Genomic DNA, 138,499 nt, shown 5'->3' with positions numbered 1-138,499 from the left:
ACCAGCCTGGGCAGGTGACAGACACAAGAGGGGGACGATAACATTGGGATTTCCTCTCCAGGGACCAGGGGGATGCTGGGCTCCAGCCAGCACCTTGGCACTGCCCTGTGCAGTTCCTCAGCAGCTGCAGCTGCTCCCTGCGGGTCTGCATTGCCAGGGTCTGCTCTGCTGAGGTCTCCACCAGAAGGTCTCCAGGCTGCTGGAGACCTCATTTTCCTTGCTCAGGTCCCCAGGGACATCGTAGCTGTGGTGCTTTTCCAGCATCTTTTTGCCCCTCGCTTTTCTTCTGCATCTTTTTTTTTTTTTTTTTTTTTCCCAGCCCTCTCCATCTGCTCCTCTCCTCTCTCCCTTTGCATCATTTAATTCACAACCTCTGCGGGGTTTTCACCCACCACCACCAGCTCCGCTGGCCCAAAGCATCCCTGAAATGCTGCGTTGAGGACTCCAGTGCCCAGGGGAAAAGGAAGAACTACAAAATAGTCTCCACAGCCTGGTGACACTGAGTCTGTTAGCGCACCGGCTGGATAAATCAGTCAGAAGACTTGATGTCTGCACACGTGTGCGCATTTTGCCCTTTATACACCGCATAAATGAAGAGCAGGAAACAAAAACTTCATCTATTAACATAATGACAGGTGTTTCCCTGTTCTTAGGCCAAGCCTAGTCGAGCAAAACGCTTAAGTACATGATTAATTTGAAGTCTAAGAGACTTAAGTACATGCTTAAGTGTTCTGCAGCTCCGGACCTAACAACAGAGGTTTCTACAGAGCAATCCGTGCTCACGACATGTTACAGTGGTGCTTAGATGTATGGATTAAGGGTGCCATAAACAGTTGAGATATTCTGTTTAAACAATCATTTGTTGACAAGACTATTCTAAGCCCATCGAATCCCTAAGTGATAGATGCATGTTGTCTTTCTGAGTCTCATGCTGTATCAGCCATTGATTTTTTTCAGCCTGGATGCTAAGGTAACCTTTACCTGAGAGCTTAAGCAGAAAGCGATGGGTGGACGCTCACCATACCAGCCACTGTTTGCATTGCTGGAGCCAGGACAAAGCCAAGGCCCAGCTTCACATCCATCCACAAGGTTCACATCCATGCTACACAAGGCTGCCCTGGACCACTCCAAGGGCTGGGGATGAAGGATCACATCTGGCCAGCATGGCCCAGCTGCTGGGGGTGGCTGCGACATTGGCTGAGGGATGCACCAGCCTTTTCCAGGGTCTTGTTCCAACTTGAATCATGTCTTGGGGTTGTTTCTCATCCCCAACCCATCACCCCAGGGAGGAGTGGCTTTGTCCTGCCATCCATCTCCCCACTCAGCACCCACATCAGGAGTCCTTTGTCTCCAGAGACCCACTGGTGCCCCAGTGGCTCCGGCTCCATGTGGGCACTGTATCAGGGCCCCCTTCCTCGAGATCTGTTTTAATCACATTTATACAGTGTAACCAGGAGAAGGAATCTATTGACAGTCTGTCTTCACATTTCTGTCAATTCTTCCGGAGACATCATTAAATCCAAGAGTGGATCTTAATTTAACGTGTTAGCTAACGGGTTATTTAATTAGTTTTCAATACCCCCCCCAAAAAAAAGTGGGAGTGGGAAAATGGGCTAAGTATTAAGGGGAGAAAAAAAAAAAAAAACAACACAAAAACAGAGAGCAAGATGATGAACACATCCAGATTTCCCGGATCTGCAGCGAAATCGTCTCCTCAGCCCCTTCACCCCTTCTCTCTCACAAGAAAGAGCCCTGTTGCGTTTCCCCTTCTCCCCACTGTGTTCAATAATAAATGAAAATGGTAAAAAGCAATTCATACACAGGCTAAGCGTCTGGATTTATTATCAAGACAATTACACCGAGGAGAATTCCCGGAAAATTACTCTTCAAAGTCTTTCTCTGCCACCCCCTCCTAGTTTGGATAAATACAGCAGCAATTACTGCCGCGGGAGAGAGGAGGGCACGGAGAAAGGGGTGCCACAGCCTCGCGCCCCAGTCGGGCTGGCTTTTAGGGTGGCACCTGCCACAGGGGTGGCTTTGTGCCCAGGACAGGGGCAGAGTTTGGGGGAGGGGGGGTGGGTTTGGGGGCAGTGGATGGACGTTTCCCTTGGACAAGTCTGTGTGATGGGTATCAGCTACGGCCGGGCAGCACCGTGTGTGTGTGTGTGTAACAGCCCTGCGTGGACATGAGCCACTTGGGATTATTTTAGTGACCTAAACAAGTCTGGGGGGGTAAGGGGCAGGCCCCGTGCCCCATCTTGCGAGGACCCTCTGCCCGTCCCCGCTGAGCCCAGGGCGGCTGCTTAGTTCGACTGGAGGTCGCCAAGTCCCTGCCTTGTCCTTGCTTCATCTCCCGTTCCTGTCTCCATTCCTGTTTTACTTCATTCCTGGATGAAGGACCTGCCTGGTCCCCATCCCTGCTTCATCCTCTTCCCTGCCTCATGTCCCCATCCCTGCCTCATCCCCCCATCCCTGCCTTCTCCCATCCCTCCCTGCCTGCCCCTGTGCCTGCCTGCCCCTACCCCTGCCTGTGCCCACCGCCGCCTCCCCTCTCTCTTGCCGGGTCCCCGCAGCCCCGGGAAGCGAACTTACCTGTTGCGGGGGCTGAGCCGCAGGGACCGGGGGGGTCTCCGGTCCCGGCAGCGCGTCCCCCCCCAACCCGCCCCGGGCCGCTCCGCGGTGCGGCCGAACCGGAGCAGGATCGCGCAAGGGGGTTGTGGGGAGTGGGGGGGGGGACACGGCCGTACCTTCCCGCTGCCCTCGGACTTGGGGAACAAAGTCTCCAAAATCAGGATCTTTTCGAAAAAACAGAGATGCTTCCTGAGCCGGGAGAAGGAGCCGTGCTGCGACAGGGAAATACCTTCGCGAAAGAGAAACAGAGAATACACACACTGTACATATATATATGCACATACATATATATGTGTCGTGTATATATAAAATAAATATAGTCTCTTTCCGTATATATTCTTATATATATTATGTATAAAATAACTGTTGAATCCGCGTGCTTTCAGTGCACGGTGTGATACAGAAACGGCAGAAAGCGCCCGGTTCCTCTCGTTTCCTCGATGTTTCACAACGCGCTGGCACCGGCTCCTCGTCCCCGGCCCCGCGGCGAGGCTGCGCTCACGGGCCCCCCGGCCCCCCCCTCCGTGAGCCCGCCAGGAGCCTTTGGGGTGCTCAGAGACTCGGGCTTGAGGGTCCCCGAAAGGCACAAGGAGCGAAAAGGGGAACAGGGCAGAGAAGGGGGCGGCGAGGGGCATTTCGGAGGTGTAGGGGACACCCCCCTCGCCCCGCAGAGCACCGACAAACTCGTTGCATGTCTCACGTTGTGGTTTAGAAACCCACCCGCACCCCAGCCCGGCTCGGGGGCGGCCGGGCCCGACGGGGGAAAGGCGGAGAGGGGATGTGAGGGAGGCGAAAAAAAATGGGGGGGAAAAAAAAAATCATCCAACCTCGGAGTTGAGCGAAATCTCAGCGATTTTCACCGCTTTTCCCCCGAAAGCCCCGGTGGGGCCGAGCCCGCCCCGCGCCGCTGCCAGGGTGTAAAGTTCACGGCTGCTCCGCCGGGAAGTTTTGAAAACAAATTGCGGATGAAAGAGGCTCCCGGAGGCCCTCGTTGGTTTTCCCGGAGCTGGGGGAAGCGGGGGGGCCCGGCCCGGCCCCCGGCAGCAGGTGGGTGCGGAGACCCGGGGGCGCACGGCCCCGGCCCGGGCTGCGCCGGAACTCGGCGGGGCCGCTTCGTTCGGGGGAAACTTGAGTGGGTTACATCGAAAAGAGCAACCGCCCGTCCCCAAACTGCCCCCCCGGGGCGAAATTGGACAGAAACCACCCCCCGGCCCCGCTCCCCGCCGCCGCCGCGGCCCCACCGCTCCCGGCCGCCGAGTTTCGGGGCGGCCCAAAGTTTCGGGATAAACGAGAAAAGTCTCCGGAAAGGCTGTGGAGGGGCCGATTCTCCCCCGCCTCCGCCCCGCCGCTCCATCGCTTGATTTCCCTCCGTTGCTGCCGCTTTTCCCCGCTCCCAGCCCGGACCCGGCCCGGCTCACCGAGCCCGGGCGAACACGGGACGCAGAGGCGGGAGGAGGGCGGGGGGGGGGGGGGCAGCTCCCGACGGGCCTCCCGGCTTCTCCCTCTTTCTAAACGCCTCCGAGGCCGATTCTTCAGAGAGAGAAAAATTTTCACTGGGGGGGAAATGAAAAAAAAAAAAATTTAGAAAATCATATCCCCTAAAAGGGAAAGGAAAAGAAGCCGGGAGCGGCGGGGAAAGGGCCTGATCTTGCAGCTACAAAGATCTTAAATAATAATTCAAAAAGCCTCCGAGGGATCAGAGCGGCGAGGGCGGTGGGGTCTCGGGATTTTTAGCAGAGGAATAGGTCGGTGGGGAAAGGGCCGGAGTATTTTCCCGGCTGGATTCCTGCCCGAAGCGCCACAAACCACGGCGCAACGCGCTGAGCTCCGCGGGGACATCGGGGAAGGGCAAATCGCCCCCGAAAACGCAGGAGAGGCCGGGGGGTGGGGGAGGGAAGGCAGGAGGTGCGGGGCTGCCCCCGCCCGCCGCCGCGCTGGGATGCGCGGAGGCAGCGCGGAACAGCGCGGAGCCCCGGGGCGGGGGCGCGCAACGGGACCGGCGGGGATCGGGGCTTCGGTCCTGGCGCTGCGCACCCCCGAAGCGGGTTTCTTCATATCCCGCTTTAATAACCCCAAATCCGGGCGGAACTTTTCCGGCATCGCTCTTTTTTTTTCCTGCCTTGTTTTGTTTTGGAAGCGAAAGCGTTTGAATCCCCTTCAAGAACCGGTATCAAAGTCTCTTTTTTTAAAAGCTATTGATTGCAAAAGTCTTATTTAAACCAACACATTTTAGTTTCTCACATTTTAAAACATCATCTGGGGCCCATTGTATGGAAAATCGATTAGCAGAAATTGCCACGCTCTTTGCCTCCCGCTTGATTGTTGTAAAATCGAGACATCCATAGGCAAAGGCTGGGCTGGGGAAGATTTGGAACCGAAATGAAAGGGTTCGCGGAGAATCTATAGGCACTAAATAATTCACCTGCCAGGCGATGGTGCTGTTATTTTGAAGCCTTAAAGAACTTTAAGGAACTTGGGGCAGTGCTATGGCGGGATGCGCGGGAGCCACGTTGCCGGTTCCTTCTGCTTCCCTTCCCGGCAAAACCGAAATGGTTTATCCCCTGCCTTGTACCTGGTCGCCGGCTGCAATAAATACTGCCCGCAGGTGCGCGCCCCGCTCCTCTGGACATATTTCTGGAAGCGTCGTTTGGGCTTTCAAGCTGTTCCTAAGTGGAGGGGGGGAAAAAAAAATATATAAAAATAAAATAGATTTGAGCGCAAACCAAGCCCGGTGCAGCGCAGGGGCGCGGCCCCGGAAGGCAGAGGTACAGGCAGGGAGCGGGCAGCGGTGCCCGTCCTGCCTCCAACACACCTTCCCCCGCCCTCCGGGGGTGCCCGGGCAGGAGGCGGCGGCAGCGGCGGGGCCGGCCGGGAGCGGGGCCGCTTCTGCGGTGCGGGCAGCCCCGGGAGCCCCGCTCCGCCCGGAGGGCAGCCGGGGGGTGGTGAGCGGGGCTCTGTGCGGGCGGAGGGTTTTTAGGGGGAGTTACTGGGTACGCCCGACTGCGCCTCTCTCCCCGCTCGTCCCGTCTAAGGGCAGCCATCGGTCCCTCCGGGGAGGGTGCGGGGGGGTGGGGGGCGGGCCGGGTGGAGGCTGCCCTGTGCCCGCGGTCCCCCTGCGCACTTACCGCTCTCCGCCCCCGGGGTGCTGGCACTGCCCGGCTCCTCTCGGAGAGCTGCCCGGGCGGCTGCGGAGGAGCAGAGGGATGGGAATTAAATAGGGAGAGTGAGCTCAGGAAGAAAGAGGAGGCGAGGGAAGGGATCAATAGCATCCAGCTGGCGAATGGAGACCGGGCCTCTCCCCCGCGCTGCTCCCCGGCCCATCGCCAGAGCCTCTGGGCGCTCTGAGGGGCTTCTCCCGGGCTGGGGCCGCCGCGGAGGCAGCAAACCCCGCCGGGTTCACACGTGCCCGCACCGGCTCGGACTCGGGGCCGGACCCCGGGGCCCGGCCCTGGGAACTCCTGCCGCCTCCCCGCTCCCCGGCCCCGCGTGTCTCGGTGCCTCTCGCCTAATGATATTGCATCGATCGGGGAAGAGCTGGGGCGGGGGGGCGGGGGGGGAGGTGGGGGGGTGGGCGCGGGGCTACCGCATTACTCAATTATGTTGCACTAATTACAAAAAGTCTCTCTCTTTTTTGTTGTTCGCTCGGTGCGAAGCGAGGCGGAGGGCACAGTCCAGCGCCTGCTCCTGGGGGGTCCCGGTGCTGCGGACCCGGCCAAGCCGGGGTGGGGGGGACAGTGAGCCCGGCCCGGGGAAGCTGTGCGGGACGGGCAGCTGCAGGGATAGATCTATCGATGGGCGGTCGATGGGCCGGTCGATGCACTATCGCCATTATTACACTCAATGAAACCCTTCCAGACGTGGCTGCTTCATCCCCGGTTTGTTCTCCACCTCTGCGCACCTCGGCACCACACCACCCCCCAGCATCCTCTGGTGCTGCCCTGCTCCGGATCCCCCCTGTCCATCCTAGCCGGGGTCCGGGCACTCTCTGCCCGGCCCTGCCCGGCTCCGGGCTCCCCCTGCCCATCCTTGCCCGGCTGCAGGTCCCCCTGCCCGGCCCTGCCCGGCTCTGTGTCCCGTTACGTGCCCGGAAGCCCCTCCCTGCCCACCGGATCTACCCCCGGAGCCCCCGGGAAGCGGATCCCTCCTGGTTTCGGCTCCTGTTCATGGTCCACGGACCCTCCCGGCGGAGACGCGCCGGGGGTGAGAACCGGGAGCGGGGCACGGAGCGACGGGGGCTGGATTTCTCCCACCTCCCGGCTCGGCCGGGCCCGTCCCGGCTCCAGTGGTCTGGACCGCAGTGTAATGGGGTTACAGGAACAGAAAAGACGCTGAGGGAGGACCCCCCGCTCCCCCCCTGTTCATTCTCTGCTCCATGGGTGACTGCCCTGCGCGCGCGTCCCGGGAATTTGCAGGGATTTATTTTACTGGATTGGGTACTTAAGTGACTTCCCGGGGGCGGGATGGGATCAGATGGGAGGGGGTGGATCGGATGGGTTGGAATCGGATGAATGGGATGGGATAGATGAGATGGGATGAATGGGATTGGGATAGATGGGAAGGGATGTAATGGACGGGATGAGATGAATAGGATGGGATGGATGGGACGGGTTGGGTTAAAATGCACTGAGTTCGGACGGGGTGCTATTTTTTGCTGAATTGTTCACTGCGAACGGGGTGGCCGGTAACACCCGGAGCACCCACCCGCGGCTCCCGCCCCGAGGAGGACACGGTCCTGTGTCCTGCTGCTGCCCCGCACCGGAGCTCCCGGGCCCGCCCGGCCGCGGGAGCCGCCTGGAGTCCGACAGTGACCGGGGACCGAGCAGCCCACGAGAGACTGGCGGGGCCCACCCGCGGGAAAATATGGCTTTTATTTTTACTTTTCCAGTGTGTTCAATAAAGCTGGAGAAACGGGCACGTCCCGGCCTGGAGGACCGGGCACGTCCGGGAGCTGCCAGAGCCGCTTCAGCCGGCGCTCGCCGGGAGCCGCCGGTGCTGCTCGGGGCGGGTATCCCGGCTGGAAACAGGCCTGGGAAGGACACCGTGTCCCACCCCGTCTGGTGGCCTAAACCCAGTTCATGTCGTCTCTGCAGCCCATCTTCCTCCCCTTCCTTCCCTTTTCCATTTTCCATTTTCCATTTTCCATTTTCCATTTTCCATTTTCCATTTTCCATTTTCCATTTTCCATTTTCCATTTTTTATTCTCCATGTTCCCTTTCAATTTTCCATTCTCCATGATCCCTTTCCCTTTCCATTTTCCGTTTTCCATGTTCCCTTTTAATTTTCCCTTTCCCTTTCGCTTTCCTTCTTTCCTTTTCCCCTTCTCCACCACCGCTGCCCAGGGCCCTGCAGCACAGCACCGAACTGCCTCAAGCGTGTCCCTGTCACTCCCCCCCACCCTGTGCCAAGGCAAACCCCCACCTCCCAGTAGCCTCCGCTGCCCGGGAACGAGGGGCAGTGCCCGTCGAGGGGGTTGGGGCGAGGGGAAGGTGAGGAGATGAGGGCAACCAGGCCCTTGGGAGAAAGAGAGGGGGGGAAGCCCGGTGGAGGCAGCGGGGGGGTGTTGGGGGTCACCGGGGACATCCAGGGGTGGGGGCAGCCAGCTGTGTGCACGGGGCAGGGGGGGAGCCAGATGTGCGGGGGCGCAGGTGGGCACCGTCGTGCAGCATCGCCAGATGCGCGCTGGGTGCCGGGTGCGGGGGTCAGCTCGGTGCTGGGGGGGGGGTGTCACACCGTTGCGGGGAGGACAGTCGGTACGGGGAGAGCCCTATGGTGCGGGGGTCACTCTGGTGCGGGAAGGGGGTGTCATTTCGCTTGGGGGGGGGTCCACCTCGGCGGGGGGGTGGGGGTGCGGGCGCGATGCGGCCCCGCCGTGCGCGCCGTGCGCTGCCGGCTGCGCTCCGCGCTCCCCCCGCCTGTCCCCCCCTACCCGCACCGGGAGAGGTTGGGGGGGGGGGGGGAGGCGGCGCGGCTCGGTTCGGCGGGGGGGGGGGGGGGCGGGGCGGGGCGGCGCTGACGTCACGCCGCGGCCCAGAGCGAGGCTGCCGGGAGCCGGCGGCCGAGGCGCGCCGCAGCCGCCCCGAGCGCACGCACCGCGCCCCGCGCCCCGCTCCGCGCCCGGCCGCGGCCCCCGCGCCGCTGCGCACCGAGGCGGGCTGGGGCGGGCGGGAGCGGCGCATGATGCTGGCCTGACCGCGGGGCGCGGGAGATCGATCCCACGAGCGCGGAGTCTGAATTAATCCGGGCAGCCGGCGCGGGGGGGTGGGTGGGAGGGGGGGGGCGGCGGCGGTGGAGGAGGAGGAGGAGGAGGAGGAGGAGGCGGCGGCGGCGGCGGGGGGGGGGGTGGGGGAGGAAGGCAGCGAGCGAGCGGGCGAGGCAGCGGCAGAGCCCGGCGGCCACCATGGAGCTGGCGATGGAGAACCTGGGCAGCCTGCACGGCGTCCCGCACTCGCAGCCCGCCGAGCTGCTGAGCCCGGCGCACGGGCGGCAGGGCTCCCACCGCAACCTGGTGCCGCACGGCCGCCCCGCCATGGTCTCGGGCATGGCCTCCATCCTGGAGGGGGGCGACTACCGCGCCGAACACAGCCTGGCCGCCCCGCTGCACCCCGCCATGAGCATGTCCTGCGAGTCCCCCTCCGGCATGAGCCTGAGCAGCACCTACACCACGCTGACCCCCCTGCAGCACCTGCCGCCCATCTCCACCGTCTCGGAGAAGTTCCACCACCCGCACCACCACCACCACCACCACCACCCGCACCAGCGCCTGGCCGGCAACGTGAGCGGCAGCTTCACCCTCATGCGCGACGAGCGGAGCCTGGCCTCCATGGGCAACCTCTACAGCCACTACCCCAAGGACATGCCGGCCATGGGGCAGCCCCTCTCGCCGCTGCCCAACGGGCTGGGCAGCCTGCACAACGCCCAGCAGCCGCTGGCCCCCTACGGCCCCGGGGGCCACTTGCCCAACGAGAAGATGCTCTCGCCCAACGGCTTCGACTCGCACGCCGCGATGCTGTCCCGGGGCGAGGAGCACCTGGCACGGGGGCTGGCGGCCCCCAGCTCGGCCATGATGCCGCCGCTCAACGGGATGCACCCGCACGGCCACCCGCACGCCCAGCCCGGCGGCTCCCTCCTGGGCGAGCGGGAGCGCCAGGCCTCGGCCACCGGCTCCCAGCCCGGCGGCTCCGGGCAGGTGGAGGAGATCAACACCAAGGAGGTGGCTCAGCGGATCACGGCCGAGCTGAAGCGCTACAGCATCCCGCAGGCGATCTTCGCGCAGAGGATCTTGTGCCGCTCCCAGGGGACCCTCTCGGACCTGCTGCGGAACCCCAAGCCCTGGAGTAAGCTCAAGTCGGGCCGGGAGACTTTCCGGAGGATGTGGAAATGGTTGCAGGAGCCGGAATTTCAGAGGATGTCGGCGCTCAGGCTGGCAGGTAGGGCACGGCACGGTCTGCTGCCGCGGCCGCCCTCCCCACACCTCCGGGCGAGTGGGTGACGGGGTGCTGCGAACACGCGTGGGGACCCCTCGTTGGCGGGGAGCCATGGCGGGCTGGGGCTGGGCCGGGTGTTACTGGCCCGGTTTGAAACCTCTAGAAGGACGGGAAGGAAATTGTATTTAAGGCGAATTATATATTTAAGGCGAACCCCCTCTCTCCGGGCCTGCTCCTGCCAGCGGGAAACGAGGGATCCTGGGTGGCGGGAGCCGGGAGCTGCCCGTTCGGTTGCCCGTCCCCTCGGCGGTGATTTCCCGCCCGGTCCCGCCCGCCGAACCGGCCTCTTGCCCCTCGGGCGGGCCCGGGAGAGCCGCTGGCGGCCCCCGGCCCACGCTCCCCGCCGCCCGTGGGTGCGGGCTGTGCCGCGGCCCCGGCGTCGCTCGTGGAGCTCCTTCGCGGTCCGTTTGGCACCGCCGCTCGGTACCGGAGGAAGCTCCTGTCCGCCCCCCCGCTGCCCCGTCGTTCCCGGCCGGGAACGCGGCTGTGGGGCCGGGGAGCGGGCGGGGAGAGGCGGGCAGCGCCGGGGCTGCGCTCCGCTCCCTCCGGGCACCGGCTGCCCTCGGGGAGAAGAGGAGATCCGCCCCCCCCCCGGCTCCGTGCCCCCGGTTCCCGGCCTGGGTGGGGGTCGGCTGCTGCCCCGCAGCACCGCCGGTGCGGAGGGCAGCGCGGCGGCAGCGCCGTTCTCCGCGGCCGCCCCGGCGGGGCTTGTTCGGCCTCAGGCCGGCGCCGAGCCGAGGCTTTGCTGGAGAAAATCCGGTTTTCTGCGCGGCCGCGCTGTGGCTGCGGGGGGCGGGCGGGGGTCGCGGCTCCGCGCTCCTCCGCGCTGCGCGCAGTCGCCGCGGGGGAAAGCGCCGGGGGCTGGCAGAGGGGTCAGCACCGAGCGGGGACGTACCCGGCCCGACTCGCCACCCCCCGGCACCCGGGGCCGCTCCGGCCCTTCCTTTCCCCAGCTCCTCCGCACCGTCCCCGGCTGAGCCGCGCCGGGGCTCCGCGGGGCCAAGAGCGGGTGTCCGTGGGGTAAAAAACGCGCGTGTATGATTTTTTTTTTTTTTTAAAGAAATCCGAGCTCCCCGTGGGGTCGGGCAGAGTTCGGCCCGCCGGGCGCTCCGCACGGCGAGGAGCCCGACGTTATTTATGGAGGAGAGCAGCGTTCATATGTATTTAGTGTAATTCAGTTGCTCTTTAATTAGGGCAGGGTAGTGGCATCTTTTAGTTCCAGTCGATGCCCTATTGAAAAGCAGTTAATAGAATGCAAATTGTTCCTGGCTTTACAAGGTTCTGGTAAATAAAGATTTAAACACTGCCGCGATCGGCCGTTTAATGCCCCCGTTGTTCGGGCTAATTGAGCAGCGGGTGGCTGGTTTCTGACTCGCCAAAATTTGAAATAATAACCATGATAGTGATGATAAAAATGCGGCCCCGGCTGGGGGAGGCTCGGGGAGGTCCCTGCCCGCCGGTCCGGCTCGGGCTCTGTCCCCGCTGCCATCGCTCTGCTCCTCCCGCCGCGTCGAGCGAGGTTTATTCTCCCCAAAATGTTTGTTATTCCCCAGCGCTGAGTTTTCCTCGGCCCCAGGGGAGCCTTGGAGACATTATTTACGGAAATTAAACTCCCAAATTTGCTGCGGACAGGGTTTAATTCTTTGCTTTCTGCGAAATCAGGGAAAAAAAAAAAAAAAAAACAAACACCAAAACAACACACCAACCACCCCGCCGTGAAGTCGTCCGCGTTAAACTCTGGTTCCCCACCCGGGGCCGGGCTGCGGCTGCCCCACGCCAGCCCGAGCGGCCAGTGGCGGAGAATCGGCCGGGCCCCGGCCCCGGGCGTGGGGAGCCGCCCCGACCTCCCCGCGGCCTCCCCCGGCCCCGCCGCTTTGTTCCCGGCCCCCGGCCCCGCTGCCGCCCCGCTGGGACCCGCTTTCGTTTCGCTCCTTCCGCCGTTTCGTCCAACCGGGCCCGGGGGTGAGGCGGGTTTAAGCCCCTCGGGCTCAGCCCCAGCCCCGGCTGCCCCGAGAAGCGGGGTGATACGGGAGGGGGTCGCACTGGGGGGGGTGGGGGTGGGGAGGACACCGTGCCTGGCCTCCCCGATCGATGTGGGCGAATTCCCCCCATCTCGACCCACCCCAGGGCCGCCAGTCGAGCCTGCTCGTCCCTTCCGGCCGCCCCGGGCTGGAGGGGCAAGGAGGGCTGCGACCCCCCCGGCAAGCAGGGAAGGGACCCTTCCCCCGCCTGGGGCGCGATCGTCTTCTTTCCCTTCCAGCGCAAGCGAAAACACGAGCGTTGAACGGCGGGCACAATCGGGGCGAGGGCTGGTCCTAGTCCCGGTCCCGGTCCCGGTCCCGGTCCCGGTCCCGGTCCCGGTCCTGATCCTGATCCTGATCCTGATCCTGATCCTGATCCTGATCCTGATCCCGCCCGGCTACAGGAGCCCATCTGATGGATTAGTCCGAGCCAGTAAATCGCGGATCAATAAACACGCCGGGTCCCTATAAATGGCAATTGCCGCTTTTCTCCTCTTTCCACTCCAGTTCCCCTTCTCGCCGCCCCGTCCGCAGATGAACCATTAATTATTCAGCCGGGACCCGGGCAGCGCCGCAGCCGGGGGGGGACGCAGCTCCTTCCTGCCCCCCCGGGCTCCCTCCGGCTCCGCTCCCCCCGCGGAGCTCCGTAAAATAGGGGGGTCCCACGGGGAAACATCTGGGCAGCAGCTGGCGGTGCCCGGCCCGTCCCCTCGGGCCATCCATCTCTGCGACCCGCTGTCACGGCCGCTGCTTCCCCCCCCGGCCGGCTCCCGATGCAGCTCTACAAACTTCGTGACCCCCCCACGAGGCCTGCGAGGGCCCGTGGGTGACTGGGAGCTCACACCATGCCACTTTTGGGGGTCCCCGCGCTGCGGAGCGGGGCTCTGAGCCCCCACCTGCGACTACCCCCACCCGCCATCCCGGTCCCTCAGGGTTCTGGGAGCGGAAAAGGCACCAGCGTCGTTCTCGTGGGACCATGTGGGTGCAGGAGCGCTCCCGTCCCCGCGTGTCCGCGGAGGGCGGTGGGTGCCCTCCCGCCATGCGTGTCTGTTGCTGCGCTCCCATCCTGCCAGAGCCCCCGCCGCTGGAAACCCCCTCCCCGCCACGGATTTAGTCCGACACTCGGTACTGGGAAATTCGCTCGTGATTATTTCTCGGGAGAGCGACAACATCGTTGTGTCCCTTCCGCGACAGGGTGGCTGCCCGCTCTCCGCCTTCCTTCGTCCTTAACTCGAACGAGCTCTCGGCTCATCCATCCTCTCCTGTTGTTCCCCGAGACGAGTGTCCGTGGCGAAATTCACTCACTGGCGTGAAGCGTTCGGCCCACGGGTGGGCGGTGAGGCGGGCCCAGAGGAGCCGGTTCCGTTGGGACCCGGCCGCTGCCCGCGCCCCGCGGAGCCAGCGCGGTCCCGAGTGGGCTCCGCGGCACCCGCGAATGCCTCTTTCTGCGCCGAAGTGTTTCCCGTGGCGTGGGGCCGCGGGACCGCGGCCGCGCTGCCCGTGGGAGCCGGCGGCCAGGGGGGACCCGCGGGCTGCGGCCGGGGCGCCCGGGCAGCGCTCCCCGCGCGTGTTCGTTTCCTTCGTCCTCTTTTACATTTTCTTTTTCCTTTCCCTCTCGCCTCTTTCTTTTTCTTTTTTCCCCTTTAATTTTTTTCCTTCCGTTTTTCGTTCTCCTTTTTTTTTGTTATTGTTGTTGTTTTCGTTTTCTTTTTTCCTTTCCTTTCCTTTCCTTTCCTTTCCTTTCCTTTCCTTTCCTTTCCTTTCCTTTCCTTTCCTTTCCTTTCCTTTCCTTTCCTTTCCTTTCCTTTCCGTTCCTTTCCTTTCCTTTCCTTTCCTTTCCTTTCCTTTCCTTTCCTTTCCTTTCCTTTCCTTCTTCTTTTGCTTTTCTTTTCTTTTCTTCTTTTCTTTTCTTTTTCTTTCTTTCTTTTCTTTTCGTTTCTTTCTTTGTCTTTTTCTTTTCTTTTCCTTTTCTTTCTTTTCTTTTCTTTTTCTTTTCTTTTCTTTTCTTTTCTTTTCTTTTCTTTTCTTTTCTTTTCTTTTCTTTTCCTATTTCTTCTCTTCTCTTCTTTCTCTCTTCCTCTTCTTCTCTTTCTTCTTCCTCTCATTCTTACTCTTCTTCTCGTCCTTCTTCTCTTCTCGTCTCTTCTTTATTTATCTCTTCGTTTATATCTTCTTTCTTTGTTTCCTTCCTCCTGTGCCTTCCTCTTGCTTTGCCTTTTATTTTCTTATTCTTTTTCGTCTTCTCTCCTCCGAACAAATCTCCGCCACAACACGAATCGTCGTTTTTCAAAAAAAAACCAACCCAAACCACCCCGAAACTGAGAGCACGATCGCGGGGCGTTGCCAAGGCAAATGCCCGAATGCTTTGGCAACGCCAATAATTAACGCCGCTAATTCATACCTCGAACTAACACACAGAATAGCCAAAATCAGGGACAATATTGCGCTGCGTAAAAACTGGGGATTTTTTTTTTTTTTTCACGAGTTTTGTTTCAATTTCAGCCTCTTTCAAATGACTTTGGCCCAACGACGGCTCCTCCCGTCGGCGGCCACCGGGCACCGCGGCGGCTCCGGCCGCGGCTCCTCGCGACCCCGGCCCCGGGCACCGAGTGCGGCTCCAGCCCGGGAGAGCGGCGGAAAATCGCGGACGGTTTCGCTGCTTTCGGTCCGCGCGTGTCCTAGAGGCGACGGGGAAACGGCGCTTGGGCCGCGGGGGAGCTTTGTAGGTTGGGAAAATAATTATTTCGCTGCCGTAAAATGGGGCAAAAAGAGAGTTTGGGGCTGCAGGAGCCCGCTCCCCCCCCTCGGCACTGCAGAGGTTGGGGAGAAAACACAAAATACTCGAGAAAATACGAAGAAAGAACGAGAGAAAGGAGAGAAACCCGTTTTCCCCGTTGGGAAATAAATTAAAAAAAAAAGGTTTGTTTTTTTTTTTTTTTCTTATATTTCGTCAATTTTTCTTAAATTATTATTATTTTGGTTTACTTTTTTTTTTTCTTTTTCTTTTTTTAGCACTTCAATAACAGGCAACTTTCTCCACCGGCGCGGAGCCGCCCGCCGGTGGCCGACCTCCTGGAGCAGCCGCCGGCGGCTCCGCGGGGGCGGCCGCTGCGCTCCCCTCCGCACCCCCCCGCGCCCCGCACCGCGCCGCCGCCCTTATCAGCGCAGCGGAGCCGCCTCGCTCCGCCCGCGGCTGTTTTTTCTGTTTGCTCCTAATCTCCGCGTCCGAAGGGGCCAATAAACCTCCCGTCGGTTAAATATTAAATGGGATTTTTTTTCCCCGCCCCCGGGAGGAAATAACCTCCCTCCGCGGGAGGGTACAACCCACCCGTGTCCGTGGGGTCCTGCTCCCCCCGCAAACACCGCTCCCCAAATCCCCCTTCGGGGCTTCACTCATCGCTTGCCCAGGAGGGACCCCCCAACCCCGAAGCAGAATCAGCCTTTTTTTGCCACCTCCTCATTTTTGGGTGAGTTTTTGCTGTTTGGGTGGGTTTTTTTGTTGTTGTTTTTTCTTTTTCTGAGTATTCAACGTGGGGGTGACATTTTTTTTTTTTTCCCTCTGTCCTGTCAATCGCCACTGAAACCATAAGGGAGAGATAACAGAGAAGAGAAAACTCTCAGAGTGACCTTTGAATCAATTTGAAAAACCTCATTTAACTGATAAGTCTTGAAAGGCCCAGAACTAATTTGAAAATACATCTATTAAAATCTCATTGCCGCTGCCTGGGAGCTGCTGGGAAGGGTGTGCGAGGCGACTTCCCGGGGTCGGGGAAGCCGGGAGAGCAGGTTTAAGCCCTGGTCAACAAAGAGATTGCAGAGCTGCCTGCAAAATGATGGGGCTTAAACCAGGAGAGAAAATAAGAATATTAAAAGAAAATCAGTCTTTCTTCCCCAGCTGGTGGGGAAAGGAAAGATTTACAGCATTTTCCTGCCATAACCAGGCGCAGAGTCTGGGATCACAGACAGAATATTGGATTTTTTTTTATTTTTTTTTTTCCTCCAGAAAACAAATCCAATATTTTCTCATTCGGCTCAGATGCGGTTGCAGGGCCGGGGAGCCTGCGCCGGTGGGAGCGGGCAGCCGTCCCCACCAGCAGCGGCCACGGGGGAAACTCTGCCGGTGCACCCAGCTCTGGGGCTTCTGCCCGGCTTGCTTGGTGCCATGCAGCCAATGCCAAAGCCCTCGAGAAAACTGGGGGCTGCCAATGGAGAGGAAGAAAAGGGCTGGTGAAGGCAGGAGGAGATCGGAGACAGGGCCTGGGTGCCTGTTTTTGTGCCCTGGGCAGATCCCACCCTGCCCTGGGCACGGCACCTCGCCTCCCCTGGCATCCCTGTGGCATTGTCAGGGTGTAGAGGGACCAGAAATCCCTCACAGAAACCTCCCGGGCACACAGGGGTCCCTGTGCGAAGCCCTCACAGGGCTCATGGTGGGGTGGTGGCAGCCGACGTGCAACACCAACAAAAAAAAAAAGAGGAAAAATTAAAATAACCCCAAGAGCAGAGCCTGGTTCCAAAGGACTGAGGCTTTGCAGCTTGAGGGGCATCTGAAGACCCAACCTGTCCTCCTGCTCCACACCTTGGGGTGCAGTTTGGGTCGTCGCTGCCTTAGGACGGGCTGTGTTTCCCGCAGGAATCGCTGCCTCCCTGGCTGCGCCGGAAGCTGGACTTGTCACCTCCCAGCCCCAGCACCTTCTTGGACGGTGGGGGAAGAGTTTTCCCCCTTTGTTGCCGGATTCTCTGAGGTTTCTTGGAAAGGCTCAGGTGGAGGGAGCCTGGCCCCAAGTACTGATGGAGACATCAGGCAGCTTCGCTCTGCCTGATTCCCCGTATCCATCCACCTGCGCGGCTCTGCCCCAGCTCCCTTTTTGGATCTGAGCACAAATCCTGCAGCTCAGCATCGATCTGAGCCTGTGTCTGTGCCCAGGATGTGCCCCATCAATCTGGGATGTGCCCCATCAACCCAGGTTGTGCTCTTGGCCGTCATCCTCCACCCGCGCAGCACCAACGGCAGCGCGGGGGGTCTGGGGTCAGCCCCTGGCTTTGAAAACTGCTACAAAGGGCAAGTTAGAGCTCAAAATTTTCTCCTCCAGCCCACCTGTCCACAGACAAAAGCAATGCTGGGTGGGTGGAACAGGAGCGATGCAGGACCGTGCTGGGCCGGTGAGCAGCTGGCAGCAGGTTTCGGCAGCCGAGTGCATTTATTACCAGCTCCGTGCAAGACCGTGGCTGTCGCGTGGCAAGATTTTGCTGATTAAACAGAAATTCAAAAATCTCGTACTACCTCAAATGATACAGAGCATCTCCAGCAAGATTTAAACCAAGGTGGCGGCAGACAGGCAAAACGGATGATGGATTTTTTAGAACACTGGTGGTGTTGAAAAATAGCGAAACAAAAAGGCAACGGGGATTCTCTGTTGCTGGAAGGAGGGCAGGACATTTGAAAAATAAAGACCTAATATTAAAATCAAGACACATTTGCACGGACGTGGTTAGGATTTCAAGAATGACCTTAATAACTCTGTCTTTATATATATAGGGATATATATAGGGATATATATCCGTTAGGGATAAGCACCGTTGCTCTAAGTCCTGGTGGTATCTGCAGCGCAAGGTGAGGAGGTCCAGAAATTATTTAAAAGGGATTCAGAGGGGTTCAAGATGTTTCACAGGTGGTGAAGTTAAGGCACGGAGAAGGCAATGCTTTGCCAGAGCAAAAATGGGGCCTGGGGTGCCGCGTGGCAAGAGGACGTGCATCCGCGATGGGGGTGGATGAAGGCAGAGGTGACGGGCGGAGACGGGCAGGGATGCAGTGAGGGTGCTCGTGTATCCTGCTGTGGATGCTGACATTTGGGCCCCTCGTCAGGGACCAGTGATGGTCCTTTCCTTCACCTTCTCATCCCCGGGGGTTTTGCCTCCAAGCTTCGCACCACAGGACCTTGTCGCTTCAACCGAAGCGGGCTGTGATTTCCTCCGGCATCATTTCAATGCGGGACTCGGTGTCGCCATGAGCTGAGTTTGGGGAGCTGGGGGTGGAATTTGCTGCCTGGCCTCCAACCTGGGGAATGGTGGGTGTCACCACCACTGTCCTGTGTTGGACAACGTCCCCATTGGGAGACCTGGACCCACTGTCCTGCCTCGGTTCTATACCTCTGTGATTGTCCTTCTTCTTTTTCTATTCCCAAACCCAAGGTATAGAAACCGCCAAGAGGGAGTGACCCCTTCGGGGTCCGGGAAACCATATCACCCCTGGGAGAAGGAGCCAGAAAATCCCCGTGCAGGAGCTTGCTGAGGGGAAAGCAGGGGCTGGTTGTTGAAAAGCACTCGCCGGGACCGGCCGTCATCTCCTTGCTTGCAGAGGAGCGAGGAAAACCCTGATATCAAAAAATATGAAGGAAAAGCAAATTGCAGCTTTTTCCGCTGCTAATGGCACGGGCAGCGGTAACGAACCCGGCTCAGCTGAGGTCTGATCTCGGCCCGAGGAGGCAGCAAGGGGAGCAGAGGGCCGCTGGTCTCCCACCCAGGTTGGAGGAGAACTGAGGTCTCCTACTGTTGGCATGAATCCAGGGAGCCATAAATATCAGGAGTCGGTGGGCTTGGGGCGCGCTGGGACGGATTGGTGCGTGGCACAGCTCTGTGGGGCACAGCTGGGAACCTGATGCATCAGGTTTAGCTGTCAGGGACAGCAAAACACCCAAAGTGGACCAAAATCAGGGGAAACACCTCATGCCAAAGGGGTCTACAAAGGGTTGTGAAAGTGATGGTTGCCCCGAGGACCCCCCGCTGCCATGCCTGGCATGGGGAGGGCACAGCTCTGGGTAGCCGAGAGCCACGTCAGGGCTGTCTCTGGCCACCGGGAAGTGTCCCAAAGTCTGGTCTCTCCTGCCCAAGTGCCACCAGGCAGCTGAAGGGACACAAGTCGTGACTTGGCTGTGGGTCGACAGGTTGAGCATCCTCTGTGCCTCAGTTTCCCCACGTCAGAGCGGGGATGACAGTGCTTGTGCAGAGTGTATGAAGACACCGGTGCAGGGTTATTAGAGCCGAGGAACTCGGTGACACCACATAAAAGGCCAAACCGTTAAGCTGGAACATGAACTCCAGCGAGCGATGCCCCTTTGCGGGAGTCCCGCTCCTCTCAGCCGATAAAGAGCAGGTAATGAGCGAACTTTCTCCATTAGGGATAAAATTGCAAATGTATTGGGAGCTGCTGACGGGCGATGGTATCAGGGGCTGACAGAGATATCAACGGCTCCGCTCTGCCGCCGGCAAAGGCTGCTCCCACTGCAGAGCATCGGAGACCCCGGCGCTCAGCGCCTGTCGCAGGGCCAGGGAGCGCAGCAGCGCGTGGCAACAACAAGCATCCCATCCCTTGCAATTTCTCTGGAGATCTGGCCCTGATCTGTGTTTTTTCCCATCTTTCGAGGGTCCCTTGTTTGCCCTGGACCTGGTATCCCCCCAGGTAAATTACAATCCAGGATGGGGGATGGATCTCTGGTGGGTTTTGCTCAGTGGTTGCTTGGCGGATGGACCGGTGTCTGGCTGAGTTTGGCTCAAATGTGATGCTTGAAAAAGTGCTGGGGTTGGTGCCGGGGTGGTTTGTGCTTCCAAAGTCTCCCCTGGGATGGGGAGGTCCCTTCCCCATCTGCCTCGCAAGTTGCAGGAGGTGAGGAGATGGAGGGAGGGTTGGACAGTGGCACTGCGCTGCCGGGCTGCAGACTCATCCAGAGGGACCCAAGGCTTTAACAAGACGCCTCTGGAAATGGATCCATGGATCAATCCCCTCTTTTTGGGGCCAAACTTCAGGATTTGGATGCCATTTCTCACGTGGAAGGCATTGAACCCCTACCATGATATTCCCAGGGAGCTCTTCTATGGGGGGGCTCCTGCTGGACCCCCCCAAAGCCACTCACCTGCCTGCCCGTGTGCACAGGCAGCCAGAACCGGGACCACGCTTGATTTAGGGCATTTGATTTTCTTTCTGTTGCGTGTTTGTGGCGAGGCGGGTGTGGGAACACGCGTCCGCGTTGCAGCTGGTTTCAGCTTGGGTGGGTCAGAAATGGGGCGAAAGGAGGAGAGTCAAAGACGCAGTGAAGGGTGCTGGTATCAGCGGATGCTTCGCATGCCAAGAGAAAAAAAGAAATTGAAAAATAAGTCATCTAAATCAGGGCGTTCATTCAAAGGAACGCTGATTTCAAACCAGCTCGCTTTTCCCAGAGAAAATCAGAAAGCACCTCCCCAAAACCGAAACAGCCTTTTCCACCCCAACTTGGTGTTTCCCAGCGATTCCTCTGCCTTCGACACCTCCAGGAAAAACTTGAATTATTTCTTTGCTTTGATTTTTGGCCCCGTTGCGAGGAGGTTGCCCCGCCGGTGGGTGCCCAGGGGTGGAGGAGGATCGGTCCCGCTCTCCACAAGAGAAGATGCTGCTCAGTCGATACAGGCAGCGCCGGGACCTCGAGCCCCACAGGTGCCATTACAGCACTGGCCTCTCCCCTGGAAAAGGGACCTTGGGGGGACATTTGGGGAATCGGGGGGCTCTGGCAGCCCCCTCGGCCTCCTGCTCAGGAGCTTTTCCAGTGATGCTTATGGAGGGTTTCTACATCTTCTGGATGATGATTTCATTCCAGGCGGCTCCTCTGATCGCTCTGATGCTCCTGAAGGTGCCGGAGCCTGGCTGGGTACCCCGGAGTGCTGGTGGTGGGAGGGGGCAGCCCCCTGGGCAGAGTCACTGGCACTGGCAGGGACCCCCCCCTTTGGCTGTCTCCTGTTCGGCAAAAATGGGAGAAAACAGACAGGAAGGGAAAGGGCGACAGGAGCGCGGGGAAAACAAAGGGGCTGCTGGGCGTTGGGCTTGGATAGAGCTGTGACACCCGGCTGGGATCCCCTCGCTCCGCTCCTCTCCACCCCTTTCCTCTTTCTTCTCCTTGTTTTCCTTTCTTCTTTTCTTTTCTCTTCTCTTCTCTTTTCTTCTTTTCTTTTCTCTTCTTTTCTTTTCTCTTTTCTTTTCCCTTCTTTTCTCTTCTCTTTTCTTTTCCTTTTCTTTTCTTTTCCTTTTCTTTTCCTTTTCCTTTTCTCTTTCTTCTTTTCTTTTCTTTTCGTTTCTTTTTTAGTTTTTCTTTTTCTCTTTTTCTTCTCCCTTTCCTCCTTCCTCTTCTCCTTCTCCTCTTCCTTTCCCTTCGCTTCCTTGTTTCCCGCCTTTGCCTTTGCCTTGTTTTCCTCCTTTTCCTTTGCCTTTTCCTTGTTTTCCTCCTTTTCCTTTGCTTTTGCCTTTTCCTTGTTTTCCTCATTTTCCTTTTCTCTTTTCCTCTCTTTTTTCCCCCTTTTTTCTTCTTTTTCCCCCCCTTTCTCTCCTCCTTTCTTTCTGGGCTCATTTTGCCCCCAACAGCCCCTTTCCCAGCCAGCAATAAAATGGGGCCAAGAGAAAACATTCCCTTTAAGCAACCCCCCCAAACACCCACCCCTCCAGCTGTGCCGCTACATTTCACTCTCCCACCCTCGGGTTCAAACCCTGGGGACGGGCAGCTCCCACCCAGGGAACAACCCAGGGAATAACCCAGCTCCATCGGGATTAATCCCCCCCTCCTGCAGCCCCTTCCCCTTCACCTCCCTCCCTGCAAACCTGCCCGCGAGCTCCCCGCCGGTCACGTAGCCATCAAACTGATGTGCCAGCAATATCCAACACGCAGTTAAAGCCACTCGTGGGAGTTTCAATAAAATCGACCGGGAAGGATCAATGAGCTGTGCCGGCCCCGGCTCCATCCCCGCATACAGCTGGGGGGGGGTGGGGGGGCAGGAAAAATACCCAGGGCTGTGAAATGGGGGGGGTGGGAGGGAGGGAAGCTGATTACAAATCCATCCCATACTTGCCGTGATTAATTGCTGCTTTACCAGAACGAACAGCTCTGTGTGGGGGTCATTTTTAAAGGCACTGGGGTGGGGGGGGAAGTTTCTCTGCTGTGTTTGGATGGGAGGGAGCAAAAGCCCTTTTCCCACTGGAGTTTCCCTCCTGGCAGGACGGGGTCAGAAAGGGGCAGGGAGCAGGACCCAGGGGAAAGTGGCAGCGGGCACAGCCCAGGCTGGTCGTTCCCCCCAGCCCCAGCAGTGATTTGGGAGCTGGGAAGAGCCCTCCCCAGCTGCTCGGGAGCATCCCCGGCTGCTTTGCAGCCACGAGGAGATGCTGAAACCCACCCAGCTGGGATCACTGGTGTCTGGGTGCCGGGACCCCGTCGTGGAACCGGCCACGCTCCCAGCCAGGGAATCGCTTGAAGCCAGGGAATTGCTTGACGCTCGGTTGCCCAGCGGGGTCCAGGTTTCTGGCTGCCCCTCACCCTAAAACCCCTCCCGGGAGCTGCCGCCTGTGCCCGGGCAGCCCCTTCACCCCACGTGCAGCCGGTTGGTGCGTCCTCCCTCGGTGCTCGGGGGTCTCGGTCCCTCCCCGGAGGTGCCCGGCTCCAATTAAAACATCATCCATCGTTACAGCGGCCGCGTGTAATCCCTGGCAGATCAGTGCAATTACTGCGGGAACTGCCTGGGGAGCTGCGCTAATAACGCCGGAGCGGTGGATTAAGTGTCACTGGCTTAGCGCCGGCCGCGCCAGCCCCACGCGTGGGGGGACAGCGGCTGAGCCCCCCCGGGGCGGTGGGTTCCGAGGGGTACGGGGTTGCGGGGGGGCGATGGGCCGTGGGGCAGCCGCTGGGCAGCGATGGGACACTGCAGGGCCATGGGGCAAACAGCGGCTCCCCGCCCCGGAGGTGCCATCCCCGCGGCTCCCGGCCCCGTCGTCCCCCCCCCCGGGACGCGGTGGACCGCTCCCGTCCCGTGTGAGCGATGCGGCTGGAACGGCCCATCTCCCTGAGCGGGGGGGGGCGTGGGGGGGGGGGTGGGAACAGCCCATCTCCCTCGTGGCGAGGGGCGGCCGCAACGCGCCATTGGGCAGCGGCGAAAGGGGGCGGGGCGAGCTGTACCACTGCCACCGCCCCCGGGGGGGGGGGGAAATGCTCCTGTCGATCCGCGGGGGGGCGCCAGCGCGGCGGGGACGGCCCGAGGTGGCTGCGGGGAGGGGGGAGTGGAACAAACCATTTCCCGCCGGGCGGGGGGCACCGGGCGGGGGGCACCGGGCGGGAGCAGAGCTCTAAAATGGCGGCGGGGCGCTGGGGCGGGCCTGGCACCTCGGCCCCGCCGCTCCCACGGCCCGGCCTGGGGCAGGTGCGGCTGAGGGCGCTGTGCCAGCACCAGGGCTGAGGGGCAGCCGGTGTTGCCCCCGGGCCGGGGCGCCGGGCAGGGTCCCCTGACGGGGGCTGAGCCGCCCCGGGGTCCCCATGAGCGGCGAAATGAGGAGCCGTCGTCCCCAGCCCCCTCCTCAGCGTGGGGTGACCAGCCCGGGCACGTGCCCGCCGCGCTGGGCGCTGCCCAGCAGCACGGGTGGCTTCGTGCTGGCTGTGAATAGCCAGGAATTGGGGGACGCTCGGAGCCGGGCTGCGGCACCTGTTGAGGTTCGGCTGGAAATGGCCTTCGGAGCATCACGGCCTTCCGGAGCGGGGCATGGTGGCAGGGAAAGGCTGGGATCTGGGAGCTCCGTCCTGCTGTGGGCTGCGGGCACGAAGGGGTAAGCTGAGAGCGAGCCGTGTGCCCGCTCAGGGCCCCCCGCCTGCCTCCAGAGGGTCCCAGGCCCTGGCGAAGCAAACCTTGAGCCCCCAAACCCGGAGGATTACAGATTTTTCTGGTTTGCACAGCACTGCAGGGCAAGAAAGGCAGCAGCCATTCGAGAATTGACTCAGCCAAGCCCTAAGGGAGCTTGCCATCTCACACCCGATAAATCCGCCTGAGATGGGATTTAATCAGGAGATGCGGAAAACTGTCGGGTTCTTTTTCCCCTGCTACTTTTCTCCTCTCTCCAGCAAATTTTCCTTGGTTGATAACAGCTCTGGGCCCTCTCTGGACACCATCTCTCCACTGAGAGCGGCTCGGGAGCAACGCGTGCTCTGATGAAATACGCTTCATTGGCTGCTGAGCTTGTTTATTGTCCCTGCTCGGAGAGCCAGATCCAAGAGCTGCTGAAGGCAGCGGGTGTTTGGCAGGAGGAACCTGATGGGAATGGGCTGATGGGAGCCAGAGGGAAATCCTTGCTGCTCCTTTCCTGCATGAAGGAGCGAGGATGGAGGTGGACTGCGCAGGACCCACAGCAGTGTGGGTTGCAGGAACATACAATCATAGAACCATAGAATGGTTTGGATTGGAAGGGACCTCAAAGATCATCTAGTTCCAACCCCCCTGCCATGTGCAGGGACACCCTCCACTACACCAGGTTGCCCAAAGCCTTGAACACCTCCAGAGATGGGGCATCCACAACTTCTCTGGGCAACTTGCTCCAGTACCTCACCACCCTCAATGTAAAGAATTTCTTTCTTATATCTAACCTAAATCTGCCCTCTTTCAGTTTAAACATCACTTGTCCTAGATTCCCAGAATCCAAGATTCCCCTAAATTCTCCCCGGATTCTGCAGCTGGGGCTCTTGCGCCAAAGCTGAGCTCGAGCAAGTGTCGCTGACTCCGAGGAAAACTTATTTCAGAAGCTGGAGGGATCCCCACGTCCTCCCTCTCTCCCAGAAGGCGACGACCTTCCCCTGCCGCTGCCATCCCTCGCGGCTCTGCCTGTTCCTGCCTGCCACGCTGCCTGATTCCGGCACTTCATTAGCACCAATTTGCTCTTGTCACACTAAGTGGCAATGACTGGGGAGAAGAGTAAGGAGAACGGAGCAGCTGGGAGGACTCCCAGGGCACCTCTGCCCAGCCCTGCCTCATGCCAGGCAGCTGGTTCGGTCCTGGGCTGTGCTGGCAGCATGAGCACTGGGCAGCTTGTGATGGCAGTGGTCTCCACTGGGACAATAAGAAACAGCCAACTTTGGTCCAAAAAAAAAAGACCTAGAAAGGGAGGAAATGGGACAAATGGGAGAAGCGGCTTGGCCAGCAGATGTGATGGCAGGGCTGGGGGCTGAGCCTGGTTCAGCCGGATCTGGGGGAGACCGGAGCACGGCACCAGGTCTCCCTTTGTGAAAGTCTCTGGAAAAGTGAGTGAAAAATCAAACCTCTGCAGAAAAATGCTTTTAATGACAAACCCACATTTTAAAGTCATCTGAAGCTGTTTATTTCTGTGTCCGTGAGAGGGGTCTGATGCAGCCAGATTAGCCCAGGGCTGTCTCTGGTGGGACTGGTGGCAGCTTACCTGAAAAGGACAAGAAGAAAAATAGGGCAAACCCAGAGGGATGGAGCCAAGCACACCAGCAGCCACCATAGCTTCTTTGTGTCCCTTCACCTGCCCTCAGACCAGATAAACTCATCTGCTTCAGCACTGGGAAAGCTGAAAATGCTACACCATGAAAAACCAGACAAAGCTTGAGAAGTGCAGGAGAGGCAAAACGAGGCATCTCACGGGGCTGGCGTCGCTGCCGTGCCGCACGTTTGGGTGGATCTGCTGGTCCCCTCTAGCCTCTGCTGGTCCCAGCCAAACCCCTCTCTCGGGAGGGACAATCCCAGGCGGAGGACTGAGGACTTGTGCTTCCAGTTCCAGTCCCTTTGCTGTGTCTGCCAGCCTGCGCTGCTCGGAAAGCCCCTCCTGGGCTGTTGGGGAGCGGGCCGGGGGTGGCGGTGCCGGCAGCTGGCGATGCCTCACAGCCCCGTATGGGTTGATCGGAGCCACTTGTTGGAACGAGCCACCGAAACCCTTTGCAAGGAAAAGAAAATGCACCCAGCAACGCCGAGGCGAGCGCTTTGTCTCATCTCATCTCCTCATTTGCAGCATTCAAAGGAAGATTTAATTTGCTGGGCTCGGGGAAGCGGCTCACCCTGCAGCGTGCTGGCTGCATACCAATGACCAGGGGCTCTCCTCGCGCCTCGGGACTCATCCTCTGGCAGCTCCCAGGGATGCCAGCGGGGAAGCCGGTCCCCAGCGAGGCAGGGCCACGTGGCACAGCGCCACGCACAGCACCGGGAGCTCTGGCCGGACTGGGTCACTCCGACCCAGCAGGACTGTGAGGCTGCAGCTCTGCAGACAGGTCACAGCTCCTAATTGCATCCTCTCGGGCTCTGGACACACGACTTCCAAACCTGCCAGTTTCTAGAGCAGGGCAGTTTTTACTACGGCAAGGCTTGGAGCCAGAAAGTCGTTTGGTTTTGGTTTTTTGTTTTTTTTTGTCATGTGCTGCTGAAGTCTCGCGGATCGCAGGGTTACAGCGTTGCTGGGTCGCATTTACAGGGATGGGCAGCACGGGGCAGGCTCTGCCACGGCGGTTGCGTGGTTGACACTGCAGCCCCCTTTGCATGCGTGTTCGTTAGTTTTTGAAATCAAATGGGGTTTCAGGAAAAAAAAAAAAAAGGCAAAAAGAAAGTTGAGGTTTGGTTTTTGAACACTCTTTCTTCCTGCATCGTACGCTGCTGACTCTTCCGTCAGCGTTGAGTCTTCCCAGCTGGAGAAGCCTGTTTGTGGGAAATCTCTTTGGGCTCTTTTCCTTCAATGTAAAGAACTGTCAGACAAACCTCTTGTAGTTTCTGAGTTGCCCCAGCTCTGAGCATCGCGGCTGGCCCAGCTGTGGACCAAAGGATTTCTGTTTTGCAGATGAAGCCACTCGATCTCTGATCCTGTCTCTGTTCCAGCTTTGGGGGAGCAGATGCCATAAGGTTAATTCAACTCGGGATCAGACACCACTCTGCTGTGGGAGGCACTGGGCTCATCCCAGTTTGGCCAGAGCTGCAGTTTCTGAAACCTTCCAGAATACCAGGGCAGGGTCTGAACCAGTAACACCCATTGCACAACCCTACACCCAGCCCCCCTTCTCTGTGAAAGAGCCTGCTGCCCCTTCAAGGAGAGGGGGAAACTGAGGCAGCCCAGGGGCTAGACCCATATCGAAGGCATGGAGAGAAGCCAGCTTTGCTCAGGGCCATTTCCCACCTGGTGCCCACCAGTGGAATAGCCCATTCCACCTCTGCACTGAAGGAACCTGTCCTGACCTGGCCGACCACATCCAGGTATCCCCTCTCCATCCATTTCTCCACCTCCCTTGGAGCCTCTAAGTGCTCCTCAGTCCCCTTGCACCGCTGGGAGCAGATCTGACAGGGAGAAAAGGAGAAAAGCTGGTGGGTTGGTTTTTGTTCCCCCTCACCTCGCTTACAGCCAGCATGCTGGCTCTGAAAGCCCCTGGCTGTCTTTTGTGATTTCAACAAATCACCAGCACTTAAGCAAAGTGGGCAGAAAATTACAGGTTGTATTGCAAGAGAATGGAGAGGGAGAGCACGCTGGGGCTGAGAAAACAGAGGTTTGGGGGTATAATAGAGAAACCAGTGTCTGGCGGGCTGCGGAAGCCTGCAAAGCCATCAGGTATTAGTTAAATGCTTCGCGGAGTTCACGCTGCGAGGCATAATCGCAGCTTCTGAACAGCAGCCATTTGATTGTCTCTATTATGTCCCTTTAGAAATGATTTGGGAGATATTTTGCTTTGAGCTGTCAAGGTTAAGTCAAGGAAAACGTGCTCCCTCTGACATAAGTCTCCAGGGAGGCCGAAATCTGCTGGGGGAAGTGGGTGGGATGCCTCTGCTTTCAGAGGGCTTTCCTGCTGCTTTTCCTCCCGGGGTTCCTCCTTGCCTTTGCTCCCTGTGGTTCTTCTGCAGCCAGGTCAGCTACCTTAGGGATGAAATACTGCTCGGATTGCGTGCCTGGTGTCTAGAAGGAAGAGGTTCCGTGTGATCACCTCATCCCACTCTGTCTGGCATTCCCTGCTTGTCAATTCTGGACTTGTTGGTTGGTTTCAGCCAAACCTGGCTGAGCTGTGGAGGTCTCAGAGGTGCAGATGTTGTGAAATGAGCTGGGAAGAGACAGAGGAAGGAGGGAAAGACCTCCACTGTGGGTGAGCTCAACCCTTTACTGCCCAACAGAGCATCCGCCCTGGACCTGGAGGACCCCAATCCATCTCTCCCACTGTTGGTCCTGGTACCACCAAGGTCTCTTGTGCTCAGGACGAGCAGGACAAGCCGGGGAATAAATCCTGTGCTTTGGGCGTTTGCTGAGGAGATAACACAGAGCAGGGGTGGAAGTGCCCTGAAGCCTGTCCCCATCCCCACCGACTGGCCAGGCCCAGAGACCTTGGAGGGACGTGACCGAAGAACAAGCATTAAGCCAAGGATGTGTCGTTTTGAGCTCGGGACTTGGAAAAAAAGGATTTTGAAGCACGAAGTAAAACCCTCCCTCTGTGCTGGCCTGGGCAGGAGTCAGAGCTGTGCCCCTGACTGTCCCCTGTCCCCAGCTCCCACCGCTTGCGGGGACACGGGGACGGCCACCGCCAGCCTGCCTGGGAAAGCAGCGCCCGGGGGATGGGGAATAGGAAAAAGATCCTCCGTTGGGGGGTTGATGGCCGCCGTAAATAGATCTGACCAGCGTCACTATCGATTTCTGTTGTGCGGAGCTGTAATTAGATTGAACTGGGGAAGAGGGGTGTTGGGCTGCATCAGCAGAAAAAGAAATTAATAAATAAACAAACGAGCACAGGAAATGTGGGATGCGGCCACCGCCAGGATCGCGGGCCAAAAATAACGGGGGGACCAAGGGGCGCGGAGCAGGATGTCACCTCTGTCTAAGCAATACTGGGCCCCGGTTTTAATGCTGGGGCGGTTTTACCAGCAAGACCCTGATGGTTAGCGTCTGCCTCGGAGCTTCGAGTTATTAATGGGCGACTGGTTTGTAGTAATTACTTCTAAAAATTGAGTGAGGGAGGGGGGAATGTGAGGCTGAAAAGCTGAAACGCTGGGTCTGAGGCTGGCTGTGCCGCTCCGCTGGTGGGGGTGGGTGCCAAGAGGCAGGAAAGCAAGACAACAACCTGCATCCCAGTGGCTTTGCTGGGGTTACAGCTGGGTGAGCGCGTGCACCGGCGAGTCCCGTGGGGTTACGGATGTATTTACACGAACCTGCACACGATTGTGTGTTCCTGGTGTCGATGTAGTGCAGGTGCCATCCATGCAGAGCAAAAGCCACGCTCACGGGGAGCGTGCGAGGTGCCCACCATTGACACGAGGTCTCACCCGTGCCACCGGCACGGGGCCGGAGCCGAGCATGCTGGGGGAACGCCGGGAGGGCACGCGTTGGGTGGGCGAGGGGTCTGGCAGGGTGAAGACACGCTGCTCCGAATGTGCACGTATGGTGGGAGGGGGGATTTTTGTCGTTTGCTTTTGGGGGGAGTTTGGGGGGGAGTGTCTTTTTTTTTTTGTTGTTTTGTTATAATTCATGTCTGGAAAAAAAGTTTTCTATAAAGGCTTTTTTTGTTTGTTCTTTTTGCAAGCATCTGATGGTCATAGGGTAGGTTTCCACTAAACCATTCTCTGCTGGCTGTTTGAGTAAGGTACCCCTGGGACAGGGTTCCCTGGCACCACCCGGGCTCAGACTGTCCCTTGTCCCCAAGGATGGTGGTTTGCAGCCAAACCTGCCTGGGGGGGAGAAGGGGAGGGGAAGGCTCTCGACTCACCATCCTTACCAGGGACGGCTGACTTTGCCTGAGTGTGGTTGGTTGTGCCAAGCTTGGTGCCTCCTGTCCCCTGCCCCAGTGGGAGCAGAACCGATGGCTCCCACCACCCGCATGGGGATGGGGTGAGGACCGAGCCCAGCAGCTGGGGAAACAAGGCTAAATATGTTGCATAAATTATCTGCTTCACCGAGCTCTAGATCTCCCCAGCTTTGGGTGGAAGGGGTGGATATCGTCCTTCTCTGTTAGTTCGAGGTGATACAAAGAGGACTTGTAGCACAGGCCAGCTAAAAAAAAATCAGAGGAAGACCTTCCTTATTCTCTAGTAAGGAAGAAGTGACTTCAGACACCCTCCCGTTACTCCTAGGCCATGGGGCTGCCTACCCTTGTACTCAGCCTGGCCATGGAGGTGCGTCTGTAGAGCAGGTAGGTAGGTAGCCTGAGGGGAATACTGTCCCGTGGACCCAAGTTGCTGTTGCATTGCTGCAGCAGCAGCTTTTAGCCTTGGCCTCTGGCAAGGTCTGTGCACCAGGTCAGAGAGACTCCTGGAAGTGGGAAGCAAGTTGAAATCTGTCATCCAGCAACATTCCGACAGCAAATGTCTCGACAGACCAGTGCCCTCCCTGCAAAATCCTTTGGAAGACCCGAACCAAGAAACCTCAAAATCTGAAAACTGCTGCTGCTTGGGGCAAGAGTTGGGCTTTCCTCAGAAGGTCTTTAGACCACAGTTTCCTGACTCTTTTCTGAACTTTCTAGGAGGAAACTGTGTGTCCCCAACCTTGGAGGGCCAGATCCATGACCTGCCTACCCCATGGGCGTCTCGTGTTCTCGCAGTGCCCACGCACATTTGAGTAGGAACTGCAGCAGCAACCTCCACCAACCTCAATTATTCTGTAGTTTTCTAGAAAAATATCGTAGCAAACGGCTCCTTTTCTCACCGTTCCACCAACAGTGCGCTTAATATTCCTGCAATTAAAATTTATGTATTTACCAAAAGGTGGGTACTCACCTCCCTCCCTCCCTTGCACGCAGCATGGTGGTGTCAGGGGGGCTTTCCTGGCTCCTGGCAGCCTGTCCCCGTGTGACAGCACCTCTGTCCTGACCTACTGCCCAAGCCAAATCTGTAGGGAAGGCTTTTAATTTGGTGCTGGATCAACCTGACACATGTGCCAAAGGATCCAGTAGCAAAGGCGCGTAGGGGAGACTAAAAGTCCTGGAGCTTCAGGTGGCTTAGGCTGTTCTTCTGCCTCCAGAGACAGGAAAACCCCTTCCCAGAGCAGGTGGAACCATCAATGGTCCTCCCAGGCTGTCTGCCGTGGGATGTGGTGGCTGCAGACCAGCCTTTTCATAACGTCCCTGTCCCGGGCTCTTCCCTGCATTTCAGAGGTGGCAGGTGGATGTGATGGCCAAGAGACACCAGTTCCCTGAGTCCTCCAGTGAGATCCATAGAGGTGACGAGGAGGTGAGGGAGACCATGCCAGAGTGCACCAAAGGAAGGGAGGCTGATGGATGACCCCCACAATTTAGGGATGGAGCAGGTCGCAATAGCCAGGCTGTGGGAGCAGAGTCAGCCCGGGAGTTTCCTCGGTCTCTAGTCCCAGGGTCAGCTGGAGATGCTGAGACTTGGGCTTTTCCTGGGCATCTGAAGAGTTGATGGGCTTCACCTGGGCTTTTCTCATACTGATGTTGCAAGAAGCTGTTGTTCCATCTCAGCAGATGCTCAGGAGGCATAAGGAGGAAGAGGAGAGAGGTAGTCGAGGGAGTGGTGGGCAGCAAGCCAGCAGGTTTACTGGAGGGAAGGGCCTGATTTTTGGGAGGCAGCCAGGCAACCTGCAAGCGGGCCAGGGTGGTGGGTGCCAATTAATGGCCCTGTTCTCTCTTTTGAACATCTAGCATGCAAACGCAAAGAGCAAGAGCAGCAGAAAGACAGGAGCCTGCAGCCCAAGAAGCAGCGGCTGGTCTTCACGGACCTCCAGCGCCGCACCCTGATTGCCATCTTCAAGGAGAACAAGCGCCCATCCAAGGAGATGCAGATGACCATCTCACAGCAGCTGGGCTTGGAGCTCAACACCGTCAGCAACTTCTTCATGAATGCCCGCCGGCGGTGTATGAACCGCTGGCAGGAGGAGCCAGGCACCAACCCCGGAGTCCCCTCTTCTTCTACAAGCACTTTCTCCAAAGCATGATGTTCCCCAGCCCTCCCTGCCCCTTCCCGGACATCCTCCTCATGACAAAGCCAACCCCAGACTCACACGCATGCCCCGAGCCAACTGGGGTGGGTGCTTTTGGATGCTGCGGGTCCATCAGCCTCCCAGACCCTCAGCCGGGCCTCACCACTGGACATGGGCCTCGTGCCACATCCTGCTGCCACGTTGTCCCAGCTTGTGGAGCAGGGATAGGGTTTGCAAACAGGTCAGCTCCGTCCCCAGGAGGACTCGGAGGAAACTCCTGTGGAGCAAGGGATGACGTTGGATGGAGGGGGAGCAAGGTGCTGTTTGGAAGCATCCCTGGTCTTTGGGGGCCACAGAACCTTGTCTTCACCTGCCCGCCAGGGTCTTTGGGGAGAGAGGCACCCCCTAACTCCCCATCCAACCTCAGTCTCTGCTACAGCCACCCTTACGGCTCCCACGGTGGAGGGGTAAAGGTGGGGGAGATACAAGAAGTGGAGTCATGGGGCTGGGCTCTGGCACAACTCCACCCAACCAGCGCCAAACCCTCGGTGATTCAAAGGTGGACGAGCAGGGAAAATGCTCCCCATGTGTCTGGAGGGTGACCCGAGGCTCCTGCCAGGTCTCTGGCTGCAGAAGCTTTTTGTCCCTGAGGTGCATCAGGGTTCCCCGCAGCAGCCAGACCCTCCCTGCCATTGACACACGCGCCTTTCTCTCCCTCAAAGGTTTTGAAAACCTGGTCAAGGGCATTCCTGTAGCCCCAGTCTCCTCCATGGGCATCTTCCTCCGACCCCTCCTGCCCCACCACCCGGAACACCCCCAAGAGCACCCACACACCCCAATTCCCCATGCACACACGCACCCCGACCCACGAGAGCACCCGTCCCTGGATCCCTGCCGGAGAAACTCCACGGCAAAGGAGACGCCTCGCCGTGGCCACCTGCCTCCGTGCACCCGAGCATCCCCCAGCGCCGCGGCCGAAGGGGGACCCGCGGCTGCACCGCGTTGCCTGGCGCCCAAGCAGGTCAAAGAAGCACATTTTAGCTACAGAAATCGGGTATTTAAAAAATAATAATTGTTTGGAAGGAAATGGGAGGAGAGACTTGGAGCAAAGGATCTGATCTTTCCTGGTGACTGGCTCCACCATTCACCGCTGGATTTCTGGTTCACTTTTCGGTTGAGGAATGGACTCAGACAAAGCAGATTTGTTGGCTTTGTGTCTCGCCCCATCCACCCCTCGACACACACTGTTGCCCCCTCCCGTCCTCCCCCCCTGCCCCTTCATCTCTGTTACCAAAGAAATTACAAAACCAAAAACCCAACAACTCAAAAATTCCCTCCTGGGAAACCGACGTCGGTGTACGGTGGGAAAAGAAAAATCCGAGGGATCTGGTGGCAAAATCCAGCCCTGGGTGTGAGAAAGGGGGAAAACTCCCCGACGAGAGCGAAAGGGAAAAAAAACAACCCGAAAAAAAAAAAAAAGGAATACCAACAGAAACCACAACCAAACAAGCTCAACGCAAAGACCGGCAACTTACCAAAAAGACGCCAGATATTTTTTTTAATTTTTTTTTTTTTTTTGTGCCAATTAACAACCTGCCTTAAAACGTGGATTTCTGGAGCGATGGTACTAGCTTCAAAATGATCGTTTCCTCCGAGCTCTCGATGGTGACTTGTGCCATATAAAAAAGCAATTATGAGGCCAAACCTTTACAATCAGCCCTCATCCCAGCCGCCCCGTGGGCTCCTCGCCAGCCTCGGTGTCCTCGGAAGGAGCAGGAGGTGCCGCCGGGGAGAGGGAAGGGCTGGGAGAGGCTTGGGGAATGGAGGGGAAGGCAAGGTCCCCTCCTTCCCCCACCACTTGGGGAAAAAAAACGAAAAAAATTCCTCCAAAACCAACTGTCAACCAAAAAAAAAAAACCCCAAAAAAAGGGACACTGTTGAATTTATGCGGGTAAAATAGTACCATCTGTGTTCTAGCGCTACGGTTTCTTCGATTCACTTTACTTTGAGAGCGATCTGTTGCGTAACAGGAAGGCACCTTGTTGAAAAGAAGGAAAAAAGGAAAGGAAAAAAAAAAAAAGTGTATGCGTTCACCAAAAAAGCACCCCCCCCAAAAAAAAAAAAAAGAAAAAAAAGAGGAAAGAAAGGACAAAAGAATGAAAAAGAGAGAAAAAATCAACCCAAAACCCTGCACACGAAGCCCTGACTGGCCGCGGCCACCGGCTGGGTTAGAGGACGTCTTTAACCAAAGAGCTCCTGGGGTAGGTGGGCGGTGGAGGGGTTGGGGGTGTCAGACTGGACACAGTCCCACCAAACTAAACCAGTTTATTGCTGGAAAGAAGAGGGTGGGAGAGAGGGATGGCGAGAGGGAAGGAGCGGGAAGGGGCAGGTGCCGCTGCGTATTTTGCCAACCACAACCCAAGAATCGAACGGCAAAGCGAATCTCATCCCCCCCCAGGACCCCGCTCCCCACCACTGGTCTTTTTTTCCCCCCTAACGTTGTTTCTTCTTGTCTTGTCGTGATGTGGTGACGATGGTGGTGGAATCCTGAACCCCATCGAGTAGTTTTCAAGGGCTGAAAAGCCAGGAAGGGGGCCTTGGTTTGGGAAGTGAAAAAACACACAGGAAAAAAAAAAAAAAAGGGAAAAAAAAGGAAAAGAAAGGAAAAAAAAAAAAAAGAAAAGGAAAAAAATTTAAAAAAGAGCAAATGCCACAGGCCCTCAAGGATGCAAAGACATTTCTAGTGAGAACCCGAGAATAAAGGCTACCTCACTTGAGTTTTCAATTTTTGTGATTTGAAAATCACGTCTGATACCAAAGATTTTGTTGCCTTGTCTGGTCTGTGCTGGAAACGCCACTTTCCCTGCTCCCCGCGGATGGGCCGGCCGAGAGCCCCCCAACCCCGGCCGAGAGCCCCCCACCCCTTACAGCCCCGTCGAGTCCCCCGAGAGCGAGTGAGAAGGCGAGCGAGCGACCCCGGGATGGCAGCGTGGTAGATGAGTGCCTTTTTCTTGTACCAAAGGTGTGTGGCCATTTCTTTGCTCCTCTGCTTTGACCCTGAAGACTCACTATTACCTCAGCTCTCCAAAGGGGATGGATTCTGGCACCTCTTGTAGTCTTTGGGTGTTGGGATGGAGAAAAAAGACCCCAACCCTTGTCCTAATTGAAGAGAAAGCATCCCCCACCCTTGCCGACGGCTGGGGGAAAGGTGCTGGTTCCCTAGCGTGTCCTCCAACCTGGCGTGGTCCCCACGGTCCCTCTGTCCAGCCCCTCTTGCCCCCAGGAGCACTGACCTGGTGTCCAGGTCCCTTCCCGTGGGACATTGCTCCCAGGGAAAGGCTTTGCTCTGTGTCCTTCGCCAGCCCAGCTTGGTGCTGGGACTCTGTGGAAGCCCACGAGATGAAGACATGGGTTTCATCACGGGGTGTTTCTTCCTTGCTCAGCTCAGATTTGGACTTTGGTTTCCCTCTTTGGTAGTGCAGGGAGGGTTTGTGGCATTTCTGGCTGGAAAGACGAAGGCAGGAGCAGTGGAAAGCCTCACCCTGGGCTTTCTCCAAACCCCTCTTTTAAGGAACAGTTTGGAGCTGTGAAACCTTTCAGCAGGAACCATTTCCAAGTCCCCAAATGGGCATTTTTGGTTTGTTGGGGGAGATAGGTGCAGCCAGGTCTGCTCCACTCCACTGCTCAGCTTTAGCAAGAGGCAACGGGAAGACCCCTTGGAGAAGATGTTCTTCCACAGCAATCTCCAGAACGTCTAGTTTAGGGAAATCTTGGCTTGACTTGTACCTACTTGGTTCATGCTCTGGCCAAGGTGACTCCTTTTGAGTTGGACCAAACGTGCCCAGGACCAACCCCCATGGTGACAGTAAGCCCAACCAGGACCCCCACCGGGTCCTCCATCCCACTGGGCAATCCGACAGAGCAGGTCAGAGCATCCCTGACCCCACCACCTCCCCATCCCCCCTTTCCCCCTCCAAACTATTGCCTTGGCCAGAACTTGCCCAACCCCGTGGCCGCGCCACCCCACTTCTACCTGATACCCACATGGCTTGTGATACCAAAGACGTTCTCTATGCAGGAGAAAGCCTTCTTTTCCACCCAGCACAGACCTTACAAGCCTTTGACAATGTTCTCTGAAATACCTCAAAATATTTAATGTATAGTTTATGTGATAAAAAAAAATTACTTAGCTAGTTTTTGGAATTTGTGACTTGAAGCTTTATACTGTTAAATTATAATTTTGCAGAAGACGGCATGTTCTTATTTCTTTGACGCGTTCAATGGGAGACATATTGAATGTTAAGGAAATGAAAGCTGGATAGTTTCACGATTAAAAAAAGAGAGAGAGAAAGAGAGAGAGAAAGAGAGAGAGAAAGATTAAAAAAGGACCCTTGGAGTTTACAGATTTCATATTTAAACAAGTCCTTTTAAAAAAAAAAAAAGAAAAAAAAAGAAAAACTAATAATGATGACGATACCTTTGCGTTCAGATGTGTTACTTTCTCTGAGTCATGTCGTACAAGAGTATTTATTATATGTGTTCTGTGTTCAAATGTAATTTAAAGAAGACAAAAAAAACCACAAAAGACAAAAAAAAAAGAAGACAAGATGAGAATTTGATTTATGCATGAAAAAAATATACTCTTTCTTGAAGTAATGTAATAATTATTCGGGGAGGGGTGGTCGGGTGGGAGCGGGAGGGGACAAACTGTGCTTTTTTTTGTCCACGAGTTTTCGGTTGATGAGGACTTCTCTGCATGGATCACGTTTTTTTTTTTTCCCAACTCACACAACTACGGGAGAGTCATCGTTTATCCCCCTCGGTTTCTTCCTTCGCCTCTTTTCTTCCCTTCCTCACCCTGAACATCGCGTGGCAGTCGCGTGGGGAGGCAGGGGGCTGCTTGGAGGACCCCTGGGGAGGACGAGGCACGTGGCACGGCCCCGTGCCTGGCAAACAGGGCAAGGGGGTCTGGGGCACGGGACCCCGACGCGCGCACCCACCCGTCCACTCGCCGCCGTGGGGTCCGGCTCCTCACCGTGCTTTGGGTTTGGTTTTTTTTGGCTTTTTTTTTTGCTTTATCCAGCTCTGTGGGTCAAATCCCAAGTGCAGATGAGAGAAGGAGAGACAATCAGCTGCCACAACCGGAGCCGGCAAAGCCACGGGGCTACTCGTGTGCTCTGAGACAAGGGAAACGGCCCCTGGGCACCCCAAACCTCCCCCCGGGGCTGAGACCTTTCCAGGTGATGCTCCCAGGTCCCCATCCCTTGGGGTGACCTCACAGACCTGCCTCTGCCCTTGTCCTACACGGAAAGAGGCACTGAAGATGGTGCTGCATCAACGCCCAACTGGAGCCAGGGATGGACTGGAGTGACCCATTGCTGAAGTTTTTCTCCCCAAGGATGTGGTTGGATCAGAGGTACCAACCAGTGTCTGCCTCTGCCAAGTTTTCCCATGCCACCCAGCCCAGCTCTTGCCCTGCACAAAGGCACCTGCTCTGGCCGAAGGGTTAAGAAGAGTCCAGTCAGTGGAAGAGGTCCTGGAGGACCCCAGCCCACCGGCAGGTCTCAGGGGACTTTGGAAGGTCTCCCTGCCTGCTGTAGACAGCCAGGGAGCTTTCTGCAAGTGTCCAAAGACCCACTCTGGACAGGGCTGCATCCCCTGCTCCTTCCTCCCCCTGATACTCCTCCTCTCCTTGCTTGAAGACAGGAGGAGAGTAGCGGTGAGTCACGTCTTTGGAGATCAGGAAGGTGATGGGCACCCGGGGGAGGCAGTGGTACCTACTTCTTTCTGCTTCCTCACCATTACCAGCACATTTACCTCAAAATGCTGATTCTTCAGCCTCTTCACTGCTCCACCCTTCACCTCCATCACGAGAGATGGCCCCAAAGCTCAGCTCACCGTGAGGAAAGAGATCTCAGCTTCTTCAGGCCCTACCAAAGTGGCCCTCAAAATCAAAGTAGTGCATCTCTTGTCTAACGCGACGTCCCGGCAGCCTTCGCCTTCTTCATGGCCAGCACTGAGATGCTCAGTACCAGGTGGTGGTGGGAGACATGGGACCCACTGACCAAAGACCTGGGTTTTAGGAAGAGATGATGCTTATTCCAGCAGCACAATTTGTCTACTAACCAACCCTCCTGTCCTCTGGAGAGCTCTGCATTCCCTCCATGTCCCGTTTCTTCCTACGAGATCTTTTCCAGCATGACAAGCTTTGATGCTTGGAGGCCAAGACCTCATTTCCAACTGCAAGAAGGTCTCACTGGGCTTGGATGCAACTCGCAGTCACAAGTCCTTGGACCTTATGGAGACCAGCTGGTTTCCATCACGGGACATGAACTGAGTGGCTTGGGGAATCCTGGAGAAGCCAAGAGCCGAGTGCTCTCCCCTGGTCTCTGTCCGACCAGGACTCGCTGGATCAACCGTGGCCAGGCTGAGCCCTGCCCCACACCAGATCTGGCTGTGCCTGCTGCCCACATCAACCAAAATGCCTTTGAGGAGCAACTTGCCATGATACCAAAGATATTTTTTTCCCCTGCAGGTAAAGACAATCCGAGCTCTGTCCTAAAGACAATTCTCTCAACCAGGGTTGCCCCTGAAGGGCGTTTTTGTGCTGTGGGGAGCAGGAGCAAAACCAGGGCCCCAGGAGCACCTCTGAGGGCGATGGAGAGCGGACGGTCAGAGGGTGAGGAAGAGGAGAGGACCCAGCATCTCCCACTGAGACCTGCTGGTTCAGCCTGGCCACCGTGTCCTACTTCAGTTGTGGAAGTTTTCAGGGATTTGGGTCACTTTGTTACCCATGATGCACCCCAGGCACTCTGGTTCTACCTTGGGTGGAAGTTTTCCGCCGATGGCTTTTGTGCTTTGAAGACCCGCCGTTGGCAGCGGGGCAGCGCTGTCCCTGTCCCACCGGGCGAGCAGGAGGAGTGCAGGCTCCTGGGGACGCCCGGCCGGCTTTTAGCCATTGCCACATCGCGATGGCACAGCCAGAGCTGAGCTTTTCCTGCTCTGACGATGGCTCCACTGATGGGATGTCAGCGTGGAGATGGCCAGGAGCTGGCATTTCTCTGTGCCAACACATGGCTTTGCCCAAAAAAAGTCCCGACCCGTCCCTTTTGCCAAGCATCCGAAGTCTGGGTGGGGAAGACGATCGGCTCCTCATTACCTCTCTCCCCAACCTGCTTTGGACACGCTGAAGACGCCGCCGGGCTGGGTTGGCTGCCGGCACCGTGCCAGCCGGCCGCCCTTGGCACCGCCGCGCGCTCCCAGCGCCAAAGCGGCTCCTTTTCCCTTGTCTCAGAGGACACCGCGGCTGGGGCCGCGCCGGCAGCCGGCGACGGGGCTGGACCTGCAGACGCTGCCGCGCAGAATCCGGTTCCTTTTGCGCCTTTCTTTGTTTGGGGTTTTTAAAGAGAGGAAATTAAAAACGCAAAGAACAAAATTCAGGTTTTGTGGTGTTTTTTTTTTTGGTTGTTGTTGTTGTTTTTGTTTGTTTTTTTTTTTTTTTTCCCCCTTAAATTTCTAAAGGGAAGAAAAAGAAGTCAGACAGAATTAATCCCAGCCAGGAAGAATCCGCAGCCTTGGGTTTGCCAGTCCAGCCACCTCCTGAAAACATCGCTCATTTTTCTGTATAGCAATAGGCAGCGCTTGCCTGCGTCCCGCACGGTCCGAGGGCAGCATCTCTGAGTTTTTAAATTACTTTTTCCTTCTACTTAAATCAATTTGTTTGTGTTTTTTTTTTTTTTTTTTGCTGCTGCTTCATTGTTACTCTCATGGGATAGGTTTTACTCTACAGCAAAATGCAATTGTTACTCCTCTATGTCTTGCAACTATATTTGTTTAAGCTATTTACAAAGGTTAAAAAAGAAAAAAAAAATAAAAAAAAGAGAGTCTTATGTGTCAGGCACTTTATCCAAACTGTGCTGTGTGCTCTGGAGTTTGTTCCTTGTTCTTTGCAATGACTCACGCAGGGGAAGTTACCAGGAAACTTAACTCCAGCCTGTCAACAGGTTTTAAAAGAGAAAAAAAAAAAAAAATTAATCTCTATTTGTTCATCCTCTACTGGTCATGACTGTGTTGTATTTCTGCAGCTTTCTGTTTCTTCAATAAATTATTTTCTAGTCATTCACCCCGGGGTGTGTGTGTGTGTCCCGCGGTGGGTCCGTCCCCTCCTGACGCTCGGGCAGGAGGAGACCTGCTCTGGAGGAGCAGCCCCATCTCAACCATCTCAACTCCCCTCCCTACACCTGGCCTGAGAGCATCAGGGGTTAGATTCAGAGACGATCATGCCCAGGCAGCTGGGAAAGGTTCTCCCCTTCCAGTTTTCCAGATGGGAGTTGCAGGAGTGAGAGTTTTCCCAGAGGAAGCCTCAGATACTTTCATTTCCTGGCACCCTCCAGCACCCTCTGGCCAGAGCCCAAAGAAAAACCTTTAATTCTCACCAGCTCGGCGCAGATGATGCCAAAGCACTTGTTAAACAAACCCATCGAGTCGCACGTGCTGTAGGCAGGTCCAAGCCCCTGTGGCTGATTCAATTATTTATCTTTTTACTCCAATATCTCACCCTACCCAGCGTTTTTTGCCACGGCACAAATTCTGGCAGGTGGCAATGAGCCGGTGGCACCCACCGAGGGGCCATAGGACCTTTCCGTGCAGCTTTTCTCCATTGGTGACATAATGGAGATTTACAGGAGAGGCGAGAAAAGCTAAAGTCCTTTTAATTAAAAAATAAAAACAATAAAATGGGTGATCCGGTTGCCGGTCAGTTGTCCACATCTAACTTCTCCAGCAGCCACTGTTGCTGTCCCCAAAGCGCGGCTCGGCAGGATGCGCGCTCGGCGCAGAGCTGATGCACCTCACCCCCATCCTTTGCCCTCCCACCCCCCCAAAAAAAATACTTTTCAGGGCTTTGCAGCAAACAGCCCGTGGCCACAAGCTGTCCCCAAAGACAGGGACACCAGTCCTGGGAGAGCAGGATGTGGCTGTGTGAGTCTCGTGCAGGGATGGCAAAGACAAGGCGGTGGAGATGGTGGGGAGCGACGAAAAACCAGCAGGTCATCAGTCATGTATAGGTCCTCCTCCAGAAAATCGGGGGCATTTCAAAATCCGGCTGCTCAAGTCTGATCGGTTGGGTCGATGCGTGCCGAAAGCTGCGGGTGCCGGATCCAGCCCGGCGTGCGGAGGGCGGCCGGCTCTGCCCTGCGCTCCGTGCACCCGTTGGAAAACAAGACGAGGGTCCTGATGCAGCCACTGCAGCTCCACCACCCCCCAGCCCCTCCGCTGCTCCTGCATCAGGGTGTTTTATTAATTTGGAGGTGGGATAACGAGCCTGAGGCAGCAGAGATGTTGTTTGTGGGTCCAGCCTGGAGCAGGATCAGCCCGGGGCAGGAGGAAGCCCTGGGTTTTCGGAGGCTCAGCAGAGGGAAGGGGGCTGGAGTGCCAGCCAGGGGGTCGTGGGGCGAGGGGCTGAGCGTGGCAGCTGATGCGAGTGGTTCTCGGGGCTCCTGCAAAGTTCACGCACACACTGTGTAAGAGAGACGAAGCCGCTGGTGGGACACGTCCCGGGGCTCAGCGCCAGGAGCAGCAGCCCCCCAGGCTGGGCCAGCCCCTCTGCAGCCCCAGGGGCTGCCCACGCTTCAAAACCATCTAAATAAGATTCAGAAAAATGCCCATGAAACGAGGGAACCAGCCAGTTCTCTATGCCTTGAGGGCACCTCTGCTGTTCCAGCGTGGCGGAAGGTTGGTGCCAGCCGGGCAGCTACACCGAGGGGCTGTGGAGGGAGGACCAAGCCGGGGTGGTCTCTGGGTGCAGGAGAGCCGGGGCGGTGCTGCGGGTGGCCCCGGCACGCAGGCTGTCCCCACGAGTGATGAGGCCGGCGTAGCCTTCCTGGTGGGAGAAGGCGTAGCTGGAGCGGCGGTGGAAGGAGCCACGAGGGATGCGGGCACGCAGCTCCACCGAGGGTTCCGGCTCCCGCCTGGCCTTCAGGCGGATCTTCTGCAAGGAGACGGGGAGATCAGGGATGTGGTCACCTCCTGGGCAAGACCTCAGCCCAAGGAGGGACATGCAGGGAGAGCAGGGACACCCTCCACCAATGACGTGATGGGATGCGCAATGTAGGGACCCTCATGGGGGTCTTCAAAGCTCCCAGAGCTCTGGAGCACAATCTCAACCCCTTCTCTCATCTGGGACCTGTTTGTACCACTGACAAGGTACGACCCACAGCCCAGATGTGGGGTGAGCTTTGGTGGTACCAAAACCTCCACCAGACCCCAGTGCCTCCGAAGCAGCAGCTCCAGGGATTCCTGGAGGGCAGTTCCTTACTGCAGCCAAAAGCAGACCCTCTCCAAGAGCTGGAGTAGCTCTTCCCTCAGGGCCTCCTGTTGAGCCGTGAACTGGTATGGGGAGAAGGTCCTGGAGCCAGACTTGGGCACCAGTGTCATGAGACACCACCACCAGTTGAGTGGTGCCACCAAGGAAAGGTGACATCCCACTGCCACAGCCCAGGCAGTGACTTCCCTGGGGATCCTCTCCCTTCCCATCACCAGCAGTGCCCTGGCCAGCCCCAGACACTGGTGCTGGCAGGAGGCAGACCCCTCCCCAGGCCAGGCCCCATGCAGCCCTCACCTCCTGGATGGTGGTTTTGCTCGCGATGGTGCGGTACAAGCGGACGGTGAGCGAGGGGATGGTGTTCACCACCAGGGACAGCAGGACCACGAGCAGGACGTAGGGGTCAGTCAGGACATTCCGGCTGGCATCTGTCAAAGGAAGAAGTTGATGGGTGATGTAGGGACAATGGAGAGGACAGAGGGGACAACTGTTGGGGACCAGGTCCCCACCCACAAAAGTGCTGAGGGATCTAAAGAGGCACCTAAACTGGCGTCAAAAATCAAGACAGCAAGATCGAGAAATGATGACAAAGGGATGATCTACGAGGTGGGAAACAGCTGGTAGCACCAAGCCCAGGCTGGGCTCCCCTGGCTCGGGGAAGGAAAGGACCTTGGGGATCCCCGGGGCATCTCACCTGGGAAGCAGAAGATGGTAGGGGCTACCCTGAAGGCATCGATGCTTTGGGTCAGGAAGGAGAAGAGACAGAAGAGCAGCAGGCTGGCTGTGACCGTCAGGAAGGACAATGCTGTCCAGAACTTGGTGTCCAGGATGATCTGCAGGGACAAGGGCAGAGCACACAGCGTCTTGTGGAGGCTGCGAGAGGCATGTGAATGAACGCTCTTCCATTCAGCCTCTCGTCCCGAATTCCTCCCTTGCCCCAAGGGAGATCATCTCTCAGCCATAAAGCTTCTGGGGATGGTGTCAGAGAGGCCAGGGCTGCAGTCCCTGAACATCTGCCCCAGGGCCAGGATGCAGAAGGGCAGATCGGCGCTCACCTCCACGAGGACCGACAGCAACGCCGACGTGGCCACTGTGATGGCAAAGGACTCGTAGTCGCCGACAGCCCTGCTGCCAACGCGGTCCTGGAAGGCCCAGAGCGCGATGTAGAAGCTGGCAAGCGAGGTGCTGACCCCCTGCAGGAGGGTGACGCTGAACACGCGGTAGTTGAAGAGCTCATCTTGCTGCCCGATCACGTAGAGCTCAGGGAACTCCAGGCTCTTCTTGGCACTCACGTCCTGCCAGGAGGGCACCGAGCATCACCCTCCCCACCCACCCTGGGCAGCAGGATTGGGCCACCGCACTCAATACACCCTTGGGGAGAGCTGCAGTGAGTCCCTCCGCTTGCTTGGGGTGACGGGGAACAGAGGCACCCCAGCACTGGTGGTGACCTCCAGATGCCCATGGAGCTGCTTGGCACCGCGTCCCAGCACAGAGAGTCGTGCGGGTGGGGGGCAATGACCTCCAGGCTGATTGACACCCACCGAGGGTGCAGCCTCCAGGCACAGGGCCTGGATGCAGCCCGGTGAACCCGTACCTGCTCCAGAAGGGCCACGGACAGCACGGGGTAGGCGGTGTAGAAAATGTTGTAGAGTGCAAGGAACCAGCCCTCGTACAGAGGCTAAACGGGAGAAGAAAGCGGTGGTGAGCTCAGTGGTGCTTTGGAAAGACTCCGAAAGGATGCTCAGGCACTGGGGGTGACTCCAAGATACTCACATCTGAATGCTGGGGAAATCCCCATGGACTTGCCCTGGGCTCTGCATCAGCCCCCCATCTCCTGCAGCCATCGGTGGGCTGTGGGGCCGTGCTGCAGATGGAGATGGGGGGCTGGAGCCACACAGTGGTGGTCAAGTCAACTGGTGGCCCTTGAGATAAAAGCTCCCATTTTGGGGGGAAACCACCTTAATGCATGTGAGACCTTTCCCTGCATCTGTCCGAGACCGAGCTGCAGCTCACAAGAACATCCCAGATCTCCCCAGGGTGCTTTTCCCAATCCAGCCAGGTAAAAAGCAGATAACCATCTGCATCTCGGCCACACAGCTCCCCACATTTGGACAGCCCAATAACCAGGACAAGGAAGAAAGGAAACCAGGATGCTGATGTGGACACGTAGAATCATAGAGTGGTTTGGGTTGGAAGGAACCTCAAAGATCATCCAGTTCCAACCCCACTGCCATGGGCAGGGACACCTTCCACTACACTGATTGCTCAAAGCCCCATCCAACCTGGTCTTGAACACTGCCAGGGATGGGGCAGCCACAGCTGCTCTGGGCAACCTGTGCCAGTGCCTCACCACCCTCAGAGGGAAGAATTTCTCATTTCAAGATCTCATCGAAATCTCCCCTCTTTCAGTTTAAAGCCATTGCCCTGTGTCCTGTCACTCCACACCCTTGTCCAAAGCCCCTCTCCAGCTTTCTTGGAGCCCCTTTAGGTACTGGATGCCTAATCAGGCACTACCAGGCACAAGACCTGCATGGGGTCCTCAGCAGGGAGGTTGCACCACTGGTGTGCAGACCTCCATGGGATGGATGTAACCCCTGCTAACGGCAGCATCCCTCACCTGAGCTGTGAATCCGCTGTGGAAAGCGAACCAGACCTGGGCCATGAGGCCAGCAAAGGTCTTGTAGAAGAAGTAGCGGAGGAACTTGCAGATGCGCAGATAGGCCCAGCGGCCGTGGACGAGCAAGAGACGCTGGAGGTAGGAGAACTGTGCCAGGGCGTAGTCGCTGCACTGCACGGCTTGCATGCCCTCCAGCCCACTGATGCCCACCCCGATGTCAGCGGCTGCAGAGGACAGGAGGGTGCAAAATGTAGGTGGGGAGGGTTTTGGGGAGCTGGGTGCTTGATTTCCCTGTGGATGCCCCCAGGCTGATGGGCAGAGGGTGAACCCAGGAGTGATGGGCAGAGGGAAGAAGTTCCCTCCATCACATGCCATGGCTGTGGGAGTGACGCGCCAGGCATGGTTGGGCGTGCGAAGAGTATGGCCCCGTGTCAGGGCTGCTGGAGGTGGGCAGGGAGGTCTCTGCTGGCTCCCCGTGTTTTGGGGCTTGAAGTTTCATCGTTCCGTCCCCGCTGCTAAAGCAAGCGATCCACCCTGCTCCTGTCCCAGGCTGCTCCCAGTCCTGGTCCTGTGCCTCTCGCTCCCCTCCCAGCACAGCAGCCTGGGGAACTGGGTTGGGGGTTCCCCTCCCAGTTTCTCACCTCAAAGGAGAGGGTGAGGTGGTGGAGATGGCAGATGGGGCACCACTGCTACTGGGACGCACCGGCCAAAACCCACACTCCCCCCCTTGCCCCAAGCCTCACTTTTGATCATGTTGACATCGTTGGCCCCATCCCCGATGGCCAGCGTGATGGCCTTCTTGTGCTTCTTCACCAGCTGTACGATGAGGGCTTTCTGCTTGGGGGTCACCCTACAGCAGATCACCGCCTGGCAGCTGGTGGCCAAGTCCACGAAGGCTTTCTCCACCAGACTGCCCTGCTCCGGCGAGCCCGTAGCCCTGCAGCAAGCCAGCCGCTGCCACAGCCGCCCCTTCTTCTCCTTCAGCACCTCTCCCGTGTGGAGGATTTTGTCCTTAAGGGAGAGCACACGTGGTTGGGACCTCACCTATAGCCTTCACAGCATGAGGGCTCCCAGCTCCTCAGTGATGCTCTTAAATCTCGTAGGTGCTACAAAAAAGTGACCTCAGTTTTCTCCAAGTTCGCCACACAGCGGACACTGTGACCACGAGACCAGTTTGTCCCAGTACGACCAGAAGAGCATGTCGTCACTCACCAGCCTGTGTCACCCCAGAAGACTGATTGAGCAGGTGTGATCAAAGCCCCCCAACACCAAATGATGGGTGCAAGGTTGTCCTCCTCTCCACTCTTCATTCTCCAGCCCAAAAAATGGGCTTTTCCCACCCCTTGGGCAAGAGGAGCATCACCTCCTGGTGCTGGTGCCACCCAGGACTTTGATAGCACCAGGGCAGAAACAACGATCTGTCAGCGATCTGGCAGAAGTAGAGAAGAGCATCCAAGTGCCACCTTACCAGGAAGTCCCCGCTGATGATGAGAGCTCTCTTCTTGTGGCGTGAAGCCTCCGGGTGCTGCTGGGAGAGGCGGCGGCTGCACAGGGCTTCCCCACTGCTGCTGAGGTTGTTGTTGCTCACCCAGTAAGCCTCGAGGATCTCGCTGTGCGAGGAAGGGGTGGTTGGAGCCGAGCTGGGGGACACCAGGTACACTGCCTGGCTTCAACTGAGACCTACGGTTGGCTTTTGCCATCTCAAAGCCAGCTCCGGGGAGATGGGGCTAGTATCCAGGGGTGGGAACAGGGGGCACAGAGAGGAGGTCCCAAGGGCTCAGTGATATCAGAGATCAGCCTGTGTCCCTGTGGTTTAGAGGCTGGAGAGACAGCTTAAGCACTTTCTGGTCAAAGCCTGCCAAGGAGGAGGATGCTGTAGGGGCAGAAACAGATCACAGAACCATGGAATGGTTTGGGTTGGAAGGGACCTCAAAGATCATCCAGTTCCAACCCCCCTGCCATGGGCAGGGACACCCTCCACTACACCAGGTTGCTCAAAGCCTCATCCAACCTGGCCTTGAACACTGCCAGGGATGGGGCAGCTACAACTTCTCTGGGCAACCTGGTCCAGTGCCTCACCACCCTCCAGTGCCTCACCATCCTCTTACCAATCATTAGATTGAGAATCCATTTGATTGATTAGAAGATGGGGAGGCCTGGAAAAGCATCAGCAGATGAGGGCCATGGATATCCCAGCTGGGACAGGGAAGAGGAAGCATCTCTGGCAGAGTCGAGCTCTGCCCACTCTGCACAGGTTCCTATGCCCTCGGGTGTCTTCAGCGTGGACAACAATGTCCTGAACCAGGAGGTCACAATTCCTCACCTGATCTCCTTCTCCTCCAGGATCTCCATATCATCCGTGAGCAGCTTGCACGCGTAGCCAATGTTCATTGCGGTCTCTGCAACATGCAGGTGTCAACGGCCAATGGCCACAAGATGCTGCCCACCCCTCATCCCATGGCAACCCCAGCCCTCGGGCCCAACAGTCCTTGGTGGACAGCAGGTGCTGGGGGCTCTGCTCCAGCTCTGCGCCATCGCACAGATGGCGTCCCTTGCCTCAGTTTCCCCATGGGTGACATGATCTGTGGGATGTGCTGTTATTTTATATTAAAGGGAACAGCAGAACCCGGTTGTTGCCCACTCCCAGGGTCTCATATCCTTTCTCTGGTCCTGGTTAGGGAAGAAGCTGTAATGTGTTGTTGGGGTCGGGGGTTGCCTCCACTGACCTTGTTTGTCTCCCGTCAGCACCCACACTTTAATGTTGCCCAGTTTCAGCAGCTGGATGGTCTCAGGGACTCCATCTTGCAACTTGTCCTCAATGGCCGTGGCCCCAAGCAGCTGGAAGGAGGGTGAGTGGGTGTCGTGACATGGGGCAGGGCAAGATACAGAGGTGGGAATTGCCCCTGGATCCAACCAAGGGTCCTTGCCCATGAGTAGACACGACTTGACAGATATCTAACTCAGCATCTATCAGCATGTCACAAAGTCACCCATGGCAGGGAACTTCACCTGCCCTCCCACCCAGGGGATGGGTGCTGGGCTGGACGCTTCACCCTCTCATCCCGGAGAGTTGAACCCCACACTCCTGCCTTCTGTGGGACCAGCACAGTTGCTTCCTCCTATACCCCAGCCTTATCCCACCTGCAGGTTCTGCTCCATCTCCTCGTACAGCTTGTCCAGCTCCCGCGCACGGTCCTGCAGCAGGATGTTGGCCTCGTGGTGCCTCCTGCTCCACATGCTGTACTCGACCTTGCTCACCTCCTTGCTGGCCAGGCACAAAGTCCTCAGTGTCTCCTCTGCAAAGCGCTGTGGAGATGAGATATCAGGTCTCCCATCCCTTGACCAGGATGATTCTCATGGTGGAACAGGGCATCATGCCAGCCAGCCAGCCACAATGCTACTATGGGCAAAGCCAGAGACCCTCCAGCATCTGAGGGTCTCCCTCTGGGCTCCGACACCCTCCCCCATCCTACATCCCCATGAGCATCCTTGCAATGCAACTGGTCCATGCAGAACACCGAAGGTGGATTTGATGCCCTCTTAGCCTCTGTCCCACATGCAGATGAGGCTCCTAGAGCAGAAGGAAGAAAGAAGGACCAAAATCCTGAAGCCAGATGGAGAAAGAGCAGCAGGGGACTCTGGGACATCCAGTCCAAAGCCAGCAGCAGGGAGACCAGCCCTTTCTGCCCCACGCTGGCATGGGACTCACATCCAGCGCCATCTCGGTGAAGGTCTCGTTGGGCCCTCGACTCTGCAGTCTCTCCAGGATGACCGTGTCAGCCCCCTTGGTGTAGAGCCGGATTGTGCCCTGGGGGTTTTGCACTGGGAGGGAGGGGAAGGACAATTCAGGTACCCAGAGAGATGTCTCCTGCTCGTTGCTGTCCCCACGCAATGGCCATGCTGCAGAAGGCACCACAGGGGACACTAGTGCTTTTCTGCTTGCGGCCATAGGAGGCACAGGAATGTCCCCAGATCTACACCACCGCGAGGCAGGGTCAGGCCTCAAGGACCGGCAGTTCCTCACACACCTCCTCTGAGTCCCTGGTTTACTCGCTGGCTCTCGGCTGCTCAAACCCTTCACCAAGGTATGAGGATGAGCAAAACCATAGGAATGACCAGCACAATCCTGAGGAGCCCCTGTGCCAGTTGTGGTTAATCACAGGCACCCCGGTGCCATCCCTTGTAGGGCTGGGTATGGAAGGGACCCTCCATGTCCCCCCTCCCTCAGACACCCCATCCCGCTCACCCAGGACAGACATCCTCTTGCGATCGCTGTTAAAGTCCATCATGGCCAGCACTTTGTACGTCCTCTTCACTCCCAGCTCACTGATGGTGATGGTGTCTTGCGTTCGGGCCAGGAAGACGTACCCCAGGTTCCTGGCTGCCAACACCAGCGCTTCTTCATCCGGTGAAGCTGCCTGATAAACCAGCTGGTCTGCAGAAGAGGAGCAGGGGTTAGACAAGGGGACTCCCAGCCAAGCAGCTCTTGGACATCTGAAACACCCTGTTCTTGCCCATCACTGACATTATCTATGGAGATCCTAAAGTCCAAGCCACCAGGCTGGGGAAACTCAGTGCTACTTGTCTCATCTCTTCTGCTCATTGCCCCAGGCAGGACAAGTGCCCAGACAGGGATGAATTATCTCCCCTGAGCTTCTGTTCCAACTAATCAGCTTTAGAACAAACCCAAACCCACACGTCTGTGATGCTAGGACAGTGGCCCAAAGCATCCCCAGACTCTGACGTGACCCGTGCTCTCATGGAAGAGCTTTGCTGGGCGATGGAAAAAGCTGTCGTGGCCTCAATGCCTTGAACACCAGGTCAACCCTGCTCCGAGCGCATCAACCACCGAGGCCAACCCACCGCCCTTCTCCTCCACCATGACAGTGTGGCAGATGGCCAGCAGCCTCAGGAACTCCCTCAGCACAGGGTCCTTGTCCCGCCGGGCGGCTTCCAGCAGTGTCGCATCGCAGAAGTCCAGCTTCTTCTCCCCATGGTGGCTCCAGGTCAACCCCGACCCCTGCAAGAGGCACGAGAAGGCTGCAGGCACCCGAGAGAGAGACGGAGCACGGGGCTCTGCACCGGGGACGCTGCGGGGTTGCGATACAGCATCCCTGTGCTGGCACGGTCCGATCCGGATCAGAGTCCGTAAGCCGAGCTCTGCGTTGCCTACGCCAAGGGGTGAGTGTGAAAAGGTTGAGAACGAAAAAAAAATGATGATCAGAACTGTGTTATTTCATAAACCCGCTTCCCCCGTTCTTAACTGGCAGCTGAGAACGCGCAAACTTGCCAACCCGGGGAAGCACGTGCCTCTGTCCCAGCACGGGACCCCACTGCGAGCACGCTGTGCTCCAGAACTGGTGCTGGTCCTGCTGCTGGTGTAATCAATAACTGCTACGGCTTTGGCCCCGACGAGGAGCAGCGTCCGGCCCCGCGCTACGTGGGAGAGGGGAGTTACGCACCGATGGCTGCTTGTTCTCACGGCCCGTGCCTGGACCTGCCGAAATAAAAGTGATTCAATTAATGGAGAGCTGGCAGGGGCGTCACTAGCGGGGGCTTCGAGCAGGTTCTCTAGAAGGGACAGCTGCTTTTGCTGGCCAAAGCCTGGTGAAGAGGGACAGATTTCCAGCATCTGCTCGGTGTTGGTCATGAGCCAGGCTCTGATAGGATGCCCAGGTTTGACTTATTTCGCTCTTGGACTGTTTGGAGCTTCTACATGTTATTTTTAATGTTAAAAATTCAGATCTAGCCTTCATCCATGTTTCCAGGGAGACTCTGTAGTTGGCCAGAGACTGGTGGGACTATGCAATGCTGCTATCACAGAGGTGCAACATGATACTCCCACCTGGAGTACTGCATTCAGCTCCGGAGTCCCCAACACAAGAAGGACATAGAGCTGTTGGAGCGGGTCCAGAGGAGGCCACAAAGATGATGCCAGGGCTGGAGCACCTCTGCTCTGGAGACAGGCGGAGAGAGTTGGGGCTGTTCAGCCTGGAGAAGAGAAGGCTCCAGGGAGACCTTCCAGCACCTTCCAGTACCTAAAGGGGCTACAGGAAAGCTGGAGAGGGCCTTTGGGCAAGGATGTGTAGTGACAGGACAAGGGGCAATGGCTTTAAACTGAAAGAGGGGAGATTTCGATGATATAGAAGGAAGAAATTCTTCCCTCTGAGGGTGGTGAGGCACTGGAGCAGGTTGCCCCGAGAAGCTGTGGCTGCCCCATCCCTGGCAGTGTTCAAGGCCAGGTTGGATGAGACTTTGAGCAACCTGGTGTAGTGGAAGGTGTCCCTGCCCATGGCAGGGGGGTTGGAACTAGATGGTCTTGAAGGTCCCTTCCAACCCAACCCATTCTAGGATTCTATGATACATCAGGGAGGGGAAAACTGGTTTTAATCCTGCTTAAAAACTTTGCTAGATTTTTTTTCTCCTCTTTGCTTTTATCACTATCCATTTGTCTCAAGTGCCTGATACTTTTCTCAGGAAAAAGGAGCTCCATGCTAAAGCTCTGGCCCAGCCCCACTTGTTACATTTCTCCAATGAAGCACTGAGGCAGCTCCCAAAAGCCAGCCGAGAGCTCCGGGAAGTGCAGCAACAAGAAAACGAAGGACTTGGCAATTCTCAGGTTTCTAAGGGGAAAAACCAAGTAGAATCATAAAAAAAAAAAAAGGCAAAGAGCAATTACATGCATTTGCTGTAAAGAAACAATATGAGGGAAATGATAATTTCTTTGCCTCCTCCATAGGTCGCCTGAAAGCCTCAAAGTGCCCAGATTTGGAAACCAAGCTGGAGATTCACCAGAAAAATGACGCAAAGAAGAAAAGTAAAACCTCCTTTTTCTCTCCAAGAGCTTCATAGAAAATAAAAATCCATGGGCTTCTCCGGCCCATCATGCTGCAGCTCCTCTGCCTGCGCTGTCCTGGACGCCTGGGCCAGCATAGCTGATTTTTCCAGGTGGGATCCACCTCTCTCAGACTATATGTTTGCCATATGGGTGTGCTGGGCTCCTAATCCCAGGTTCCCTTTTGTATCAGGGAAGACCCAGCTGATTTCAGCTGAGTTTGGGGCACGACACATCTCCTGAAAGGCAGGCACCCATTTTAGGAGGCCAGAATTGTGCCCTGACTCCATGCACTGGGAGCACAAGACAAATGTCACCGTAGGCGTGGTGGCCCCTGCAAAGCACTGATAACATGGGAGATGAGAACAAGCTGAATTTCTACAGCTTCTGCCTACATGCTGGACCACCAAGATCAATCCACGTGCCTCGAGTTTCCTAGCAAGCCAGGAGGCGTGGAAAGAACGAAAGTGGCCAAAATTCAAGGTCTACCTCACTCATGAGTCTCTACAAACTTGCGTCCACCAAAAGTTACCATAGATGGTCCCATTGACGCAGCATTTCTTGAAGCTCATAACATTTTGGGTCAAGGTGCCAGTCTTGTCCGAGAAGATATATTCAATCTGGCCGAGCTGATCATTGAGGCTGGTGCTTCTGGCTTTTGCTGGAATGTCCTTGGCAGCGTAATACATTTCCAGATCCCAGTTGATAAAAAAGCTGTTCACCAGATAGATGAATTCAAACCTAGGGTGTCAGATAGAAGAAAACTTATGCTGGGGAAGGAGACCACATCCCAGTGGCACTTGGGGATCTGACTGAGGAAGGAAGGGCAGAGGGGAACTCCCCACCTGGATCCTATTGCTCTCAGCTTGGGAGAAGCAAGAGGGCTTTCCTTGTTTGTGGCCAGTTTTCCAGAAGGCTCATCATGCCAGACTGAGAGCCCACTGGGACCCAGGCAACTGGGCTTCCCTATGGAAATCTGGCCCTTGATGGCAAAATTCATAGATCTGGAGATTCAGTGAAGGGCCAAAAAGTTTGGAAACCGCTTCTTCCAGCACAAACTGTGATTATTGCCGGCTCACATGGCCGTGCCCTTCCCTTCCCCACCCTGCTCTGCTCAGTGGGGAAACACCACAGTCATCAGCCTCATCCTCAGCCTGCCCAAAATTTCCAACAGCAGTCTGGGTCTTTGCATCTCTTTACTGGCTTTCCTTCGAGAAGACCCCAAAGCACGTCATCAATGTTTGTAAGAGACACCCCCCCCTCCATCCTCACCCTCTTACCGCTAAGGGAACGCATGGGAGTGACTTGCTCAAGGTCATGGCTGGATCTTTTGTGCAGCCCCATTTTGTGGCTGTAAACCAAAGTGCCAGATGATGGCCAAGGATAGGGAGTGAGGAAATGATCTCTGATCACTTCCAAGCTCTGTTGTTCTTACGTTATATACATGGACATGGGTATGATGATGCTCAGGAGGATCGTGAAGCCCCAGAAGTTGAAGAAGGCCTGCCGGGCAGGAGTTGTGTGCTTGTAGAGAGCAGAGAGGTAGCTGTGCTTCTCCTGGAACATCTTGGCCCAGAACCCAGAGGCAACAGCGAGGCACAACGACGTGACCAACAGCACCAGGAAGATCTGAGATGGGAAGCCAGGATGAGAATGTGCCACCACACAGAGCCCACCAGACTCTTTTCTAGGACCAACTATTGCCCTTTCCAGACTGTCTCTTTGAGCTGTAAACCTGTGGAAAGATGTCCTTGTGCCTGAAGCTGGTTCTCAGAGCTCATCCTGGGCTGAGATGAAGGCTCGCAGCATGTACTTCAGCTTGGCACACCCGCAACACACACACATCCCAACTTTCCCACCCTCCTAATTGCCTCAGACACCATCTCCCTGGACAAGGGGTGTCCTGCAGCCTTCCTCACTGAAGTACCAGCAAACAGAGGAATGCTAGTGGCCAATCTAAGAAGGGATGACACTCAAACACCAGGAACAGGAGTAAGGGTTGTCCAGTTTCTCGTTATGACCATGCTACTTTGCTTCCCAAGAGGAAGGGCTCCTCCTTCACCCATCCTCCATCTCCTCTGTGCTGAGCAGGTCCCTCAGCATAAGCCACCTCCTTGGACCTGCACAGTTATGGATTAGTAAAGCAGGCCAGGAGGGGCTGGAGACCCTGAATACTCCAGCTCCCTGGTCCAAGGGGCTGCTTTACAGCTGAGGACTCAGAGCTGCCAGGGTCCAGGGTTTAGGCAACACAACCATCATGCAGACTGCTCCTGACGCAGCAACTGCCCCTTCCTGTGAACATCACTCCGTATTTGCCCATAACATGTTAAACACGAGATATTTTGAGCGAAACACTGCAAGCTTATGAAAATCAGCATCACCCAAGCAAGCAGCCTCTCATGAGAAGACTTGTGAGCATCCCAGGAGGCCGGTGGACCAGGGCAGGAGGTGTTTGCGCCACACTCACTATGATCACCAGCCGGTCCATCATGCGGTCCAGCTTGGTTTTCTTCTGCTTGATCTTTCCACAATTCCTCATAATTTTGGAATCAAATCCTGGATGAGAAACATTTTAGAAGTAAAAACGCAAGTCCGCAGCCCCCTGAAAGTTAACTTGCAGCTAAGTGATGCTGGTTTCCTCCATCACAACATCTCTCCACCTCTGAAGGCTTCAGAGGACCGCATCCCTTGATCAGTGGTGCACACTCGAAGTGCTGCTTACACCAGATCTCACCCCTTCCCTCTACCCACAGCGACCCATGGCCAAGCTCTCAGCTGCACTGAGCCACAAAGCGAAAGAGGCCACAAAGTGGAGCGGACCCAGGACGTGATGTAGATGAAGTACAACCTGAGATGAGTAGAGGTTTGGTACCACCACATCAGCCCCCATGCCAGCGAGCCCAACCCCAGCAAAGCTTAGGACAAACTTCTGGGGGCTTGGTTACAGCGGCAGGTCCTCCCACTTTGTGTCAGCTGAGAACGGGACCTGCTGATGCCCGAGGCACTCGGGCAGCTTAAAACACCCGGGGAAATGGGTGTTTCCTGCCCTTCCTGATCTGGGCCCGGGCACTCACCCGCGTAGATGACCAAGCCGTGGCAAACGTCGGTGTTGCGCAGCTTGCAGCCTCGCAGCAAGATCCTTTCGCTGTCGAGCGAGTGGGTCTCGCCCCTCCACTCCAGCGTGCCGGTGAAGCTGTGCATGCGGCTGTTGGGCTCCTCGCAGGTCACCCTCCCTTGAGCAGAGGGCATGATTCAGGTGGTGGCTTTGGGGGAAACGAGAGGACCTTCCTCTCCCCTCAATCCCACACCTGTCCCCTCCAAAGAGGGGTGCTGGGGGCTTCTTGGGAAGATTCTGGTTGTGTCTTCAGGTGCAGTTGAGATATGGATGGCTCAAATTAAGGCTAAGCTGGAGGGTCACCCTGCAGTGCCAGGGGGGTGCTCAGTGCAGGAACCACATTGGGCTGTAAAACTGGAGAAGGTACGAACACAACTGGCTTCATCCCCAGAGCCTCTGAGAGGGGAGTCTGCTTCCTATGGAGGACCAAAGGGGAAAAAATCCAGGGTCTGAGCTCAGGTTTGGGAGTCAAGCACGTGATTCCAGTGGGAGAATGAAGATCCAGGGCAGGGGAAAGGTGCACAACCCCAATGGACCCATGGCAGAGCAGCTCTGCTGGGGAAGAGCCTCCACGCAAGGTCTTTGGTTCCTTGCAGGCAGGAGCAAGTGCAACCTCATGTTGGACTGATGGCACGTGGGTGTCTGAGGGGACAGAGACTTCCCAAGACTGAACCCATCCCATCCCAGTGGGATGGCTGCATCCTTGGACATCTGGGAGACTCACCGTCAAAGGCGGCCATGCTCTCCTCACTCACCAGCTCCTGGTGGGTGACCAGGAGGGCTTGTCTGAACTTCAGGTTTGTTTCCCTGTGAACAAGAGCCAGGGAGGGAAAAATAAAACAACCCTGTGGGGTGACAGAGCTGTTGATTCTGCTGTCATCCCATGGGACAGAGACGGCCATTAGTTATCAGGTGGTTACATGAGTGATGGCAATGAAAAGCAAGATAGGGACCCATCATGCCAGACATCGGGCACTCATGCTGGGAGAGAGCCCTGGCCCAGAGATCCTGCCGTTAAATCATCCAGCGGGCAGAGGCAGGAGGGATGGGCAGCCGCCATCCTCCGCTGGCCAGGAGGGAGCCTGGAGATGGATAGAGATGCCTGACGTCTCAACATGCTCCGTGGAAACCTCGAAAGTGGTTTTGGACTCCCATTTTCAAAAATTTGGGGCTCAAATCCCATTTCTGGGGTGTCTGCAGGCTTAGCTTGCCTGAACCCCCAAAGCTGGGGGGTCCCCAAGACTGGAGGCTTCAGCCATTGGCTGGGATGTCTGTGCCCCTCTCCCACCGTGGCAGCAGCGGTCCCTGCCCCTCTCCTCACCCATCGATGTCGGCAGTCTCCACGTAGCATAGGCTGCTGGGCTCCGAGCTGCAGAGCAAGAGCACGTCGGCCTTGGAGGGCAAAAAAGGGGAGAGAGCACCTGGCTGAGCCCCTCACCGAAACTGGCCCCCACGGCCCCCGGTGCGCAGCCAGCGCCGGGGCACCACTCACCGGGACGCAGCTCTCCTTACGCATGCGGACGATGTCCCCGACACAGATGTCGCGCCATTTCTTCCAGCGGAATCTGCAGGAGAATTAGGGGGAAAATATTTATCCTCGCAGAGTTGTGAGAATGGGGCTGTGGGTGTTTCTGTCCTCTGGACCAGCCCGTGTTTGTCCCAGCTTCTGGCATGACCGGGGTCTCCGGATTGTTGGTTCCTCTGCCACCGTCGTGGCCACCCGTCTGCATGACCGAAGGACAGCCGAGCACCGAGGATGGCACAGGATCCCTTTGGCACATCCATACCCCCCGTACCTACAGACGAGAGGGACTTCCAGCCCCCTGGCCACAGGTGGGAAATGTGGTCCTTCCCCAACCAGTGTTTAGCAGTGACGTGACTCCATGAGTTAGACCTGGAGGAACTTCTGTGGCCAAGGAAACCCTCTTCCCAGCACAACGGCAAATTAGGGCTTTTTTCGGACCTGTCATCTATGTCTGGAATACGGTCATCCCCAGAGGGGAACAGCTGGACCTGCAGCAGGTTTTGGGAGGTGATGGGATTTTGCAGAGTCAGGGACAGTCCCACCAAAAACTTTCTCAGCAGCTATGCTCAAGGATGCTCAGCACTTCAGATGACCCATCGTTCCACACAGGCCTGGAAAACACGGGTACAGCTTCCCAAAGCCCCTCACCTCTTCCCAGACAGGATTTCACATGGCCGATTGTTGATGTTTCTGTCACTTTGGTGACGGCCCTGCACAGAGGAGAGAAAAAAAGAGGCCAAAAGAATGGGATGGGCCATGCCAGACCTCCTTGTCCTATGAAGATAACCTTCTTAATGCCATGACCTGCCTCCTCGGCCCCAGGGCAAGATCTGCTTCCTGAAGCAATTAGAAGATGTGTGCTGATGAATAAAGAGGCTGAATTTCCCCAGGGTATTTCTAGGGACCAGCCTGGGAGTATCACAATTAGTTAAGATGTGAAAGATGACAGAGATGGGGGTCCAGACCCCAAGGAAAGCAAATGGCTGGTGACATCCTTCCCAAGGGAAAATAGAAAGTGTTTTGGACACAGTAGAGTTGATGGTACCTCAGGAAGGATGAAAGACAGCAACTCCCAAGCTTTTCAGTTCACCCCACAGCAAAGGGGCCCTTTCTGCTGACTGTCCCCCCAGGACCTACACCCAACACTCACAGCCTTTTGCTCCAACCCATACTCACGATGTCATCGATGAGGTCTCGCAGACCCCGGATGGTGAGAAGGCAGCTCAGGGGCAACAAAAGAGTGTACCAGGGCAGCGTGGAGATCTCAGGGAAGGTCTAGAGAAGAATTTTACACCACTGACACAACTTTCATCCTGCTTTGGGACACTTGAGGTGACTAAGGAACTCCGCCTCGCTCCCAGCTCCCCTCCTCAGCCAGTGCCTGAGCAGGAGCCCATCTAAGAAGGATCGAATCAACATCTCTGTCCACAGAGATCTGTCTTGTTGAATTTCCACCTCTTTTTAAAGTGGATATGTGAAATGTACATGGGTCCCTGAACTTGGAGGGTGGGATTTCGCTTTAGGTGTGGTCTTCATGGGTTGCACTCACATCCAAACCCAATCAGTTTAAAGTAACCAAACCTAAAGTAGGTTAAACCCCTCAGAGCTTATGAAATACAACGGACACCGCTGAAAAGCAGAATCCTTGACAACATTTTAGACCAGAGTCCCGTCCTCCAAACACCAGACAACCCTTCTTTGCTAGACAGTCTCACATACACTCACTCTTACCCTGGTGTCCATCTCACCTGTAAGAGGATGACAAAGACGAAGTAGACGTTGGCCATTCGGTGGAACTGCTCATAGAGGTTCAGTGGCAGGAAGGTAAAGACGTTGTACTTGGCTGTCTTAATGGCATTGCCCTGCAGAAGAAAGGCAGGTCAAAGCCAGAGTGGGAGTTCAGCCACATGAAAGCAAGGATGTGATTCAAAAATGCCAAAACCATTCTGGTGTTTTTAGGACTTCTCAACTTTTCATGGCATAAGAGATGCCTTTGAAAATTTACCAAAGCCATAAGGGGAAAAAAATGGATTATTAGAGCAAAGGGCCATATAAAATTGAAACAAAATAATTTGCTTCTGATCATCTAAAGCATACCTAAGTGACCCCCAACTAGATGATCATTATGTAGCTGAAAAAAGTATCCGGAATATCTGGGTTTGTTAAATCAAAACTTTTTCAAAAATCTTGCTTTTGATTTGACCATCAGACCGAAAAGGATCCTTCCTACAGTTCTGCTCCTTGTCTGACAACTTCAGAGGGCATCTGGCAGCTTCAGAGGGCATCTAGGGCACCAGGCAGGGAGCAGCCCTTCCTCTTCATTGAGGATTACGTGTGTGACTCTCCATCGTACTGGAGATGACTCTGCGGCATCACTGTCATGTCACCCCCCCAACCACCACCAGCTCAGGAATGAGGGGCTGGGAAAAGAAACGGTCCAGGGCTGGCCCAGGTTGACTCACCGCATACTTCTTCTTGGTCAGACAGAAAGCAAATTTCTTCTTGAATTGCATGTGGTAATTTCGGTCGTTGGCCCTCACCTCCCAAGTGAAAGCTGGAAAACCAAGTGGATATCCACCAGCTCTTGTCAGAGCCAGGCCCTGGCCATCAGCCTCTGGTCTCCAAGGACACAAGGGCCAGTGATGGTCCCACTGGGCTTATGGTGACCCACTGCTGGTGAGACGGACTTTCCATAGTGCACCTACACCTCAAGAGCAGCTGGAGGTACAACTGGGACAGAGCTGGGTTATAGATCGGACAGAGGGTGCAGGAGGCCAGAAGCTTCCAAAGATGTAGGACTGCTGCACACAGTTCTCTGAGCCTCAGGTTAACCATTTGGGCTCAGGTTTTGGTTTAACAGCACAGTCAGGCCAGGTGAAGGATGACTCCTCCAAGCACAGTCTTTGCTCTTCCAAAGACCGCTTGTTCCTCTCCTGATTTCATTTTTGCTATCCTAGCGCAGATACTGCCAAGCAAGGCACATCCCAGCCACGTTCCCCAGCTCCTGCACCCCAGCTGACGGTCCACCCTTCCAGACTATTTCACCCCAAATCTGCTTCTTCCCCATCTCACAACACTGTCCCACATTCAAGTTTCTCGTCAACTGTCTAAAAAAGAGAAGAGCCCCAAAACACACTCATTGCACACCGACCTGGCAGCTGCTTCTTTCCATGCAGGTGGCCTGAGGCTGGGTCCTGCTCAGCCATGCTGGCACCACTGCCAGGATCTAGGAAGGAGGACAACCACAGATATCTTCAATACTGAGCTGTGACAGCATGATCCCACCGGGATGCTCCAACATCCCAAAGCTGGGCCCTCTGCCTCTCTGGGGCAGGACACCATGCAGAAGGGACGCTTCTCTGAGCAGAGCTGGGGATGGGTTTCTCGCAAACTAACGTAGACATTTTTTCCACCCTGGAGATGTATAACCCCACGTGGACACTCAGTCCTCTGTAGCCATCTGAACGTCACGGATCAGTGATGTCAGGCTGGCATTTGTTACCAGAAAACCTCTTCCTCCCCTTAATGTCTGATGTTCCTTGCCCTGCCTTTTGCAGGACCAGCCACGGCTCAGCTCTCAATTCAAATCCACTTCACTCGGGCATTTTTTTTCCATCAGTCACAGATTTGCCCCTCACGGGCACCTTACGCTTACTCAAACCTCACGTGGACGTTGGCGCTGGGGGTTGCCTGGATAGACCCCCGCCTCCTCCGTGTCTTCAGGGATGCTCAACAGCTTCAGCATGGTTCATCTTTCAGATCCACCTTCGCCCAGTCCTGGCTGCCCGTGACAACTCAAAGAGGTTTTTCCTCTCTGAGGAAGTTATGGGAAATCATTTGAAGTCATCAGGGAGGAAGAGAAGCTCTCCCCATCCTGCCATCACACCCCAGCACCCGTCATGCCTAGAGAGCAGCCGCCTGCATCAATGACAAGACTCCCCTTACGCTCAGCAGCTCGGTGACCTTCCCTGCAGGGGTGGTGGGGACGATTAATTAATGTTTGTGAAGCGCTTTGTGATCCTTACATGAAAGGAGTCAGTGAGGTATAAAGCATTAATTACCTTATTATTAAATAATCCCACACAGAAGTCTGTCCCTGCCATTAGTTTTTATCTCACTCCTTTGATCACTTCTTTTTTTCCATTCCTTCACCAAAGTCTCTACTTCTCTCCCTGTTGCTCCTGGTGGTACAAGGCAAATTCGAGATCGGTTCGCCCCAACACCCAACGCTGCCCTGAGCCACTCACAGATGCCACCAGCCGAGCCAGCACTGTCACCTCATCCCAGGCCAACGAGACCCTGAGCAGCAACGTGGGCAGCACCTCGGCCCCTGCAGCCAACAGGTTGCCCCAAAAAAAGCTTTGACCCACAACGACATCTTTCTTTACCGCTAAGGACTCGGCCTTTGTCACCGTGCTTGGATCCTAAACGACACCCACGAACTCGGCACATTTGGGGCCCATCTTTATTTTCACAGCACGGCTGAGAAGGAAGGGTTGCAGGGAGCTGCTGTGCGTGGTGTGACACCCGTGCTACATCCCAGGGCTCTAACTACCATTTGTCGCACAGGTAAGAGGGAGCAGGAAGAGCAGGGATACCTGGAGGGACCAGATTTCTTCCATACACAGATGCACAGAAGCCCATCGGTGCCCAGATGGGCTGTTCCCACTTCATTTGGGTAAAATAAGGTGGCAAAGGATTTGACACAGAGAAAAGGACAGAGAGGAGAAAGACTTGGGGGTGTTGGTTGATGAGAAGCTCAACATGAGCCGGCACCGTGCGCTGGCAGCCCAGAAAGCCAACTGTGTCCTGGGCTGCACCCAGAGCAGCGTGGGCAGCAGGGCGAGGGAGGGGATTCTGCCCCTCTGCTCTGCTCTCCTGAGACCCCCCTGCAGTGCTGCCTTCAGCTCTGGGGGCCCCAACAGCAGAAGGACATGGAGCTGTTGGAGCGGGGCCAGAGGAGGCCACGGAGATGATGCGAGGGCTGGAGCAGTTGGCAGATACAGGATGCTCCATGGAGCTGAGCGCTGTGCAAAGGCAGTTGGGAAAGGTCTCTTGCCAGAGCCCAGGAGCAAGCAGGAAGGGGGAAAAAAGAGGAAAAAAGGGGGAAAAGTGGGGAAAAGAGGGGAAAAGGAGGGAAAAAGGGGTGATTCAAAGCACTGGAGAAACACTTCCAAGGAGGCATCCAAGAAACCTCGGTTCCAGGAAAACTCTTGACAAACCTCACTCATCGCCTCAACAATTGGAAGTAAAAATTGCACTTTGGATAGGTGGGAGCGGGCTGGAAGCGGGTGCCGGGGCGCCCTGCCAGCCCCAGCCGGGCAAGCGGCCAAACCTGGCACCGACCTACAGCCCGGAGCTTCCCGGGGCCGGGAAGGGCCAGCAATGGCCAAAGGCACAAGACATCCCCTGACCACTGCTCCACACCTCGTCTAGACCAACGGGGATTTATTAACCCGCGGGATGTTCCTCCAACTCAACGCCTGGGTCCGCCCGCCCCGGCAGGGAACGCCCCGTCCCGCCGGTCCCTGAGGTCTCGGGCTGTAAAACCGTGACACGGCGCTGCTGGCTGCTCACAAGACCCAAAGTGGGACTTTCTCACCCCAAAACCATACTTCTAGGCTAGTGGAGGTTTGCGTGGCTGAACACAAATAAACCAGTTGTAAGCAGGAACGGGCACCGTGCCAGAAGGGTTTGGCCTGAGTTGGTGAAAGCCGCAGAGATTGATGTCGTTGGCTGACCCGACCCACCGCTGCCGGGTTCCTGTGACCGTTTCGTTTCTGGATAAATGTTGAGTCGTTGCTCAGTGCAGGAATTAGGGTGAGATGAGGGTTCCCTGGGAGCGCCCAGCAGACCCAGCACAGCTGGGGCTTCCTGGTCACCTTTCTGCCCCTCCTGCTCCCTCCTAGATGAAAAAAAAGGGGGACCGGGACTGGCCTGACCCCCCTGTGCCCTGCCCGGGGCTGGTGGTGCTGCCATAACCAGCTGTGTTAGTGCTGCTGTTGTTTACCCGCTCGCAGCATCCCTGTGGGAGCCCGGCCGGTGCCCCGCCACCCCGGGGACCCCCCTGCCACCAGCCCTGGGCTGCTGCTGCTCTGGCATCGCCGCAGGCTCGGCCCCATCACAGCAGCCATCGGTGACACCGGCCCAAGGACGGGCGACGAGCGGGTGGGTGGCTCATGCCTCCTCCTGCCCTCATCACGCCGGAAACGCCCCCGCGCTCCAGCCGGGTGGATCCCGGCTCATTAAAGCCTCTCGGGGTTTTTTCCCCAGCTCCGAGGACATGCCCAGGCTGTGAGTTTCCCTCCGCTCGCCCTGTTTTTCTACCTGCTTTGATGCAACTCCAGGGAAAAGGCAGCTCCCCCATCCCAAAATGCTCCTCCGTGCCCAGCATCCAGCTGCAGCGTTGGTAGAGGGGTGCTGCCCGGGGCTCTCCACTTCTCCCCAGTGTCCTCAGGGAAAGACACAGCTCCCAGGAGTGCCCCCAAGGACCTGCTGGCAATGAGCCCCCCCCACCACATCCACTACCCACTCGGACCCCAGTTGGCACCTGTGGGTGCTCCGAAGCGAACAGGAGGAGGAGGACGGCAGCTTTTGGGAGCTGCTGCCCTAGGATGGGGGGTTGCCCCATGCCACGCTCCCCCCTGGTTCTCATACCTGCACCGATCCTGCCCATGGCCCCACTGACAGCCCCGGAGCAGCCGCCGAGCTCCTGCCACCGCGGAGGCGAGCGGTTCTGCTGCCACCTGTCCTGCCCCACGCAGGGACCGTGGGGACAGCCCATGCCACACCTCCAGCCCCGGCCTCCCCAGGGACCTGCCCGCCCTACTTGCCTCTCCCTGCCTGCTGCCCGGGCACCTTTGCTGGGCACCCCCTGGGCTCCCCAAACCTGCCCGGGTTTATCGTCTCGGCACTGCTCGGTTCAAAACAAGCCGGAGGTGCCACCGCAGGAGCCGTTCCTGTGGGATTTGCTGGGAGACGGGGACACGGCGTCACAGCTGTCACCCTCCCGGTGGAGAGGCCGTTGGCCCCGAACTGGGTCCGTGGGCAGCGGGTGGGAATGAGCATCTCCAGGGCGGTGTTTGGGCAGAGAACAGGCAGATTCAGGCAGCGGGGTGCTGGGCTGCGCTGGGGCTCAGCTGGTTTCACTGGGGGGTGCTCAGCCTCCCCCCCGAGCCCCCCAGGGTCTGGCAGTGGCTCGGGGGGGGCTCGGCTGCACCTTGAAAACCAAGGAAGGTGGGAGCAGCGGCCAGACCTGACCTGCTGAGGAAGAGGAGGCTGAAGGCACAAACGAACCCTGCTGCCTCTGAGCAGCCCTGGGGTGACAGCGCCGGGACCGCGAACCCAGCTGGGGACAGAGGCCACCTCGTTAGCGACGGCAGCTAACGAGACGTGAGCCAGCCCCGTGTCTCCCAGCTCTCCCATTCCCACCCGCACGCATCCTGCACACCCGTGGCGAGGCCCCGCGGTCGCGGTCCTGCGCTCGCCGTCGTTAGACGACCTGCTTGCTGCAATTAACCGCAGAAACCCGGCGGCAATTCGCCAAGCGCCGGTCGACGGTCCATAAAGCATTTACTGCTCAGGGTCCATAAACAACGTGGCTGCGTCGTGTCCCCGCGGGGCGCTGGGTGATACCGGCCAGCACCCGGCCCGCTGCCGTGGGGACGGATTTGGGGGCGTCCCCACTGCGGGGATGCTCCTCACCTCCCGAAAAGGGAAGGGAAAAGCTCACCCGGCCGCGGCCCGAGGTTATTCGTTATTGTTCGTTCTCACCCGAAGGTGGAGAACGGCGGCACGTGCCGCGTTGAAATAAAACACGGCGGCGGCGGAGGGGGGATCAGCTGGGTGGGGAGGGGGAACCTCCATCCGGTGGGGTCCCGCTGGGAGCGACTCCCGGCATTTTCGCAGCCCCGGATCGTGACCGCTGACATTAAACCAGCCCCTCTCTCCGAACACCAGTGGAGTTTCTCCCTTCCTGCTCCCCGAGTCCATCACCTGCCTTTTGCGCCTGCTCTCCCCCCGCGGCTCCTCCACCGCCGCGGTGATCACCGGCAGCTCCCGCGGGGCTGGTGCCCGGCCCTGGAGCAGCAGCTACAAGAGAACTGGGTGTTTTGGCCTTTATCTGCCACGTCTGACCCGCTGCCCCCTCCCTGCCACCCTCTCTCTGCGCTGGTGGCACGTGCAGCACCGGAGCCCCGTGAAGACCCTCGGATGAAGGTGGCACTGGCACTGCTGGGAAGGGCCAGTAGCCACTTGGGCATAGCAGGGATGCACCCCGGCCCCAAATCTCCACGTGCCCCCCAGCTTTCACAGCCGCTCACAGCGAGCCAGATCTGGAGGAAGGAAAGGGATTTCCACATCCCACCCTGGTGTCCCCCCCACAGGGACACGTGGCGGGTGGCTTCGGGCACCGGGGAACCGATAACACTGGCGAAGAGCAGCCGAGGTCACCCTGGCAACCACGGCTGGCGAAGATGACATTTTTACCAATCAATCGCCCCCCGCAATTAGCTGAACCCCCCCCCCCCGCCGGTGCAATTAAGCGAGCGCCAGGAGGCCGCGCGCAGCCCAGCGCCGGGGCACGGGATGCTGCTCCGGGCACCGTGATGACTGTCCCGGCGTGTCCCCCTCTCCGGGCACGGCAGACCCCGGTGGGGGCTGCCCCACGGCCGGATCCTGCCCACAGCCTCCTCGCAGGGAAGAGTTAAACGTTTGAGCCTGGTTTTCACCTCCGGTCATGGACCGACCTGCTCCAGGTGCCCCGTTCCAAGCGGCCGAGCAGCTACAAAGCCCCGTTTGTTCTGAGAAAGGAATAAAAATAATTTAGAACCGTTTCCCTGTGGGACAAGGGTTGTTTCTCAGCCTGGGAGCAACCCCACGCGCAGCCCCTGGCCTCCAGCCGGCACCTCCCCAAGCTCCCAGTAATGTCCCAAACTTTGGTGCCGGCTTGGCCACTGGCAGACGCAACCGAGGGGAACCGCCGCGGTGCGACGGACAGACAGACGGACGGGCAGCGCTGCCTCCGGGCACAGCCGCTGCCTCCCACGGGCCCCTGGACCAGAACACGGAGGTGGTGGAAGCAGCGAGCGATGCCCTCAGCACCCACCACCTGCCTCCAGCACCCAAAACCAGCACAACCAGTCGGCCGCTGCCCTCCTCCCTGCTCAGCGTCCCCACCTGCACCCTCCTCTTCCTCCTCTGCTCCCAGCCACCCTGCAGCCGTCTCAGACCAGGGGACAGGGAAGGGGACATTGCTGGTTGCTGGTGGTGACCCTGTTTCTCACCCACTGCCCAGTCTGGCCAGTTCCCCTCTCTTGCCAGGGGTTGGAGGGTGCAGGAGGACCCCAGTCCCTGCAGTGACACCGGTGTCACCCACCTCATCCTGCTGCAGGTTTAGGGCTGGGAACAGGGACCTCCATGTCTAGGGAGCCCTGCAGCCCCTCTGCACTGCAGGGCACTTTGGGGGGTCCAGGGCTACAGCGGGGCACAGGTGGCCCTTGCTGCTGCTCTGGGGGAAACTGAGGCACGGAGCAGAGCAGCTGAAGTGCCCAGGCTCAGGGCACTGACACTGGGTCCAGTCAGGCAAAAGGCTGGAGCGAGGAGTGCGGAGAGAGCGGATGCGCGGGGGCTGCCGCGAGGTCCCTGTCCCCATTGACCGTGGCAGAAAGGGCCTCACTGCACCGACGTCACCGCGTACGGAGCTTTCCTGCCCGCACACACGAGCCGCGGGACCCCCGACGTGTGATGGATACTCGCCCCCTGCCTCAGCCCCGGCCCTCGCCCTCCCGGAGGGCCCGGACAAGCGGCAATGAAAAGCTTTTTCAAGAGAAGATCGATGCCAGTGGTCACCTCTGAGCTGCACCGAGGGCTCAGTGGCGGGGGGTGACACACAGATGCCCCATGGATGCCCCTTCACCAGGGGACGATGCTGCAGGACAAGACGAGCCCCAGGGCAAACCCCGGCAGCACCTGCAAACGTAGGATTGCATGTGATGAGCTGCCCCATCTCAGCTGCAGCTGCAGAAGAGGGAAATGTAACGACCCCCTGTGTCCAGCTGGCCCCCCGGGTTGCCCAAAACCTCTCCCCATCTCGCCAGGGGGCAGGTTTGGGGCTGAGGCTGCTTTGCTTTGGGTTTGGGAATTCCCTCCCTGCTCGGGAAAGCAAAGTTGTGGGCAGGGGGGTAACAGCTGCGCAAAGTTGAGCTGTGACGGGCACAGCAGAGGCAGGAGCAGGCAGGGACCCCCCACGCACACCCCCGCTGTCTCAAAACAAGCTCTGACCGTGCCGCGGCGGACCCAGCGGGTCACCGTATCCGTGACAGCTCCAAGGACTCCGCCAGTCCAGTGCCACCAATTTGTTGGTAAAGAGCTTAGACTGGGACAGGGGCCAGAGGCTGTTTCCGCAGATCGATACGGGTGCGGTGTGTGGGGCCAGGGACCAGACCCCCAGGAACAGGGGGACAAACAGCGGACTGGTGATGCTCCAGCACCTCTGAGCTCACCCCTCTCATCCTGCTGAGGTGGAAACGGAGCCTTTTTTTCCAGCAAGCTGCTTCGCTTCACCTCCCCAGATTTCGGGAGCTGCCCGTGCCAGTCCAGCCTCCCCCAGGCTGTTTCCTTCCCCAGATCCAGCCGCAGGATCCGACAGCCGCGGCGGTGGCACAGGGACAGGCAGTGCCAGGGGGATGGGCAGCGCCGAGCAGAGGTGATGCTCTCCAAAGGGGCAGAAGTTTCGGAGAGCAAGAAATCCCCTCGTTGGGGTTTCTGTTGGCGATGCCCCAGCTCCGGCAGCACCCTCGGGATACGGAGTGTTCCAGGGCCAGATATTGAACGCACAACCTGCAGCAGCGGTGTCCGTCTGTCCATCCACGTGTCCATCTGCACACCCGAGGCTGGGTGACCGGTGCTCAGCTGGGACCAGGGCTCTTGCAACCCTAAAAATCCCACCTGCTTCAGCCCCTGACCCAGAGCGGACTCAGAGGGTCCCTTCCACCCTCCAAAAACGCGGCAAAGCAAAATGCTTCAGGCACTACTGGAGTTCCCCGATGGCTGGTGTCACCTCGGGGTGTCACCTCGGGGTGTCAGTCTCCCTCTGGCAGCCCCACACAGCAGAGGTGACCTGCAAGAGGGGACACGGTGGGAGGAGAGGGACCACCCATCCCGCAGGGGCAGGGCCGGCACCCAGGAGGTGATGAACGCCGGAGCTCGGCACACCCAGCACCTCCAAAGCCCATAAAGGTGGCTGAGAACACAGGTCAGCCACGGCTTTTACAGCATCCTAAGTAACCGCTGCCACTGCCAAGCCGTCGCTGGCACGTTAAATAAAACACATTGCCAGTGAGGTCATCTAATAGCCCATTATTTTTTTATTTGAACTTTTTACCTTCACCTCTTCCTCTGTGCTGAATCAGCTCCTTCACTTGGCACTTTAATTCCTGCCCCATTTGCGAGATTGATACGGGCTCTCCTGGGGAGCCCGGTCAGGCGGTGGGAGGACGCCGAGGCGGGTGCCGGCGCTCCTGGGTTCTCACTCCAGATCCAGGACAGAGGGAAGAGGTGCCAGGACCTGCCCCGGCTACTGCCCAGTGGCGTGGGGGGACGAGAATGGTCTGCACAGAGCGGGGACATGGCCCATGCCAGCCCAGGCACTGCGGGCATCACCTCGTCTCGCATCCCAGGGGTTGGCCTGGACTTTTGCGGCACCGGTTTCGCCTCCTTTCCTCCCGCTCCTCGGCTCGCCCCGGCAGGCCGACGTGCTGCGGAGAGGCGCGGACCGCTGAGAGCTGCGAAGCTGGTGACAAGTGCTGGGGGAAGGCTGGGATCCGCTGCAGAGCCACTTTGAGAAGCCACAGAGGGAATAACAGTGGCTGGAAGTTGAAGGGATGCACCAGGGGAGCCTGTCCGAGCCCTCCCCGCCTCCAGGATGGCTCCAGCACCCACCCTCCCCGCTCCAGCCGCAGGCAGAGCAGACCCAGACTCGGGAGCGCGTGTCTAGTCAACACCCTTTTATTAAAAACAATTACAAAAAGTTACAGGTTACAATAGTTCTGTACAACCCAAAAACCTCTTAGCAACCACAAACCTCTGGTTTTACAGTGTTACGGCACCCGGGGGCGGAGGCGACGGCAGCCCGTGGCACCGACGGCGCGGGTGGAAGTGGTCCGCTTTCCCACCAACATCCCACAAGACAGGCAACCTCCCCCCCCCACTCCACTCCAAAGCCTCCTTTTAGGTGGTCTCAGCTGAACCGTGGGGAAAAGAAGGGGAGACAACCGAGGTCCGGTGGCCCGGCAGGACTCACGCCTGGAGCAACGCAGCCTGCAGCCATGCTCTGCCTTCCCCAAGCCCGAGCAGCGGGATCAAGCCAAGCAACCCAAGCAGGACACCGTACGCCGGTTAGGAACGCACCGGCTTTTCCAAGGGAAGGCAGCTGCTACGGGAGAGGGCCGGGGAGCTGGGACGGGCTGTCGAGTAACGGGGGAACCTCGAGGCAAGAGCTGGCGTGGAAATCTAACACGGCTGCTCCAGGCATGCTCCGTCGCTGCAGCCAGGGGTGACGATAAACATCGGGGTGAGCAAGGGGAAAAAGGCAGAAGCGGGAACAAACCTTCCCTTCCCTGGTTAGGAAGCACTGAACTTTCTCTCCATCTCTCCCACGGCCTGGGCTGGAACAGGATCGTTCCCTGCAGGCAACGGGAGAGGGGGACGGGAGAAGGTGTTGGGAGGCTGCTCGAGGTGGAAGCCCCGTGGCAGGGAAGGAGGTGGCTGCAACGCTGCGGGCTGCAAGGGCAGCTGGACGGGATGTGCCCTGCGGAGCGCTGGGGGAGCGGCATGGAGCTGCACGGCTGGAATTTGAGGTAAGGAACGGGCTGGGAGCCTGTGCCACTGCCCGCCAGAGCAAACAGAGTGCTCGGCAGTAACAGGAGCCTTTACAGCCCCCACTTCTCCTGGTGGCTTCAGGAGAGCCTGGCACAGGTCTGGAAGCCACATCCTCACCTCTGAAGGCAGCAGTGGGTCAGGGAGAGCCTCCCAGGGCTTGTGCACGTGCTAGCACCCACTGGCCCGCGCAGAGGGGCCCGAGCAAGACATCCCTGCCCGTGGCACACAGCCCAGCCCCGTGGCTCTCCCCACCGCCATGCTGGCCACGGAGAGGGGACAGGTCAGCAGGGCACACCCAGGGACACGCAGCATGTCCCTCAGCTCTGAGCCCATCACCACCGGCGCGGGTACAAAGGAGCAGGACAGCCTCAGCTCCGACAGAAACCGAAAGCCAGCAGCTCCCCTGTCCCACTGCCACCAGGGCAACACGGGCAGCCCATGCCAGGGCCATGGGGCTGGCACCGCTGGGAAGCGATGCCAGTGCTGCTGGGGAGGGGCGAGGTGATCGCTGCTCTGATAACGGGGCTGAGCTGCTGCCTGGACCTCAGCTAAGAGACCTCATCTATCAGGGACCGTCTCCCTCAGCTGTTTGCCCCCCAACAGCAACACAGCCCGGGCACAGACCGACCGCCAGAGCCGCCCGCTGTGCCCGTGCTCCTGCCCCCGCTGCTGCAAGCGTGACAGAGACACGCGCCTTTGACAATTGCTTTTGTCCAGGGAGGTGGACAAACAGAACTGGGTCTTTTGCTCTTCTTAAAACACCCGACATGTAAACTAGTTTAAAAGTATAATTTTATCTATTGCTTTTGCTTTTGCCTGCATCGAGCCCCTGCTATCAGGGACAGACCGATGGGGAGTTCTGCAGACTGCCAGGGGCCACCATACAGTGCCAGGGGCCACCATATAGTGCAGTCTTAGCTGCACCTAGGTGTCCCCCCAAAAAAAAACCTTGATCCCTACGTATAAGCTTGCTGGAGACACGCTGAAAGCCCAAGGTCAGGGCAAGGACAGCTTGTCCTAACCCAAAAGACTCGATGCCTGCTCTTACCGCTGTCCTCCCCTGGAAGGCTGCAAGTTGCCATGTGGCTCCGGGGGCTGGTTCGTCCCAGCCCTGCTGTCCCTTGCCTCCCTGCTGCAGACATGGCTCCCTGAGCTTGGGGCAAGGTCTGACACTTGTGGCTTCTCCCTTTTGCAGCAATTGCAGAACCAGGACGCCAGCCCTCACTGGAGGGATCACCTGGGTGACAGCAGGTGGCAATTCCTGACACCATCTTACTCCTCTCTGACCTGCTGCTCCCAATTCGGGCTCTCAGACACAGCTTCCCTCTCTCGCAGCTCTGGCTTTCTCCTCCACAGCGGGTCTGCACTAGGATCTCCTTCCAGACAGCTTGATCCTCGGCTCTCACCGGCCCTTGCTTGCCGTTCACACACCAGCTATACAATCCACTCACTTTACAGCTTCCTGCCCAACTTTCTTCCATTTTCCCCCATCTCCAAACACTGCAGGAATGAATCTACCAGCTTTGGAGCACAGAGGCAACTTAAGTTAGATTTGAGAAAAAAAAAAAAAAAAAAAAAAAGATCTACCTTTAACTGAACCAGAAAGATCCTTCTGCACATATCCAACCTACCTCTAAAAGCTTCTCCTAGGAACCAAGAAGTTCTCTCTGGTTGTGCTACTCAAAACCACTCTGCCATGCCTACACGGCAACTGTTGTACCACAGAATATCCCTCAGGTGGAGTAAAGAGGATCTGAGAGCCACTACCTGGACACAGGGACCTGCAAGCAGTGAGCTGGTGCCATTCCACTGCGCCAGCAGCAGTCCTGGAGTCCCATAGATACCTGCGAGTGCACGGGGAGTCTGGGGTAGCATGCTGCTGCGTACAGGTGGACAGTGTTACTCTGAGCATTTATTGCACTGCTTCAAAGAGGTGGAGGAGGAAGAGGAGAGAGAGAAAGCGCAAGTCATCGTTTCACTTTAGCATCTTCTTTGATCTTCCAGACCATCAGCTCCATGCAAGCTCTGGCATCCTCGCTGGAGTCGTGCCCTTCCACTGGGGTCAGAAAGACAAGGATGGCGGTTACCATCCCAGCTCAGGCAGCCCCTCCACTGCCCCGGAGCTGCCTGCTCACAGCACAAAGCACACAGGAAGGCTTCCTGAGACGGGTCCTGCCTGACACTGCTGGCCCAGCTGCCCACTGCCCTCTGCCACAGCAGCCACAGGTGCATCTCTGATCACCACGAACCACCGTGATGGATTTAAAGTAGAAGAATTTCCACTAACCACATTTTTTGCTGCACTTCAGCTCGACACCGTTCCCTTGTTTAAATTAAGGGCTGAAGTCCTGCTAGCCTGTAGGCCCTCAGGCTATGGGTAGCTGGTCAGAGCAGCATCAATCTCCCCAGCAGCATGTTTCCAATGCGCTCAAGGGAGACAGAAAGGAACATGCCATGCTTCAAAGAGAAAGGTCAATCTCTGTTTTCCAGAGAAGGGAGGGCATGACATGGCCTTGACAGAGCTACCTCTGGCCTTCTCCCACCACTCCTCTGGTCCCCACTTAGCACAGAGAGGGAGGAAGCAAGTGCTGCTGGCCCTCAGAACAGGGTTCAAAATGAAACAGTGTATGGCAGAGCCTTCATGGCCCATTCACAGCTACTGCCAGAGGCTAGGAAGGAAAAAAAGATCAGGAGCAAGAGGATGGGGCTTGGGGAGAGCAGAGGAAGACAGGTCCAAGGAGCCCACATCCAGGTGGGATGGGACATGAGACCCTCATTCTCAGCTTCTCCTTGGTCTTACCATTGTCCTGGATGATGCGCTTGAGGTAGTCTGCCATCAGCGTCCGGAGAGCCCGTTTGTAAGGCAAACCCAGCCGGTGGGGAAAGACGATCGCAGTATCCACCACTGTGCCATGGATAAGCTGGAGGGACGAAGCGGGAAAAAAACATGCTTATTTTCCCCCTCCTACAGGGACGGACTCTCCTTAGGATTAGCCATGCTGAAGCAATCTTCCAGTCAGGCTCTCTGTAACGCTATCGCCAAGCTCCAACCCAACCAGTCTTGCAAGAGGCTCTGGCTGACTCAAAGATGACTCTCCCCCAAAGCGTATGTGCACACAGGCTTCCCAGTGTTCTACCAGCCAACACATCTGCCCCAAAGCCCTGTCCATCTGCACATTCAAAGCAGCAGAAACTCAGGGCTGATTCAGTTTGTGTAACTCAAACGACAGGACAGGTCAATCCTTAATTCCCTGGCCTGGACAAGCTGGCATACCTCTGAGAGTGTCTTTCACAATGAGAAACTAAGCCAAGGAACCAGTTGACTCCATGAAGCTTGTAACAGCCTTTCAACTGCTTCCCAAGATGTGAATTGAGGTGGGAAGGACGTACAACCCAAAGCTGTACCTAACCCATTGTACATCACACTGCTTCTGCAGAAAAGACCTAACCTTCAAGGTGCAAACCGACCTGAAATCCTCCAGTCCGTCAGCAATGAGTCAACAGGAAGTTTTTAACCAGCACCAGCTTAGCAAGGATGAAATGGGACAGGAGATCTTGTGCTTCGGGGCATATGGGACTACACAGCGGATGGGAGGGTGGCCCTGGCCGGTCCCATGTTTGGCTCAAAGTGCCTGGGCACACAGGGGGGGCAAGAGGTTTGCTGTCCTCTAGGTATGAAGTGTCATCGTGCTGGAGGAACTGAAGATGCCGAAGAGGTCAACATGCTGCCTCCCCTGACAGAGGCCATAAACACAGGGCAAGCTGGCTTTTTTTAAAATACTAATTTCTTACTCTTAAGTTAAGACAAGATTAACCCTCTGCTGCCAAGAATACGTGTTCAGTGAGAGCCAAAGGAAGGTGGATGAAGGCAGTCCCACATCACTAGTACAGCAGTAAAACGCCAGGTCTCGGAGAGAAACCCGTACGTCTGACCAGAAGACGGCTCTGCGAGTCTCGACACAGGATGACTCGAGACAGGACCCTGATAATCCAGACTCCTGCTCTGCCTCGACTCTTCCTAGGCACCAGCTCATGTTGCACGACAACCCATAACTTCGTCACTACTAGTTTCACAGCCCAGCACCGTGGACACCTGAGAAGAGCTGCAGCTTAACAGAAACAACCTGCTGCGCTCTTCGGAGTACAAAACCGCCAACGTTACGGATAATCTCTCCTCGACCGCAGCCAAGTTTGGCGCCCGCCCAGGCACAATGATAATTCCTTATGTAGATGGGGAAGACTGAGGAAACAGGATAATATAGCTTTAAGTAAAAATTGAAATGCTGTCACCATTTGGAGCTTGTCAGGGCCATTAGCGAGATGCCGACCGTACTGCCACAACCTGCAGACGCTCCGACTCGACACGCCGCTGCCTGCCACGCTCTGCTAGATTGCTCTCGGGTTCCTTCTCTTGGCAGCGGCTGCGAGGCTAAGAGAAAAAATCATGCCTCTAAGAGGCCAACGCAGTCATCTCGTGCTGATAAAACTGTAAATAATGTTTGGATGATGATGATGAACTCTCCGAGAGGCTGGGGATAAAGGGTGCCATGGAGAGGTAAAGCGCTTTGCAGGCATTAAAACCTCCTGCTTCCAAACCACCGCCGTGAGCTGGCGGCCACAGCTTCTTCATCAAAGCAGCTGCGTGATAAGGAATGGCTGAAGGAAGTTCTGGCTTGTGAGCACAGACTAAAGACTCGGCGCCTGCCTGCCGCACGCTGCTTGGTGACCCTGGGCAAGCCCCTGGGGACCCATGCTCAGAGCGCGAGGGGAGAGGACAGCCCTCCCTCGCGGGGCGGTGGAGATAGGCACAGGCTGGACTGACGAGGGGCAGGCAGGAACAAGACAGATGAAAGGTCAAAACAGCTTGATCAAAGTAACACTGAAATCACGGCGAAGCAGGCAGAGAACCTCACTCAGAGGAAACAGACATTTTAACATTAGAAGAGAAACCATGAGAATTATCTCCAGTGGCAGAGACAACGAAGAGGCTTGTCCTGTTTCTACAACAGTCACTGTGGACATCCAGAGGGCACAGCGGGCCCCAGAGCCTCCCCTGTTCATGCCCTGACCCTCGCTGAGCACATCTTCAATCCAGTCAAAGGATGCTGACACCAACAGAGGATTCTAGACTATATGGACAAGGGGGAAAGGCAAACGATTTGAGGTCAGTCCTTCCAACCAGCCCTGCTCTATTCACCCTCCCCAGTCACCTCTAGAGAGGTCTGTCACCCTGGGCAGCACCAGTCACTAACAGCTGGGGTGACACCACACCACCAGTGACACACATAACCCACTCTCTTGCTCTTCCCCGACAGACAGCTGCCCACTGGCCCAGAGACTGCATCCTCCTGGTTCTCGGAAATAAACAGTTCCTAAATTTAAAGGAGACATTTAACACACACCAGGGTGGGAAAGGACCAGAGGGAGATGTAAACACAAGACATGCAAGTTACCTTTAGTGCAAATAAGTCGCTTTCCAAGCTGTGCCCTATCAATATGGTATCTGCACTGAACATGTTCAGTAGGACGGCTTGGACATCCCGCAGGGTGATACTAGTGTTCTCCAGGTCTTCTTCTGTCACACCTGAGAATCTGCAGAGCAAGGGCAGAAAGGAGGCCTTCCTTCACTAAAGGAACACCTCAAGACCCAAAGCATCTCAGTCATTAAGAAGTGGTGGTCAACGGAGTGCTCCCAGCCAGTCCCCCTAAGCTCCTGATTCTGAGCACAGACCTCGGACCCACGGCAGACTGACCTTACCTGGTGTTATAGTCCACCACTTTGGTGTCCGGTTTGACGAAGGTGTCGTACACCACTTTCAGGTCAGAGTTGATCACAGTTACTCTTGTCAGCTCCAGTCCTTGCTTAGTGTAGCACTGCAAGCGAGAGAGCAGACATGAAGACAAGCGCATGCCAACCCCAGCAGGGTGTCAATGGAGCCATTCACCGAGGTGCTGCAGCTCCCAAATTGCACGGCCAGCCAGCAAACACTGCTCGATATCGGCCAACTAGCTACAGCTTTTCACACGGAGTCCCCAAATGAAGCACACATTGCCAACACTAATTAATTTAAACGTACAAGACTTGTGTGGTTTAGAGTCCACAGCATAAAGGAAAGAGGATGGTAAGGAAACTGAGTTTTCCTTCAGCCACTTGTATCGCACCCTCAGCCTTCCTCAAGAAGCGTTTTTTGCTCATGCATTGCCCCTATCATTAGGGACCCACCATTTCACAGTCTAACGCGTAGATTCCAGGGTAGCCATCAGTTGTAGGCAACTTCTCAAAAGTCTTCACAAAGCCATCAAGGCTCTCCTTTCGCCCATCATGGACATGTTGCTAAAAGGAAAAAAAAAAAAAGGACAATTGTTGATGATAGGAACAAGAATCCAAGAAGTCCACTTCAATAGAACCTCTCATTTGAACAAAAATAACTTTTTTTAATCATTTCTAACCATTCATAAGGAGTAAGTTTTGCCTACCAGTCAGTCTGAGAAGGTCACCGCAACAGCAAACATAGCCATGTGCAGCCCCGATTCCCAAGCCAGATCAGGGCTAGCAGCACCATGACAGCTCACATGGGAGCCACACATCCCACATCTAGGGACAAGCAGCTTTCAACTTTCAACTGGGAGCAGAATTACTCAGAAAAGTACACAATGACATCTTACACTGATCTAACTCCAGCTGCTGGTTCCTGGTTCAGCTCGCGGCCGAGACGTGCCCAGGTGCAGGGTTCTAATCCCAGACATCCCTGTTTGAGCACTAACATCAGGTGGATCATAGCCCACAGATGGCATGAGAAACTGATGTAACAAAGTACCAGAAAATATCAGTGTGTGCATACAAATAAAAGCCACTGTATTCTAAAACCAGACAGTTTGCAGACAAACAGGAGCTACCCCCTACCAGCACTTGAGGCAATAAATAGAGAGTATTTCCAACCACTCTTCATTATCCCCAGGTAAAGCTCTACAGTCAACAAGATCCTGCACAGAAGAGCTCATTGAGCCAGCAGGAAAACTCAGGGAGTGATTTCAGGAGTGGCTTAAGCCCATGCAAGACAAAGCTGCTGCTGCAACAGGCACTACTCCCACTCTGCTCTCCTCCGCAGGCACAGATCCCACCCTACCTGGCCAGCCTGAAAGCCTTTGCAGGGGGAGCTTTACACTGGGTGACTGCACTGATCCAGTTACCTGCACCAGTGGGGAAGCAGGACCATGTATGGAGGACAAGACAGAGGTTGCGACTGCCTTTTGCCCACTGACATGGTTTTAGGTCAAATTTAACTGCTGCACCACACCCAGAGGTGACCCCTTATTCCCCAGTGGGGTTTTTTGGTTTGTTTGTCTATCCCTAAATCTCAGCGTATTTGTGCACAACCGCAGCCTCCTTCCTCGTGCTTCTCACAGGTCTGACCCTACAGGGAATCAAACTGTACTTGTTCATCTCAGGACAGACTGGAGAGAAGAGGAAGTGAGGCACTTGTAAAGCTGAAACCTGTAGGCAGAGGGTCAATCAAAGTGAGGATTGGCGTATTTTCCTGCACAGTTTATTACTGCAGGCGCAGCCAGAGTACAGAGAACTGCATCATTTGAAGTTAATGAGGCAGCTGGGCCAACACTGAGCCCAATCTCTCCCTGCATCCAACACCAGCCCTGCTCAAACGCCGCATGGTTCGTTGCTTCCCAGGAGCAAGAGGCCACACTTGCCCATTCTGCATCTATGGCAAAACAGTCAGATTCACGGGCCAAGAAAAGGGTAGAGCAGATCACCAGACCAACAGACAGTAAACATTTCTCTCCCTTGCAGCTTGATCCCTTCTCTCCTTCTGTAATACAATATAACTGGGCAGGAAAGGGAAGGGAAGGAAAAAAAAAATAGGTGTTTTTCTACACTAGTCGATGTCCTGTTCAATTCTTCCTTGTGGAGAGGAGGGCAGAAAAGTTGTTTCTGTTTTTCAGACCAGAGAAAGAAGCAGATTCAGTTATCTCAAAGAGTAGCAGCTCCAGACTCGGCTCCTGGGAGCATCAGGTACCAGCGCAGCTCCATCCTGCCATCTCCTGCCACACTGGCCAACTGCAGCCAGATCCAGAAGCAAATCTCAAAGGTATTTGGAAGGAAAAGACACAGACATGCCTTTCTAACCAGCTACAGATCTAGTTACTTATGACAAATATTTGCTGTTTTCAGTGCCCTCCTTCTAAGCTGAAGAGACACCGTGCTCCCCAGTAGCTCAGACATCCCAATATCTCATTGCACTCTCATCCCGAGCAGGCTGCGGACTCCAACCTTAAATCTACCAAAGGGTGCTGTGAAACTCACTGGTTTTGGATGAGAAAACCAAGAAAACCGGAACACAGCGCTCTGCAGCAGCACAACAACCAGGAGGCAGATGTGAAAGGCAGCCTGAGCCCCGGCGCGCTGGCGGCATGCTTCGTTGAGTAAGAGGCTATTAGAGAGATTGTGTGTTTCCTAAAAGGCCATGAGGTTTTATGGTCTACAACAGCCACGCAAAAACATGCAGAGAAGTCATGTTTTTATAGCCCCATCAATTTCTCTTGACTTCCCTGCTGGATGTTTTTTGGAACACTGATTAAAAAGAGATCCTCATTTCACATGAAAAAGAACCAGGAGAAGTAGCAGCCTGCCTGATCCCACCCACGCTTCACACTGTGCAGGGCAGGCTCTTAGGGTGCCCATATAGACAATTCTTCCTATTTTAACAAGCCTTGAATTTTGCCCCCGAATTCACTTCCTAGCTCTAGCTTTTGGCCAGAACAAGAAGGGCACACAGCTCTCCAGAACCGCCAGCCAGCCTTGCTGGCCCTGGATCACTTGAGGTCTTCAAAACAGTGGGACAGAAGGTGCCTTATAACAGGTACATTCTGGGAGCCCCTTCCACCGGACATGACCCTTTTAGATCCCCTCGCACTTGGTTCTGCATCACGGTCCTCTGCCCTGCACAGCAGCTGCCAAACGTACAAATGCCACTGAAATAACGACAAGGAGCATCCGCAGAGAGCTGAGGGAGAGGCGAAGGACAGATTGCTCCCTGCGGTCAATGGCTCGAGAGGACCCGTGATGCCAGGCTGGGAAGCCAACTCTCCTGTTGCCTAAGGAAAAACAGAACAAACTACCCGTGCAAAGGTGTCCCAAACAGTGTTCAGTTCTATCAAAGGGCCAAAACTCTATTCCTGAGCAGGTTTTTCATTCTGCCTCCTAGTGCTGAGATCCCTTCCCCGCCCTCCCTCCTCAAGAGAAGGAATATTTATGAGTTACAACAGGCTCCTTGGGAAGGTTCCTCCCCTTAATACAACAAAAGGCATGCAGTACATGGAAAACTAAGAAAAGATTTGGCCTACAGCAGAAAGTTACCGTAGCACAGCCATCTGTGAAAGGAAAAAATGGGAAAAAGGTTTTGGCACACTGTTGTCGAGGCCTTGAGACTGCTCCTTAAAAGGAAATTCCTTTTTTTTTTTCTCACTTCCTCAATGTTTCTCTAAAGAAGTCTGTACCTGAGCTTTTGCTGGGCAGCTTAATCCACTGGCATTTGCTTAGAACAAATGAAACCACCTCACTCCAGACATCCGAGTCTCCTCCTTCCTACCAAACACTGAATTTTCTTTCCTTTGCATAGCAAAAGACATTCAAGAAGTACTTGCTTTCCCCCTTAAGGGAAGCCACCATTCTTCTACAGGCTTAAGCAACGATTCCACAGCCATCACCACTGCAAGCAGAGAACGAAAGTCATTGAGAATAAAAAAGTGTTGCTCAATAACTTACTTTAGCAACCTGACAGCCTGGTGAACCCACAGCTCCTGAGCAGCAGCTGTAATGAGTTTCCCATCCACCTGGCACTGAAAGAGCAAGAGAGAAGAGTCAAAGAGAAGAGTCCTGTTAACAAGAGACCTAAACTTTAGCTCTGACGTGCAGAGAGACCCTGGATGAGCACAGCAACAGTAACGTGTCACACAAAGGTGAAAAATAAGTATGGACTTGCGTGCAGCAATCTAAAGAGTTTAAGTCTCTCACACTCAGGCAGACAAACTCCAGAAGCTGCTTGGATGCTCTGACAGAAAACCACAGCAGAGCTCAAACTAGGTTAGTGTCTTGCTGCAAATGAATTCACCCAAGACCAGTAAACTCTCCTGGGCAGTGACAGAGGTCTAGTGCTCCCAAGTCAGCCTCCTAAAAAGGCTGGTATTTTCAAAAGGCACAGGAAGGTTTGTTTTGTCTTTTATTTTTTAAACTGAAAGATGAACAACCTCTGCTCCAGCCCCAGTGTCACATTTTCGGGACCAAACCACTCCTTCTCAGCAGCTCTTTGCAAGGCTATTTCAGCAGCAGCAGGGCCACCCAGTGACAGAACTAGGAACTGTCACAACCCATGAGCATGACAAGCCCCAAAAGCCACAAAATGTGGCACAGCAACTCAAGCCCGAGGCAGGCTCCCTGCCTGCAGGATGTGACTATGCTCTCCTTGAAGATATACCTCTCTGCTTGCGTAGCCTTCCCCAGTGATGGACACACTCCTCTTTTCGAATGCAGGTTCCAGAGGCTGAGACCATGTACTCGGTGCCACAGCGACAACAAATCCTGCAGGAGGCTTTAAGAGAAGAGAGAAGCAAGAGTCAGGTCGCTAGAAATCCTTCACCAGTTAAACTCGGCCAAAGCAGAAGCAAATCAGAACCACTCAAGCCCCAAACGCTGCTGAAACAACTTTTCTGGTTAAAAAGGATTTCAAGTGTTTTTTCAAACTCCCCAAAAGACACAGCAACTCCTCTGAAAATGCTGTCCTGCAGCATTTACCCCCAAGCACTTCTCAGAGGCAAATATAAAGACTCTCTAGTGTTTTTGGTGCCCATCAGCTTCACAGTTCACATCAGCATTTACGGCATTGTTTCTCCATCCGCGACAAATTACACTGTACTCTAACACAGTTATTTTAAGAAACAGGATAAATAAGTCATTCTTTGGACATCAGAGCTAATGAAGCCTGGTTTCCAGGGGATCTGTGCCTCGTCACTTCCAAATGGCATTCGAGTTCTTCCTGGGCACAGCTTTTCTGTAAGGATTCTCCAGCATCTGAAAATGGAAACACAGCCCAGCCCACCGAGGGCACGGTTACAGCCCTCTCCCTCCGGCCATCTCTGCTTGTACTGCCCGCGACTCGGAGAAGGGAGATGCAAAAAGCCACAGTAAAGGAGCTGACTGTCGTGCTTCTCATCTCCAGGCAGTTCCCCGAGTTCCAGCGTGAGCGTTTAAGCTGGTAGCACATTCCCTGCTCTGCATAACATCAGTCTAGACCGTTTCTGTCCACTGAGCACGGTCACAGCAGTAACAGACAAGCAATAGCTTTAGTTAAACATGAACAAATCCAAAGATCCTGCAACATCTGCAGGAAACCACAGAAAGAGAAGCAGGAACATGATCTCAGAATGGTATAAAGGAGCTGGCTGGTAAACTGGAGAAAAGGCCTCTAACAAATACAGTACTTGACAGGGTTAATGCCAGAGAGCTTTCGTACAGGTTGCTTCAGCAACCACAGGACAAATGTAGGCACAAGGTGTTAACATGGATGAGCACTTAACACACTTCAGCAAGGTCCCTCCAAAGTGACAAGGCGCCTCAAGTATATCCTAGGTATGTGTTTTATCCTGCTGCACCATGGCCTGCTCTAATCAGCGTCTGAGAAGCACAAATCCTGCTACAGGAGTTCAGAAAACTCAGACAGAGGAGGATCCCATCTTGTGGATTGTTTTCTCCAGTTGCAAAAAGGGCTTTTGGGAACTACTTGGCCCAGCACTGTCAAGAGACCAAGCAGAAAACTGTGCAATCCAAACCACCAAACAACCCACTGCAAAACCAGCCTGCCCCAGTGTTGGTCCATATCCCACTGGCACAGCAGTTCACATGCACAGAGACACAAAAAAATCCTTCCCCAGAAGAAGGGAGCGTCAAATGCCGAAAGGAGCCTCTCTCCAACCATTTCCCTTGCAGCAGCAGCGTCCAGGTCAGTGCAACGAACTTGGAGTCAAGACCTGCACCGAAGGCAGCTCATTCAGGGAGACAACCTGATCAATTCACATTCTTTGGCAGCAACTGGAAACCTCACCCAGCCTCGCGGCCCTCCATGCCACAAACTATAAACCTTGTGTCAAAACCAACATTCTCGTGACACACAAGCTGAAGCAACTCGTCCTCTAGAAACGCAGCAGACTTCTGCAGCCACGGTCCTCCCCTCCGCGACCAGACGGCCTGCGGAGACAGGGGTCACAGCCATGGAGACCCATCACAACAGCAGCAAACGCCTCCACACTGAGACCAAGAACATCTTTATGCAAAAAGACCAGTTGCAAGCAGGACAGGTGTCTCCAGTTGTAACATATCACAGAATCATAGGATGGTTTGGGTTGGAAAGGACCTTAAAGATCATCTAGTTCCAACCCCCCTGCCATGGGCAGGGACACCTTCCACCACACCAGGTTGCCCAAAGCCTCATCCAACCTGGCCTTGAACACTGCCAGGGATGGGGCAGCCACAGCTTCTCTGGGCAACCTGTTCCAGTGCCTCACCACCCTCAGAGGGAAGAATTTTTTCCTTATAGCCAATCTAAATCTCCCCTCTTTCAGTTTAAAGCCATTGCCCCGTGTCCTGTCACTACACACCCTTGTCCAAAGCCCCTCTCCAGCTTTCCTGTAGGCCCCCTTTAAGTACTGGAAAGCTGCAATAAGATCACCCCGGAGCCTTCTCTTCTCCAGGCTGAACAGCCCCAACCCTCCCAGCCTGTCTCCATAGCAGAGGTGCTCCAGCCCTCGGATCATCTCCGTGGCCTCCTCTGGACTCGCTCCAGCAGCTCCATGTCCTTCCTGTGTTGCGGACTCCACAGCTGAACGCAGCACTCCAGGTGGGGTCTCACCTGGAATCTATCTAGCAAACCTTGCAAAATGAAAGAGCCAGCAGAGCTTACAGTCAAGCGTTTTCTTCTCCTCGGCGGTGAAGAGGACAGCACGGCCAGGCTTCTCTGGGTGAGGCATTGGGTAACCATTTTCCTTCAGCTGCTCCTCAGTCATGAGATACTCCTTCAGTCGCCGGTACAAGGCAGGTCCTGCACACAAAGACAATGCTGAAGCCAGATCACTTACGTAGAGGCTGTTTCTCTTACTGGTTTTCGCTTTATCAAGCCTCCTGGTAAGGACTCCCACTGTTTTCAACTTGATTCCACTGCCCTTGTTCAGGATTGACAGGGAAATAGGTGTCAGGGCAGTATTTTTTAAAATCTGGGCATTGGTGCACAAACTGATTTTTAAGCTCTTCAACACCCAGCATTGAGCCTGGAAAACACAGCTGTAACAGAATTCCTGCAAAGGGCCCATCTTCAGGCCTTTTTGCTACCAATGTGAGGCTTCTCCCATTTTAATGTTTTAGATGCTTTAACTGAGAATTTGTAACACAGCCCAAAGAACACCCCTGAAAGGCCACCCACAGCTAGCTACAAAATTCATTATCAGAAGCTTTCTTCCTGCTGGTGATTCAGGCTGCTCATTTCATTTCACAGAATAATTATAACTTCTTGCACTCTGCTCAATATCTGTTCTTTCGCTGCTACGTTAAACCCTTCCAATACTGCTGCGTACCCTTTGATGTTGCTTAGCTGAGCTATACAGGTCCTTTTAAGCTTTCTTCATGTCAATTCCTTCTGCTCCGTGGCCTCCCTGTCTCTTCTCTGATCTCCTCAACAATTTGCCTGCATCTCTTGGCAACCAAAATACCCATAACTGATTTGAGCCAACATGAATAATGCTCGTGGCACAACCCTTTGGCTACGATATGACCTTACTATGACATTCATAAAAGTGAAATTGAGCCCTGCAGAGCAGATGGAGATATTTGGAAGTTTGTCTTTTCATCTGACAGGCGCATTGTCAAGTACTGCTTCAGGGCAAGAAAGTTAATGTAAAATCCAGAGAGAAATAAAAGCCCAAAAGTCAGTAACACCCAAAACACAAGAGGCAGCTCTGGCCAGTTACTGATGCTACATCAAAGCCACACAGACCACACCAGTGAACTCGCAGCCCAGAGCAGGGAAGTGAGGAAGGTGCTGCTCAGTGGAGCACCATTTACTAAGCGACTCTGCAGCGCTCCACTGCAGTTAGGCAATAACTCATAACACCAGCCTGCAGATAAATCACAGCACTTCATGCATCAGCAAGATCCTGCTCTCCCCAGTCACACCTCCAGCTGTAATTTACAAGTTACAGCCTCGCAGGAGCAGGGTCTTACCTGTTAAATCCTCTGCTCTCAAGCTCCCTGACCGGTTTAGAGTAAAGCTCGTCTTAGCAGCAAGCTTCCCTCCCAGCACAGCTTCATGGGACACCACCTTCTTGTTACTTGTCTCTGCAGAGAGAAGAGGGAAGAAGCAAAACAGGAGAGACGTCAGGTACCCAGCTGAGTGAGAGTGACTTCAGTCCTAAAGTTTGGGCCACTACACCTCGGCAAAAGGAGGACTGCAGTTATCCTCTTGAATTCTTGCTCTGCTCCACAAACTGGCACGTGTAAGGTGGTGGCTTAGCATTTTCATTCCAGCACTATAGGGAGCTTTCTGTTTGCACTGTTAGCTCAGAACAACTTTTTTTAAGGGCAGCAAGGACATTTTTACAGTTCCCTTGGAGACTCTGCTAGCTCTACCTGCTTACTCTGCATAGCAAGCCCTCCTAGTGACCAAAAGCAAGACAAGACTAAGCACAGAAGCAACTCGACCCAGTCATGTGCTGCCCAGTGGGATCACCCACCTACAGTGAGCAGCTTTGTTGTTAGGTCCCTGCAGACCAGACTCCCACGCTGAATCTTTCAACTTCTTTTAGAAAGGAGCTTCAGAGCTCTAGAATATGCTCAGCACATCAGATAATGGCAGATAGGTGCTTTTTACTAATCGTTAACTGGCAGCCCTCTCCTAAAGGCCAGCCTCCCAAGTTCAGCCACTCTGACTAATGGCCATGAAGGTAATGAAGACAGAGGGGAGAAAAGGGAAGAGACCAGGGAAAAAAAAAAATTCACAAGAACAGCACAAATTTATTGTTTAATGTACCCTCTCGAGAGCCAATAATGAAATGTCTTAACCCTCTTCGTTTCTCTCTTGAAGCTTAATGTGTGTAACAGATTTCTGCGGTGATGGACGAGTCTATCACTTTGAAGGCATCATGTGAAAGTTACTCCATTAGCGGGGCTTTTCATTTTAAAGAACTTGTGCTAAAAAAAAAAATCCATGTGGCATTATCTCCATTTAGGTTCAGACAGCCAACAAAGCATTGCAGGACTTGCCTCTTGAAGGCCCATTAAAGCTTGCCAGACTATAAAAAGCTAACTGGAGTTGTTTGCCTTTCAGCATAATGCTTCTGAGAAATGGGTCTGTCTTTTCAACAAGTTCCTCTCCGTGGCTTCTAATCCAAGCAGGGCTCCGATTATGAAACCACAAACGTGGTACGTACTGTTCGTACTGGACGGGGAATTGGGCACTAGACTTCGGAGCTTCTTTAAGGTGTTCACTGCCACGTTCAGGTAGATGTTGCGACTGGTGCTACGTTCATAAGCCACCTTCTCTTCTGACAGAGCCTGCAAACAATGCAATTCATTACTACATACTCTCTTTCCACTACGGCTTTTGGAAAAAAAGAAATGTTTGGCTCTTAAAGTACAGAATCCAAGTATGATAGCAAAAAAAAATATGCTTGTCAAGGAATCCGGGAATAAAGCAGAACATGACACAAATATATACTGGTTCTGGGGCCTGCTTCGGCAACTAAGACAAAAAAAAAAAAGTCTGTATTTTAAACAAAGAGCTGGAAGAAGCACTTTCATGTGAAACCTTCCCTGGCAGATTAACAAAGGACTTCTGGGACTGCCTGGAAAAGGCTGGTTTCCCCACTTTGGTGGCAGTGCAAGATCTTAACTGGCAAGAAAAGGAAAAGAGTCACTCCTTGGATGCAACAGGAACACTCCCCCTAGGGAGCTGTGAAGGTGAAATCCCACAAAAGAAATCCTCATGGCATCTGCTTGGGTTACAAAACACACCACACCACGTCCTGTATTTACCCAACTAACATTAATGGCCACAGTTTCCCAATAAAACGCAAGACTTTCTCAACTCTGCTTTTGGAAATTCTACTGTACTATTCCCTACTGCTAGAAGGCTCCTCGAAAGCCACACAGTTCACAAGCAGCAAGTTTTACCAATTACACCCATCCCAAACACTTACCTCTGCTGAACACTTAGACTCCAGGAGGTGGTTGCTGCTGTACCAGAGCAAAAGGCCTTTTTGTCCAGCTTGACCACAAGGCACATTCCCCTACATCCCTCCTCTGGAGTTACTAAAAAGATCGTGCATGCCTTCCGAATGAAGGGAAAGATGGGATTTCCTACTGGAAAGCCCCACTGGAATTCACTTTCTGTTGTCCAGTCTGGAATTACTTAATGTCAGTCTCCTCTACAGAATTGTACGTGGATAGGAGAGTTTTCAGGGTTTGCTGCAATTTTACAAGGTCTTAGCCAGGGCAGAGGATGTTATCCTCCGCTGCAAGCTTTATTCCTAAGAAGCAAGCAAGAGTACAGACCTTGTCAAACGCTTCCTGGGAGGAGGAGCAGAATTTCAGGCACTCATCGATGAAGAGATTGAGATATCTTTGACGAATGTTTGTTGGGACTTTAGCACCAAATTCTGTGGGAATAACAGGCCTCTGTAAACTGGTGCTCTAGAGATGAAACAGAGAGAGAAAGAGGCTATTCAGGGTTTAAGAAGTTGCTTTGAGACTCTCACATTTCCTGCTACGTTATTAATAGTGGCATGACTTCCCTTCTGAAAATCTGCCCAAAGCTAAACATAACACACGTCATTTTTGGTACTAAAAATGCCACTTGAAGCTTTTGTGCCACGTTCAGTATTTGAACTTCTTTAAACAACAACTGTGTTTCATTATGCAACTCACCCGGCAGCCAAGGACTCCCAGTGGCACTAGTCACAACGCTACGTTTACACACACAACCATTCCAGACCACAAAAATGGTGACATTTCCATTAAGAGATTCCAGATTAGGATGGTACCAAGCATCGTGCTTCAAACTGGAGACATGAACACATGACACCAGTTATGTGCACGACAGACAGGGTTTTCTTTTTGGTAATCTGGCTGTGAAGAAAGACTGGGAGGCCCACTGCTGCCAGGCTGGGGGCCAGCGAAATCATCACACTTCCCGTGGGATTCCTGTAACTTTACTGCATTGGGTTTTTTTCTTTCTTTTTCAATGCCAATCATGATGCTCCTGAAAGTATTTCCCCCTTAAATTGAATTACATGTTCTTCTAAGCATAAAAACCGCATGTTGGACCAAGTTACAAACTACCACAGCAGTTTTCCATTTAACAGCAGTTTATCCCCTAAATCACCCAATTTGCCTCCTTTTTGGGGAAGAAACAGTACGTTCACCTCTAAAGCACCCAAGTTTTGTCAGTCTTTCTCCATCCCACCCAACAGATATCCATAAACCAAACCATCTGCCACAATCTGTAATAAAAACACGGAAGACATGAGCATGTTCAAAGGAGAGCAACTGGTCCTCTCTCAACGGGAAGAGTGCTCATTTTCCTCGTGAGAATTCCACTTTCATGCCCTGTTCATGAGAATTTGGTCTTTTTCATTATGTATGTATTTTTTCTCAACCTCTAATACGATTCCCTTAAGCACCTCTGTAACACTGGTAAATATTTTATCCTTTCAGTTGCTTCTTTTAATCAGCTTCAAGCTACATGTTACTACGGTGGCTTTTTGAGTGGGGAAGGAAGAAGATGACTTTTCATTCCTACAGAAATAATCAGAGTATGTTATGACATATCTTGACAGAAGATATCATCAATAAAGATATCTTTAATCAAGTCCTGGCACTGATGATATTCCCTGCCATCCACTCCAGCAAACAGCTTCTTATGCCATCCACGCGCTGCGAGATGGGGAACTCTATTCTGAATGGTCTTAGCAAGTAAAACGCTCTCCAGTGCTCATGGGGAAGGGAGGGACTTCTTTACACAGCAGAAGTCCCCAAAGGCTTTTTTTTTTCCCCCCACGGATATTAACAGCAGCATGAAGTCTACATGATGGCATGGTAACTATATAGGTCACTGTGGGACATTATTCATAACCACCTTCCTCAGCACGGCCCACAAAGCCCAGGAAGGCCATTAATCCAACCGTGCCTCTTGAGAGGCTCCAAGTCCCTGACACAAACAGCTACACACCTAGCCAGGCAGCACAACGGAAGACTCAAACTGAAGATGAGTGATCAATATTCAAAGAGATCAGAGCAGCACTTAAGTATTTCTGTCTTTTCAAGCTCTTACTCCTCAAGTGTTTAATTTTTTATACAACGCTATCGAGGAAAACCACAGGAAGAAACAAACCCATTTAATCAACCTAATCAAAACACTGCTCTTCAGAGAGTGCTAAGTTTGGAGCAGTGTGGTTAAACTATCACCCTGAACAGGGCATGACCAGAAAGATCTCAAATTTCTCTTACCTGCAAGGAGGGGACATGTGCTATCCTTTTCGGCACGACGGTGCTGGTGGTCTTTGAAGCCATGCCAGCTAAGGTGCAAGCCTTCAGAGAAAGGGTGGGTGCTTCAGAGTCATTGGAAGGTGTGACACTCCTGCCAGCAACAGTCGTCTTGCTACTCATGAGGCCTGCAAGAAACAGAAAACATATTTAAGTAGAAATCCTACCACTGCGCTTCAAGTTGCCAGAATGAACACTTAGAATAAAAGGCCCATGCTGCAAGCTGTGATTTTTTCGAATGGAAGCCTCCAAAGGGATACAAATTGAGTAATTCTACCACCTTCCAGGCAAGGATGAAGGAACCTTCTGCCAGGAAACGTGCCTCATTTCTGTTTGTTTTGCGGTAACTGAGTCAGCAGGGTTTTAGAAGAGCTACGATGCACTAACTGCCCATCACGTCAGCTCTGAGTCCTTCCGACTACAAAGGGATCCCAAGGAGCATTAATTAGTACCTCCCTCATGTTCGTGCCACCTCCGAAGGCTTGAATGGAAGAGTGAACGAGAGGCAAACACACTCCAAGGAAGAAAAGGAAAAAGAACAGGTTGAAGTGAGGGAGGATGGATGAGACAGAAGGGGACACAGGGCTGTGTATCTAGTCTGTTGCTTTTCAGGACGGGACGGAATTTCTCAGGGGAAAGACCTTCCACTGGTCGCTATCAGCGAAGAGTCAAGTCATGGCCAGTGCCACCTCTGCTGATAGTTTCACATCTGCTCGGGAGAAATTTAAACAGAAGGCAGTGTCTTCCAACAGGGGAAGGACAGGACAGCGATCACACAAAACGCTGCTGGCTTACTTTGTTTGGCTGCTGCCGAAAGGGCTACATTTGGCACGTGAGCAATCCTCCTCTTTTCTCCTGGCAAAGAAAGAGAGGCCTTTTGAACGGCCACAGCCAGCTGTGCCGCCTGCTGCTGAGCCAGCTGGATCCTCTGGTAACAGACCTCCTGAGCGGTGGGAGGACGGTACGGCCGGATTACGGGCTTGCTCGGCACCTCTGCCTGCACAGACAAAAACGTTTGAGAGCCAGCACGCTCGCCTGCTCAATCCCCACCCTCTGGTCCACTCACCCAAGACAGGTCTCTTTTCCTCAAGCCCTCTCTGTTAGCAAACACAGGTTTTTCAGAGAAGATCCCAACCCTCTTCCAGAACAAAATATTTACAGTCACCCACCAAAACACATGACATTAATGATTCACCTCTGGCAAAGCCTCCCAGCACTCTGGCGTCTTCCTAAATTGGTAGGTGGTATTTGAACTGCTTGTTTAATGGCATGATGTTCCCCATCACTGTGCCTAACCCACTTCTGCACTCTGTCAGTACTCTCAGCTCTACAGCTTGCACTAGAACATGAATTTAGCCCCATGCTGCCTACTGCCTGCTTCTTTAGTTGACACTGCAATGAAAAAGTGACCAACTATCCTCCATTCCCCTTTGCCACACGGTGCTGAGGTTTACAGCTCTCTCCCTGCCCGTCTCTCCCATGCTGAAGAATCAGTGCCGTCTACCCTTACGTGACAGCAGCTCCCCACCTCTCAGCACCCTGGTTTCAGGTCTCTACTTCCTGTAACTACTTAGAAGTCTCACATATATGTATTTATGGGATTAGGGCATTACATAAACTGAGCTCTGAACTCCAAGCAGGCTCTGTCGCTGCCTACTTCTGGAGGCATCTCACTGCTTCAGCCGTTACCGGCACAAACACATGCGTTTTCTTTGATGTCCAAATTTAGGTTGCAGGAAACGTGCCAGAAATTATGTCAGCGAAGAGACAAGTTTTCTAGCAGCAGAAGTACAAGAGAAGCAGCAGTAGTACAAACTTCTCCACGCTACTTAATAACCTTTGAAATCCGAGAAACAGACCTTCCCTCCCGAAATTCCTTCAGAGAAGGGCGCGCTCGCACAGCCCACGTGCAACGCGGCGTTGCCGAGACCGCAAATTGGGGCCGAGCTGGCACCTTCTGCGTTCCTGGCCTCTGATGCTGACCCCAGCTTCTGGATACCAAACCGAGCGCAGTCAGCCATAATTACAGACTTCCGAGCAGGATGGAACACTCATTTTCTGCCTCACCTTCAATTCCTTTAGCCCACCATTTCCCCTGACAACTAAACTAGAACTCAGCTCCCTCCCCTTCTGCTTGCTCAGTCCTTGAGCTATAAATCACAAGCAAGACCGAGCAAATATTCTACTTGGAAGGTCATGGCAGAGCACGAGCCTCAACTCTGCACATAAAAGCAGCAGTTCAGGTCTTGCAGCACCTCCTGAACACACCTGGCAGCAGCAGCCGAGCCGAGCCGCTCCGGGGGGCGCACGTCCCGCTGCGTGCGCGCGGCAGCTGCTGCCCAGCGCACCAGATCGGCTCTGTTTGCCCACGCAACGGCTGTGCTGGGGCTCACATCTTTGGAAAACGTTTTGGGATCAGCTGTCACATTAAGAAAATGTATTTAAAGATTTGTACATGTCTAAAAGGTACCTATTTACAATAAATGTTTGAGTTAATGAATTTCCGACCCATTTGCTTCAGCCTCTTATCTCTTCACTTTGGAAGAAAAGGCCCTTATCAAAACACATGAACTGGCTGAAGATATGTTGTTAAATAAAATGCACTGTATTGACCTCAGGGCTTCAAATTATTAAAAGCAAAGAAACCCTTTCTAGGCAGAGAGGAAAGGAAGAACAATTAATTTGGTCTACCCAGCTCAAATCAGTGCTCCACTCGTATCCTGCTGGAACATAAAACTGACTAATCTGTGCTCAGCACCTGGAGGGAAACACATTAAACCCTCAGACAAAACATGAATTAAAATCCCAGTGAGAAAGAAAGAAAAAAAATCAGAATGTCTTCCTTGCCTTTTTTTTTTTTTCTCCTCTATATTTAAAGCATTTTCATGATTGTGAAAGGAAAGTGTCAAACAAGATACTGTTGATATCTTGGCTGATTTAGAACAGATACAAGGTAAGAGTTTTAAACATCTGACAAAATTCCTACAGCTATCTTTCAGGTCCACAAGATAAAGAAAACTACCATCAAACACAGGCTGACCTTGTGTCCAGCTAATTTTTATCTAAGTGATTGAATGAAGCCATATTGTGAAAAAATGAGCATCTCAGTCCATCCCAATGAGTTACAAGGTGCAGAATCCATTTACGCTTCCACAGCTTCCCCTTGGTTTTATGAAAGTTTATTAGAGTTTTGCTGCCATTTGTAACAGATGCCTAACCACATTTTTCAGAAATCAGAAAAGTGAGGAAAGGAATCTGACACGGACGGATTCCAGCGCAAACAACGCATACGCTACGGCCTGAACCTGGAACTGCATCAGCTTCCAGTGTCCTAACGGGACAGAAAATCCTCACTTTAAAGACTCTAAACTTTTGCTTCCAAAAGCTGCACTTACATTTCCTTGTTTGACAAGATGAGAGATCCTTCTTTTTTGGCCAGGAAACAAGGTAGTTAAATTATCTTCTGTCTTTTCTTCATTTCCTTCCTCTTTGGACAGCTGGGAAAAAAAAGAACAAGCTTCCAAAATTGAATAGAGTTGAAGATCCCTCTCAATGAGGAGATCCAAAAAAGTCTCCTTTGGGGTTAACAGAAAGTCCTTATAGGTGGCAGGTGAGAACAACATGTGGTCAGCTGCTGAACTACTAAAACAAACCTTGTTTTGAACCCAAGAGCCACCAATTAAGCCAATGAATAGCAGCATTACAGTTCCCACCCAAGCGGTCGCTCCAGGAGCTGTGCAGCATTGGCACAATTCAGGATGGCCCCGACCTGCCCCGGGAGACGTGAACACCCTTCTCCTGCCACCCGCTCACACGCCTCACCCTTCATGGCATTGTCAAATCCAGGGGGTTTCGGGGTGGGTTTTGTTTGTAAGAACTCGTGAGCTGACTCATTTCTGCCCTTGCATAACGTGCTGCCGGAGCAGGTCCTGAAAACCGGCGCGACACCAAACCGTGGTGCCCCCCCCGCCACGTTTAGGGAGAAGTTTCTCTGCAGTTTTATCTACAGCCGTGTCTGTAGAAAGGCTGCAGTGACAAATCCCCAGGTCACACACCTGTATGGCCAGAAACCCAGGAGGGAACAACGGCACCTCTCCAGATAAAGCTGCTCCTGACCTAACATCTCAGACTTGCTCCCGGCTCAGGGGGAACCACTTTAAAACCTTCTTTGAATTTGACTCAGCCGTTCATTCATACAAAACACACTTGACAAGTTCCTTTTTCAAAATTCCAGCTGTTCTCCAGCCAGCTTTGCTTTCAGTTTTCCAACACAGCCCCTGGCAAAGCCCTGAGCAGAGATAAGCCTGACAAGCTCTTAGAAATTCAGCGACGGAGCTGAAGGCTGGATTTAGGGACGAGCTCGGACTCCACTTAGGCTGAGCTTGTGCTCATCACCATGAGGGCATTCTGGATGAGCACTTCACGCTGAATCACTTTGCTCTCTAGGAACTCGGGAAGCCTCTTAACTCAGTTACATCCCTAATAAACTCACACAAAGCAATCCTTCCCGGTGGAAAAGTACCGCACTGCCCACACGTACCTTCCCTCCGGACTTGCACATTACTGAGACCAAACAACACGGCCTCCATCTACAAAATTATTCCATAAACAAAAAAAAAATTCCCCGTGACCAATCCCACCCACCAGAAACACAGTGGGGAAGCTGGTACCTACTTACAAACACCCATCTCTGAAAGAAGGAGCCCTCCGCCGCAACGCTTGCTCCTCTTTTTCCAAAACAGGGGAAAATTAAATTTCAGTGCAGGGACACAAGGTAAAGCACATGAAAAGGAAACACACGTGGCTGCTGACAGCTGAACATTGCCACTCCATGCCAGAATTAACTGTTTGCAGTGAGTGGCAGCCCCTGGTTCAGCACTTTCTCAATTCAGCCCGTTCTGCATCACCCCACATTCGGAAAGCTCCCAACGGATTAGTGTCTTCCACTATAGATTGTGCGCCCTTCCGCTGTTTTCACTCAAACTGGGCAATTTGGAGAAACAAAGTCAAAAATAAAGTGCTCTCTCCTAGCTGGGAATTACACTAAACACCGAAGACAGAAGAGCTGAATTTTAAACACGCAAAATCAAGTAACGCTTAATAGTTCAGAAGAAAATCGTGACGCTGAACCGCTTTATACAGTTTCTTCGACCCAGGCATTTCGTGTGAGCGTAAAAAAGGTCTTCACTTGTCAGCAGCACTGACTCCTCTCCCACCAGATCGGGGACACTACTGCAACAGAGTTCAGCAAAATCCTTTACTAGTGCAGCTATGCTTTTGAAAAGATGAGCTCGCCTCCCCACGCCGCGGATCCCGACTCACGTCCTCCACATACAGGCAGTCGTGAATGGAAGAATGTTGTTCACCCACCCACCGCCTGAAAACCGTGGGTTTTCACCAACTTCCGACATCGTTTTTAGAATAAAACTCAACAATCAATCACATCAGGAGAAACTGCCTTTCTACCATGCTGTCACGTGGTTCCTGCTGCACTCGGATCAATAACCCCAAAGGGAGCCTTGCTGTGTTTGAAGGGGTCTAAACTGGAACACACTGGAAGCGCTGACGGTGTCCCAGTACCTTTTGGATGCAGGATCACAGAATCACAGAATCCCAGCATGTCAGGGATTGGAAGGGACCTCAAAGGATCATCGAGTCCAATCCCCCTACCGGAGCAGGGCCACCTAAATCATATCACACAAGACGCGTCCAGGCGGGTTTGGAACATCTCCAGAGCAGGAGACTCCACAACCTCTCTGGGCAGCCTGTTCCAGTGTTCTGTTCCCCTTACTGGGAAGAAGTTCTTCCTCATGTTTAAGTGGAACCTCCTCTGTTCCAGCTTAGATCCATTTCCCTGTGTCCTAGCATTGGATGCCACTGAGAAGAGCCTGGCTCCATCCTCATGACAGTCACCCTTTCCATATTTATAAACATTAATGAGGTCCTCCCTCGGTCTCCTCTTCTCCAAGCTAAAGAGCCCCAGCTCCCTCAGCCTTTCCTCAGAAGGGAGATGCTCCACTCCCTTCATCATCTTCGTGGCCCTGCGCTGGACTCTTTCCAGCAGTTCCTTGTCCTTCTTGAACTGAGGGACCCAGAACTGGACACAATATTCCATATGCAGCCTCACCAGGGCAGAGTAGAGGGGGAGGAGAACCTCTCTCGACCTACTCACCACACCCCTTCTAATGCACCCCAGGATGCCATCGGCCTTCTTGGCCACAAGGGCACATTGCTGGCTCATGGCCATCCTGCTGTCCACCAGGATAGCTGCAGCTGAAGCCATCCAGTAATTCCTTGGATAAACACACCCATGCTTTGGCATCCCTAAGCACACGGAGGGCACCTGATTTTGTCCCCTTGCCTCATTAAGCCTCCCAGATAACAGAGCTGACTAAGCGACTCTGACACCTCCGCAGTCGGCTGTGCCACACGGACAACGCTAGATACAACTGTGAGGTGTTTACTCAACGATGACAAATTTGTCACCTTTTTCTTTTAGAAAGCTCTTTCCAACCCAATTCCCTGAAGACCTGCTCTGCACACAAGCACACCATCCCAACCAGCAAACCTGGGCACGCTGGGTTTGATGGCAAGCCAAACAATCCTGCCCGTGCACAGGCAGTCGCTCCCGGGACCGAGGGTTCGCTCTTGCTGCCCAGTCCAACGCAGATGTCAGAAGATGAAGGACAAGTAGTGTCCCAGAAGTGTTCAAGGCCAGGTTGGATGAGGCTTTGAGCAACCTGGTGTAGTGGAAGGTGTCCCTGCCCATGGCAGGGGGGTTGGAGCTAGGTGATCTTTGAGGTCCCTTCCAACCCAAACCATTCTGTGATTCTGTAAGTACTGGTCCTACTTCCCTGCCTCAGACGCTGTTAGAGGATCACTGCCAACCTTTTACACTCGCTCCGTTCTGTTTTAATCTTCGAAAATGAGGGTCTTGCATCCTCTGGGGACCATTTCACAGTCACTGGCAGAAGCTGTTTTAGGTAAACACTGTCTTTTTACCTCCTTATTCTGAAACCCCTTGTACCCTTTTGAAGAAATTTTATCCTCCATTTCTTCTTTGCGCCACCTAATCCAGAAATCCTCATAAAATACCTGCAGTGTGCATTTAAAATAGGAAACAGCAATCTGGGGAGTCTCCGAAGTGTCCAGTGCCAACTACATCAACTTACTTGCACCAACACATTGTCCTGGTTCTACCTGTCACTACATTCCTTAAACTATGCTGCAACACGAAGATTAGCAAACTTGGATTAGTTTTCAAACACCCACAAAATACTCTCTGAAGCCTTTTCTCCAGCCATCCAGGCCCCCACAGCTCTTAGCCCAGCTGGAGACAGAATTAACTGATAACCCTGAGAGCTAAAGGCCTTCCACACAAAAGGTAACTGCATCCTTACATTTCACAGCAGCTTTCAATCCAGCAGGTAAATTCAGGTGCAAACTCTTCAAAGCACTCAGTCATGACAAGGATGAGATTCTTCCAACGTATGGAGTCTCCCTCTGTAGCCCTCTTGAAATAAGCAACACAACTAAACCAGAAGCCTTTCCCATTTAGAGGTGAGAGAACCAACCAACCCAAACCAGCATTACCTGTTTCCCCAGCCTTCCCTTGTCTTCAGTTTTCACATCTGTAGATTCATTAAAAATCCTGAGACACTCTTCCATTGGATCTGACTCAAAGTCCAAGTCTTTCTCAAGGATGGAATAATCAATGTCATCAGACGTTGAGGAAGATGAGGACGACTTTGACAATTTAGAGCGCTTCACTTTCTTTGTCCCTTCATTTTCACTCTCGGAGTCTGAACCACCGTTGTCACCATCCGACTCCGAGCTCACGCCAAGTAACGTGGATGGCAAAGGCCGGCCTTTGTCATCGTCATCTCCACTCTCATCGCCAAACAGGTCAACGTGACTCAAACTCCGCTGCTTCCGACTCTTCTTTGGATCTCCTTTTTCTGTAGAACTGACCTTTTCTTTCTTTCGCTCCAGTGCTGGAGTCTTGGTCCCTTTTTCTTTGTTTTTACGACCAGAGGTTTCTTTCCCATTTTTCACATCAGCTGTTTTCAGCTTGGAATCTTTCTTGCTGCTCCCCAGCTTCTCTGTGTTGGAGCCTTTGATGACACCCTCACTCTTGCTTTTCCCCGAGCTACTGTTGGGGGACTTGGATTTTTCCTTCTTAAGCCCATCCACTTTTTCTGACTTTTGTTTTTCAGGTTTCTTTAAATTCCCATCGGTTTTCACTTTGACACTTTTATCCTTGCAGTTTTTATCTTCGTTCTTGGGTTTTAATTTCTCTTCTTTCTTAAGCACTTTGTCTTTTTCTGTATTTTTACTTTTCTCCTTCTTGCCAACCTCACTGAGGCCAGGTGTTTTACTAACATCCGATTTCTTCTTTTTTATTTTGTCTTTTGAGTCTTTGTTTTTATTTTCAATTTCCTGGTCGTTCTTACCAGAACACAATTTCGCTGCTTTCGCATTCTTGTCAGATAAGTTTTTAGCAAGACTCTTCTGTGAACTTGGAAGGTCTTCCGTGCCGTATTGCGCTGCCGATTCTTTGCTATCCTGAGAAGCAGAATCTTCCAGTTTGCTGCTCTGGTTTTTGTTGGACAACCCATCGTTTGACTCACTTTCAGACCCAGTTTTTTGTGAACTAACAGAAGTTGGCTTGTATTCCACATCAGCCTCATCTTCTGAGGAAGAGAACCTGGCATACACTTCATAGTCATCGGTTACTTCACAGAGCTTCTTCCGCGAGGGAGAGTAAGACTCCTCATAACTAGACGCCCTACCCCTTTTGGACCCCTTTGGCTCTTTTGCTGTGGCTTTGCTCAAAAGCCTGGCTGAGTAATTTGAAAGCGGGTCGTATTCCAAGTCTGTAGAAGGCTTAGAGTCATCAATCACATATTTATTGTTAGTGACAGTGCTACTGTATTTTTTATTCTGTACTACAGCCTTGGGAACATACTCCAGTGCGCTACCTTTAGATCGGGAAGTATCCAAAGTGTATTTACTTGACCGGCTAGCAGCAGCAAGAGGAGTGGGGTTGTAGTCTGAATTATTATTAAAGTTGTAGCTACCTGGATTATACTCTAAGGAGGTAAATGAATCATTTTGCGTCCCAGCAGCTGACACGGGTGTATTTGAAATGAGTGAGGAGGCCTCTGAAGCACTGAACTCCTTTTTCGTTTCTAGCAGCTCCTCATACTTCTTCTGCTCTCTCTCAACTTCATTTTTGACTGCCTCAATGGCCTTGTTGACCAGCTCCAGCTCCAGGATACCGGGTGTCACATCAGTAATGTCAGCCAGAGCGCCATCCTCCGCCTCCAGCGAGGGCCTTGGAAGCTCTGGATTGTAGGGATCATAGCCTCGCTCTGTAAAAAGAGAAACAAAAATAATAATTTACTGCCAGCAATTTAGGTAAAATTTTCTTTGGAATAAAATTTTTGAAAAAGTCTTTTTAAGGTCTGCTTTCATCAAAACTCAATACTGAAAGACACCGCCAATAGCCACACTCTTGTCACCACAGAATAAACGTTCGATACCAAAAGCCACCAGTGATGCTCTCCGGCCAGCGGCAGGTGTGTGGCTAGACTAGATTTTACACACTACTCACAGGCCTTAAGGACTAAAGATCTACTAACAAAGTGCTTTTATTACTCACGGAAAAGCTCTATAAATTAAATATTCTTCAGGGCACCAAAGAATAATCACTGTATTAGGACTAAGAGAAGCTGAGTATGCGCGGAATTATCTGCTTAATTCAATGCAGCAACCAAGGGAGGAAAGAGGATTCCAGTTCAAAAACTGTGGATTAGGTTCTCACTTATCAATGCCAATGCCTAAAGCCCACTGAAAGCTTCCAGTATTCCTCAAAGCTCGGTACTTCTCACGGCAGCTGCAGTAAAATCAGTCTTATTTGGACTGACAAACTGAGTGCTGCTAGTAAGAAAAAAACTACAGGTACGAAGGCAACACAACTCAACCACACAAAACCACCACCAAGACAGGAATATTAAACACCCAGAACATTTCTCTTTTCTGGCATCTGCCTTTTCAGACAGCTCCCTTCGGTGGTCTCTCTTACACAGGCATTTCTAGGGCTACGAACAGAAGATTCGCTTTGACCACATCGTGTGGCTCTTCCGACCACAGCTCTGCAGTAGAGCTTTCGGTGGGCAATGGTCCACGCTATGGAACTATAGGGAAATGCCAAAGCAACCTGTCCAAGGGACAACTTACAACTGGAGAACCCGTTAAAGCCCATCTTGTAACATTCATCTTGAGAAGGACATGGGAGCAGTTGTCACAAGCATAAACACTCTCTACTTTCTGCCATGGTATCCAAAACTCTCCTATCTACCTTTCCAACTCATGGTGAAAAGGAAGGGAAAAGGACATCATCCACATGTCTGCAGAGCGACAGGCACCCTGCTTGCCAAACAACAGCCAGGAAAATAACTTCACCTTGAAAAATTAGACTAGTAGTGAAAGAAGCCAGCAATAAAGATGACTGCGTTTATAGAATCCTAGAATCATGGAATGGTTTGTGTTGGAAGGGACCTCAAAGATCATCTCGTTCCAACCCCCCTGCCATGGGCAGGGACACCTTCCACTACACCAGGCTGCCCAAAGCCCCATCCAACCTGGCCTTGAACACTGCCAGGGATGGGGCAGCCACAACTTCTCTGGGAAAGCTCTTCCAGTGCCTCACCGTCCTCAATATAAAGCAAGCTAACACAACCTACAGGTAAATTAATGTCCACTTTTTGACTGTGAAGAGTTTTCAATCCTTGTTTTACCATAGTGTCTCTGGATGCTGCTATTCCAGAGAAACCTTTTGTTCTTTGCCAGAAGGATAGCAGTAAAACTGGCTTTCCAACATGAATATGTAGAAGACAACACAATAAGCAGAGAGATAAAAGACTGGAAAAAACAAACACACTTCTCAGGTCTAAGAGGGATGAGAGAATTTCTTGTAACAGCCAGACACAAACAGTGTTTACAGGAGCCATTTCTACTATTTTTATAAGACTGAGTCTTTTCTCGGATTTTTTTTTGGCTTTTGAGAGGATCCATGAACGCTCCCTTTGGCAATAAGAAGAGAACTGGCGTAGCAGTTGGCAGAACTGGCCTCCAAGGAAGCAGAATAGTAGAGACTGGGTTAAAATAAAGGCAGCGGTTTCATAAAATACTTTTTCCTCCCTTGGGTTTGCAAAGTTTTTTTCCAAACCAATTAGCTCCTGATTGAGCAGGGACCCTGGGCAAGCACAGTATGATGTCACCATCTTCCAAAGGAGAGTCTGAGCGTGCTCAGGACCAGAAATGTGGGGGAAGAGGAACAAGGTGATGTATTTCTATAACTAGCTCCTCTTCTACTTATTGCAAAGTGCTTTACAACCAAGATGCAAAGAGCATTTCCGAAGCTAGCGCCTGCTCTTCCCCATTACAATGCCGAGCACCGCTGGCACCCTGGGGGAGGGAAGGAGGGAGAAGGTGGCAAACCAGAGCATCTCATGGATGGTGGACACCGGACAGCCCGATATCCAGAGCCTAGTCAGAAAAAAGAAACCATGAAGGAATACAGGGAACAGGGGAAAAACAGGGACAGACCTAGATCCAAACAGCATCACCATCAAGGCTAGTATGTGTAAACAGATCACCAAAACAATTAGATATAAATATTAGTCTAACAGCTTTTAAAGAACAGAGAGCCCTCCATACCCTCCTTTCTCACCACTTTGTGAAATACCAACTCCATGGTGGTACAGATCAGTGCAATGAAGTCGGGAGGAGCCAGCTATCACCCTCTAACTCAAGATGGAGACCTAAAATTTAGCACAAGCGTTATTAGGGGAACAGCTGAGAGCCTGGTAGTTTGGGCAGAGATAAGCATTAGGTGGCAAGAACAGAGTCTGGATCTAAAAACTTGCCAAAATAAAATTAAAAAAAAACCCAACACACTACCACACCAAAAAAACCCAAAACCAAACTACATAAAAGTCATCTTGTCCATGCAGAAAAGCAAACTATTTTAAATATATCGGGATACAGAGAAAGCAGCAAAGCAGAGACCTGGTGTCTGATTCTCTGCTGTTCATCTACGGTACAAAACTGGTTTGCACGTTTTCTTTCAATGGAATGGCCAGATGTAAAAATACATTATAATCTCTAAGAATGCCAGCAGGCTTTGAGATATCGTCATGAAAGAGCTCTTTTGTAGGTGTGTGGGAGGCCTGATGGGTTACCCAAGTGCTGCTGATCAAAAGCTACCTTTTCCTTAAAAGACTCTTGCGTTAAGTGGGCTCCACAATACCAGCCAGGACGGGCACCTTCGGCCACGATGCATTTGCAGATAATGTAGTAGAAACGGAAGGGGGGTTTATTTTTTTATATATATATATATATATAAATATATATACACACACAGAGATATGGAGAGCCATATACACACAAGTTCCTAAAGTCAGAGAAATTAAATATGCTATCTGAAATCAGGCCACCTTTTCAGCTGGCTAATTACACTCCCAGGAACCTAGAAGAGGAAAAGATCTCCAGGCAACTGAGCCCGGTGCCACGCAGGCAGGCACCCAGCTATACCCACAGCCACTTCTGACAACATGGACACAGGATTCAAAAGAGCTTCTGCATTTATGCCCCTCCATTTCAAACACTAATATGAATACTCACGGTGTAAAGATTAGCACAAGATGAACTACACCGGGTTTCCTATTCCATACACAAGATGTCTGCAGTATTTCTGCTGAAGGAAAACGAGTGAGAGAGGCAGCACGTAGTGAAATAACTCTTTTTGGAGGGATGCAAAATTGAGAGTCTACACTGTCCTTGGAGAATCACGAGATAATGAGACTGGAGATGACAACTCCTTACAGGATTGTGAACTAAGCTGCTATCAGGACACTCTTTAAAATATAAACTATTTTAATAAATTAATGTACCTCAGACATATGAAACAGTCCTTCTGAGACACAAAAAGGTGAAGTTAAGATCAAGACTATACAAAACAAGTTATTAATAATTTACACAGGACCTCAGCGAACACCTAATTTAACCTACAACTACTTTAGAATACACGAAAATGAACGGCACTTAAATCAGCCCTTTCAGCAGAGTGAAACGTAAAAATAAGATTCTTAAAAAAAAACCAAGGCCAATTATTTTTTTTCTAGGAAACAAGGCCTCAGTTCTGAGGTGGAGCTATTTTATTACAGAGCTTCTATAAGCTAACGACTCCATGCTGAACACTGGTCCTTCCAGTTTGTGCAGCAGGCGAGGGCAGTAAACAAAGGCTGACGTTCAATGAATAATGGGAGTACAAGGTCACCTGTCTGATGTTAAAACTTATTTTACACTGAATCATTCTAGAGAAAAAGATGCCTTTCTTTTTTTCCCCAAGCACCCTACCAGAACACATACTTCAGATGCTTTAAATAGAGAAAAGCCCAAATGTATGACGGGTACTGGTCGTTGTAAACCGGCAGGTTTGGGAAGAGGAGTCAAGCTCTTGCACACACGTGGGACACGGATGACAACCACCTTCTTTCCAGATATAAGTGCTGCTGAGCAGGGAGGCAAAACCTAGGAACTTTCGCATTTATGGCAATTAGGACCTCAAAACAGAAGGATTTGCTGGCCAAGGTGCAGAGGGACCAGCACAGGCCAAAAGACAGCCAATGTTTTCAAGACCCACTGCTGCCGAAGCCACCCGCTTCCCTGGGTCACCGGGAGCTGGCAAGAAAAGGTGCATTCATCGGGAGATGGGGAAGGTGAAAGCTGCTGGGAGACCTCTTTGGAGACAAAAAATAGAGGCATTTTTATTTTAACGTCACCAGAACAGCTTTGTTAGCTTAACAGCTTGCCTGTGTTTACAGTGCCAGTACTTAGCAAATGGACAACCTTTGCGATTACAGAAAAATTATCACCATTTGAAAATTATTTTGAGCTTTTCATTTAATGCTTCACAGAAGAGGCAGGGATTTCTCGAGAACAAAGTGTTTCGAAAAGGCTTTACCAGCAGGCTGAGTTTTGGTCCTCTTCAGAATTAAACAGCGCAAAAGGAATGGCAGTTTTTGGCGTAGACCTCATTTGCGAGTACCCAAAGCAAATTTCTAACAATTAATTTAACAGTAATATCCAACCACTTGGAAATAATTAACACTGAGATTTAAAATAGTACATTTCAAATAATTATCCAGAGTAAATGGGTTAGGAGGGCAGGTAAGAGCAGCTAAGAAAAATGTCTCTTCAACTTTAAATATAACCCTAGTCCTAATGATATTTTTGCTTCTTGCTCTTTTCAAATAGTAAATTTAATTATTGAAATTAAGTGTTGAAAGTATAGATAACCTTGTGCTGGTCTAAGAATATCAGAGAAGCAAGGTTTGAGGTATTACAGCCAGCCTAGTCCAAGCTGGCCTCTCCCTACGCACCCCACTCCTTACACTTGTTACTCCAGGAGACGTATTTGATGCCACAGGGTCAAAGTACATCGTGAGCCAACACAGTCATTTCTTTAGTGGAAAAAAAGAAGCAAATACGAGAAAAGAAAGTCTTATATTAGCAAGGCTGAAAAAAGTCTGAACGGTCATCCATCACACCGCGGTATTTTTAAACCTGCTGCGACACAGCCTGCTTAAGGCCAGGGCAGGGTTTCACCAGATGTTGTCAGCCAGCGGACGCGCTCCGTGCCGACGAAGGACTCTCTCGGTGGGCTGAACTGGTTGACCAGGGGGTTCACTGGAGGGTGCCACAACTGACACAGGGAGGGGTGGATCACACTGAGGAACAGGGGGAGCCAGACATCATCCTTGGACAAGTCATAAGCTGTTTTCTCAGCTCAGCCACCCAAGACTCCAGACATGCTGTGGCCAAGAGAGGAGACCCGGACCTGCCCGAGTGGGTTCGATCCAGCAAGGGGGCAGCTCCAACGTGGGCCGTGTCGCTCCCGAGCGGGCAGCGTTCTCAGGGAACAACTCACTCGGGTAGGAAACTCGCTTTGACAGGAGGATGTTGGGGCACACCCTCAACGCAGCTCAGAAAGCAACATCCAGGGAAACAGCACCCACCTAATTTTATCCAAGAAAACACAACTTGTGCAGTTTTGCCTCTGTCACAGCAGAAGAGGCACCTAAAAGGTCCTCAAGCCTATTCAATATGGTAGCTACACCCTCTCGATAGCCTCACAGAGTGTCCTGGAGGACAGCTGGGACCGCCACTGCTTCACACAGCACCACCAGTTAAATCCGAGGATGCAAAAGCCAGAACAAGACGGTGTGGCCCATGCAAAAGCCATAATTTACATTCCTCCATTGCCACAGTGATTTACAGTCCCACCCGCTCCGGTGCTAAAACAACCGCGGTAGGCAAAGAGCACCAGAGGCGTGTCAGGATCCGTGATAAATGTCATGTTTTCCTAAGAGGAAATCACACCATTGTCCCATTTCTCCCACGACCTAGGAAAGCACCTGAGAAACGTACCTGGTGTATTTGCCAGGAGAGGGGCAGAGAGCAAAGGCTGGCATCCCAAATATCGCGACTGCTCCCCACGCGGCTCCCCCGACCCCACAGCCTGTCATCACACAGGCTAGAAGGTGTCTCACCGTTTTAAAATCGAGGATACATTAATCTGGACAGTCAATGTTTGGATTCTTTGGAGATCTTTCCATTCCCTCTCTCATTTTAGCTTTAAAGTTATTCCTCAATATACAAGAAAAGTTGAAATTCTGTTTGGAAAAAAGAAAAAATTAACGGAGACTTATTTTTTCTGTTTCTGAGAAAAAGGATCAGAAAACATTTCCACATCTCCAGTACAAGTGCTAGGTAAAACCAAGCATCTACTCCAAAACTTAATGAGTAGAACTAGTCTTCTTTTCAAAAAAGCAGAAGGAAAAAAAAAGAAATAATTCAAGTATCCTGGTGTCGTCTTTTCTCTCTATTCAGCTCTGCCTTGAAAAATTTCTTTGACCAGCATGGTCACAAGCAGTAACACTACTCCTCACCCACCAGTCCCTTAATTTTCCAGCCTTTCTCTGGCTCGCTCAAGATAAGCTATCTTCTCAACACCTGTCTTATTTTCTTTAACTATTTCGGGTGAAGAACTCCCATTTAAGAAAAAAAGAACCAACAGTATTTCAATACAGGGACAACTGGACGCTCTGAAAAACAAAGCTAAAAACTAAAGGAAAGCAACTTTCAAGTCGTGTTACATGTAAAATCATCCGCTGTGACTTATGAAGGACTAAAATCAAAACTTAAACTGGTTTTAAAACCCGTCTGGCTTTAGTTAACTCAAAACTGGAATGAATAGTTCGCAGCTCCTTCACGACTTGGACACCTGCAGCTCCGCAGACTCTCAACCAGCGAACTTACCGGTTCCCAGCACAGATCCTCTCTTTAATAAAAAAGTCGGATCTCACAGAGAAACAAAAATCCTTGTGCGACTAAACCCTCCAACGCTGAGCTGAGTTTTTGCATAGTCCATGTACCTCAGAGGCAGACGCAACCCTGAGGAGCAAAGTCGCACGTGGAATGAATGGCTGACACGTGGAAGTCCCTCTGGAGAAGGCGCTTCTCCCGCAGCTCCTTCTTCACCCCACAGCACGACTTCACTCCCCAGCCAGCCAAAAACTTCCAAGACTTACCTGAGCTCCCCGCGGTTAATAAATATTGCAGATATTTGTTCATGCCGTACTTGAGGCTTGGAATATCTGCTTGGCACTGCTAAGACACTCCGGCAAAGGCTTATGGCACAAAATAGCGCTGACCATGTGCTGACACAGCACTTTCTGGGCTGCAGAGATAATTAGGGCAGGACGTACCAACCCCAAGTCCCGCCTTCACCCTCATTTACTCCCCAGTCGGATGGGGTTTTACTCAGGTGTCTGCAGGGGCTTTTTGGCTGGTTTCTTCTTTCCTAGTGCTACCACGATCATCTTGGGGAATTTTTTGACATCGTACTTCCCCCCTTCCCCCAACTGCAAACGTTGCTTTTTACTCGATTCGAGCAACGCCAGCTGGCAAATACAGTGGTTTCCCAAACGGCGACCCCCTGGGCTCACCGGGCTCCGCCGCTGGAGCCCAACACCACCCCACTTCTCCAGCCCTGCGGCCCACGCTTGGCCCCAGCGGGGAAGGAAGCTGCAGGCAGGGCAGGGAAGCGACCTGGCCCTGCCTGTCGGTGCGTGCCTGGCCGTGCTCCGGTATGACGTGAGCCGACCCACCGCCCCGGCTCCTCCGACCTGCCTCATCTAGTCCAGGGAAAGTGGTTTGGGAAACCCCAGGCTAGCAAATTGTGCTTTCTGCTTCTCCAGCACCAACGCAGCACTGCGGCGGTCGACTAGAGGAAAAAGAATCATAGAGGATGCATTTAAATGTCAGATATTCCACACTGGAGAGAGAAATTCATTAAAAGCAGACCAAGGGCTCCTGTGGCAGGCGGAGAGGAGCCCGGAGCTCGCAAACACCAGCACAAGGCTAGTGCACCAGCCCAGGCAGGTCACTGCACCTTTGGCCTTCAAAATCCTTCGGGCTTGACAGAGAAGATTTGCTCCCACCTCTTGCTTTTCACACGTCTGTAACTGGAGCGAGGAAGAGCCGCGTGGAAGCTCAGGGCCGAATCTCCCCACAGCCACACGACCACGTGCAGAAAGACCAAAAATCAGAAGTGCCCTATCAGCCCACACTGAAATCCCGACGCGCCAAGGCAGCTGCACCGGCCCACCCACAGGACACCTGCCCTAACGGACAATTTAGTCAAACAAGAGGTCCCTCACCGCTGGAAAGCCAAGACGCTGCTTGACATGAAGACACATGTCCTGACCTTACCGTCAAGAGGGTTTTCTATTCTTCATTTCAAAACTCAGTTAAAAAAAACATCCACCAGCGACACTTTGGTAATTACTGTCCTAAACACAAATGTGGGGGGAAGACGCAGCCTTAGCCATGTCCCCCACATGCAATTCAGGGACTAGAGCACCCGACACTGAACCACCCGAGTTCTTCTCTCACGGAAGAAACACCCAAGGCAGTTCATGAGTTTCCACTTTTGCTCCTTCAATTTCCCTGTAGCGAATGCAGTAATAAAAGCTCTTTCCTACACGAAGCTGATCTTGTACAACATCAACCACAGGAAGGAAAATGCAGCCGTTAAAAGCCTTTTTTCCGACCTTTCTACACGTGGCGTGAACCCGCTCTCCCATACAAGCACCGCAAAGGCAGGCTCAGTGCAGAGAGGCTGCTCCCACCAAACACCCAACGTGCAGCCCCTCAGCAACGTGCGGTACGAAGAACCTGACCGGTGAAGAAGACAACAGCCTCCATTTTATGGTGACACGTCGGCTGAGGATGATTGAAGTTGGGGTTTTACATTTAAAGTATCGTTTTGCACAGCGTTTTATACACAAGTCACAGCCATCCCACGTGGCTGTTTTTCAGCTGAAGACTTCGAAGCATGGAGAGGGGAAGTGCCTTCCTCCACCAGCGACGGGATCAACAGAGCTCAAGCTGGGGAGATAAGCCCGAGGATTTCTCTGCACCTGACTGGGCAAACAGGAGCCAACCAGTGTTACAGCAGATTACTCGTGGGCTGGGTACTGGAAATCACAGAGAGAGGTAAAGCTCTGTCGGTGGATGGTACCACACAAACCCATCCAGTCCCCTGTCAAAGACACAACCCAGATCTCATCTGGAAAGCCTTACCTGTCCAAAAAGAAAATTCACACAGCAAGAAAACCGCTCCACAAGCTTTGGACCATACCAGAAAACTGCTGCGCAACTGGCGGTACGCACCGCTCTAGAATAAAGTATTTCAAGGCAGGGTGCTGAAAGCTTTGCTCTTCCATCACACCAGGATCAGAGCAGACAAAGAACTCCGACCTCCAGGCCCGGCTGCAGCTTTCTGCTCGGGTTCAAAAAACATCCACCTTTTAAGCATCTCCTGACAGCTACCATCAAAACCAGCAAACCAAAGAGCCGGTTTCCTTAAGATATTTATGAAGAGATATATTATGCTTCTTTTATGGCTTTCAGCATACTCAGGACCTAGACTTTAAAGAGAGACCTATTTTTCTCCTCTACAGCTCTCAAAGAGACGCTTTTAGGACCGAAGGCAGTTCTTCCCTCCTACTTACACAGCGCGCTTTCAAAGCACTTCACACGCACTCAATACCTTTTCATCCTGCTCTGAAGCAGGTGGGGTTTAGGCATTTTGTAGATGGAAAAAGCACTTCAGCCCAGTCAGGACTAGAATTTGCAATCTCCAGATTCCCAGTCCAGCACAAGCTCCCGTCCCATTTCTCAGCCCACAAACACTACCACATGGGTGCATGCTCCCACCCCAGCGCCTCACTCAGCTTCCAGCCAGCCCTGAATTTCCACAAGCCTCCAGGTAGCCACGCTCTTCTACCACGCAGGCAGATACTTGCAGTAAAGACACTGGACTGGATTTCCCACATGGAGTATCACGTGTTTCAGCACCCAGTTCAGACGTGCCCTACGGACCAGACGCATCGTGCCAGTTCCCTCCTCACCTGACAAGTTTGTATTTACTGAGCTGCTTTCCGAGGGGAAGGAAAGGGAAGGCCTGCCATGCACAGGTAGCAACACGAGTGGGGAAAACTCAGTCCTCCTGCTGCTGCTGATCCCCTGACAGGCACGGAGGCCTCTTCACCACTGTCTCCCAGTGGTTGGGACCGTGACAACACTGCATTAAAAAAATAAGGATCATTTATTACAAACAACGGGATGTCACACTCCTCAGGAAGCCTGGAATGGTGAGAGGGCAAAGAAAAGGGGAACAGTGCTACATCCCACCAATTTCTCTTTTCACTTCCTCGCTGCTCCATCTGGCACGTGTCCATCGCCTCCTCCCACCGCAGCCTGGCAAGGCCAGCTCCACTCCTCAGCTTGCAACAGCTACTCTCATGCCTATGGAAGATCCACCAAGAGTTTCGGAGTTACTGTCAGTCCTACAGTGATCCTCAAACATCCAAGTCAACATCAGCCTTGAATCAATATGTTCAGCAGGCTGATACTTCAGATGTTATCCTTTTTTCTAGGCACTATTCCAGAAAACACAGATCCACACTGCAGCTCTTGGTTCAGGTACCCACCTGCTTTGGCAAAAAAAAATATGCTTTTAAAGCTTATTTATCAAGTGAGGTGATTAAATAGGTCAAAAATGCCCAAGTGCCCTGTTGTAAGGCCACTTTAAAACCAGACAGGCAGATTCCCTGACAGGGAACAACTTATGGTGGACTGAGAACCTGCTTTCAAGAAGATGGTTGCCTGGCTGGCAGCTAAACTACTACACCCTCTAGTGTAAAGCTTAAACACATCCTTCCAGGCTAGGTGAGCTTCAGGCAGCGAGAGGAAAAGACAGGAGCACTCCAACCTGAACCCTTCTGATGAAGCTCAGCCATAGCACTGCTTAAAAAATAACTGCAAAAGCACCTCCTGCTCCTGTGGAAACCAGGCACCTTATACACCCCGCTGAAGTGCTTTCTGAAACCACATTTCGCAGTAGCTTCTTCACTCATGTTCCGTTCCTCTATCGAAATCAACATGGAAAAAATGGCCCAAGCCCCACATTAAGCTGAGGCAGAACTGACAGATCCTTGGTTATGATGGCCATGCCATGTGTCAGATGCCAAGGGTTTGGGAAAGAGGGCAGGAGCACGCGCTGAGCCGGCTGCGGGGAGTGGGAGGCAGCGGGCTGGAAGTGGAGCCTCACAAATCTGCTTCTTTCCCAAGTGGCAGACACTTCAGCTAGGAAATCACAGAATGATGGAACAGTTAGGGTTGGAAAGGACCTCAAAGACAATCTAGTTCCAACCCCCCTGCCATGGGCAGGGATACCTCCCGCTACACCAGGTTGCTCAAAGCCCCATCCAACCTGGCCTTGAACACTTCCAGGGATGGGGCAGCCACAACTTCTCTGGGCAACCTGCACCAGTGCCTCCGCACCCTCACAGTGAAAAATTTCTTCCTTAGATCCCATCGAAATCTCCCCTCTTTCAGTTTAAAGCCATTGCCCCGTGTCCTGTCACCACACGCCCTTGGAAAAAGTTCCTCTCCAAAACCAGACTGCAGCTTTTGTTTTCCAAAAGCCAGAGCTCCTCTAAGAGCCACAACACAGCGAGCGAAGCGCTCTCCCTCCCCAAAACACACGCTTTTTCTCCTGGGTCACTAACACCTCCAAGCCAGGCCTAGCAAGACATCAGGAGAATTTCTTTCTTGTCATTCACGCTCCGCTCTTGCATTAACACTTTTTATCCAGTATTAAAAGCTGCACATGCTTTCCAGGTGCACCAGGAGGTTTTAAGAAGATGAACCTTCATTTCCCCATTTCGAAAATCAAAACCAGCACCAGCTTTTGTTTCATACAGCAGCATCTGTTTCAGGTGGCGGAACAAAATGAGCAAATCTAGTTCCAAAACTGACACTCTACAGATATTTAAAGATGAACAGGAATAGTAACTGAAAGATAATTATAATATCAAGCATCTAGAAGACCATCTTAAAGGGCTCTAGGGAGCTTTTCAAACTCAAAAGAACACTGAGAAGAGGCAAAAACTTTTGTCTTTCTAATATGGTATCTGTCTGCCTGTGCCAGCCCTGAATATGCTTCCTCTATTTTAAACCACAGTCGTGGTAAGTTGAGCTGGTAACCAAAAGACACAAAGAATTAATCATCTTCCAGACTTGTGAATAACCCAAAATTAAGCAGGCACAGAAAACACGCAACAAGTTGTGCTTTATTTTGACAACTTCTGCTTCAGGTTGCTAGAGACCACACACACTAGCAAGTATACCTAACTGAAATAACAAGGCTTTAGCAGAAAGCAAGCAGCATTCATGGAATCATGGAATGGTTTGGGTTGGAAGGGACCTTCAAGACCATCCAGTTCCAACCCCCCTGCCATGGGCAGGGACACCTCCCACTACACCAGGTTGCTCAAAGCCTCATCCAACCTGGCCTTGAGCACTGCTAGGGATGGGGCAGTCACAGCTTCTCTGGGCAACCTGTGCCAGTGCCTCACCACCCTCAGAGGGAAGAATTTCTTCCTTAGATCCCATCGAAATCTCCCCTCTTTCAGTTTAAAGCCATTGCCCCGTGTCCTCTCACTACATGCCCTTCTTCTAGGGAGAAGAATGAAGGCTTTTCTCTCTAACTAAAATAAGCAGATCAGCAAATAATGACTGTAAGTAAAACATCAAGAGCTGTTGGAAGAACAGAGGAGAACAACAGCTCGCTCTCTTTTTTGTAGCCAAGCTTCATTTGAGAAACCTGCAGCACTCCATGCCTAACTCAAGTCCCTCACCGGGAGGGGCCCGGCTCACCCCAGGACCCCGTGACACCCCACCAGCAGGACCTGCCTCACGGCACTGGACTGGAGAACACATCCCCTCCAGCTCCCAAAAGCCGTGCACCTCCTGAAGGGTTGTGACAGCGCAGCAGCTCTTGGCAGAGGCCCGAGCCTGCCCTGACACCTCATCGCCAGGCGAGCCGGGCTGCCCGGGGGGACAAAGAACGGGATCAAACAGAGCTGCCCTTCTGCAGCCTCCATCCTGGCGACGAGACGGGCTGTCCTCAGGCCATCGGACACTTTGGAAAGCTGCTGCCCACCGCTCACGTGTCACACTGCAACTGTGGGATGTGATTGATGATGATGATGAGACCCCCATCTCAGAAAAGGCCCTTCAGACCCTCCTTTGGAGGCAGCAGGGTGACGAGCGAGGGGGCCCGGAGCCCAGACAAGGCTGGGCACAAGCAGACGCGACAGCTGAGGGGTCGGGGGGACCCACGTGCCCCACCTGGATGATGCTTACAGACCCCCGTGGGGACACCCCACTGGAGAGGGGCTGGAGCGGGAGCACCACCCGAGCCCTGGGAGCAGGTGGGATTCAGGGGAGGCAGATTCAGGCCCTGGGCCTGTCCTTGCCGCGGGGGGAGCACACCCTGCCGCGGGGGGGCAATCCCGGCGGGGGACGGCAGGACCGGGGCGGAGGGCGGCGCAGGGCCGGGAGCAGCCACCGCCCGCGGGGGGGGGAGAGACAGAGGACGGGGAAGGAGGTACCGCGACCCGGCGGGCCGGGCCGGGCCGGGGCCGTACCTGCGCCGTGGCCGAGCGCGACCCCCGCGCCGGGACCGCCAGAGGCTCCGCACCGCGCCGCGGCCGCCGCCGCCGGGGGGTGCCGGAAGTGGCAGTAGGGCCGGCGACAGGGCGGGCCCCCGCGCGGCCCCCCGGCGCTGAGGAAGGGGCAGTCGATGCCGCGGAAGTAGCCGGTGGATCTCAGCATCCCGCCGGGCCGCCGGGGAGAGGAGGAGGGGAGAAGCGGCGCGGGCGGGGACGGCAGCGGCGACGCGCTCCCGCCTCACAGCGCCGGCGCCGCCGCCATCTTGGGAGCGCCAGGCCCGGCGCTGAGGCCCCCGCGACGCCGCTGCCCGCACGGGGCTGCCCGCGGCGCGCCTGAGCGGAGCGCGAGGCGGGGCCGGCGCTGAGGGGGCGGGAGAAGGGGGCGCGGCGGGAGCGGGGGGGAAATGGCCGCTGGGGGGGGGGCCGCCTGCGCTGAGGCGAGCCCGGTCCGCCGCCCCCCCGCTCCCCTCAGCGGGCCCGGGAGCACCGGCGGCGCCGCGGGGGGCACCGGCGCGGGTCGGTCCCGGCGGCCGGGCTCGCCCCCGGGGCTGGCGGCCCGTCGCGCTCCCGGCGGCACGGCGGGAACGTGACCGGTGTGGCGGAGCCACCTCCGAGCTCCGCCGGTTTGGCCCGCTCCCCCCGAGCGGAGGGCGCCGGGGAGGCGGGTGCGGGCCCCGATGCCGCCGCTGCTCCACCGGACGCCTCCACGTCCCTCCGCCGGGGCGGCCCCGGGCTCCTGGTGCCCACCGCCCCCGCGCGGCCTCGGCCTGCGAGAGAGAGCAGCGGCAGGTCCTGGTGGAAGGAGCCCACGCAGAGGAACGGACCGGTTCGGTGCCGGCCCTCCCCCGGGCGAGCGCCACCCCCGTGTTTAGCAGTGGGGAAACTGAGGCACGCGGTAACGGCAGTTTGTTGGAGCGGGGCTTAGAGCTGGCCCGGGGGGGGGGGGGGTCGAGCAGGTGAGGGGCACGTGCAGCCCCTGGGAATGACTCGGCGCTGCCCCTGCCTTGCGTTTTGGGAGAAGGGGGTCTGCACCGTCAGCAGGTGAGGCTGTTCTGCAGTGCCGGCAGGCGGCCCAGCCCTTCAGGGAGAAATCCCGTTAAGTGGAGCCGGAATCCCAGCCCGGAGAGAAGGGGTGATCCAGAACAGCCTCATCGCTTGGGAACGGAGGGGTGGGAGAGAGGGCGGAAAGCGCCAGGGCAGTGCAGGAGGGCGCTCAAGGAGGAGTCGCGCTTCATAGTGGTCTTAAAAACCAAACCCACCGCTTTATCTTCGGCTGTGGCATCGCAGCGAGGCGGTGATGCCGCCTCCTCCCTACGCATCGCTCCCGGCAGAGCAAGCCCAGGAGCTGAGGACGTCGGTGGAGGAACCCACCACCGAGCCTGGTCAAGGCGCAGCGGGGAGCGAGCAGGAGACCCATGTCCCAGCACTGCCGAGCTTTGGGGGTGAGCAGCTGTCGGCCCCAGGAAACCAGAATAATTAACAAAAAGCTTTCAAAAAGCGGGAAACACCGGATGATCAACAGCCTTCCCTCCAGCAGAAGCATGCAACTGGCACAAGGTGCTCTGCAAGGTACCCAGAGAGGGCTCGTGCTGAGCATCCCCACCCACGCTCCTGCCAGCCGGCTCCCTCCCTCCCACAAGTGCTAGAAAAGCAAGCTATTCTTTCCCAAAAAAAAACCCCGGAAAGCATTTTTATTTTTATGATATAGATAAATCTGGTTTATATAACTTCAGCTGTAATGGAGAGGAGGACTCTACAAAGACCACATGCACAGACACATGCTGAGTAACGTTATTTCCCTCCCTTCTAATTCTTGCCCCATGCTTGCTCAACTCACAAGCTGGCAAAATAAAGTGAAATAATGTAAAAGAAACCATTCATTTCTGTCCACACCTGTCCCTTTCTGTTTCCCCACATGGGAAAACTGCCCAAAATTGATTCAGGCCAGTCTTGGCTATGCTTTTGGTTCCCCACAAGGAAAAGGGCAGCTCAGTGTAACTGGGATGCCCACTCTGCTTCCAGTTAGTAGCGCTGGGAAAGGTCTTGGTGGTTACTGAGGCAGCCCGTCTGAGAACAGGGACCCCCAAATTCACTCATCCTGGTGGATCCATGGCAGGGGGGTTGGAACTGGATGATCTTTGAGGTCCCTTCCAACCCAAACGATTCCATGATTCTATGATTCTGTGATCTGAGCACCCCAAACGATTCCCTCCAACCGTGCCAAGGACCTGCACCCCCCACCTCACCCTCCCAGATTGGAGGATCCCCAAGACTGACCTGATCTCCCCCCCTCCTCCCAAAAGCTCCCAACCCCTCTGCAAAGAAATGAGGCGATTTCCCGAGCCCCTTGTCCCCCCGGGACGCTTGGCTGATCCTCGCTCTGCCTCCTCACATGGCTCATGTGCCAAGTGCTCCCATTTCAGTTAAGGAGGGGGACAACTTTGGGACAGGTTTCGGGCACGTGGTAGGGTTGTCACAGCACCTTGGGTCCCCGCATGGGACAAGAGGCAGCGCGTCTCTCCTCGCTTTTGCTCCTCTCCTTCCCGGAGAGAGCCGGGCAGAGGGATGCCACCGCATCTGAGCTGAACCCATGCCCACCGCAGTCAATTACTGCTGGGTGACACGAGGACCTGCTCCCCGTGCCAGGGAGACCTCACACTGTGCTGGGCTTCCCCGACACAGCAGGGACTGAACAGAGGATGCGACCCTGAAATGTGGCTCCAGACCTGCCGTGGAGGGTGCTCCTGGTTTGCTCCCCAGGGGAGGAGGTCGGATCCAGCCTCCTGGTGTCCCCAAAACCTTCCCCCCACCCACCAGCACAGGCCCAGCTGCAGGCGAAGCAGCTCCTGCGGGGAGTGAATCCCTGCCTCCCTGCAGCCGATCCCCACCCCATGATAAACCCATGGCCTGATGAATTAGGTCGAATTTTTGGAGAGAATAGAGCCAAAAAAAAAGGGAAACCAGCCCGAGATTCTCATGTGGTTGAGCCTCCCTCCTTGCAGACCTCTGCTCCCTGCTTCTTGTTTTGCATCACTGTCAAAAAGCATCTCCCAGGGCAGGTTTCCCATCCCCACAGTGGGGGTTACAGGTTTGCTCTGCATCGACGCAGGAACTTTCCTCTCGTCCCGACACGGCCCCGGCACAAGGGACCAGCCGGGGGTTTCCGAAGCTGGAGAAAGAAATGGGATGATGGGAGAACAGGGGCTTCCTCAGAGCTGCTAAAACGTCCTCACAAAGGGCTGTCTCTTTGCAGGGCTGGGATATCTGGTGCGCGGGGTGATACCATCCTGGTACCCCCATCCTGGTACCACCCATGTGGGTCCCTCCACGGTCCAGGTGCCCCATGGGAGACTCCTCCCCGGTCCTGCTGCAGCACCCTGCTCGCCCCCCAGCACCCCCACGGCCAGGGGTGCTCCATGACACCCCATAAGCCCATCCACATCCTGGGGCAATGGCCCAGCTGCTGCATCCCACGCTGCCCAGCCCCGACCTGCTGGGTATTGACCAGCCCAGGGAGGATGCTACAGCTCCTCAAGAGTGCTCCCAGCCCCCTAAGGCTGCTCCTGGCCCCCCGAGGGGATGCTCCAGCCCCCCAGGGGTGCTCCTGGCTACCTGAGGGGACACTCCAGCCCCCCAAGGCTGCTCCTGGCCCCCCGAGGGGATACTCCAGCCCCCCAAGAGTGCTCCTGGCCCCCCAAAGGGATGCTCCAGCCTCCCAGGGGTGCTCCTGGCCACCCCAGGACTCAGGCCCCCCGGTTGCACGGTCCCACGTGTGCTGTCCAGGCGTCGTCGCCGCAGGGCTGTGGCAGCCCGTGGGCCTCCCTTCACCGTCCCAGCCTCCAGGCATCGCTCAGGCATAGGATGACAAAGGGAAGCTCACAGGGGACAGGGGGCCGCGGCCCCGCGCTCCTCCCGCCGAGGCCGAGCGCTGCTGCAGACAGAGGAGAGACATGAGCGAAGGGGGCAGGATCCTGGGGCGCTGGGGGATCCCCAGCCTGCGCCACATCTGCAGGAGGTGAAAAGCAGCCAGCAGATCTCGACGGGGCAACCTGTCTGCCCCAGTGCTGCTTCTCCCCTCCCGGGGACGGTTTGGGACGTGGTGGGTGTGCAGGCGCGAGCGGGGCCACGCGCAAGGGCAGCGCTGGCTTCTGCAGGGGGGTTGTAGGTGAATGTGGGGTTTGGGTGTGCAAACCCGAGGGTGGGGAGGCGTGCGGCACCAAACGGGCAGCGTGGGGGTGCATGGGTGTGTGGGGGGGTGTGTGTATGTGCATGTCTGTGCCAGGCTTGCACATGCAGGCTTGCCAGACCCAATGCAGGCTTGCACATGCGTGTAGACGTGACTGCGTGTGCAAGCCTGCGCAGGTGTGCGCGTGCAGGTCGCTGTGTGCTCTGATGTCTGAGTGCAAATGTGAATGCAGGTGTGTGCACGCACGTATGTGCACACGTGTGTGGGTGTGTGCGCACATACATGCAGAGCTGGGAGGGTCCATCCCGCTGTTGCCCACCCACAGAGGCCAGGCCCGGGCACCCTCCCCAGGACCCAGCCCAGCACAGGGGGATCTTGGGGGGGCCACTGGGCACCTGCCACCCGGTCCCCCCCCAGGCCGGCAGCGCAGGGCGGTGGGTGCCCCTGCTGCACCCTGCGCTCCCTCCGCCCCGTGACGCAATGCCACGCTCGCCGTCTCTCACCAGGGAAGTGCCAGCCGGTGTCTGGGCACAGCCGCGGGCATGCCGGGATGTTCACAGCATCTGTGCTGCTCAAGGAGTGGGGGCAGACAGGCTCTGCTCCCCCAGTGCTGCCGCCATCCCTGTCCCCGGCTGTCCCTCGCGGGGCCCCGTGTTGCTGCCCCACTCACCTGGCAGGGCAGAGCCAGGGGCTGCTGCCAGTGCGTCCTCTCCTCTCCTTGTTCTTTCCTGTCCCCTTCCCTCCATCTTAGCCAGCGCCGTGCAGAGCCCCTCACCCTGGCATCTCTCCTCCGGCACTCTCCCCTCTCCCCAGCCCGACCACAGATGGGATCCTTCCCCTCTGCCCTTTTATACCATCTTTGTTCATATGACAAGCACGTGAAAAAGCAGAGCAGAGCTCGGAAAAAAGCTCCTTAAGACGCTTTAATTCAGTTTCCTGGATCCCATGACCGAGCTCGGCCTGTGAGCGGGGTCTCATGACCGTGGCACGCCAGCCCCAGCCATCAAAAGCCTCATTTATGCCCCCAAAGAAATTTAAACCCGTCTTGACCGGTCACCCGGTGAGCCCGACGTCGCCCATGCCCAGCCTCACCACAGCCGTGTCCGCGCTGGCGTTGCGCCTCTGCCGAGGGCTCATGGCAACAGGTGTCCTGTCCTTTCCCCCGCGGGATCCCTGAGACGGCCGGAACGTTGTCCCCTTCCGCAGCCGTTACACGCAGCCACCCCCAGCCCAGCCATGTGCCCACGATGCCGCAGCGATGGGAGCAGGAGCCACCGGTGCCCCAGCTCCTCTGCCTGGGGACTTGGAAACGGGCCAGGGGGACACCTGCCCTTTCCCCTCTCTGCTGCGGCTGCGGGAGGGACTTGAGGGACACTCAGAGTCGTGATTCTGCCTGATTCTGCCTTTTCCCTCCTCCACGCCCTGCCCAGCCAGAGTTGAGTTCCCCTCCAGGCACCAAACCCCATCCAGGTCCAGCCCCAGTCCAGCCCCTTTCCTTCCCCGTCCCCTCCTGGTGCTCCCAAACCACGGCTCCAGCGGTGGGGACAGAAGTGCCATCCCGGTGTCTCCTGGCCCAGTTTGGCCCCACTGGTGGGGGATGCTGTGCGCAGGACCCCCGGGGCAGGGCTGGCTCATGCCTTTTGGGGACCCCAGAGCTCCGGTATGGATTAGTGCTTCTCCCTCCCTCCTCACTCCAGCTGCTCGTGCCTGGGTAGGGACAGAGCCTGAGCCCTCTCGGGCCAGGAGCAGTGAGGAATCCAGACCCAAAAAGCCCCAATCCCTAACAACGACGGATCACAGCCATGGCTCCCTGGCATGGAGGTGGCAGCCAGTGATGTCCGGCTCACCGGGATCCTGTATACCCCAAGCTGGGTCTAAATTTTGGGGATCAGGCTGAACTTTTCTGTCCTTTTGCCTTTTTTTTTTTTGTTTTTTTTATTAAACTGAGACACAGGAAACACAAACTCAAGCCGCCCCGACATCTCCCTGAACCCAACCTCCGGCTCCGAGTCATCCCGCCGGTGATGCAGAGCTGCTCTAAAGCGTCCGCAGCTCAACAGGAAACAGGCAGCAGTAAGAGGATAAAAATACCCTCGGTGCAAACAAAACGTCTCTATGTTGGGATTAGGGCGCCGGGGGCTGCTCCAGCCCCGCTAATCGGGGCTGGGGCCGGCGGGGAGCCGGGCTGGGCAACCCTGGTGGCTTTGGCTTCCAGAACACGTGAGCTAAAGGCTGGAAAATCATCCAGCAGCTGCGTGCGGCGAGCAGGGAAGGGAGAGGAGAGCTGGGGGGTTGCTCAGGGAGAAGCCAGACATCCAGCTCCTGGACCCTCAGACCCCCTGGAAAAGGGGGGACACCACCCAGAGCCTCAACATCCAAATCCTCTTCTAGCTCCTGCTGAGCTCCAGTGCCAAGAAAAGGTCCTCCCTCCTCCACTGGAGCACCCTGCCTTGGTCCCAAAGGGAGGTGAGGGATGTGTGGGGAGCAGGGGGTCCCGTGCCCCCCCCCGCCCCCCCCCCCAGCTCCCGGCCCCAAACATGAGGTGCATGTGAGTGCTCTGAGCGTGGGGCCCCACCACAGTGCCCTGGGCCCCTCCGAGAGCCGCCTAAGGGGATTATCACTCCTCACATGAGCCCGCCGGGCCCCACGGCCTCGCTCCGGGCAGGAGGGGACGTGCGGGTGGTGGCGAGGGGGAAACCGGTGCCTGGGAGCCCCAGGAGGGTCCCCGTGGGTGCAGGAAGGGGCAGAGCGGTGCTTTGCTGTTTGGGCTGGGGTGAGGGCTGCTCCGGGGGCACAGGAAAGCACACGGATACTTCCAACAGCTCTTCCCAGGGTGATTTCAGAGCAGGTGCTGACCCAAAAAGCACAAAGCCGAGCACCCCGTCTGCTGGTGGGAGGGTGCAGTGGGACACCCCACACGCCTGCCTCTACGGTCAGCAGACACCTGGAATGGCAGAGGTCCCGGTGGAGCCAGAGGCACAGCTGGGCACAGAGCAGGCCAAAAATCAGATTTGCTCCCCCCGGCGCCACCCTGGACCACGCTGCGTCCCCCGCGACACTGGCCCTGGTACGCCGGCAGGCCACGGAGACACCCCCCTTCCCCTGCGGCACATCCGAGCCCCTCACGCCGCAGCTCCTAGGAGGCTGATAAGACACGGGGCAATGGCTTTAAACTGAAAGAGGGGAGATTTCGATGGGATCTAAAGAGAAATTCTTCCCTCTGAGGGTGCTGAGGCACTGGCACAGGTTGCCCAGAGAAGCTGTGGCTGCCCCATCCCTGGCAGTGTTCAAGGCCAGGTTGGATGAGGCTTTGAGCAACCTGGTGTAGTGGAGGGTGTCCCTACCCATGGCACGGGGGTTGGAACTGGATGATCTTTGAGGTCCCTTCCAACCCAAACCATTCTGTGATATCCTCCACCACTGCCCCGTGGGTTCCCCTAATGAAAGGGGACAGGGGCTGGTGGAGGAATGGGCCCCAGTTGCCCCCACGGCCTGGTTGGAAGAGATGGACCTTTGCAGCCCGGTCCCGAGGGCTCCTCTCCCATCCGCTGGCACCCTGGGGCTGCCGGTGACAGCGCTGGGATCCAGCCAAGTGCGATTCAGCAGAGGCATCGGCCGGAGGGGAAATCCAACGGACCGGAGCCCACAGGGGCTGGGGCTGCTCCCCCCGGCTGGGTCACTGGGAGGCAACCCCAGGCGCACCCAGGGAAAGGGCGCACACGGGTAAAACGTTAAACCTTTGCTCTTTATTCGGTGCCTGCTTTCCTCGCGCCGTTTGCCGAGCGCACCGCGAGCGAGCGGTACGGAAGTTTTCCAGGGGAGTGCTCCGAGAAGGCAGAGCAGGGCCAGACTGCAGGGGCTGTGGGGCAGGGGGGCACCTCCTCCACGCATCCCCAAACTCCACTTGGGGACACGGCTCTGCCCCAGCCACGGGGCAAACACCAGGCACCCCACCACCCCCAGCGCCGATCCCGGGAAAGCTCCGTTGAGAGCAGGAACTGCCACCTCCTCTGTCCCACCCCGCAGCGATGCCGGGGAGGGGGCTGCGCCCCCAGCCCCTCTCCGACTCGCCTTATTGCTATAGTCAGAGCAGCAGAGCGGCCAGGAGGAATTCAGGAGTTCGCTGGTTTAGGAGAGGGGACGAGGACATGTCCGAAGCCAAGGATATGCCATCAAGAGGGTGGGTCTCATCTCTCTGGGGAAGGGGGAAGCTGCCGTCTCTTGCCAGCCCAGCCGGTGGTGCCAGCAGCGCCGGGGCTGACACCGTGAGGGAGGAGAGTTGTGCTCGTGTCCAAGAGGAAACGCACCGTCCCACTCCAGGGCCTCCAGCCCTCTCCCGAGCCTGGAGCTGAGGCTGTACAAACTCATTGCACCTTCAGCAGCAGGGACTGGGGAGGGACACTGGGAGAACTGGAGAAACAGGCAGAAACCCCCGGCCTGTCCCCCTGCCCCGCAGCTAGTTGCGCTGGCTGGCCAGCTCCTGGGAGATGAATTTCCGAAGGCGCTCGAGGTACTGGCTGTAGAGTTCAATGTCATTGTGCCCGGCCCCGTCCACCCACAGCGGCTCCACAGCCTTGGGGCAGCGTTCGAAGAGCGCCAGGCCGTGGGAGAAGTCGATGACTTCGTCCTCCGTGCCGTGGATGATGAGGACAGGAGAGGTGATTTTGGAGATCTTCTCGATGCTGCCAAGAAGGTGGGTGGGGAAGAGATGAGAAAGGGGGGTAAGTACAAGGATCAAGGCACCCCCATTCCTACTGCCCCCCCCAAACACATATCCTCAGGGAGAGGCACCAGGAAATGCTCTTTGAGCACAGCAGAGCATGGGGACACGGAGCTTCTGCCAAGGATGAGCTCCAGGACAAGATCTCCCCTGGCGTGACGGACGAGGACCAGACAGCAGTGACAACAGCCCCGTGGGACCCCAGCAAGGCTGACGGGAACCGCTGCAGGACAGCAGGAGCAGGGGCCCTCCTGTGCTCCTCCTCCCCGCGTCGGGATCAGCCGTGCCAGGCTCTGAGGAGCAAAAGCCCAGCTGTTCTCAGCCTGGCCCCAAAGGCCACGCGAGGCCATCGGGATGGTGGCTCCCAGCCACCGCTTCCGGCTCAGGGACCGTCCCTCAGGCCCCACCGGCCAGGCTGCAGGGCAGAGGCAAAGCAAGAGCTCATCCCACCTCAGCACTGCCTTTCCGTGCCGCTGCTCTCTGCAGAGGAGGGGAAAAAATTCCAAAAAATTACCTTTAGGGGAGAGATGGGTCCCGAGGACCCCCAGGGCTTGTGATACCTGACAAGGGGCCGGCGGGACCACCCCAAAGCTGACAGGCAAAGGCAGTGGGACAGGATGGCCAAGAGATGATGCCACTGGGGGACGCGAGGTGCACACATGGCATGGCCTCAGGAGGGGGCACAGTGACCCCAGGGAGGGTTACGATCCCCCGCAGGGGACTGAAAGCAAGGCAGGAGGATCGCGATGGGCATGTTTAAGCCTACAGCGGGACACAGTTCCACAGCTTTCACCATAACTCTTCTTTGGGCCAGGGCTGGTGTCCAGGACAGAGCTGGTCTGGGCACTGCCCCTCCAGAGCTGACCCTTGTCCCCTGTCCCCTCTCTTCAGGCCACTCACTTGGGGAAGGCATCGAACCAGTAGGTCTTCTTGGTCTCGGGGAAGGCAACTCTCATGCCAGAGGTGAGCGGGGAGTGGAGCACAATGGCAGCGCACTCATAGCGGGAGGCCAGATCAACTGTGGGCACTGTGCCGATGCTTTGTCCATACAAAATTATGTTCTCCGGGCTGATTCCATACCTGGGAGAGGAGAGGGCAGGTCAGAGCCCAAGCACCAGAGTCGCATCGCCAGGAGATACAGCTCAGGGAGTCACCCTGCTCTGGCCACAGCACCCTGCAAAGCTTCCTGGGTGGGGGGGAACGGGGCTCTGTCCCCCGGCTCTTCACAGCTGGACCCGCAGCAGCTGCCCTGCACCCTCGGCAGGACCAGGGAGCAGCCAGGGCTGAGCTGCTAGATGAGTTGTAGGGGGGTGTCAAGGCTCACCCTTGCCAGGAGCAGGGTTGCAGAGGGGCTTGCGCACCCCAGATCCGTATGGGGCAGCCCCCAGCTCCTGGGGCACGCTGCGAGCCAGGCCTGGCTGCAGGCAGGGCAGAGGAGGCAGAGCCCATGCCAAAGCTGCACTTGGGCTCGGCTGGGGCACCTGGGCTGAGCACAGCCAGGGGAGAGCCTGGGAACAGCAAAACAGGGAGCACGGCTTGTGCCAGCTCCCCCAAGCAAGGTGGTATCCCGCAGCACCCCTGCCCCTCCAGGTCCCCCGGCTCCCCTTGCAGCTGCTTTCCGGCCATCCCTTCCTGCTACAAGTGACACAAGTTCCCTCTCTGGGAGATTTCCTGTTTTCCAGACTGCCGGCCCGCAGGGTTTTCCGGACGGCAGTGTGGATGTCCTCCCTTCCCCCTGCCCAGTGCCCCGCTCACCGCGTCCGCAGTGCCTGCCACGCGGCATCAATGTCAGAGTAGAGGTTCCTCTCCGAGGGCTTGCCTGTGCTCACGCCGTAGCCCGAGTAGTCGTAGGAGAAGATGTTGCAGTTGATGCGGGTGCCCAGCCCGATGTAGAAGCTGCTCATCTGCCCCAGGTCCACAGCGTTGCCATGCGAGAAGAGCACCGTGTACCTGCAGCACCGGGGGGACACAGGCACGGCGGGTTAACTGGGGACTCTGCCACGGTGGTGCCGCCGCGCTGCCCAGCCTTGCCAGCAGCTTGGGGATGGATTTGCCCGGGCAGCGCCAGCCAGGACGTCTGCTTCAGAGGCCAAACCCCAGGACACAATGGGCCAACACGCCTCTGGCCACCAAGGAAGGTCCTTGCAACACCCTTGGTCCAAGCCTAGAGATACCCAGACCCTTCTTGCCACCCAGAGCCAGGGGCTTGTAGAAATGGGCAGCCTGAAAGCAGGGTGATTCCGTTCAAGTTTTTGAGTCTATTTTTGGTAAAAAGCTCAGGATTTGGGGCTGCTTGCCCAATGGGATTTCAAGTAAGAATTCTGACAGCGGATTTTTTTCTCCCCTGAGTCTGGCAAGACACCAGACACTGCGAGAGAAGTGAATTGTGGGAGTGACAAGGAACAAGAAATTTCCACCATAAGGGGAAAAACAATGTTAATCATAAAAATTAACACTAATAACGCATCGATGGAAGCTTGGCTGTCTTCTGCCAGAGGGAGAGAGCAGGATCCGCTCTCTGCTGAGCCCCGCGGAGTTGGTCCAAGAGGTCTGCAGCCAAGGTGAGCCTCCACGTCCCAGCCTGGACGGCCCAGAAAGTGCCAGCAGGAAGGCAGTGGCAGGACAAACTGCAGGGATGACAGGCGGCAAGTGAGACCTGATGCCCTGAGGGGTTTGGGAAGGCCGGATCCCTCCCAGCCCCACAGCCCGCACGTAAGTGGCCACTCTGGCAGCCGGCTGGGAGCGGGGCCCGTGCCGAGCCTCGCCATGGCAGGGCGGATGTGCAGAAGGATCCCTTCCTCCCTCCGGGGACCTGCCACACGGGTCTGACGGAGCGGACGTCCCTTCCCGGCACGCTGCGCAGGCCTCCGGTAACGCGGCTCTGCAACCCCCAGGAGAGCCAGCTCCTCTCGCTCCGAGCCCACCCAGCAGCTTCGAAGCCCTTGGCAAGCAGAGAGCAGATCCGGGCTGTGCTCCCCCACGCAGACGTCTCTGCAGACACCCTGCCTTGGGGGGGACGTTGCTCCCAGGAGGATACCGGTGTGCAGGGGCAGCTGGGGTGCTGCAGAATTTGGGACCTGGCATCCTGCTAGACCTGAATCCCCAGGCTGTGCCACCGGCTTGGGGAGCAGCTGCCAAGTCCCATCTCATCCCCGTGCCATCCCCATGCGCCCAGCCAACAGCAGCCGGGAGGGGGTCTCCGTCCCATGCCCTGGGTTGCTCCTCTCCACCTTCCCAGTGTATAGACCTGTGGGGTGACCAGTAGCAGGTTGTGCCCAAACCCCTCCTGGCTTTCACTCCTATGGCTCCTCTCCTTGGGCAATCAAACACGCCCGTGGATAGACTAAATGTGCGTACCCAGCTCACCGCAGGGACCCCCTGGCTGGCACAGGCTCCTGCCCATCCGCGTGGCCACCGCATGGCTGGGGCCAGAAGGTGAGCAGCTGGCTCAGACCCCGCCGGCATTCACCAAGAGCCTCGCATGGGCACTCAGCGCACAACCGGAGCGTTACACCCCTGGTGTGACATCAGATGGGAACTGCGGGCAGCCCAGGGAATCCCTACGTCCCTATAGCCTCGGGCTTTGCCTCCGCACCCAGTTTAACCCCATTCCCAGCTGCAGCCACAAGCCAGACCGGTCCTGGGAGCTGAGCTCACCCGTCCCAACGGATGCCTCCAAATCCCTGTGGCAGGGCCAGATCCTTCAGCAAGGTGCTGGGTCAGGCCGAGACAAGGAGGTGGCACCCAGCTGAAGCAGAGGAGGGGCCAGGATGGCACCATGCCCTCCAGCACCTCACCAGCCCGGTGTTGAGCAGGCCAGGGTCAAGCTGCCAGCAGCAGCGCCAGGCCAGCACGTCCACGGGTGACTTACCTGGCACCCGGCACGCAGCGGACATACATGCAGCCGACGCGGTTCCCTCGGCTGCTTTTGGTGACAAACACCTCGATGTTGTCCAGCTCCCGCTGGGAGTACTGGAAATCTGCCCGGTCCTTCAAGTGCAGCTTCCAGCGCCCCGCGGCGCCGCCACGCAGGGAGCCAGTGCTGGTGCTGCCCACGGGCTCCGGCTCAGGGACCACGGCGTAGGTGGGCTCCGGGGGCAGGAAGGCCAGTTTGGCAGCGATTCGGCTGGGGCAGGGCGGGCAGCAGAAGAGGCAGCAGAGCTGGCTGAAGGACAGCCCATTCATGGCGGCAGCGAGGCAAAAGGCAGCCGTGCCCGGAGCGAGGGAGGATCCAAATGGGACGGAGACTGGGAATGACGACGGCCCGGAGAGGCCTCGACCTCAGCTGGCCCTCGGCACGGCTGCCACCGGCACTGCACCGCGGGCCGGGGCGCTGGTCGGGGCTGGTGCAGCCGCCATCCGTCCGTGCGCGGGCAGCGGCGGCGTCCTGCAGGCAGGTGAGGCAACAGTGAGGGCTGCGCAGCGGGCACCCCCTGGGCACGTGTGACCCATGGCCGGGAGGGCACACACACCTCTCCCCAGCACCCCTACGCACTGGCGAGCATGTGTACCACGACCTCCCCAGGATGACAGGCGCATCGTCCCCTCCTGTAACACACACCCCCACCGCTCACAGCCCTCCCGCTCACGCCAAACCCACGCACCCCCAAAACCAAACCTCCGCCGACACCGGCACCTCCCAGCCCACACGCCCCCACGCCGCGTGCCGGGGAGGCGAGGACAGCGGCGGCAGGATCGTGTGCGCACACACACACATGCACCCCCACCACACACACCCCCCACACATCACACACCCACTCACACACACCCACACACCACACACACCCCACAAACCCCCCCACACACAACACACACACCCCCCAACACCACACACACACCCCCCACACATACCCCCCACACACATACCCCACACACCCCCCTTACACACGCCCCCACCACACACACAAGCCCCACGACAGCCGCACGGTCCGTGGCACACAGGACCCCCCCGGATGCCAGCCCAGGCCTGGCAACGCACGCACGTGCCGGGAGCGCGGAGCTCCTGAAGGAAAAGGGGAGGGGGGAGAAAGAGGGGAGGGAAAAAAATAAAAAAAGCAACTATTTTCTGCAAGTTTGGGCACAGGCTCGCGCTGAGGAATGTCAAAGCAGCCCACACCCCGAGGAATTCACTCCATCTGCTTCCCAAGGGCTGGGAAAGGGGAGGAAAGGGTGGAAGGGGCAGGCCTCGCGCCCAGCCGGGAGGGGCAGGCATGTGGTTCGGAATATGGGGAAATACTGGGAGCGATGGGATGCCCTGCACCCCGGCTGCGCCGCAGACCCTGTGCTTCGGGGCCGGGGTGTCCCCCTTGGGCTGCTGGCCATCCACGGCGGTGCCACGTCTGGCATCGTGCCTGGCACACGGCAGCCCCGGCTCTCCCCAGGCTGGGCAGCCCACGTGCTGGCAGGACCATGTGTGGCCAGGGTGGACAAAGGTGTCCGGCAGCCACACACCGGCATGGGCACGTCGGGGCGTGGGGCCACGCAGGCAGAGGCAGGCGGCTGCTGGCAGCGCAAGCGCCGTGTGCCACGCTCATGCCGTGTGCCATGCTCACGCTGTGTCACGCTCGCGCCATGTGCCACACTCACGTTGTGCCGCGCTCGTGCCGTGTGCCACGCTCACCACCGTGTGCCACACTCACACCGTGCCACGCTCGCGCCGTGCCACGCTCGCGCCATGTGCCACGCTCACACTGTGCCATGCTCGTGCCATGTGCCACACTCGTGCTTTGTGTCACGCTCACACCGTGTGCCACACTCGCACTGTGCCATGCTCGTGCCATGTGCCACACTCGTGCTTTGTGTCATGCTCACACCATGACACACTCGAGTCACACCTGCGCTGTGTGCCACGCTCGCGCCGTGCGCCACGCTCACACCATGTCACACTCACGCCATGCCACGCTCGCGCTGTGCCACGCTCACACCACGCACCATGCTCGCACCAGGCCGAAGCCGGGCACAGCTGGGGACATGCACCCCTGCGGGCAGCATGGGGGCCGGATCCACACCACACCCCCACCCTGACCCCACACCCACTCACCCCCCGCCTGGCGTGGGGGGCCAGACCCACGTCACACACACGCACTGACCCCCCCAACACACACAAACACACCCACGGCCAGACTGGGGCCGGACTGGGGCACCTACACCGCACCCACTCACTGTCCCGAGTGGGACCCCCCCACTCTGACCGGTGTGGGCCTCCCCCCTCTGCTGCCAGCCTGGAGACCCCCCACCCCACACACACACTGACCAGTGTGGGCCGCTCACCCCCCAGTAGCTGGTGGGGGGCTTCTACACACACACTGACCAGTGTGGCCCCCCCCACTGCTGAGTGCTGTGAGACCCCCACACACACACACTGACCTGCGTGGGCCCCTCCACTGACCATTGTGCCCCCCCCCCCCCACTTCTGACTGCTATGGGACTCCCCCCCTGCCTCCCACCGACCCGGGTAGGACCCTTACCCCCCTCCCCCCCGACCAGTATGCCCCCCCCCCATTTCTGACTGCTGTAAGACCCTCCCCACACACACACTGACCTGCGTGGGCCCCTCCACTGACCATTGTGCCCCCCCCCTTCTGACTGCTGTGAGACACACACACACACTGACCCGTGTGGGACCCCCCCGCCCCCAACCAGTGGGTGCTTCCCCCACCCCCCCCGCTGACCACCACAGGCCTCTTCCCCACCCCCCCCGACAGCCACATGACCCCCCACCTCCCACGCACCCATTGCTGTGGGCCCCCCCCCGCCAGACGGGGATCCCCTCACCCCTTGCCCCGCGTGGACCCGCACGGCCGCTCTCTCCCCCTCCAGCACCCACACGGGACCCCCCCAGCACCCACTCGGGACCCCCCCCCGGGCCGAGGCAGCCCCGTACCTGGACATGCTCCGCCGCGGCCCTTCCCGGGCGTCCCCCCCCCGCCCCGCGCCGCTGCGGACCTCCGAGGCGGGGGCGGCGCTGCTCCCCTCGCCTCTGGCGGAAGTGACGCCATGGCCCCGCCCTCGTTGCCATGGGAACGGCGCGGCCTTCCCTAAGGCCGCAGCCTGTCATGGGGGGGGGGGGGGAAGCGGGGAAACGAGCCCACGCGTGGTCGAGGGGGATAAGGGGGTTTGGGATAAGGGGGGGGAATAAGGGGGTTTGGGCTTGGGCCTAGAACCCGGGTGGGACCCCCGCCCGGGTCGAGAGCACCGTGGGGTCCCAGTCCAGCCGTGCAAACGCCCATCAAGGGGGACTCTGGTCCCCCAGGGTCTAGGGGTGTTGGATATGGCGCCAGGACGTAGCCTGTGTACTCCAGGGAAAAGAAACTGGGAGTCTGGCTGGCAGGAACGGGTACTATTCGTTTTATAGCAGTGGGGAAACTGAGGCACGGAAGCCCAGAGCTGCCCCGGAAGAGCCCAGAGCTGAGGTGGCGTTGTAATGAAACATCCGCTGCATCCGAGCAAACTAGACTGTATTAATATTTACATTTATGGAGAGGAAGGAACTAAAAGAGAAAAGGTAGATGGTGGAAAAGCAGGACGGCTGCCCGGTGGCCCCGTGGGCTTTTCCGCTGCATCCATGGGAGCTGCTCCTCCTCCCAAGGGGCTCACAACCTTCCTTGCAAACACAAGAGGTGGTTCCAATTTGTGGTGGCTTCCCCGTCCCGAGTGACAGCCCGTCTGCAGCCAAAACCTCACCGGCGAAACCTGGCCTCACCGCCGGCACTGCGCTTCTGGCTCGGCTGTGTCCCGGCACTAAAACGTGCTGCCACTCGCGTGCTCCAGACATGACGCTGCTATTGCCCAGAAGCAAAAAGCCAAGGAAAAGGCGATCAAGAGCCAGCCTCGCCTCCGCTCCACGCTGGATTTGCATTTTCGGAGGTCTGAATCCTCCCAGCGACACCGTACGATGGTGGGTACGGGCTGCAGGGCACGCGCTGCTCTGGCTGAAATCAGATAGGAAAAATGAAACCTTCGGAACAATCTCCCCACAATCACGAGGGCAGAATTGCCGCAAACAGGGGAGGAAAATGGCATTTTGGGAGGAGCTGCCATTATTTTCCCCGGCTGCCGGTTCAAGCCCTGCGGCTCCACTCTCCGCCGCTCCCTTGTACGAGCCGATACGGAGGGGAATGCTTCCAAAGCGTGGGACGGCCACAAGTGGGGCAGAGGCTGCTGCTCTTCCCTCGGGCCTCGTCTGGGTTTCTGTCTGTGAGGCTGCCAAGAGCCCTGTGGCTGCAGCCCCACTCCCGGCATTCCCAGGGAGAAGAGCCCCCCCCGGGCTGTGCCGGGGCAGGCACAGACCCTGCGTGGTGCAGAGGCGGCTTTCAGGGCGCCCCAGGAGCCTCCACCTGCCCTGCACCATGTACCTGAGCCCCACTTTCCCTTCTAACAGCTCCAGAGCCCCCCACGTTTTTTTTTGTGAGTGCTACAGAGCCCGGCATTTGACTTTCCCTGCACCCCAGAGCCATCCGCAGAGCACTCCGAGTGCCTTTTGGAGCGCTCGAGTCCTCTGCGTGCTTCCAGGTGTAACCCACAGCTCTCCTTTTGCCTTCCCTTGCACCCTGCAGCCCTCCCTGAGACTTCCAGCACCCCTGAGACCTTGACGAATCTTTCATTGGGCCCAGAGCCCTCCAAGTGCCTCTCCCTGCTCCCCAGGGCTCTCCGTGGGCTTTTCTGAAAGCCCCCACCTGCGCTTCTGGCCACCCCAGGACCCTCGTGACTTTTCACGTGCCCTGCAGCCCTCCACATGTCTTTCGCCATGTCCCAGATCCCTCCGTCCAGCTTTCGGAGCACCTCCTGGGGATCTGGCCCTGCCTCTTGTCCCATGGACACCAGCAGCAAGGTGGGTGAGCAGGGCGGCTGGGTGGGCTTCCCGAGCCAACGTGCTCACAGAGGAGAAAGGTTCTCACTGACCACCAGTGAGGTCAACAGGGAAGGGTCCTCACCAGCCGCCTGGGTGCAGGGACAGGAAAGGACGTGGAGGTTTGGCCATCTGAGCTCCGTGCACAGCCCTGATGAGAAAGAACCGTGTAAGGCAGAAGGCAGGGAGCGCACGGGAGAGGAGAATGTTGCAACAAACCTCACTTGGGAAGCAGCCAGTGGTTACTGGGAGCAGCGGAGCACGGGAGGCTGACTCAAGGGTGTCCCGCCACCCAGCCACGTCCCTGGACAGAGCAAGCCCGGCAGGCGGGCTCCCTCCCTGCGGCGAGGGGCATGAGACAGCGAGTGGTACCGTCCTAAAGGTCCTGACCTGCAGCTGGATCGTGTCTACGTCACTTCAAGCCACAAAATAACTTTACTGTGCCAGTACTCTGCTGCGTAACTATCCCGGTGCTTCAACAACAGCGTCTCAAAGGGAGGGGAGGGGATGTGAGGCATTAAAACTACAGAATCCTCTCTTCTGCATCCGAGACCAAACACCTCTCGGGGAGCAGAGAGCACCCTTGCTGCCGGGATTCCCCAGCTCCCAGTTTTACATCTGCCACAAAGAGATGGAAGGGCAGAGGGAATGAGGTCCAGGAGCAGCTCATGGGCTCCAGCCGCAAGTCCCGGGTCGTCCACAGGACTCAGAGCTGCTGGCCAAAGGGAAAGGCTGCCTGACAGAGCCCGCAAACCCCTGGCAGAAGACGAGTCCAAAGGTCTTAGCACTGGAGCAGTGGGGCAAGACGGTCTCTTTTCCTTTGGGAAGCTGCTAGAGAACGGATCAGCTGAGCTGTGGCTGTCGGATGGGCAGGAAGGGAGAGGAGGAACAGCAGCTGTCTGCCAAAGAGGTGCAAGGAGTCTCCATGTCCAGGTGCTGGTTCGTGTGTGCTGCTGGAGTCCCCATCGCACCACCGATGGGGCGGGGAGGAAGAGGAGGAAGGCTGGGAGGAAGGGGAGGAGCACCAGGCGACCTGGCTGCAGTTCGAGCTGCTCAACCCCCTTCACAACTTCTGGATCTTCTCAGCAATAACGATGGGGTTCTCCTTACGGATCTTCTCGGCAGCTTCTGCCTTGTAGTCGTAGGGGCAGGCATGCATGTCGGAGTACCGGTGGATGGCACAGAACAGGTTCCCGCAGCGGCAGTCAAAGCCTGAAGGGAGGAAGAGCAGAGAGACAAAGCCACCTTAGTCCCTGTCTGGCTGGACGGGAAGGTGGCAGGGCCCCTGCTCTTTCCTGCCAGGCCAGGAAACTCCACTAATGCCAAAAGAGGGTCAGATGAGGGAGGGGGGCTACTGTCCCTGGCTGAGCTGCTCCCGGGAGCACACGCGTGCTCTGGGCAGCCCCAGCTGTCACGGCGGTGGGAAACGCTCCCAGAGCAGCTGCTCTCACGCTCCCTGGGGACAAGGGACATACCAGAGACTACAGAGTGCCAGATTGCTAATCCAGACCAGGCTCCCCAGGCAGCAAGCAGGCAGCCTGAGCTGGAGCCCAGCCCTCCGAGCCAGGCTGGCTCCCCGGGCGTCACACAGCAGCATCTGGGCTGACCAGCAGTATGCCAGCAAGCAGCAAAACCTTCACCTCATTAGAATCATTTTTGAGCTATTTAGGCTTCAAAATTCGTAATTTAGTCACCTCACTTGGAGACAATGCTGTTCAGAAGCGCTACCATTATCACAGCACACTGGGAAACTGAGGCATGGAACAAGGAGGGGTTTGCTGCAGGGTAGCAGACCAGCTCCCTGTCGCACTGGCAGCGACTCACACCCTCTACTTTCACATCTTTCCAACCACAGGATGTAAAGACCACAAACACCTTGCTACGAGGCCCTAGGTGCTAGTTTACTTCTATTTGAGAAAACTCATTTTATCCTAAATGCCCTGAATTCACAGGAGTTCTCTGCAACTTCACTCCTAAAGGAGAGGAAACTTCTCACAGTTTGAAGCTTTTAAGGAAACCTTCATCCAGGAAAACAATCCTCCCTGCAGATCTGAAGGCTGGGCACAGAGTACCCTGCGCCCAGTCTCAGGCTTATAAACTCACATTTATTCTATGACAGCACCCTCAAATCTCCAGGCAAGCTTGAGCTCCACAGTGCCAGGCGCTGGGCAAGCCTCCTGGTTTGCCCGGGCTCTGCCAAAGCAGCTTACGTCGATGAAAGGAGAAGTGTGTGTGCAGTCCCTGGCTGCCGGGTGCGCCGAGGACGCTAAAGAGGCGAGCGCTCTGCTAGAACAGTGTGACCTGCACAGCTCTAGAGTTAACTTTTTCCAGGGAAACACTAAATGCCAGAGTCAATTTAGGGGAATGATGTTTTTATTAACAAACCACAGCCAAGTTAATTGCTTCACTTCCCAGGGGCAGTTTTCCCATTGATACCAGTCACCTGACACCATCTCAGCACCTCTCTCTTTTCAGCTTTACAGGCTGAACGCCGAGAGCCATCCTGCTCTCGGGAAGCTAACGGCAGAAGTCAAGCAACATTAACAAAAGGGATGAGCCTTGGAGTGGGATTTTCAGTTTGGGTCTAACTCAGTTCATGTCAGTATTATGAAAGCTTTACCACTGACTTGAAGAGGAGCAGAATTAGATCCACAGCTTTTGCCAGGAGGCAGAAATAACTCAAGGCACTGCTCCATGCAGTTCAGCAATCCTGCATCCAAGGGCTGGCAGGAACCCTGACAGCGAGCGGCAGATCCCCCAGGACAGCTCAGAGCTCCCCTCCCACCCAGCACCACATCCTATAGATATAAGGTACTTTTTGGAGGCGTACCTCCCACCGCTGACCCATGCCAACCCTCTGAACCTGGGCAGTATCGCAGATCTGTTCACGGGGCTACGAAACCAGACTACTTAGGCCACAGGCAAGTTTTCCCCACAGCCAGGGTCTCACCAGTCAGCCCGATCTTCTTCCGGCAGGTGAAGCAGCGATTCTTCTTCTGTTTCGGTTTTTCTGAAGCTGTCTTGCCCTCAGCCGTGTTCTGGGATATTTCAAGCACAGTATCTGAAACAGAGGCAAGAATTTTGTTACTCTTCTTGATAAACCAAGCAACACATCTGGTTTGTTACAGGAGCTGCTTGAGGCCCTACCGATTCCAGGTCTGTGCCAGACCCCTCTGTGTGCACGCTGATCTGGCTGACAGACCCCAAACCGTGAGATTTGGCTCGTTCCACAGAGACGTACACCGCACACAGCCTCACGTTTTCTCCGTGTTTTAAGTCCAAGGCTCAGAAACACCAAGGAGATATTTCAGTTTGGCTAAGGCATACGTGAGGTGACCATGACACTGTTTAGCTCCTGCTGAGAAAAGGTAACGCTAAGCAGAACTACCTGGTGCTTGCCGTAGGTAAGCACGCATCTGGATCCTCACCACAGCTTAGCTGAGGTACAGTAACTCAACTGCACAGCTGAGCCTAGAGCTAATCTTTGCAAGGGGAAAAAAAAAAAAAAAGAGTTAACCCCTTGTAAGTACTACTAATTATTTTTGCTAACTCTTATGTAAGTGTTCCTTGTATGTAGGTCTCAGGATGCTTTACACAGATAGTCATCACTGTCTCTAATCTACCAAAAGGAAAACTGAGCTCTGAAAGCCAGATTGTTAAAGGTCACTGATGCTTAGCAGGATTTCCTCCAGTACCTAAGCAGGTTAGAGAAGTCAACAGGAGGGAGCAGCTCCAGCTGCTAGCAGACACACACCTGCAGTGCAGGCCACTCAAAAAATCAGGCTAAGGAGACTAAGGAGGCAGAGGAAGCTTTGTGGATCTGACCCTGAACAACTTTCTAAAAATCCCACAATGAGAAGAAAGGAGCAGTCTCTTCTAAGCCTCTGTTTCACCGAAAAGCCTCTCACCTGCCTGTTGTAAATTGTCTCCTGGGTTTGCAGGCAAGGGATTTCCAAATCCAAATGCACAGTCATGTGCAATGACTAGCGCCTGTTTTTTTTTTTAGCAACCAACAACTCTTGGGTTTTTTTTACCTTTGAATGCAAACAAACTGTCCGTTGAACCAAAGGAGAGTGTCTCCAATGCCGTGTCACTTGGCTATGGCTCCGCTGCAACACAATGGCTCACCCTGTAACTCCTCGACTGGAGGACATACCCCGCTGGGCAACGACACCCGTGCTCCTCCACCACTTCAAGGTCCCCACTTTGCAAACAGCGACAGCATTGACGCTCCCCTCCGAGGGGCAGGTATGCCTCCCGTCACACGGGATGACATCAACCAGGCCAGCAGCTTCCCTTGGGCACCGTCCCAAACATGTCTCCTCTCTTTCAAGGCTGCACTGGGTGCATCTCCTTCCCTCCCTCAAGAGATGGCAGGGAACTGGAGCCAACAACAGCCGCGCAGCAGGCTGTGGGACGCTCCGGGCTCTCTGCCATTCACTAGGATAGGCATCATGGAAGATTATCCTCCTGCCAGCGAGTCGAGGGCTGGCAGCTACTCAGCCCTCAGCCCACAAAGCAATCTCTATCGGCCTGCCCTTGGGCACAGCGTTTCCTCTCCTCCCTGTTTCAGAAAGAGACAAACTGTTTTCTCCTTAGCTCTCCTGCCAGGTGTACCTTCACTGCCAGGAGGTGACAACTGTCCCCTGGAGTTACCGGCCAGTATTGTATTTGTTGCTCAAACTGACTTGCGAGATCGGTGTCATTCAGACTCGTGCAAAGGCCAAACCATCTACCTGATGAGGAAGACGCTGATGAGACTTCTTCTGTCTTAACGAGTTCTTCTGTTTCACTGTTGTTTTCTTCTCTGGATATGCTCATGGCTGTCATCTGATGGGTCACAGGAGTCTGAGCACTGGGAGCATTTGCAACAAACAAACAAACCAATCATAAAGCAAACACCAGTATTTTGTTTTGATGAACAGATATGTGGGAGAGAACTTTAGCCCATGAAGTTAATGTCATTATACTCAGAGGTAGCTCAGGAGTACAGCAGGCCAATTCTCCTTGAGATTTGAGATCAAAGTTCTTCATAGACACAAATGGAATGAATCTGTAACGATCTGTTTCCTTTTCCACCCAGTTATATTTCAAAGCCAAGGCAACAGCCCATCCAAACAAGGCCAGGGACAGGGAAACAGAGTTATGAGTCAGGGCCGTGATGCAATGGTAGAGCTCAATGCAGTACTATAGAATCATAGAATGGTTTGGGTTGGAAGGGACCTTAAAGATCATCTAGTTCCAACCCCCCTGCCATGGGCAGAGAAATCCTCCACTACACCAGGTTGCCCAAAGCCTCATCTAACCTGGCCTTGAACACTTCCAGGGATGGGGCAGCCACAACTTCTCTGGGCAACCTGTTCCACTGCCTCGCCACCCTCAATGTAAAAAATTTCTTCCTTATATCTAATCGAAATCTGCCCTCTTTCAGTTTAAATCCATTGCCTCTCGTCCTGTCAGTACACGCCCTTGTAAAAAGTCCCTCTCCAGCTTTCCTATCTTCCTTCCTTTCCAAGGTGACGAAGGTCCCTAATCCTGCTGTCACAGCTTCCAGACTGGATCATCACCAGGTGCTTTCACTTAGGACTGAGCTGAAACCGAATAGTTTAACACAGCTAGTGACAGACAAGGTGCACTGGCTCGAAGAGAACCAGGATGCTGCTTAGTTTACTACAGGTTTTAATTTACTACCAACCCTCTGGTACCTGACTCTATGCATCAGTCATCATCATCAGGGACATCTCAGTCTTCCAGACAAACCAGGGTCACAATGAACAGCGTTTGACCCAGCCTGCTTTACCAATCCCCTTGTCTATACGAAGGATGAGAGCCCACCCCTTGTGTCCCAGGGCTGGTTTTTAGCACGGCTGTAGATCCGCTCCCCCCTGTACGCCATGCCCGTACCTCGCATTTGCATCCTCAGGTGTGCAGTCTTCCTCTGCACGCTGCTCTGCAACTGAATCTGAAGCCATGGGGCTGCTGCTGGGACCACTGGGTGCTACAAAACAAGACCACAGTCTTAGTAAACTCTTTAAAATGTCAGCAAGTTTCTCAGGGGCTTGACAGCCAAGGAGAAAGCAGGATGAGCACTTTCAGCAGGGTTTAACCTCCTGCTCCCCATCAGGAGCTGGGAGGGTGCACCCCAGTTGGGATCACTCCCAGATCCCCTATTCTTATACTCTCCCCTCCAAATTTGTGCATAGGTCTCTGTGGGGACAACACATCAGTGCTGGACAGACCTCAGCGTGACCCAGGGCAGCTGTTCTTACATTAGATCAAGAATGACTCCTTGTATCAGGATCGTAACATCCTTCTGAAATCAGCTGCTCATCTTCCTGAGGACTGCAGGCCTCGTTTATGGAGATCTGTTCAGCTCCTCAGGATCTGCAAGCTCCCTTTTGAGGGATGTGGGCTTATTCGCAGGAGTTACGTGCTGAACGCCTTCCATCACTGTGTGGTTTTTAACATCTGGTGAAATCTGACTTCAATCACCCACAACACCTCTGTTATGCCCTGATTCCCCTTCTTTTCCCCAGCATTGCAAAGCAAACTCCACATCAACGTAAACATTATCCTATCAGTTACCAACACACCTTGAATCCAATGTCACTTTGCAACTTCTTCGAGGTACCAGAACCAGATCCACCTGCTGAACGGAACTGGCTCCAACAGAAACATGTCAGTTTATGTTGGCCGGGGACCTAAGTCAGGGTCTTTAGAAAAACCCTTTGTCAGGAAGAGCTGTGTTCCCAACTCGTATTTTGGGTGGGTGATTCAAGGAAAGCCATTACTGCATCCAGGAACAAAACTGCAGAAGACCTCTAGAAGGCGTTTCTCACTGGGATTGCAAAGCCTGTACATGAGGCACCTGCACAACCCTCGGCAAAAGAGCAGCCTGCTAATGAGGGAAGGAGCATCCTTCCTGTGCACCCAGCTGCCTCGCAGCTCGGTGACATGTCAACTATGCTTAGATGCAAGAAACAACCAGCCCTGTTAAGATGAGAAAATCGTGCAAACCAAAAAGGCCAAATTCTTCCCAAACCAAGTCTCATTTCAGGGATCTGTTGTGGTTCCCAGCAGTCAACATGTAACTCAAGGAGCAGGTAATAGCTAAAGATGGGGGCCACTGTTAGCACAAGTGAAGTTTTACAGTTTACTGGAAGGTGCTGACTGGGATGGGGCTTCACAAACACCTGGGACTGGGATGAAAACAACGGACCCCCTTACAGGGAACAGAAGTTCTCAAAGGCTCAGCGATTTGATTTAGAGGCTTGTATCTTTTCCATTTCGTTTAGACCCAAGTTTTCCGGGAGGGTACCATGCTCTATCCCAGTTGCTTAATGTAGTTTGCATCCAGGCACTCTTTGAAGATAGATTTCATGGACAAAAATCCTCTACCTGGGGGGCTTATCCGGTCACTGCTCTGCTGTCTCTGTAGAAACTCCTTATAGCAAACGGAGCACATCCCGTTGGTCCGGGGGCTGCCGTAAAATCCACAGCCTGTGGTACACAACAGAGGCACCTGGGTTTGGTTCGTCTCCTGAGCCATCCTCTCTCCTCCAAGGCGCCAAGCTACAAACAGGAATGAAAACGAGACAGCTGTTAGGGCCGGAGCGCTCGTTCATTGTACGCTGCAGCTGATCGGGAAGGAGCACAACGGATCCCGAGCGAGTCCGGGTCCTGCACGTGCACAACAACGCGACCGAGTCTCTTGAGCACGGGGTACCCAGGGCTCGTAAGCAGCCCCGGGCCTCGGGCCATCCAGAGCTCAGCTGCCAGGAGGCTGCCCAGAGCCAGTCTGAAAAGCCGACAGCAACCAGCTCCCAGTTACTCCCTCCTCACACCAGAGGCTCCCTAAAATCCTGGTGAAAGACCTGAGCAATCTGCTCTCCGGCGGTAACAGAAGTGCCATTGCAGCGCGACCAGTGACTCCCCAGTTGTGAGTTACACTTTGCACTTGGTGCGTTTGTTTTCATTTCAAGCCTGTTTTACTTTTTTAGTTCTCAGGAAGACGATGTAAGTGATGCAAAAAGAACCCATGGGCTTTCAGTTCTGACCCACGCGTTTATCTCCTGGCACGCGCTGGCAGACAAGGGGAGCGTTAGCACGGTTAGGCTGGAAATAAGAACCAGGTTTCTTTCCAGCAATAAGACGTGATTCTGGAACACCTTCCCGAGGCAATCAGTGGACACAGCGAAACCTACTTTTAAAATGAACCTTTGTAATTTCTCTCTGGATCACATGCAGTTGCCTCCAGACCCAGGAACCGGCCCCTTCCAGCCACACGTGGTGTAGTGTTTACACGGCCAGCCTGCACTGCACCCCTTTACACCAGAACCATAACCAGTAACTCCCAGCAGGAACAAACACCAATTCAGGTGTGTGTGAACAACGGGGCCGCAGCCGCTCCGGCTTTGGTGGCGGACACGGGGAGAGGATGTTCGCACGGCCGTGGCAGTGCAGGTGGCACCGACTTGGGCGCAAAGACACGGTGTTGCTGCCGGGAGCCTCCAGCAGCGATCCCGTCCTCCCAGCATGGCAGACGCACAAAGCACCCACCACTTCACAGCGAACTTTCACGCGCCTCCAAAACTTGCTCCGCCAAGGGAATAACACAACAAGAACAAGAAATAATTACCCTCCCAGGAACGCTCTCGTGGGATGGAAGTGGATCAGCTCGGGTTTATTCCTCCTTGTCCTCAGCTGGGCGATACGAATCTCCGCTCCGCGCTCGGGGCTCCCCTGCAGAGCTCAGACCGCCGTTCCCATTACCAGGAGCCCTTCCCAGCCCAAACCAGCAGCCAAAGCGCTCCGCACTGGACCCTCTGGGAGCGCACCTGGCGGGCGGAACCCCGCGGAGGGAACCGCACGGTAACCGCTGCCACGCACCGACCAAATTTTCCGGAGTCGCTTCCAATTTCGAGCGTCCCTGCGGAAAGAAGGCGACAACTGCTGCCACCTGGGACGAGCCCGGCTCCGCGCTCGGGAGCAGCCGTAGCCCCGCGGCCCGGGGGCGACCGGCAGCGGGCGCCGAGCGGCGCTCGGCTTCACCGCAGAACCACCCGGAACGAAGAACGGCGGCGGAAACCCGCCCGCTCCCCCCGCCACCGCTCCGCCGCGGCGCCCCGAGCGCCGGCAGGCCGGGCCGGGCCGGGCACGCCGCTCCCGGCCGGGGACCGCCGCAGGCCGCCCGCCCCATCGCCCTCCGCCCGCGCCGCCCCCGCCGCTGCCCGGTGGAACGGCGGCGCTGCCCCGGGGGATGGATGTCTGCCGGTGCCTGCCCCGCGGCCGGGCCCCGCGCCCCGCCCGCGGTGCAAATGGAGGCCGAGGCTTTGCGGCCCGCGCGGCAGCGCGCAGGGCCGGAGCGGAGCGGGCCGCGGGGCCGCGCCGGGCCCTACTCACCGGCGGCGGAAGCGGGCGGCGGCCGCGCCGGGCCGGGCCGGGCCGGGCCGGGCCGGGCCGGCCGCCGGGAGGCTCAGGCGGGCGGCGGGCAGGACGGGCTGCCGGGAAACATGGCGGGCGCGGCCGGCGGGACCGCGGCCCCCGAGCGCCCTCCCCCGGGGAGGGCCCGGCCCGGGCGGGACGCGGGGGACGGGCCGGGACCGCCGCCTGCAGCCGGGCCGGGGAGACCCCGGTGTGGCCCGGCTATAGGGGAGGGGGCTGTGAATCCCCCCGGCTGTAGGGGCTGAGGTATAGGTGTGCCCTGGCTATAGGGGAGGGGGCTATAGGGGCTGGGGTATAGATGTATTCTACCTATAGGGGGCTGTGAACCCCCCTGGCTATAGGGGAGGGGGCTATAGGGGCTGAGGTATAGATGTGCCCTGGCTATAGGGGAGGGGGCCGTGAACCCCCCTGGCTATAGGGGCTGGGATATAGGTGTGCCCTGGCTATAGG

At 55.4% G+C, this 138,499-nt stretch overlaps 5 protein-coding genes across 8 annotated transcripts; 1 reads left to right on the top strand and 4 right to left on the bottom strand.

The window, feature by feature from the left end:
• Positions 1 to 9,028: 9,028 nt before the first annotated feature.
• Positions 9,029 to 31,820, top strand: ONECUT3 (one cut homeobox 3). Its single transcript, XM_086627747.1, has 2 exons — positions 9,029 to 10,058; positions 31,528 to 31,820. The coding sequence occupies exons 1-2, from the start codon at positions 9,029 to 9,031 to the stop codon at positions 31,818 to 31,820; spliced, it is 1,323 nt and encodes a 440-aa protein (XP_086483873.1).
• A 9,736-nt stretch (positions 31,821 to 41,556) lies between these two features.
• Positions 41,557 to 59,427, bottom strand: ATP8B3 (ATPase phospholipid transporting 8B3). The gene is made up of 27 exons (XM_086627497.1): positions 59,370 to 59,427; positions 58,681 to 58,772; positions 57,967 to 58,080; positions 57,395 to 57,493; positions 56,867 to 56,928; positions 56,186 to 56,258; positions 56,015 to 56,085; positions 55,418 to 55,500; positions 54,653 to 54,811; positions 54,046 to 54,134; positions 53,014 to 53,207; positions 52,111 to 52,319; positions 50,206 to 50,240; positions 49,607 to 49,763; positions 48,990 to 49,178; positions 48,453 to 48,565; positions 47,885 to 48,049; positions 47,470 to 47,581; positions 47,067 to 47,142; positions 46,212 to 46,353; positions 45,487 to 45,754; positions 44,744 to 44,967; positions 43,721 to 43,804; positions 43,182 to 43,421; positions 42,821 to 42,959; positions 42,424 to 42,554; positions 41,557 to 41,793 (listed from the first exon to the last, which is right to left on the bottom strand). Exons 1-27 carry the CDS (start codon positions 59,422 to 59,424, stop codon positions 41,557 to 41,559), a joined length of 3,612 nt encoding a protein of 1,203 aa, XP_086483623.1. The 5' UTR covers positions 59,425 to 59,427.
• Positions 59,428 to 68,227: 8,800 nt separating this feature from the next.
• REXO1 (RNA exonuclease 1 homolog) lies at positions 68,228 to 111,014 on the bottom strand. Of its 4 annotated transcripts, none has more exons than XM_086627636.1 (16): positions 110,828 to 111,014; positions 95,289 to 97,069; positions 91,091 to 91,192; positions 88,491 to 88,692; positions 87,660 to 87,823; positions 85,707 to 85,844; positions 84,584 to 84,707; positions 83,379 to 83,492; positions 82,066 to 82,221; positions 79,588 to 79,701; positions 78,879 to 78,952; positions 75,321 to 75,431; positions 74,856 to 74,971; positions 74,551 to 74,689; positions 71,898 to 72,018; positions 68,228 to 71,153 (listed from the first exon to the last, which is right to left on the bottom strand). In XM_086627636.1, the coding sequence occupies exons 1-16, from the start codon at positions 111,012 to 111,014 to the stop codon at positions 71,065 to 71,067; spliced, it is 3,732 nt and encodes a 1,243-aa protein (XP_086483762.1). In that variant the 3' UTR covers positions 68,228 to 71,064. The 4 variants fall into 4 exon arrangements, with proteins under 4 accessions (XP_086483762.1, XP_086483761.1, XP_086483763.1 ...); XM_086627635.1 differs by having other exon boundaries at positions 82,066 to 82,203; XM_086627637.1 differs by having other exon boundaries at positions 82,066 to 82,203; positions 95,289 to 97,067; positions 110,850 to 111,014.
• A 7,747-nt stretch (positions 111,015 to 118,761) lies between these two features.
• On the bottom strand, positions 118,762 to 124,075 carry ABHD17A (abhydrolase domain containing 17A, depalmitoylase). The gene is made up of 4 exons (XM_086627643.1): positions 123,629 to 124,075; positions 121,513 to 121,707; positions 120,658 to 120,837; positions 118,762 to 119,719 (listed from the first exon to the last, which is right to left on the bottom strand). The coding sequence occupies exons 1-4, from the start codon at positions 123,940 to 123,942 to the stop codon at positions 119,494 to 119,496; spliced, it is 915 nt and encodes a 304-aa protein (XP_086483769.1). The 5' UTR covers positions 123,943 to 124,075; the 3' UTR covers positions 118,762 to 119,493.
• A 4,946-nt stretch (positions 124,076 to 129,021) lies between these two features.
• Positions 129,022 to 137,521, bottom strand: LOC104384084 (AN1-type zinc finger protein 5-like). Its single transcript, XM_086627583.1, has 6 exons — positions 137,244 to 137,521; positions 136,004 to 136,177; positions 134,510 to 134,603; positions 133,342 to 133,460; positions 131,556 to 131,666; positions 129,022 to 129,817 (listed from the first exon to the last, which is right to left on the bottom strand). Exons 2-6 carry the CDS (start codon positions 136,152 to 136,154, stop codon positions 129,669 to 129,671), a joined length of 624 nt encoding a protein of 207 aa, XP_086483709.1. The 5' UTR covers positions 136,155 to 136,177; positions 137,244 to 137,521; the 3' UTR covers positions 129,022 to 129,668.
• Positions 137,522 to 138,499: the final 978 nt, after the last annotated feature.

The sequence above is a fragment of the Tauraco erythrolophus genome, chromosome 28, assembly GCF_009769465.1.
Source record: "Tauraco erythrolophus isolate bTauEry1 chromosome 28, bTauEry1.pri, whole genome shotgun sequence".
Lineage (NCBI taxonomy): Eukaryota > Metazoa > Chordata > Aves > Musophagiformes > Musophagidae > Tauraco > Tauraco erythrolophus.
Note: the sequence above shows the minus strand (reverse complement) of the source record. Positions and strands in the feature narration are given on the sequence as shown.

What these genes read in the sequence shown, in the direction of transcription:
- ATP8B3 (XM_086627497.1), bottom strand. Translation starts at nt 59,424, where the DNA reads ATGGCTGAGCAGGACCCAGCCTCAGGCCACCTGCATGGAAAGAAGCAG. An exon ending in GTGAGAACAAGCAGCCATCG is followed by an intron (nt 49,764 to 50,205) that starts GTGCGTAACTCC and finishes TGCCTCTTGCAG; the next exon opens with GGGTCGGGGTTGACCTGGAG. An exon ending in GCAAAACCACCATCCAGGAG is followed by an intron (nt 41,794 to 42,423) that starts GTGAGGGCTGCA and finishes GTCTCCTTGCAG; the next exon opens with AAGATCCGCCTGAAGGCCAG.
- ONECUT3 (XM_086627747.1), top strand. Translation starts at nt 9,029, where the DNA reads ATGGAGCTGGCGATGGAGAACCTGGGCAGCCTGCACGGCGTCCCGCAC. An exon ending in GTCGGCGCTCAGGCTGGCAG is followed by an intron (nt 10,059 to 31,527) that starts GTAGGGCACGGC and finishes TTGAACATCTAG; the next exon opens with CATGCAAACGCAAAGAGCAA.
- ABHD17A (XM_086627643.1), bottom strand. Translation starts at nt 123,942, where the DNA reads ATGAATGGGCTGTCCTTCAGCCAGCTCTGCTGCCTCTTCTGCTGCCCG. An exon ending in CGCTGCGTGCCGGGTGCCAG is followed by an intron (nt 121,708 to 123,628) that starts GTAAGTCACCCG and finishes CCGGTGCTGCAG; the next exon opens with GTACACGGTGCTCTTCTCGC. An exon ending in TGGCAGGCACTGCGGACGCG is followed by an intron (nt 120,838 to 121,512) that starts GTGAGCGGGGCA and finishes CTCCTCTCCCAG; the next exon opens with GTATGGAATCAGCCCGGAGA.
- REXO1 (XM_086627636.1), bottom strand. Translation starts at nt 111,014, where the DNA reads ATGCTGAGATCCACCGGCTACTTCCGCGGCATCGACTGCCCCTTCCTC. An exon ending in CCCAGGAAGCGTTTGACAAG is followed by an intron (nt 84,708 to 85,706) that starts GTCTGTACTCTT and finishes CATTGTTTGCAG; the next exon opens with GCTCTGTCAGAAGAGAAGGT. An exon ending in AAGGCTACGCAAGCAGAGAG is followed by an intron (nt 78,953 to 79,587) that starts GTATATCTTCAA and finishes TTGCTCTTTCAG; the next exon opens with TGCCAGGTGGATGGGAAACT.
- LOC104384084 (XM_086627583.1), bottom strand. Translation starts at nt 136,154, where the DNA reads ATGGCTCAGGAGACGAACCAAACCCAGGTGCCTCTGTTGTGTACCACA. An exon ending in CCTGAGGATGCAAATGCGAG is followed by an intron (nt 133,461 to 134,509) that starts GTACGGGCATGG and finishes AAATGCTCCCAG; the next exon opens with TGCTCAGACTCCTGTGACCC. An exon ending in ATCAGCGTCTTCCTCATCAG is followed by an intron (nt 131,667 to 133,341) that starts GTAGATGGTTTG and finishes CCTCTGTTTCAG; the next exon opens with ATACTGTGCTTGAAATATCC.